This window comes from Diabrotica undecimpunctata, chromosome 7 (assembly GCF_040954645.1).
Source record: "Diabrotica undecimpunctata isolate CICGRU chromosome 7, icDiaUnde3, whole genome shotgun sequence".
NCBI classification, from domain to species: Eukaryota; Metazoa; Arthropoda; class Insecta; order Coleoptera; family Chrysomelidae; genus Diabrotica; species Diabrotica undecimpunctata.
Genome location: NC_092809.1, coordinates 39,461,082 through 39,581,300, shown reverse-complemented (window position 1 = coordinate 39,581,300; position 120,219 = coordinate 39,461,082). Strand labels below are relative to the sequence as shown.

The 120,219-nt window shown below is 33.2% G+C and overlaps 5 protein-coding genes across 6 annotated transcripts; 3 read left to right on the top strand and 2 right to left on the bottom strand.

Annotated features, from left to right (window-relative positions):
- Nucleotides 1–4,572: 4,572 nt before the first annotated feature.
- On the bottom strand, nucleotides 4,573–64,328 carry LOC140445239 (carboxypeptidase M-like). The gene is made up of 7 exons (XM_072537139.1): nucleotides 64,010–64,328; nucleotides 41,120–41,259; nucleotides 35,281–35,611; nucleotides 35,002–35,169; nucleotides 22,518–22,636; nucleotides 16,517–16,696; nucleotides 4,573–7,685 (listed from the first exon to the last, which is right to left on the bottom strand). The coding sequence occupies exons 1-7, from the start codon at nucleotides 64,203–64,205 to the stop codon at nucleotides 7,338–7,340; spliced, it is 1,482 nt and encodes a 493-aa protein (XP_072393240.1). The 5' UTR covers nucleotides 64,206–64,328; the 3' UTR covers nucleotides 4,573–7,337.
- Nucleotides 64,329–72,563: 8,235 nt separating this feature from the next.
- Nucleotides 72,564–78,162, top strand: LOC140445237 (uncharacterized). The gene is made up of 6 exons (XM_072537137.1): nucleotides 72,564–72,819; nucleotides 73,117–73,279; nucleotides 73,458–73,648; nucleotides 77,142–77,374; nucleotides 77,435–77,868; nucleotides 77,930–78,162. Exons 1-6 carry the CDS (start codon nucleotides 72,605–72,607, stop codon nucleotides 78,131–78,133), a joined length of 1,440 nt encoding a protein of 479 aa, XP_072393238.1. The 5' UTR covers nucleotides 72,564–72,604; the 3' UTR covers nucleotides 78,134–78,162.
- A 230-nt stretch (nucleotides 78,163–78,392) lies between these two features.
- On the top strand, nucleotides 78,393–82,734 carry qm (geranylgeranyl pyrophosphate synthase quemao). The gene is made up of 7 exons (XM_072537138.1): nucleotides 78,393–78,611; nucleotides 78,663–78,817; nucleotides 78,874–79,018; nucleotides 79,479–79,599; nucleotides 81,501–81,640; nucleotides 81,715–81,817; nucleotides 82,478–82,734. Exons 1-7 carry the CDS (start codon nucleotides 78,546–78,548, stop codon nucleotides 82,666–82,668), a joined length of 921 nt encoding a protein of 306 aa, XP_072393239.1. The 5' UTR covers nucleotides 78,393–78,545; the 3' UTR covers nucleotides 82,669–82,734.
- An 8,796-nt stretch (nucleotides 82,735–91,530) lies between these two features.
- On the bottom strand, nucleotides 91,531–115,269 carry Mvb12 (multivesicular body subunit 12-like Mvb12). Of its 2 annotated transcripts, none has more exons than XM_072537157.1 (7): nucleotides 115,043–115,269; nucleotides 114,514–114,607; nucleotides 110,245–110,386; nucleotides 104,177–104,402; nucleotides 103,309–103,511; nucleotides 95,037–95,191; nucleotides 91,531–93,906 (listed from the first exon to the last, which is right to left on the bottom strand). In XM_072537157.1, exons 2-7 carry the CDS (start codon nucleotides 114,583–114,585, stop codon nucleotides 93,820–93,822), a joined length of 885 nt encoding a protein of 294 aa, XP_072393258.1. In that variant the 5' UTR covers nucleotides 114,586–114,607; nucleotides 115,043–115,269; the 3' UTR covers nucleotides 91,531–93,819. The 2 variants fall into 2 exon arrangements, with proteins under 2 accessions (XP_072393258.1, XP_072393257.1); XM_072537156.1 differs by lacking the exon at nucleotides 115,043–115,269 and adding an exon at nucleotides 114,803–114,985.
- Nucleotides 115,270–115,513: 244 nt separating this feature from the next.
- Sec22 (vesicle-trafficking protein SEC22) lies at nucleotides 115,514–118,961 on the top strand. The gene is made up of 4 exons (XM_072537158.1): nucleotides 115,514–115,694; nucleotides 115,748–115,857; nucleotides 116,025–116,332; nucleotides 118,570–118,961. Exons 1-4 carry the CDS (start codon nucleotides 115,620–115,622, stop codon nucleotides 118,716–118,718), a joined length of 642 nt encoding a protein of 213 aa, XP_072393259.1. The 5' UTR covers nucleotides 115,514–115,619; the 3' UTR covers nucleotides 118,719–118,961.
- Nucleotides 118,962–120,219: the final 1,258 nt, after the last annotated feature.

Here is a 120,219-nt window from a genome sequence, read left to right as displayed (position 1 = left end):
CTTTTGAGGACAGAGAAACAAGTATAGAAATTACAAAGGAAGAAATATTGTATGCACTAAAGAACACCAGAAACGGAAAAAGCCCAGGGCCAGATCAACTGCCTATTGATATCCTTAAAATAATAGAAAATGAGTACATGAATGTCCTCTTAAAGCTCTTTAATGAAATTTATCAGTCGGGTGACATACCCAATGAATGGTTGACCTCAACATTTATTTGTCTCCCAAAAAAGAAAAATGCTAGAGAATGCACCGACCACCGTACCATCAGCCTGATGTCGCACACATTTAAAATGTTTTTAAAGATCAGCCATAAACGCATTTATCAAATACATGATATTAATATTGAAGAAACCCAATGTGGATTCCTTAGAGGCGTAGGTACCCGTAAATCTCTCTTTGAATTCAACGTACTAATCCAGAGATGCTTGGATATGAACCAAGATGTACGTCTGTTTCATAGATTACAAGGCTTTCGATAAAGTGCGCCATAAAGAGCAAATGGACGTCCTCAAAGCAAAACAATTACAATACAATGACCTTCGAATTATAACAAATCTATATTATAAACAGCAGGCACACATACGCATTAATAATCACACATCAGAAGAGTTCGAAATTAAAAGATGAGTGCGACAGGGGTGTGTATTGTCACCACTACTATTCAATGCATACTCTGAAGAAATAAGCAGGAATAAAGGTCAATTGAACACCAATTAACAACATTAGATATGCGGACGAAACTATTATAATAGCAGACAACCACCAACACCTCCAAAATCCATTGAACAAGATAGATGAGTATGGAGAAGAATATGAATTATCAATAAACATCAAGAAAACTAAATTTATTGCTTACTTGAGGGAATGGTACGGATACACATCAATCGAACTATTCAGAGCGGTAGCATCTAAGATCAGAATAGCCATGATGATTGCCAACCTCCGTTGCGAAGATGGCACGTAAAGAAAAAGAAGATTCCTAACTGCTTTAATTTGTGAGTTATTCGTGATTTTTTTGATCCAAACATTAATTGCAACAAAAATTAGGTGAAAATTTATTAGGTTGACCGTAAAAAAATACATAATAATCTAGACTGATTCATGATTTGTTAATATTTAATAAGATATCAAAATACCTAAGTAGTTAAAAGTGAAGTGACGTTTAATATAGATAAAATTAAAATTAAATGTAAAACAAAATATTTTCTTAACAAAAATAACAAAAAAATTCTTGAATTTATAATACAAATTCAAAATGGCCTCCGTCGACATTAGTAAATAATTTCAAGCGATCTTCAAAAAAGCGACTTACACTAGTTAATACATTTCTGTTTCATCACATACATTAATTTATAATTCTCTTATTTATATCTTCTTTAGTTGTAGCTGGTGTTTTATACACCTTAAAATTTATTTAACCCCAGGAAATAAAATCTATCTTGTTTACCTCTGGAGATCATGGAGGCCACCTTCTCGCTCCTTTCCTCCCATATCCACATTCTCTCACATATGTACAACGGTACTACTTAAAATAATTCCTACAATTCGTTGTCCAAATGTAGATAGATTTTTCCGTTTACGTGATCGTCGAAAAAGGGTCAGAAGCAACAGAGATATAAGCATCCCTCTCCGATTAAGAATGCTAAGGGGCTACGTATTTAACACGCTATTATACGGTGTAGAGGCCTGGACTCTCAAGCAGAACAATAGAACAATATTAAAAATATTGAAAGTTTCGAGATGTGGTGCTACCGTCGAATGCTGAAGATAAGTTGGGTTGAAAGAGTTACAAATTTTGAAGTAATGCGAAGGATAGGAAAATACCCAGAAATTTTGTCAACGATCAAACAAAGAAAACTCGAATATCTGGGTCACCAGATGAGAGAACATAAATACGCATTATATAATGCAAGGAAAAATAGAAGGAATCCAGGCCGTAGGAGAATGTCATGGCTGCGTAATTTGAGAGAGTGGTTTGGCTGTACCACTAATGAACTGTTTAGGTCAGCTGTAAACAAGGTCAGAATAGCTTTGATGATTTCCAATCTCCGATAGGAGTGGCACAAGAAGAAGAAGAAGAAGAAGTTGAGTAATAGTGTCAATTATATCTGTTTACAATACTATTCTGGTGGAAAGTAGCTTCATCTCCAAATTAAACGAATCCCAAAAAAAATTCACCCACCGACAAAATTCTCCTTTTTTATTATAGTTATCCTTATCAAGCTCTTAGTACATGATGCATCTTTTTCTTTTTTTTTTTAATTTTTCCTACACTACAACCACTAATTGCAAAAGCATGTGTAATTTCCTTCGTACTAATATGCGGATTCTCAGTGATAGTAAGGATTACATTTAATTAATTTTTTGTCATTTACAATAGTGTTTGTTCGATCAAATTGTTTTAATTCTATAGTACGTTAAAACTCTTCTAGTAAACCTTGAAAATGGTTGTCTATCTGGGAGTTTCTGATGATAAATTCTTGTTGCCAGTAGCACATTTTTGTGATATCCTCCTGGCACAAAAGCCATGTCAATACGTTTCTTTTTAAAATAATTCATGTTAGTAATATTAACAAAGCAAGAGGAACTACAAAAATAGTGTAATATTAAACTTTTAAGCCAGTTTAGTAACAAAGTCATATCCAACTAGGTAGAATATTGTGTTTTTATTAATATTTTACACACTAACAATCTTAACTAATTAGGTATTTTGATATCTCATCCAATACTAACAAATTAAAGACCAGTCTTGAGTATTACGTATTTTTTTTCGAAAAAATATTTTTGATTGAACATTTTCACGGCCAAACTGATAAAATTTCACCTAATTTTTCTTGCAATTAATGTTTGGCTCAAAAAATCACGGATAACTCACAAATTAAAGTAGGTAGATATAGGAAATGATTAATAAATAATAAAGTATATTACAATACAGAGTGTTCAATTTCAGAAAACGCAGAAAATACTCATTCCAAGTATCGACTAACTCTGTATACAAAAATTAAATATTTCGCTATTAAATAATAATTTTAGACAATAGTAGACTATATTAAAAATGAACCTAAATAATTTTTTGGGTCCAAATCTCTACAATTCTACAGGGTGTTTTTTTACTACGAAATTAATGAAAAAACGTAATTATCTTATAAATTATAGGGTGTTCCATTTAAGAAAACTCAAAAAATACTCATTCCATCTTTCGATCAACCTAAATATTTCGCTATATTAATAATTTTACACAACAGTAGACTATAATAAAAATCATTTGATCATAAATATAGTCTTTGATGTAAAATCTCTACAATTCTATAGGGTGCTAATTTTGCTATGAAATTAATAAAAAAACGTAATTATCTTTTAAACTACCTCGTCTAACACGGCAAAACCTTACATTGAAAAAGTGTGAACGTCGGGAAGTATTCACAAATGTGTACATATATAGGGTGTTCCATTAAAAAAGATAAATTTGTTCCACCTCATCAATATGGGTGACCCTGTATATTTGAAAATATTTTTAGAGTATGGTCCTATATATGATCCAACTTTTATCTAAATAATTTTTCTCGTATCTGTTACAACACATGAGTAATTGGACTTCCTTGCACCAATGCTGCAACCTGTATATGCCAAACTCAAGTCTTCCGGGATGCCGTAATGTCTTTAATTGAGACAATTTGGTCTTTTTTTCAATTTCTATGGCTTCTCGGATAACTTTTGGCTTATTAAAGCGGATGGGGACTATGGTTCTGGAGTTTTCAAAATCAATTTTGTTATCTGCATGAAAATGTTGTTGACAAAAAGCTGAAATTAAATCGGAATTGCAAACAGAAATTGAATGTTCATGAATTCTATTCTAGATTCTACGATTTGTTTGGCCTATATAAGATCGGGGGCAGTCTGTAGAAGGAATTCCGTAAACTCCGTGTTGTTCATTTGCAATGTTGTCTTTGATTGATCAGACAAGAGATGAAAGTTTTTGTTAGGGGGTAAATATTGTCTTTATTCTTCTTGATTTAAGAATGTTGTCGATTTTGTCAGTGGCTCCTTTGACGGAAAAAAAGCTTTCACATGATGAGGTTCTGACTCTTTGGGTTGAGATTGAGTGGAAGATTGATGTCTATGGATGCTCCTATTGATGTGATTTTAGCGGTAACCGTTTTGGATGAGGGTTTGTTATAAACTAGAGAGCGCAGCGGGTCTACTTGCATCATCGCAAAGGCATATTGATCTGGAGACAAGGCTATTAATGACTGAATTAATTTGTGAAGGTGGATGATGAGAGTTGGCATGCAAGTAATGATTGGTGTGGGTGGGTTTTCGATAAACAGAGAGATAAAAACTTTGGGATTGGTTTTTCTTTATGATAACGTCGAGAAACGGTAGAGATCGTCTTTTCGAAAGACTCTTGAGTTTAATATTAATTATTGTAATAATATTAATCTTAGCTTTAGGTTTAATATATATATATATATATATATATATATATATATATATATATATATATATATTGTATATATATATATATATATATATATATATATATATATATATTGTATATATATTGTACCTGGCTAGTTCAAAAGTAAAACACATTTCCCCGAGCTGAAGACCACACAGCAAATTCTAACCAAAATTTATCTTTCCGTACTTCAAATAAATAATAAATTTTGATTACATTTTGCGTATTTTTTCTGATTATGTGGTCACAGAAAGATTTTACTCAATATTTGATATTTGTAATTTTTATAAAATGATAAGTCGTAATGTAATATTTTTACATTACAACTACAGTTTTTACATAAAGTTGATTTTAGTGTTGTTAACTTTTGTCATCATTGTTATTTTCATCTTGTTCAAAACTTTTCAGTTTTGAATAAGTCAGTCACAATAAATCAGTCACAATAAAGTGGTTTCTTGTTATTCAGAAAATATGATAATGACATTGTCCAAGAGATTACATCTCAGAGATTAAGATGGGCACGACAGGTATAGTTTATTTCACGAAAAATGGTTGAGTGCTTAATGATTGCAATAAAACCCGACCGCAAGTACCCCAGCTTAGTCAACATTAGTTGAGCAGGTAAGTATTCAGGTGAAATTGAAGCTACTGTGGAGTGTCGTTATCTTGTTTGTATAATAAATTCCTGGTAATATAAAAACGATTAATTAAAAAATCGTATAAAATTATAAAAACGATTAGAATACATTTTATTTCATAAAGTTGTAAACATTTTAACAGTGAGCTTCACTATCAATGGTTGATCTTTTAATGACCACAATAAATTTGTTGATCGTTAAGTATTTCCTGGAATAATTATACAGGTTCCCTCTATTCTGTATAATTTGTAAAATTATATAAAACCGATGAGATATTTTTAAATATAAGGAAGCGTAAGGATGCCGGTTCTACCAAATGTATTGACGAAGTTGTTTTACACAATGTACGAAGAGCAACGGATACCTACATTAGATGCTTTAAAACAACGACTAATGATGATACACAAATAAACTGTAGCCGCATTAGTCTTTGGAGGATTTTGTCTAAAATGGGCTTCAGATATCGTACAATTGACAAAAGGCAAGTGCTTATGGAGTCCTATCGTTTACAAAAGTGGCGTACTGAATATATAACTTTCATAAGAAAGTACCGTACAGAAGATCGATCAATAATTTATCTGGACGAGACATGGTTTGACACTCATGAAACACCATCCAAAGGATGGTCCGATTCTTCCAACAGGTGTCAAACAAAAGCTCCATCAAACAAAGGGAAAAGAATAACAATTTTACATGCAGGATCAGAAAATGGTTAGGTCCCAAATGCCTTATGGCTTTCTGCAAAGAACATTAAAGACTCCTGCGTGAACTACCATGAGGATACAACGGCGGAGCTTTTTTAGCAATGGTTTAAGAATTTTCTTATACCTAACCTTCCTCAAAATAGTGTGATAGTAATGGATAATGCAAGTTACCACAGTCGTCAATTACATAAGTCTCCAAGTGCAAATAACACGAAAATTGAAATTCAAAACTACCTGTTAGAAAACGATATATATTTTGAAGAAAGTTATTTAAAAAATGAACTGTTAGAAGTGTTAAAACCATTTTCTATTAAAAAAGTATATGTTTGTGACGCATTGGCCGAGGACATGGGATATACAATGTTGCGGCTTCCGCCCTACTATTGTTTATTTAATCCCATAGAGCATATGTGGCACCAACTAAAGTCAAATGTTAGGTCACAAAATGTTTCTCCGGCTTTAAGTGGTAGTGTAGTCGAATTAATAAGGAAATGTGTTGATGATATCTCCCCAGAAAGTTGGAAAAATTCAGTACGCCATGTAATGAACGTAGAAAGTTCATATGTTACTTTGAATCACATAATTAAACCAATTGTTATTAATCTTGAAGAGGATAGCGACAGCGAAACAGAATTAGGTATTTAGGAATTCATAAATATATTTTGGTTATTTTGGGTATTTTTTTTTTGTAAATATTAACTTGTATATATTTTCTATATTTTTTTTCAATTCATCTATTTTTTGTACATTATGTATTCATTTGTATGTATATACTGTAAATAGAACTATTATTACTGTACATTTTTAACGATATCTGATTAGGAAGAGCAAAAACTTTTAAACACACAAAAAAACTACTTTTTCATGTTAAAAATTGTTCAATTATCAAGTATATTCACTTGAACAACCTGAAAATACCATATGAAATAATTTAATAAATTTTTATAATCGTGTATTACACAGCTATCAATGAAATATATTAAATAACAAACTTTCTGAAGTGCGACCCTGTGTACTTCGGTAGTTTATTGAGAGACTCTTGTATACACAATAGGATCAACTCAGGTAACCATTAAGCACTCAACCATTTTTCGTGAAACAAACTATACATAGACTCAAAATTTTGTAAAACTGGTTTGAATGGAGGTCTTTACTGAAAAAAGATCAAGAGAGACAAAATCCACCCAGATCTCCAAAAAATGAATATTCCACTGGACAACAGCTTGATGGAAGACCGAGCTTTTTGGAAAAAGTTGTACAGTCAGTCAACACCCACTCAGGATGATGATAAGTTGATAATTCCCAACGTACTGTTATAAATATCAATCTTAAAATGATTTAAAATTGTTTTGTCATAATGTCAAATGTTAAAATATTATCATTAAACCTTTACAGTTATGTATTTCCATATCGAGTATAAATTCAATGTATCCGCAACTTCTTGTTCAAATTTCAACCACTATTTTCTGCAAAATAACAATCTTTTCCACAGAATTATTAGTTTCCATGACATTACAACAACATTTTAAAAAATTACCGTTTATCCTGACGGAAGCAGACGGAACTGAATGCGTTGGCATAAACGCAAAATAAAGCGCAAACTATCAGGTAAATATTTTCCTGTACATAATTTCCTAGACATTTTTGACTGCAATTTGTCGATATCATCAGTTGTTGAGGTGTCTGAGAAATGTTGTTTGTCTGCGTTATCATTTTAATGGCTTCTGTACTGGTAGTGGTCGGTTGAGTTGTTGAAACGGTCGTTGTAGAAATCGATGTGTTTAACATCAATATTGGTAAATGTGTTAATTTTGGCAGATCTGTTTTATAATCTATTACAGAGAAGTTTTGAATTTGAGGATAATAGCCGTCAGCTTCCACCTAAAAATATTAACAATATTTTAGTTTTATTTGTTATTCAGCAATGTATGATGTGATGATTGCCTCATTATACATTAAAAAGGAAAATTATCTCTTCTAGTTTGATCCTGTCCATAGTATATATAAAAAAATAACGTAAACGATAAACAATAAACAGGAATAAACCCAGAACGACCCCAAATAACTAAAAAGCAATAAAGAAGAGGAACCAAATACAATAACGAACAAGGGATAAATGGGGACAAAAATTTGGAATCACAAAATACAAAAACAAATAAGAATGAAAAGAGGGACAACAAAATAAAAATACTGGGAATAACTGAAACTTAGAAAATACACAAAGGATATTGGCTGTTTTGGTCAGGAGGAGATACAAAGGAGAGAGCAAAAAATGAGTGGGACTGATAATTTCACCAAATACGTTAAAAGATATTGCAGAAGAAAATTATATCTACGAAGAATACTAATAGTGAAAATAAAATTAATGAAATACCAAATAATATGGTTCGTAATAATAGCTTACGGCGAAAACGAAGACGCAAGAAGAGAAGAGAAAAACAAATTTGTTGAAGAGCTACATTACACATATTAGAGCTATATATTAGGGATTGATAATGCGAAAGAGAATATAATTATCATGGGTTACTTAAATGGAAGAGTTGGAAATAATACCAAAGAACTAGCGGAATGCATGGGAAAGGAAAGCTAAGAGATAGTAAAAAAACGTAGAAAGAATGAAAGAAATATGTAGAAAAATAGACTGGTCATAGCAAACACGAAACTTAAACATAAAGACATACATAAAGATACAAGAGCAGCAGAAAACAGAAAGGAAAAATCAACAATAGTCTATTTTCTGGTCAGCGCTAATAAATGGAATGGAGCACAAGACACGAAGGTAAAAAAAAAGAGGAGCAGAGATTGGGAGCGACCACTACTTGGTAATACTGAGACTGAAAACAATAGAAGAAAAAAATAAGGAAAGAAAAGAAGAAACGGTAGTGAATAAATAAAAAGCTATAAACTAAAAGGAGACACATACAGAAAATATGCCAGGAAAAACTAGATAATATGTTTAAAGATTGAGAAAGGAATACAACTATAGAAGAAAAATAGAAAAATATAAAAATAAGCTTAATAATAGCAGCGGAAGAAACACGTGGTGAAGTTACACATGTGAAGAAACACGTGATGAAGCTTACCAAGAAATACGAAAGGAAGTTTAATATAGCAGTCAAAGAAACCAAAGAGGGGTCATGGGAGGAATTTGAGCAGAAAATGCCATGAAACAACAGGGAAAATCAAAAAATCTTTTATGGTATGCTAAAACAACTAAGACAAAAGAAGGTACAGATTGTTGCATTCTAAACATACGATGACCCCTATATAACAATTAAGACCATCAGAAAGTGAGGTGAATGTCTACTTTCAATCTAGAATTCGCTGGTGTCTCTCTTTCGCTTTGGGTATGTATATTACCATAGAAAATAAAAGGAAGAGGATTACATGAAACTCCATTTAAAAAGTAAAATCAATAAAAAAATTATATATACAATGAATAATATTTACAAATTAAAATATGTCCGATAAAAAAAAAAAAAAACAACCGCTCGTCTACAAAAACATAACATGAGTAGGTATGCTAAAATATAATACGGCAAGAAAGGCTAGTCGCAATGTCTGTCAATATTATATATATATATATATATATATATATATATATATATATATATATATATATATATATATATATATATATATATATATATATATATATATATATATTTCAGTTCAGCACAGAAAAACATGAATTTGTAGCGAATGAACGTATTTAAATATAACACAAACAAAATGTATATACCAGTAAACTCGATAAAGTAGCAAATAGTTTTGGTAACAAATTGTGTAGGTTGTCCTTCTCCTCCTTATTCCATGAGCCCTTGTAAGGGCGTGGTGACACTTTAAATATTAGTTTGCTGTCTCCATTGGCCGCAATCCTGTGCCATATGGAGGCTCCATGTAGGGAATTTCCCACGAGAGTCTTCATTTGGTCTACCCATCGTGTTGGAGATCTTCCTCTTAGTCTTCAGCATTCTACCATTATTTCTACTACCAATAGCTCCATGGTCCCCGTTCTTCTAGCTATGTGGCCAAAGTAAATTAGATATTCCAGAATTGACAGGTTGGTTCTATATTCTGTCCAGGACACGCTAGAATTCTTCTACAGACCCATATTTCGAAGGCGTCGATCCTATTCCTATTGATTTTTTTTTGAGAGGAGTCATGTTTCAGCTGCGCATGTAGCAATGGGAAAAATAAGGGCATTGACCAAACTGAGCTTAGTATTGCTTGTTATTGTTCGTTATTTCCATATTTTAATCAGTTTAGCTGTTGCGGTTGGGGCCATTGCTAGTCTACGCTTGATTTCTGAGGAGAAATCGCCATTGTTGGTTATCAGGGAGCATAAGTATACAAATCTGTCTACCACTTGGTCTTTGTGCGGTAGATTATCATTTGTTCTGTCTACGATAATTATTTTTGTTTTTTCGCTGTTAATCTGAAGTCCGAATTCTTCGCTTATCCGGCTTAGCCATTAATGATGGTAATCATTTTGACTTCAATCGCTGCTAGTGTAAGCGTGTCATCTGCGTATCGCAGTTTGCTGATTTTTGTGTACGTTGTGCTTTACCCCAATAGAATGATAGCACCCGCTATCGAAAACGATGTCTTCTTCGACTAAACCAACCACAAAAGTATTGATGATGGCGGAGCGGCCTTCACCCCTAACCAAGACACGATTGTCTTATTAGGCCGATGGAACTACTCTCTGCTTCACTGGCTGCAAAACGTCGGTTAGTTCAAGAGTTGTTTTTCCAAGTTGACGCTACGTGTGAGCGATAATTATCCAAGCGATCTGCACTTTTAATGAAAGTCACTTATTTTCCTATGCTTCTTTGTTGACTACAACGTATGAAAAAACAGTCTTTTGTTTGCAACATTGTAATAACCACCGCTTATTGTTTCATAGTGTCTGTGGTTTTGTAAAAAAATAATGGAGAGATAAAATTATAATAACTAAAATGAAAAAAGACATAAACGAAGAGCAAGATACGGAATCCATAAAAAGAGAATAATTAGAGAAGGCAATAGAGATGGTTAAACTAGGTGAAACAACGGGCAAGAATAACATCACCCCAGAAATGATTAAACACATAGCAAGAGAAGAAACAGATTGTCTATAGGAATTAATGAACGACATAATGAACAAAGTGAAAATACCACAGGCCAAGAAAACAGACACTACCAGAAAACTGTACCAACTATCGAGGCATAACCAGACCACGTATACCAGGAAAGTATTTGCAATAATAGTAGAGAAAAGAATAAGAATAAATATAATACATTCAAAATTGGAAGACACGCAAGGTGGATTTAGAAAGAATAGAAGCACACAAGGCTTCATATTCACATAAGACAAATTTGTGAGAAGACAATAAATAAGAACATGGAAAACATTACGAGAAAGTGGAGTGAATGGTGGAGTGAGTGAATGGAGAAACCCAGGACGACGCAAAATATCCTGGCTAAGAAATTTGAGAGAGTGGTTCGGTTGCAGCTCATTAGAATTATTCAGAAGCGCGGCCAATAAAATTAAGATAGCGATGATTTCCAACCTCCGATAGGAGAAGGAACCTGAAGAAGAAGGAGTGAATATTAACACAATAGAAATTATAAAATATAGGTATAGAAATAATAGAAACATAGGAAAATAAGCAATAATGAATTCAAGAACTTCACAACACACCAAGATGTCAAGCAAGGATGCGTGCTAAGCCCTCTACTCTTCTTAGTACTGCTAAATGAAGCACAGAAAAAAGCCAAGACAAGATGAGAAAACTACCACTAGGATACTGGAAAATTAAACAAACACAATTATACGAACTACTATTCGCGGACGAAGTGGCCTTAATAGCGAATAACACCGAAATTCTATAGTAGACTCTGGAAATATTAAATTAAGAACTGTTAAAGTTAAAAATGAAAAACGCAGATAAAACAAAAAAATCGTAATACTCCAGTCGTCAGAGACGAAAATGCCACTGAACCTCTAAAAATTATACGAACAAGCTAAATTTTGCTGAGAATGTCAATTTAGCAACCTCCAAAATTATGCAAAAAAGTTTACCACTTTTACCTTCGATTTCCTCTTAAAACCCTCATGGGGGAAAAACGGTTTACGAAGAATCTATAGTAGAAACAAAAATGTTTCAAATAAAAAATGTAGCTAAGATAATTTTGATTTATGGTAATAAACATTTTGAAAAATGTTTATTACCATTTTTTGTGTAGAATTTTGTGTAGAAAAGCTTGAAGCAACCGGGGATTTTGAATATCAGTTAAGCGCACTAACTCAATTTTAAATGAAATTTGTATTAACTCCACAGTAAAAATTCGATATTTTTTGACCAGTTTCAGATCGACAAAAATCACAAATGCGTTTTAAAGGAAAAGAGTGTAGCTTTCGTATGTAAGTTTTGTATTTTGTCGCAAATGAAGTCAGTTTTTATAAAGGTATTAAATAAATAGACGTTCCGCGATTTTTGCCATTATTTATGATTCCCATGAGATCAATAAAATTTATCACTTTCATTGACAGGTCACTATGGAATTTTTAGTTTTAGAGCCTAATCTTTAAAACCTATAGCATAAAATTTCAGTTTTGAGTTTTGACAATAAATGTGAGGCTTTTAAACTATGAGTAAAAAACGCTGAATTTAAACTTTTGCTTTACAAAGGATCTAAACTATGTAAAACTGCTTTTTTTAATTATAAAAGTACGTTTCTTGAAACAAACTATAAAACTTCAGCTACAAATTACATCTAAGCCGTTTTCGTGGAGGCATTTCCGGTGACGTGCGATTGTAACGTAAATGTTTAAATTCCCTCGTTTCCCTGTTTACCCTCGAGTTGATACAAATTTTATTTAAAATTGATTTCCCGCGCGTAACTGACATTAAAAATCGTAGGTCTCTTCAAGTATTGTTTCTGAGAGAACGGTTTATTCTACACAAACAGTGTTAATAAATATTTTTGTTCAAAATTCTCTCAGCTACATTTTTTATTTAAAACATTTTTTTGTACGGCGTACAGATTCTTGGTAAATCGATTTTTCCCGTTGTTTCCCCCCTACATGGGGGGTTTTAGGGGAAAGTTAGAGGGTAAAAGTGGTAAATGGTTTTACATATTTTTAGGGTCCCAAACTTGACATTCTCAGCAAAGTTCAGCTTGTTCGTATGATTTTTAAAGGTCTAATCTCTGACGTCTTAACTATAATAGCTGGGACGAAAAATTAACATGGTATAAGATTGAATGGGATGGAGCTAGAACCACTTCTTCTTCTTTTTAAGGTGACGTGCATTTCTGCGTAGGCGTCCACCGTACATCGTCTTGCCAGGTGAGATGTTAAATAGTCAGGATTAAATAATTCTGTTTTTAGCAGCATTGCGAAGGATTTCATAGCTGTGGATTCCTGTCCATTGTCGAATATTGCGCAGCCATGACATTTTTTCAAGTCCCAGACCTCTCCTATCCTCTATCTTCTCTTCGAGTATCAGTTGCTGAAAAGTATATCTTTCTCCTCGTAATATATATCCCAAGTATGCAGTCTTCTTACTTTTTACATAACTAAAAAGTTCCCTATCCTGTAAGCCTGCCCTTCTGAGTACTTCCTCATTTTTGACCCTGTCCGTCCATGATATTCTAAGCATTCGACGCAGGTACCACATTTCAAACACTTCAAGTTTGTATATGGAACTGGCCTTTAACGTCCATGCTTCCATTCCGTACAAGAGAACAGGCCACACGTAACACTTAAGCATCTTGTATCGGAGGTTGAAGTCCAATTTGCGATCAGTCAAAAACTTACGAAGCCTCAAAAAAAGCATTTCTGGCTTGTTCAACCCTGCTCTTTATTTCATTCTCGGGGTCCCAACCCTCGTTCAGCAAACAACCCAAGTATTTAAATTGCCTGACCTGTTCGATTTCTTCTCCAGATACATATATCTTTGCGTTGGGGTAATCATTTCTACTTATAATCATTGTTTTTGTCTTCTTGATATTTATTTTCAAACCCTGAGCTTCACTTGCAAGAGTTAGATCATTTAAAAGGCATTGAAGATCTTCGATGTTATGAGCTTCGATGTTATTTTATGGCTGTATCATCGGCATACCTGATGTTATTAATAAATATGCCGTTAACTTTAATACCCTTATTAGAGTCTGCCACTGCTTCTGCGAAGGCTTTTTCTACGTATAAATTGAACAGCATTGGAGACAGTATACAACCTTGCCTTACTCCTTTTTTAATGGAGAAATCTTCTGTTTCGTTGAAATTTTGAAGACGTACTGTTGCTGTCTGGTTCCAATACAGATTGGCGATAATTCTTATATCCTTGTCGTCCAATCCCAACTCTTGTAGGTATTTTATCATCAATTCGTGTTTTACATTATCGAATACTTTTTCATAATCGATGAAACAGACAAACAAAAATATCCTTTCATTGATCTAAACAATTCTGTATTAGTGTTTGCATACTAAAGATCGCTTCTCTTCACATTTCTTAAACAATCTAGTGTGCAGTATTCTCAGGAAAAGTTTTAAAAAGTGACTCATTAGGCTTATTAGTTGGTGGTCCTTGCAGAAGTTCGCACGTGGTGTTTTTGGTAGGGCGATAAATGTAGAGCGACGCCAATCTTTTGGAAACTGGCCCGTATCGTAAATGTCGTTAAAGAGCTTGACAATAATGTCTAGGTTTTCTTCATTAAGTAACTTGATTGTTTCTGCGTACATATCATCTGGTCCTGGGGTTTTGTTACTTTTTAATAGTTTGATAGCGTGTACAATTTCAGCTTTCAAAATACTTGGGCCATACAAATGGTCTCCCAGTTGTGGTGGTTTTTGTGTTCTGTCATCATTGAACAAATTGGCTGTGTACAATTTCCAAGTATTAAGTATATCGCTAGGGTCCGTTATTAGTTCATTTTGGTCATTATGTATACCAGTGACTTGTTTTTTCTTGAAGACACCAGCAATTTCCTTAATTTTCTTGTGAAGATTGAAGCTGTCGCCGAGTTTATATAGGTTTTCAGCCTCGGTGCAAAGTGTAGTCATCCAGATCTCCTTCGCCGCTATAATTTCTTTACGAATTTGACTGTGTATATTTTGGTACCCTACTTGGTCCTGCCTAATCTTACACTGTCTGCGTTGTTCCATCATCTCTAATATTTCTTCTGTCATCCACACATTCTTGGTAGTTGTTTTACTCTCGAGTAGAAAAGTGTTGTTCACCTCACCAAATGATTCTTTTATGGTGGTCCATGACTTAGTAACATCATCCTCAGTTGCCATATTAGAAAACCTATTGTTTATTTCCTCTGTGTACGCTTCACTTGTTTCATTGTTTTTGAGTTTTTTAATGTTTATTGATGCCTTCTGGTGTTTTCTTTTAGCTGTAGCGAGCCTCAGTTTAATATTTGCTACTAAGGGATTGTGGTCGGATCCTATGTCTGCTCCCGGTAATGCAGATACCTTAGTAATAGCATTCCTGTACCTTCTATTTATTGTCACATAATCTATTTGGTTCCTTATAATGCCCTGATGTCCGTCTAAAGGCGACTTCCATGTGTAAAGCCTTCTGGGTGGTAACTTATACCAAGTATTCGTTATGACTAGATCTTTGTCTTGGCAGTACTGTATCAATCTGTCCCCTCTGTCGTTTTTTTGACCAAGACCATATTTTCCAACTATGTGATCTACGGCTCCTTCCCCAATTTTTGCGTTAAAGTCTCCTAATACGATGTTAATTTCGTGATTCTTAGTCGCCTTTAAGGCTTCGTCTAGCTGTTGATAAAATCGCTCTAGTTCTTCTTCTGGCTTATCTGCTGTAGGGGCGTAGACTTATATAATATTTATGTTATTTATCTAGAACCACTAGATATCTTTAAATGCCTAGAAAACAGAACTAGGAAATAATCGAAAATTTGGAAAGAACCGGAAACATATTTAATGCAACGAAAACAATATTTCATCGATAACATCAATGAAGGCACGAGAAATATGGGAATACGTCGTTGGCAGAGAAAGGTAATAGATAGAGATGACTGGAGAGAAATAAAGAGGCTAGGACCCACGTAGGGTTGTAAAGCCAGAATGATGATAAAACAATATTTCTCGGAAAAAGAGAGATACCAAAGAAGATAAAAACGGTAGTCGTTAAAACAGTAGTAAGGCCTACAATTATATACAGTAGCGAGGCCTGGACACTAACAGAGAGAGAACTAAAAATCAAGAATAAGAAATAAGATTTCAGAGAAAAATAGACAATAGTAAAGAATAAGCAAAATCAGAAACGGAACAATTAGACAAAACCTACAACTAGAACCCATAAATGATAAAACCGCAGAAGTTCAATTCAGATAGTAGGAGTATGTGTTTCGAATGTTAGACGAAAGGCTTAAAAAACAAGGTTTCGAAAGACGAGTGCAAGGAAAAACAGAAGAGGAAGACCCAGAGCTAAATTGATAGAGGGGGTCAGGAAGAAAGTTCTGAAGAGAATTAGTATGTGAAGAAGTACTTCGTCAAGCTTAGGACTAAGTTAGTAGGTAAGTGTGATTCTCATAATTTTAGAATCAAACTGTAGGGAGATTTAGAATCACCTACTTAATAAATACTGTAACGGGTTTTATAGAAACTGCTTCTAAGTGTTATCGAATATTAAGAAATGCCTTAAAAGAGTCATATTTAATATAAAATAACAAATATTACTACGTACCTGAATTTGATAATCACCTGGCAGCAAAATGCGCCAAAATTCTCCAGTTTTTTTGTAATTCCTGAATTCCATATCTCTACCAACTATTTTCATCGTAGCTTCTATTGGTTTTCTGGTATATAGGTCCAAAACTTGTCCTGTTACGCCTCTATTCGCCTGCATGCAATACTGGAGTAAAGCCTAAAAATACAGAAGCACTATAGTTTGACGTTGATACAAATACAAATATCTTTCCGTCGAAATCTTACGATATTTCACGTCTTTCATTTATGAAAATGAAAAAAAACTTGTTTTGCTGTATGTCAATTCTTGTGTTCGAAACTTTTTCACTGCTTTTGCCATAGTCTTCATTGGTGATGTCAAGAATTTACGTAAGATTCACGTGTAAGATTTGGGCATGTCAGTTATGTTCTTGTCGCCCATGTGGGTAATTCACGACGACACATACGTCGATGTAATGGATTTACGCGGCCCAAATAATTTTACAACATATTTCTACTAAAACCCATACAAATTAAAGGATACTACTCATACAAAATATTGTTTTTTTAATTGACATTATTTTTCATGGAAAAAATCAAAATTTAAAATGATCAAAAAATATAAGTACACCCGGTAACACCATTTAAATGGTTTCAGAGCAAAATGACACTGGCTTAACCCTTTTCTGTACCCTGTTTCTTGCTGCTTAAAACGGTTAATAGTGGGTCAGAATTTAAAAGAACCCAGCTACATATATCTAGGTTGCATTCCTCCCCAAAAGAACTTCATGCATAAATTTTTCGGTATAATAAAAAATGCAGTGTAAGAGCAGTAATCTTTATTTAATCCTGCCTGTACGCATCTCTGTATCTCCCTGCACGAGTTGAAGAGTTTCTGTAATGTCTGTTCGGCGTGAACGATAACTTCACTATCAAGCAAAGAACGTATTCCTTTTGTTTTTTTGTTCTTTTCGTCCTTTCGCTGGAGTCTTCAAATGATTTAGAAGGCCAACCTGATCGCATTTGTTTGTTTTCTACCAGTTTAAATATTCCGTCCAACTAATCTTTATTTGTTTGTAGAAATATTTTTTTTTTCGGTGGACCTTTAACCACTTCTCTTTCATCGCTGTTTTAAACTATCAAAATATTTGCTTTAAACTTGTTAAATTATCAGGTATGTCGCTATAACAGGTCAGTAAGCAAATTTCCAAATATTTTAGTTTGACATCTAGATTAGGCAAATATTGTTGCTTTATTTGATCGTTAAGATATTTACGGGTCACTATTAAAATATGTTGTAGCTAAAACTAAGAAAATAGTAACTTGTTATAATTAAAAGACTTAAATAATTTTCTATTTGTGACGTCATCCAATATAGCAAAATTAACAAAAACTCCTATATTTTGGGTATCCACAGCTAACTTCTACGTCATTAATTAGTCAAATATATACGGTATACTCATCGAGCAAGAAAACAGTCTTGTCTTTTTGCTCGATGGGTATACTATACAATCAACAGTGTTTCCCGAGATGAGGCGAGAATATAACTAAGTGCCTGACAAACATAAAAATTAAATAGAAATGTCACTACAAAACAGCTTGCTTTCGATTTTCTAAAAATAATATAAAATAACAGTAAACATTCTTTAAATATTTCAAGAAATATTGATTATGACCTGAATTATTCGATTCCATCAGAATCACTTTAAAAATAAGGTGAAAATATCACAATTTTTAAAAAATTGACTACTAAGCTTAGAGAAAAAAAATGTCAATTTAGAACATTCAATTCAACATGCCTGTCCACATATAGTGCCTTTCAGTCTATTTACGATGGATAAAAATGACGCTATTTTGCTAGCAGGATTAATGACCCTATCTTACCCGGATACTGCATTTTACACCGCCCCCGCAGCCAAGTATCACGTGGTATTAGCTTCCTCATTAAATATGGAATTCCTTTCTCTCCTCACACCATCCCTCCTCATGTTATCCTAAATGATGAAGACTTGCTCAACTGCTCAACCCTTATCCGAAACATTGCTTGGTTATGTCTCCAGCCTGAATAAGGCAATCATACTTGGAGACTTTAATGCCAGGAACATACAATTTGGCGACACGGCTACAAACCGTGCAGGCAATGAACTTTTGGATCTGCTCCTTAACCTCCCCCTACATCGTATCCGTAACCGTGAGCCGAATTTTATTGGTCCCCAGGGCGTGTCATCCGTTGATCACGATGTGATCGACTTATTGGATGACGAATGCTTTTTGGGTGACTCGATCACGTCGATTCACCTACCCCTGCTGGTTAAAGAACAGATATTTAACCCCTTACCTCCCAACCCTCCCAAAAGAATAAGAGACTACAAACACGTCAACTCACTACTATTCAGAACCTACCTATCTATTAATACTCCGAGTTAGGCAATTTAACACAGCCCGATGATATCGTCCAAGGTATCACGGTTATTACCGAACTGATAAACCAAGCAATTGAGTTATCAGTCCCCAACAGGATTATCAACCCTAGTAAACCACCGCGTTTCAACGCACCCGCAACCCCCTGGTCAAAACAGAATATAACCGCCTGTCTGCAGTAATCAAACTGCAGATTAACAATCTGCAAGCCAGACAATGGATTGCAGCTACCTCCAGTCTTGATTATCGCGACGGCGGCGCATTCTGGCACAAACTCAAATGCCTAACGAAACAGAAAACCAATAACCCTTCTCACCTTGTGGTGAACAACGAAATCGTAAATTCAAATTAACAGAAGACTGACGCCTTCAAAACCCATCTACAAAACACCCTAATCTCTCCCAACGATCCTAGATTTGACCTCGCCTTCCGTACAAGGATCGATAGAGACATGACACGACAGCTCGGCGCCCCTTCGACCCACACGCACCTCATGATTATCCTATCATGTCGCCTGTGGATCAACAAACCTTCAATAATTTTTATAATCAATGCCATCCTCAAACTTGGCTACTTTCCACGGAGATGGAGCTCGAATCGAGCTAATACGAGCTTGTTCTAGACAGGGGGGATCGGTTTTCTGTGGTTTCCCGATCCCATTGCACAACGATATTGCAGAGAATTCAGCCACAGCTGCCCTCTCGCGTCGCGTTTCATACAGTTATTAATTTACCAATTTGTAAATTCACATAATTTCACATAATATATACTAATTATATTTTTTAGATCTAAATTCTGAAAAGAACCGTTTCACCATTACCTTTTGCCTCTGATTGTTCAGGCCATAAAAAAAAATAAATAAAAAAACGAGTGGAAAACACAAAAGGGTTATAAACGACGCGAATTTCTCAAGAAGTTAGGAAAAGAGTTAGTTGCTGCTGAAACAAGTGCAAATGAACCTTCTACATCATGCTACGTCATGCGCAAAAACCTGGAGAATTGAAAAGTGGTAGATGTTGGAAATGCCCCAGAAATTTGGACAGAAAATATTTCCAGAGATGTCAGAATGCAATTGATTTGTTAGTAAGGACCATCACATAACTACTTGCCTTGAATATCCAACAAACAATTTGTAAAACTATTAATTCTTTAAAAAAAATTAATGGAAAAATCCCAGTAGTTGGCTGTATACCATAGTTAAAAAACTTATACAGAAGTAAAAAACTTCGTATTACTATCGTATAAAAAAAAAATTGTATATTGGTATATTTTTGAAGCATGATCATGCAAAGCTTTAAACCTGATAAGATTGATAAGTTTATTTTTTAATCTATTTAATTTAATTGAATTAGCAGAATCTATCTTGTCATGTACATCTGTCAAAAATTATTAATATTAATGAATCCAAAAATATCGAGCAGAGTCATACATTATCTTAAGCTTACAGTTGATATAATTAAGCTTACTATAATGTGCACATATCTCATTCTTCAAAAGTATTGTCTGCAGTGAAGTCCTGATGTTGGGTGATACATTTTTAGATGTCCTGACAATACTGAAGGTTGGAAAAACTTTGAATTTGAGACATTGGTGGATAAACCATATTATTATACCAATATACAAATTTTGAAGTTTTTTACTTCTGTATAAGTTTATTAATTATTCTTTATTATAATTTACTAAAAATGTTAAGTATTTTTAAACTTTTCAAATTTAATTAAAACATTTTGTGTGTACTTCTTATCAATATCTATTTTTTTACAAATTTTATTACCCTATTTGATGGAAAGCTTTGGGGTCACTATTGACCCCATTGGTATTGCGTGTCACAAAAAAATCTGGTATTATGAGGGTTGGTATCATGCATGGAATAATATAAATGCCAATTTTTACATCGCGCAATAGTAAAATAAATAAAATAATTTGTTGCTTTTTATATGGTAGTCTACTTCCTTGTGAGCATATTGATACCAACTATAAGTAGGTTCATAGTTAATAACTATATTTTATGAATTTTATAACATACTTTTCACACCAAAATGAAAGATAGTAAATATAAAAGGCATGTTAAACGCAAAGAAATCCAACACACGTGCTCGGTGAACAGTTCTGGACTGGGGATAATAAGTTTTTGTTAAGACAAATCATCATTTGTTTCTAAGACGTTTCTCGAATTTTTAACGTCACTTTTGAAATTTGACTTTTAACCGGTTAATTATTTAAAATCAACGTAAGTATGTGCAACGCGGGGGTAGGCATCTTTCACTTTAGTAGGCTGGAGTGAATATATGACTAAGTTCAGATTAAGTCCCAGTTGCATGGGGTAGTGATGGGGTATAACACGGACCTCGGCTCAGGGATACGGGTGAAAACCACAACGGCAGGCACAGTGGAGAAGAATACATTCCGTATGACGTGAATGGTGGAAGTCCGAATCCTGGATTTTAAGGACGCTATTATTTAGACCGATAGCTTCTGTCCCAGATTGAGCTTCTGTCAACAGAGTTTATACCAATAATGGACAGCTGAATATTTTCCCTACTTGTCAGATCTTTAAACAAAAATGGATTTACTAAGGCAAGTAGAACAAAAAAATTCAAAATCTCACACTGATAAAGTATCAATCAGTTCTACGGATTGTGGGTGTGACAAAAATCTGATATATTTGAGAAAACTTCTAACAGATATATACTACTGCATAACTATTTATAACAATTATCGAGCTCGTATTTAAACGGCTAGCGTGGAGCTCAAAGTGTATTAACATCGATAAACGAAAATTAAATCTCCTACGATATGCTGATCGTATTGTTCTCATAGCAGACGATTTAGGAGAAGTCATAGTTATGTTACGCAGAGGGTGCGTTTGAGGATAAACTATGCAAAACCAAAATAATGGTAAGTCTCATCCTTAATGAGCTATTATGAATCGGAATCAGAAAATCGGCCATGGAAATTGTTGAAATATAAGAGTATTTGGCTCATGAAATAAGATTAATGCGAGACAATCAGACATCTGTGTTTCTGAAAACGTAAGCTTAGCATAAGCAGCATTCAGAAAAATCGAAGATATATTCAAAACAATTATTCCAATCTATGTAAATAAAAAGCTTTTAACCATTATGTTCTACCAGTCCTCACATACGAAGCAGAAACTTAAGCATAAAATGAAGAAATCAATGCTTGAAATACACTTAAGGAAATAGAATAAGAAACTAGGAAAATCGTAGACAACGAAGAATAGAAGATATTATCGAACTTATTACAAAGCAAAACTGGGGCGGGGCCTGTTGCAAGAATGAAGCACGGCAGGTGGACAAATGTGAACGGACGACCTCAAAAGAATTGTGGCCAATTGGATAGTAGAGGCACAGAACAAAGGTGGACAGAAATATCTAAAAAAGGTCTATGTTTAACAGTGGACAAACCAAGTTGGTCTCCAAAGCTGCTGTCCCCAAATTAAATCTTAATAACAAAGCTAAGGACTTTGTATTGAAACTCTTGTCATTAAAATAAATTGTTCGTTAATTTCAAAATACGCGTAGTTTACAATAATAAAAATTGTTTATTGTTTACATTACCTAAGTTTGTTTACTTACATTTTTGTTATCTAACCAAATTCCTTCAAGTTCTCCGATATCGGGATATTTACAGCAGGAAATCTCGAATCTGACTTCCATACATCCGCGAAATATGTAATTATAATCGGTCATATCGGCTGGAACATTAAAAAAATCTTAGTAAGTAATTATGCATTTTGATAAAGAAGACTCGTATAACAAAACGTTCATGTGCTACTGCGCAGATATAAATGAATTTAGATACCATTATAGAATGAGAAAATCATTATTTAATGGAAATCGGTTATTTTAGAAAATAAACAAATTCAAACTATATTTCCACTCGTGAATACGAAAAGAACCTATGTTGAATCTGTGGATACTTCCCATAGACATATAAAAATAGACAGTGCGTTTCATCAGACAAAGCGAAGCGACCATCTTTCTTTATTCCACCAACTTTTTTGTTCGTTCCACCAATAGCCCAGTCTGGTTATACAAAAATCATCGATTTCACTGCAAAATGTTTCGCAGATATCTGAAGCTTTTAAGACATAGGTGGGGGTTACTAGATGACGAATAGATAAAAAGATACTCCTATTTTTACCTTGCGTTTTTTTTAAACAATAATTTATGGTCAGAATTTGGTTTTTTATCTATAAGTTTTTTCTCTTATAATTTAAATAAACAATATTTATACCATTTTTTTATATCAAGAATATCTTTATTGTTCCGTTTTTTCAATTAAAATTGATAAATAATTTACGGAGATATTTGCAAAAAAGCAGTTTTTTTGCACTAATTTATAAATTTAATTAATTTTTTTATTAACAAAATAAAATGTTATTAATACATTTCAACATTGAGGAATTACCGTTCTTTAAATTTGTGCGAAATTTCCCCCCGATCGGTCAAATAGTTTAAAAGTTATTCAATTTGTTTATCCCTGGGACTAATTATTTAAACCATTGAACTTGCCCTATGAATGATGCTAGACACATCTAACGAATTTCATAGGATTCTTTAAGACTTATACTATCTCAGAAGGTAAATGAATGTTGAGTTTTCATCAAAATTATTTACAAAATAAACGTTTGAAAAAGGGGTATGTTTTTTACTTATAAACAATTGTAATAACTTCTATATTTTTCAAGCTACAGACTTGTACGTACAACCATTAGATAGCTGGTAAAAAAACTCACATTTAACAAAAAAAATAAACCTTATATGAACAATAGGAACGAAGTTAGCGACAATTTTTTTGTTAATTATATCTCCAGTGTTTATAAACATTAAGAAGTAAAATTTGCACAAATTTTGAATGAAAATCTAAACTTTATATTTAATTTTATAGCTATAAAATTCATCCAATTTTTCGAAACTTAAAACCTTTCGAAACGAAGTTACTTTCGAAAGATCGACATAGAAAAGTGGAGGGGAAACTGTTTTAGCTCCTCGGTGCAAAATTTAATATTATGGTTACGGATTTATCATTCAAAAGCTTCAACAGTTCTATAGGAATTTCATCAGGTCCATTTGCTTTTCCATTTTTAGCGTTTCTTATAGCGTATTCTACTTCTTCTTTTAATATGTCTGGCCCAGTTGCATTGATTATCTGAGTTAAGTTGTTTCTATCGTCTTGAAATAATTCATTCAGGTATTCTGTCCATCTTTTTATTTCCATCTTTGTCTTTAAGTTTACCTATTTGGCATTTCTTTATGCTTCCTTTTATCTCTTTTACTTTTTTGTGCATATTGAACGCATCGTACTTTTTCTCATAGGTTTCCATTTCTTCACATTGTTTTTTAATCCACTCCTCTTTGGCTTCTTTTATTCTCTTTTTTATGTGTTTATTTATTTCTTTGTGTTTGTCTTGGTAATTCTTCATCTTTCTTCTTTGTTCCATCAAGTCTAGTATATCTTGTGTCATCCACCCCTTATTCTTTGTTGTTGTTTTTGTAAGATGTTTCTTTCCTGCTGTTGTATAGCTGTATTTATATACTTTAATTTTTGGTTAACGTTGTTTGTATCGTTAATTTGTTGCTGCACTGAACGGAGGTTTTCATTTATTTCTTCTCCTGTTTCTTGTCGTATATTTTTGTTTCTAAGTTTATTTAAATCTAGTGCCTTTCTGTGTGGTCTTCTAATCTTTTTTGGTCTCACCTCTATCACAGTAACTACCGGGTTATGATCTGAGCCTATATCAGCTCCTGGGTACGTCTTAGTACATTTAACAGCATTATGATACCTCCTTGCTATCATAATGTAGCCTATTTGATTTCTCACTATTTTTTCTTTGGTATGTTGTGGAGATGTCCATGTATATAACCGTCGAGGAGGTAATTTAAAAAAGGTATTTGTTATTACGAAGTCTTCACTTTGGCAAAATTGAATCAATCGATCACCTCTGTCATTTCTGTTTCCAAGCCCATATTTTCCTACTTGTTCTCCTACCTTACCTTGACCCACCTTGGCATTAAGATCGCCCATTAATATGTTAATGTATGGAAAGACTGACTTAATAAGTGAAGATAAACAACCTGCAACAAAAAGGTTCAGACCTGACAGTAAAGTCGAATAAATGAACCAAATTTTAACTTTTAAACCAATGTATGTAAAGAAAATAAAAAAAGTAAAGTTCAATAAACATTGCAAAATTTAATAAGGCAAGTGATGAAAAAATCGACTTATTTTATCAAAGCAGTAAGGCAGATTATATTAATATTCTATATCATATTTGTAAGAAAAATAGAATAAAAATCAATATTGTTAATTATAAAAATACAAACAGTTATAATTAATATAAGGAATATAATAATATAATGTGTAAAAAATTACCCAAAATTTAATTTATAAAATATATTATTTTATAAATTAATATTACATCATTGATATAAAATGAAAAAACATATGTTGATTTTCCGGGATTTTCCGAGATTTATGGGGGGTGAAAATTATGTCATCATTATTAATACTGCGACAGACTATTCGAGCAAATTAAAAAAAAAGGAAGTATTTAGGGTGAATTTCAAATGGACTCAATTTTTCCGAGTTTTCCCATATTTTCCGGCCAGTGAAAACTATGTAGTTATTCATATTTCGACGAGCTACCCCAGAATAAAAAAAAAGAGGCTTGCAGCTGCAAAGGAAGCCGAGATAATGTAATTTTTTTCCTACGTGTTCCAATTTGAAGTTCAGATGCCGAAAAAAAAACGGAGCTGAAACAGATATCCTCTCCACTTTCCTATGTCGATCTATCGAAAGTACCGTTGTTTCGAAAAATTAGATAAATTTTATAGCTATAAGTTTCAATATAAAGTTTAGATTTTCATTCAAAATTTGTGCAAATTTTACTTCTTATTTTGTTTATAAACAATGGAGATATGAGTTTTTTAAAAATAGTCACTAACTTCGTTCCTATTGGTCATAGAAGGTTTTTTATTTTTTAATGTGAGCTTTTTTACCAGCTATTCAATGGTTGTACGTACAAGTTTGTAGCTTGAAAAATATAGAAGTTATTACAATTGTTTATAAGTAAAAAACCCCTTTTCCAAACGTTTATTTTGTAAATAATTTCGATGAAAACTCAATATGCATTTAACTTCTGAGATAGTCTAAGTCTTAAAGAATCCTATGAAATTTGCTGAATGTGTCTAGCATCATGCATAAGGCAAGCTCAATAGTTTAAATAATTAGCCTCAGGGATAAATAAATTAAATAACTTATAAAATATTTGACTGATCGGGGGGAAATTTCGCACAAATCTAAAAGATGGTAATTCCTTGATGTTTAAATGTATTAATACCATTTTATTTTGTTAATAAAAAATTAATAAAATTTATAAATTAGTGCAAAAAAACTGCTTTTTTGCAAATATCTCTGTAAATTATTTATCAATTTTAATTAAAAAAACGGGAAAATAAAGATATTCTTGACATAAAAAAATGACATAAATATTGTTTATTTAAAATATAAGGGAAAAAATTTATAGACAAAAAATCAAATTGTGACCATAAATTATTGCTTAAAAAAAAACATAAGGTAAAACTAGGAGTATTTTTTCATCTATTCATCATCTAGTATCCCCCACCTAGGTCTTAAAAGCTTCAGATATCTGCGAAACATTTTTCCACCTTTTTTTTTAACCAGACTGGGCTACAACAACTGAAGTGGTTATACGCATGGACCTTGACATCAAGGAGAAGCTAGACTCAGCTATAAATTTAGGAGAAGGTAGGTAAATCTGAAATTCACAAGAATACACAACTTTAAGAAAGAACTTAGTGGACAGAAGATTATTTAATGTAAAAATTTGCTACTTACGGAATATAATTAAAAGAAAAGCAGCGCTATAGGAGATAATTGTTAAAAAGGACTCCAAAAGTTCAATTGCTATCTTCTGGGTACCATTTGAAAGATATAGCAGAATACTTCCCTCCTAAGGAAAACCACAGCATCTGCAGTACTTATAATAATGAGTAAATGGACTTCAAAGAATCTGCAACTTTTAAACAGGACGAAAATTGTTACAACAATGCGGTTAGAAACGATTTTACTTTATATCAATAAATCTGTAAATAAACTATGTTAAAAAAAGGGGCAGTAGTTTATCCTAATTTTATGCTCACTATGACAGATACTGGGAAAAAATCGTAAGTACTATTTGGAATTTCTAAGTAAAACTACGGCGTCTACTGATGTTATGTTTTTGTGCTGTTTTTTCTTAGCATAATGTTAAAGAAAAGATAATTAAAGAACAAAATAAGTTTTTGAATAATTTATTAAAACTACATATTTAATAAAAAACCACATTTATTAGACCGGATAAACCGTAACAAACAAAATTTAGTACAAAAAAAAATTAAATATAGAAAGAAATTATCTTATTAATCCTGATCTTCCTCAAGGTTTGGCCAAAATTGTAATCTATTTGAAGGCATTATGGTTTTGAGATTTTTAATAATGGTTTCTTTTTTATTTTTTGATACTCCACATGGAGATGTAAATGCCTGAGGACTGGGAAGTTTTTTATTTAAAACTTTACGTTGAAGATAATTCATTCCAAACATACTATCGGAGTTATTTGTTAACCTGTACTTTAGAGAAAATGATTTTCTGTTGGCAACAATTTCTCTATTTTCGCCAAGTAAGGACGAGGCTTAGCAAGAAAATAATAACAAAAGGTCAACTCTACGTCAATCAATCCCCTGTAGAAAGAGTGACGCACTACAACTACCTCGGCACCTTAATAAATGAAGAATGGACCAACAACCAGGAGATTTGAGCACGCATCGGAAAAGCTAGATCCGCCTTCAATCGGATGGGGGCCTTCTTCAAGAGTCACAACCTCTCTCTTGATACAAAAGTAAGAATGCTGCGATGCTACGTCTTCTCTGTCCTTTTTTATGGTGTTGAATCGTGGACCTTGAACGAAGATATGTGCAGAAAACTAGAAGCATTTGAGATGTAGTTATATCGGAGAATGCTTAAGATCCCGTGGACTGACCGAGTCACAAATGAGGAGGTCCTCAGAAGAATGAATAAGAACCGAGAGGTACTGACCACCATCAAATCTCGAAAGTTACAGTTCTTCGGACATATTATGCGAAATGAATCCAGATATGCTCTCCTTCAAGCCATCCTGCAAGGAAAAATATTTGGAAAACGAGGTCCAGGAAGAAAAAGAACATCCTGGTTAAAGAACCTCAGAATCTGGTTCAATACAACATCTGTGCATCTTTTCCGGGCTGCTGCAGATAAGATAAAGATTGCCATGATGATCGCCAACATTCGTAACGGATAGGCACATCAAGAAAAAGAAGAAGGATGAGGCTCTATTTTTTTAATTTTTGCTTGCGACGCGAAATCTTGCCATTTAAAAAAACCTGTATACTGCATTGTTTTTATTATAACCTTTTTTGAATTTGCATTTCCAATAGCTGTGGAAGCTCATTGGCGGACATGAAGGTGTGTCCTGCTTCGATATACTAAATACAAATATCTTGAGCAGATATAGCGTCAGAATTTACAATATATAGAAGGAAATATAAAAAACTCCAATTTTTATTTTGACCTGAGCAGTTATCAACCCTAAGGACAAAATGCTGGACAAAGCTCTAATGTAAAAAGAAAGCATTATATGAGCTAATTATTTCTTCTTTTCCCCGTCCAGTTATACCGTCATACTATAGGCATGCAAAAGTTTTTTGTTTTTTTCCTTTACCCAGGGGTACAAAGCTTTCATTGAATGTCGATAATCTTTGGGTAAATATTGCTTTCCTAAACATATCGATTCTTGTAACATTATGACTTTTTGTAAGTCAACATAGACTTTAAGGGTCGTTAATGTATCTGGTTCATTTGTATTTAAACGGTATATTTGTCCTCATTCTCTGGCATGTTGAATGTGTTCTTTCCAGCTATCGTCTTCACTACATGCTGGATTCAAGTTCTCATAATTATGCTCTTTATTGTGTAGTTGGAATGCTTTACACAGTTCGCACTCTTCATGGCCCAGATTCGTGAAAGATGTGTTTTTATTTTTAAGATGCTTTCGATAAACCTTATACGAGCATTGATTATGAGGGTAGGTTGCTAAATAATCCTTGTGCATGACCTGTATGGTTAAATCACTAGAAAGGTATCTACGAAACAGGGCGTATTCACGCCTGTAATGGGATATACTGGGATTAAAATTTTCTATATGCGTATCAAGGCTTAGAGTAAATATTTTACTTTTACAAACCGCCTTCACACGTCCACCTTTTTTAGAGCAGATATGAGTAGACGATTGAAACACATTTTGTCTGACAAATGCTTTCGCTAATCGCGCCAATTACGTAGCAAAAACACCGCGATTGTGTATTGCTTAGAATAAACACAGTAACTGCAGGCTCTTTTAAGTATATGCGGGGTTTGACCTAAGTAATGTTGTAGTTGCGGGGTTCTTCCATAGTTCCACGCATGTTTTCGTAGATGCTAGGTTTAGTATTTCTTTCAGAATATATATTTGGGATTGTAAATACTATACTTTTCTTAAATAATCATGTAATATAAACTCTTTAGATCTAATTTTCGCGCCCAAATAAATTTTTATAATTTTTGCATATGCGGTGTTTTTCCTAAGGACGGCAGAATACTACTGGCAACGAAAAAAGAATAAAACATTAATTTAAATATTTCTTAACTTCGCAAATAAATTCAATGATGATTTATTTTGAAATACCCCTGATAAAAACAACAATAAAATACCTTAAAATACAGCAAAAAAAAATTAAAGTTAAACAATATATAACACAAAACAAACAATAACATAACCTTAAAACATGAACATTAAGAGTAAATATCTTATTAATTTGATATTCTTACCTCACAAATCAAAAGTTGATTGAGGCAACAGCGCGTTGTGCGAAATAAAAGTGTTAAACATTTTTACCAGTGTTTATTCCGATTTTTGAGGTAATAGTGAGAAATAAAATCCAAACTATACGTGAAAAATTGTATGAGGACATAAACTCTCTGCAGTGCAAAGAAAATTGGCAAAAAGTGACCTGTAAGTAAGTTTTAAAACATTTTATAGTATTCAAAACAAAACGACATTTAGAAATTCCAGTTCTTTTAATAACAGATAAGAAGACAAGTCTTGATCAAATTGAATGCGACGTTGCCGGTTATCCAAAAAGTTTCAAAAATCCAAGAAAGGAAATCCGCTAATTAATAATATTAACTAAATAAACAAAATTTAGAAGAAATAAAATATTTAATAAATTTAAATTTCATACTCAATTATTGCTTGAGAAGTTCTAGAGCTTCTGACGGGTTGACCGGAGAACTAGAACTTACCGCTTGCTATAATATAGAGTAAAAAATACATAAAAAAGAAATAAAAATGGATAGCGATGATGACTACACCTCAGAAGACAATAAAAAAAGAAGTCGAAAGGAAGATGATGAAGATATTTTCAACAAGAGCAAGAAACTTACCAGAACACCAACCAAACAACAGAAAGATGAAAACAAAATAGATCAGCTTTTAAAAATGATGCAAAATTTAACAGATCAAACAAAACATCTAACAACGGAGGTAAAAGGAATAAAAGAAGAACAACGAGAATATAGAAATGACCTCAGAGAATTAAAAAAAGAAATAAATGAATTCAAACAAAGTAACCAACAACTAAAAAAGGAAAATGATGAAATGAAGCAGGAACTAAAGATAGTGAAAATGAAGGTAGAACAGCTCGAGAAAGAGAGAAAGGCTAACAATGTTATTGTCCAGGGTCTACCGATGGATACAAATAACCCAAATGTAGTCAACGAGATTATGGCAAATTTCGTGGAAAAAGAATTAGGCATTAAAGTAGAAATAGAAGATGCTTATAAAATAGGCGACAAAACATGTCTTGTAAAACTAAAAAACAGAAATGAAAAAATTAAAATCATGAAGAACAAAAACAAACTAAGGGCATCAAAGCCAGAAATATACATCAATAACGATCTAACGCAAGAAGAGATGAAGATCCAACAAGAAATACGGAAAATTGCAAAATTTCAACAAGAAAAAGGTATGAACACCAGAGTAGGTTATCAAAAATTAAATATTGACGGGGCTATATGGAAATGGAACAAAGAGAAGAATGAAAGAAGAAAAAACCGATAAAACAACAAATATCGTACACACAACAAAAAACGGAAACGAAAATGACAAAGGAAAAGGACATGAATAGATTAGATAAGATAAAACAGACGAGCAGGAAAAAATATAATAGAAAAATGAAAAAACGCGATGAACTAAAAATAAGTACGTGGAACATCAGAACAATGCTTGAACCAGGAAAAATGCAGGAGATTGTCTCAGAACTAGAAAGATACCAAATTGATATTGCAGTGATTCAAGAAATTAGATGGGCAGGTCAAGGAGAAATAAATAAAAAAAACTACACACTACAGTATTCGGGACATGGAAAACAAGGTCAATATGGAGTTGCTTTCATAATTATGGGAAAAATAAAAAATAACATTATGCAATTTAAACCAATAAATGAACGTATGGCTTACCTGAGAATTAACGCCAAACCATTTAATATATCAATCATAAACGTATATGCTCCAACTGAAAGTGCTGCTGCGGAGGAAAAAGACAAAATGTATGAGGAACTTGAACGAGAAATGGAGAATTTACCTAGAGAAGACACAATACTGGTAATGGGAGATTTTAACGCCCAAGTAGGTAAGGAAGACTACATTAACCAAGTAGCAGGTAAACACACATTACACGAAAAAACAAATGACAATGGTCAAAGATTATGTAACCTAGCAGCTAGTACCAATATGATTATCATTAGTACAAATTTCGAACATCCTAAATACCATAAAGTAACATGGATTTCCCCAGACCAAAAAACATGGTCCCAAATAGACCATATTCTGATTACAAGAAGGAAACAAACATCGGTTACGGACGTGAGAACTTACAGAGGTGCGCATGCAGACACAGATCATTTTATGGTGACTGCAAAGGTAAAACAAAAAGTCAAAAGAACTCTAAAAAACACGACAATGAAAGACAAATGGTACGTAGAAAAACTGAATGCTCCAGACATAAGGATTAAGTATGCTGATGACATGAACAAAAAACTAAAGGAACAGTGTAAATATACAAAGGATATAGAAACAGAATGGAGAAATTTAAAAAAATGTATAAATGAAACAGCGGATGTACACATAGGAATAAAAAGAAACAAAAAAAAACAAGAATGGTATAATGAAGAATGCCATAACATGCTAAAAAAGAAGATAGAAATTAGACAAATGTGGATAAGAACAAATAGACAGGATTATAGGGAAGAATACAATAGAATAAGGAATGAATGTAAGAAAAAAATAAGGAAAATTAAACGCGCCTGGTTAGATGATAAGATAAAAGAAATAGAAAAAGAAAGTAAGAACAGAAACACAAAAGCATTTTATAAGAAAATTAGCGAGCAAAACAAAACTTTTAAAGGAAAGATAAAAGGCATAAAAGATAAAAATGGAAAAGTATCAGAAAATGATGAAGAGTATAAAGAAATTTGGACTCACTATTTTAAAGAATTATTAACAGAGCAAGAAGATCAAGACCTAAATGAAAACGTAGAAGAAGAGACAATGATGTTAGGAAACCAGCTAGAAAGACCAACAAAAGAGGAAGTTGAGGAAATTATAAATAGCAGCCGTAATGGTAAATCTTCAGGATCAGACGGGATCAACATGGAACTTATAAAATATGGTGGTGAAGAATTAAAAGAAAAACTGTACAATTTAATAAAAGACATATGGGACGAAGAAAAAATGCCGGAAGAATGGAACAAAGGACAAATTATCACGATTCATAAAAAAGGAGACCAACAAATGTGTAATAACTACAGAGGACTGACGCTATTAAACACAGCATATAAAATTATGTCGACCTTAATACATCGAAGACTGACCAACGCTATGACGAATATCATAGGACACTATCAATGCGGATTTATTAAGGGAAAGTCTACAACAGATGCCATACATACAGTTAAACAAATTATGGAAAAAGCTCATGGATATAAAATAGAAATTGAACTGCTTTTTATAGATTTTCAGCAAGCATTTGATACAATAAAAAGATCAAAATTAATGGTAGCTCTGAAAGAAATGGGAATACAAAACAAATTAAGACGATTAATAAAAATGACAATGAGTAGAACTGTAGTGAGTATAAAAACTCAAGTAGGAGACACAGAAGAATTTGTCATAAATAAAGGGGTTAGACAAGGAGATTCGTTATCAGCAACCCTGTTTAATCTTGCCCTGGAATACATCGTCAGGAAAATAAACAAAGGTACCCTTAGAACTAGAGAAGGACAAATAATAGCATACGCTGACGATATTGTGCTAATAACAAAAAATAGAAAAACAATGGAAAAAATGTTAAATGAAATGGTAACAGAAGGAAAAGTAATGGAATTAAAAATAAACCAAGAAAAAACAAAAATAATGAGATTTGATAAAAACTTCGAAAACAAAAAGGTTAGACTAGGCGAATACATTTTTGAAGAAGTCGAAAAATTTAAGTACTTGGGAATATTAATAACAAACAATGGAGAAAGAGAAACAGAAATCAAAGAAAGGATTATTACAGCAAATAAGACCTTCCATGCAAATAAGAAATTACTAAAAAATAAACTATTGAGTAAGAAATCGAAAATGAAGGTATACAAAACAATAATTCGACCGACGATGATGTATGCAGCCGAAACCCTCAGCATGACAAAAAAACAAGAGGAAAACCTTAGAATACAAGAAAGAAAAATACTAAGAGCAATACTGGGACCAATAAAAATAAATGAAAATGAATTTAGACAAAGAACGAACCTTGAGCTACTGGAAGAAATTAAGGAAGATATAGTGTGTAAAATAAAACAACAAAGAGCAAAATGGCTAGGACACGTATGGAGATCAGGATCAACTACGACGATATTCTCAATATTGGAATGGACACCAGCTGGCAAAAGAAGACGTGGAAGACCAAGATCTACATGGTTACAAGAAGTTGTAAATGATCTCAACAAGGCGGGCATACGACAGTGGAAAGGAAAAACCAGAGATAGGACACAATGGAGAAAAATAACTGAGAAAATTAAATAAGGAACATGAGGACTGATCTACCTCAAAACATAGATCTAGAGAGCGTAAGCGGCGTAACCCCTAAAGGGGTGTTTAGCCACATATATATATACCTCACAAATTCACGAACCACAAATATGTAATACCAATCGCACAAAATGAATGTTCATAATCAAAATTCCTTGTTTACTCTTTATTAAACAATTAAAAAAATCAATATTTCCAACTTCCTACGGAACAAATACACACAAAATAGAAATGTTTGAAAAGGTTTTCTAAGCCCCACCCATTGTGACGTCAGACTTAGGTAGACTATTAGAAATTTCACTGTCATTATTCTATCTACTTCATCTATTCTATCACTCGTTCTTGCAACTTCTACTCATAGACGTATGTATTAACATAGACCGAGCAGTCTGTAAAGCTAAGTGACGACATCGTCTTTGTTTCCGTTGTTATTTGTCTCTATCTTACATCAAATAAGTATAGCATCATCTCTTTTTGGTCGAGATAAAGAGAGAGTGAGTGGTGAGTTTCATTGCGATAGAGAAAGAGAGACGAATTGAACAACCGCAAAATATGTTGTCGCCACTGCTACTTGCTGGCATGCTCAATCTATGTTAATATATTATGCTTCTAGTACGGTTTCTTTCATTTCTCTATCACAAATATCAACTGCATTCCTAGTGTTACTTTTCCCTACATACCACAATTTTTATCATTCACCTAGTTCTGTCGACGTTTGTCCGTTCCACGGTGTTTAGTGTTCGTTATTATCCGACAACAATAAATTATTTTGCTATAACTCTGTCTACCAAAATTATATTTCAAAATTCATTTGATATGAAAAAATTATCAAATTACCAAAAATAGCTATCTTACCATCGTGATTATGCCAGGCAGCTCCATTGATTATTCCTCCGTCAAAATGAAGACTGGACGAAGGACAAGTTAATCCTTTATGCATTATCGGATGGTTATTTGAGTATGTTTTGGCGAGAAATTGAAATACATCATCGTCCGGAGTTGGATTTACGAACCGTGTTTCGTCTGCAACAAAAAAATCGAATTAAAAGACTCTCAGGTTTAAAATGGACAATATCCAACAATAAACGTGCATTAGTTTATTAAAATATCATTCGTACAAATAAAAAAACTTACTTTTGTTGCAATACGGATAAATCGCCACAACGAAACTGCCGAAGAAACTTCCCGACAGAATAAATTTGACATCTTCCATCCATTTCATTACGGCCAACGTTTCTGTTGCGTGTTCCAAAACTTCGTTGGTGTGAAAGTAGTCAGGGAAGTTGCTACTGATGATTATTTCATCGTCTGAAACTCCGACACCGGGACAGGACGAACAACCGTAACAGAAAAACTTATTTGCTACTGCAAAACCGTCAGGATTGAGGCTGGGAAGAATGTGGATTTTTGTGTTGTTTAGGAGCCAGGTCACCATCTCGTTATCTTCGTATTCTTCAATCAAATACTGAAAAATCATAAACACTCAAAATTATCAACAATTCTCTACAAAAGACTCAAACTGTGAATTGAAACATAAAATAAAAAGTTTTTTTTCGGATAGATGCAATTTTTGTATAGCAGACAAGTAGATTTTTCGAAGTCAACTCCTTTTCTATGTTTAACATAGCAAGTGAATTTAATCTGTTCTGCGGCATTGTATTTCTCAGTAAAGATTTAATCCTTTTCAATGTAGAAAAACAACGTTCACTTTTGATACTGGTCATTCGAATTGTATAGATTAATTTTATTAACATGGCAGTTTCGCCAAAACATTAGGTCAGGTTTCTTTCCAAAAAAAGTTGTAAGATTACCAACGCACTTCTCGCATAATGAAAATCTTTACTACCATAAATAACACACAGTTCACTTTTAAGTTTTTCTGTCTGAAAAAAGTTATAGATTCGCGAAACGGTATCAAAATCATCGGTACGAAAGTATTTTTCATATTCGTTGAATTTTTTAGAAAAAAAGTTTTGAAGCAAAGAGATGTTCTGTAAGATGAAACCTATCTTTAGTCTGATTAATCAGGAAATCACATACTTCTTTTGTTTGTGCAGAATATGATACTAACTGATGGCACTTTTTTGGTGGTGAAGGTGGACGATCTAAGTTACAAATATTTGAAATGGCTTTGTCAAAACTGTTTAAAAATTAGTTCATTTTAACGGCATCCAAAGACCAAGATTAAAATTCTTTTAAAATAATTTCACAGTGGGGTATTATTTGAACGAAAAATGTAAGCCAATAAATGAAACTTGCATTATTTAAATATCCAAGAAACGCCTCTTTTTGATTTATTGTGCTAAAATCATTCCCGCTGCTCTCTCATATACTCTCTAGACAATTTTCGCGAAATTAGTAAAAAAAAGTTGGCTACATTTGCATGAACACAAACACTTTTCTACAATATTAAATTAAATGGATGTGCAGAGCAATGTATATAAAATGCGTAAGAAAAATCTTTTCTGATAATACTTCAAACGCCACCTTCCCTTCCTGACATCAGAGCCACTCCATCATTGGTTTGCAATATATTACAAATATTAAACAGTTTCAACTCTTTTCTAATTTATGTCACTGGCACTGGCACTATGTGAAACAGGTTCTAAAAATTTCCCTTTTAGCCATTCCGCTCATATCTTAAAATAATAACAAGTTGCTGATGAGTTGAAACATCAGTAGTTTTATCACATTGAATGGATACAAACCGTGTCTCTGAAATTTCTTTGTTAATCTCTTCCTGTCAAACAGTTACAATAGCATCTAATATGTCATTTTGAACTGATTTTGACGTACCTTTAAAAATATTATTCCCTGCAAATGTTGTTTCATAGCCGTATCGATTTCTGATACAAAATCAATGGGGCCCCTGTATATTCCTGGATTTAAACTTTCTAATGACTCGTTATGACTCCGCAAAGCTATTTCGAATACACCACAAAATTTTACACAATCGATAAGTCGGGACCAAATGTAATGATTTTCTTTAACTTGGTCGAAGTCTTTTATTGATTTTCGATAGCCAGAATCTAATAATTGGCGAACATCAATATTGCCAATATCCAAGAGTGGCAATTCATTTTTAAATAAATTTGGGAAGAGTCGTGTTTTTTAATTTTTATTGATAAGTGAGATAAACCCCGAAAGCCCGTTTTTGTCCACGCTGAAGAAATAGTTTCATTCTTTGAAAACACTAAACATGGCAAACAAATCAAATAATGTAGATGTTCTAGTTTATCACATCCGAATAACCACGCCCCGGTATCTTTGGCAATGCAAAAATCCTCACTCTGTTTTAAATAGGCGAATCATCGCTGGTCCTACTATTTTACTACTTTCTAACGGACATCTCTTTCTCACTACAGGGTTACTGTCTACTGTATGGCACTGTATAGTACACTTGAGGATGATTTTCATGTAGGATTTTAATTTTTGCACCTGTACGATTGATAAGATCTGGACACCACTACAGTGGTGTCCAGAAGTGAATATATAAAATAAATAGTGAAAATGACTACGATTTATGAGCTCACAGTTACGAATTTAAGAAGACATCTCGAGGATAGAGAATTAACTTCTACCGAAAAAAAAAGGCTGAATTAGTCCTTCTCTGAAAAGCAAAGTTTCTGCTAACATCTCTTTGGAAATCTCTAAAGTCACTTCTGAGATGTCTGCCCTCGACGATAGAATATCGTCGATAAAAGACCAAGCTGCTGCTGATATGTTGGCCTTCGAAGAAAAGATATGGAAAGAGATGGAAAGGAAGATAGAGGAAATAGGAACAGCAGAGAGAGGAAACAATCCAATTACAGTAGAGATCAAAGAAGAAGAGACGAAATGAAAAGTTAGAAACACGGCCGAAATTTGAAAGAAGTGGAGGTTCTGTTCATGTTAAAGTCCCAACTTTCGACGGAAAATCATCATGGAACAACTACATGAAACAGTTCGAATCAGCCGCAAGAGCGAATGGATGGTCTAAAAAAAAGAAAAGGCTGTAAACCTGACTATCGCTCTTCGAGGAGATGCCTTAGATGTGCTTCAGACCATAGCCGTAGAGGAGACGGATGATTTCGAACAACTGAAGAAGATGTTAAATATGCGATATGGCCACGAACATGGGGAGTATGTATATCAGTCGCAGCTTAAAAATCGAAGACAGAAGAAAGATGAGGTTCTTCAAAGATATGAGGCAGATATTGCCAGATTAGTACGATATGCTATCTAACAGCTCCCGAAGACATGATGGAAAAATTAGCCGTTCAAACATTTATTGATGGTCTTCGTGATCATGAAATGCAGAGAACACTGCGATTAGCTCGTCACAAGACAGTAAGACTGTAGTGCAAATAAATATGATTAATAAATAAAATTATATTTTAATGATACTATGATATTTATGAGATTTAAAAAAAAATATATTTTAATGATGCTATAATATTTATGAGATTTAAAAAAAAACTGTATTTTCATAAAATTTTATTGCATAAGTAAACCAATGGAGAAACGAGCCCCTATCTGGGTGATTTGTATCTGGCTATTTTTTTAAATGCGTCTTTAACTTCAAGAATCGTTGGTGGTTTCTCTTTCTTCTGGTCTGTTCTGCTCACCTCATATTTTCATTTTCCAGCTTTTTTTCTTCTTCGTCTATATTAAGTACATAGTTAAAGTATTTCACCCATCGATTCAATGCATCTTTACTTGTTCTTAATAGGTCACATCTGTATTGGTTTGTATTGCCATGAATATTTTTTTCTGTTAATGTTAACTGTCTTATAGATTGCTCTGAATTATATTGTTCAACTGTGGACTAGAGACTCAATCTGTTTGTATACGTAGATAGCACATGATACAAATGTCCTACTAAGGACCAGAGAGAAAATATGTAATAGAGCCTCAAAATAATTGTCTGACTGCGGACTTAAGAATGAATGTTACTTCAACGAATAGGGAATTTATAGGAGTTTATCGGAAATTTATAGGAACAAGGGGAGAATCAACGATCTTTTTTATGGATTTCTAGTTTGTAAATTTAAAGCAATAAAATGTTTTTAATCATCAACTATTAAGAATACTTATAGCAAAAATAGAACGATAAAAAATAAAGGTGTGTGATTTACATATACAACTCTGGAAAAATACCAACAGAATGGCTAAAATCCATTTAGAGTTTATTGCACTTCCAAAAAAAGCAGGAGCCAAAAAAATGCGAAGATTACCGTACTATAAGCCTCATGAGTCATCTCCTAACATTATTCCTAAAGATAATTCATAAGAGAATCTACAAGCTGTGTGAAAGTCAAATTTCCCCTAACCAGTTCGGGTTCACAAATGCTGTTGGTACTAGAGAGGCTTTGTTCTCAGTACAAAGTCTTATTCCAGAGAAACAGAGACGTCAACTGCGACATATACGCATGTCTGGTTAAATACTAAAAGAAACGGGAATTAACAACCAAGATCTAAAAATAATTAGAAGTCTCTACTTCAGCAGGAATCAGACAGCAAACCTGAGTTGAAGGTGAACACACTGACTATGTGAAAATCATACGTGGAGTGAGCCAAGGCTGTATTTTATCTCCTCTAATCTTCAATCTGTACTCTGAAAGAATATTTATCGAAGCTTTGCACGAAACTGAAAAAGGTATTCTACTAAATGGTTGCCGGCTAAACAACATCAGATATGCAGATGACACCATAGTATTTGCGGACAACTTAGAAGACCTACAAGTTCTTATGAACAAAATCACGTATTACAGTCAACAATATGGACTCAATATAAACGTTAAGAAGACAAAGCTTATGATAATTAGCAAGAAAAGAATAACAGAAGGTCAACTCTACGTCAACCAATCCCCTGTAGAAAGAGTGACGCACTACAACTACCTCGGCACCATAATAAATGAAGAATGGACCAACAACCAGGAGATTAGAGCACGCATCGGAAAAGCTAGAACTTCTTCAAGAGTCACAACCTCTCTCTTAATACAAAAGTAAGAATGCTGCGATGCTACGTCTTCTCTGTCCTTTTTTATGGTGTTGAATCGTGGACCTTGAACGAAGATATGTGCAGAAAACTGGAAGCATTTGAGATGTGGCTATATCGGAGAATGCTTAAGATCCTGTGGACTGACCGAGTCACAAATGAGGAGGTCCTCAGAAGAATGAATAAGAATCGAGAAGTACTAACCACCATCAAATCTCGAAAGTTGCAGTTCTTCGGACATATTATGCGAAATGAATCCAGATATACTCTCCTTCAAGCCATCCTGCAAGGAAAAATATTTGGAAAACGAGGTCCAGGAAGAAGAAAAACATCTTGGTTAAAGAACCTCAGAATCTGGTTCAATATAACATCTGTGCAGCTTTTCCGCGATGCTGCAGATAAGATAAAGATTGCCGTGATGATCGCCAACATTCGTAACGGATAGGCACATCAAGAAGAAGAAGTGATTTACAGCCTACAGTTTCATAAGCTCAAAAGAAATTAAATGTTTTACGACCGGCTATTAAAACCTTTTATTAAGAATAGAACATGCAGGTGTCGATTCAAATTGTTTGTTTTGTTTAGACGGATCCACGCCAGAAATAATCTTTTCTTATAATAGATCCCCTCATATTAATTTTTTTATAAAGCTTTTTTATAAACCTAAATTAACTGACGAGGTAAGATTACCCCTTCGGGTATTGTTTCAATAAAAAATAGTCTGCAAGCGTGTAGTTTGAAAACAATTTGAGAGATTAATGAGGTAATAAAATTTAAATTTAGACATTTAACGAAATCTCGAGTTTTTTGCGGTAAAGATACATTTGCAAGACATTATATTGCCAAGAAATATAATACAGAGGCGTACTCTATAATATTAATAAAGAAATGTATTGGGGCTATAGTAAGATATGCTACAAGCTGTAACACATCTTTTTTTTATTTCGTAGTGTAATTTATATTATGTGTGCTTTAAAAATCGTTTAAACTTACTTCAATAAAATGTAGAAGAACTTCACGTCCCGCAGGTTCCGTACCATGTATATTTCCCACCAACTTCACATTTGGTACTCCGACACGATCTTCTGGTGCCGCTGTCAGCTCCAAAACCCATATGGGAGAAGGTGGAATACCTGTAATAAAACATAAAGCTATTAAAAGGAAAATAATTTCTGAAAACTTTAAAGGTAGCAGAGGTAGTAGTTCTCACCCACTCGATGAACAGATCAAGTGCAGAAAAGCCAGTGGCAAGAGATTTTCCGAGTCCATGAGAGCGGCGCAGGATAGAAGTCAATGAAAATAAATAGATACTCATAAGTTGCTCCTAGTAATAAGGAAACGACTAGAGATAATTCTGTTCTATTATTCTACTAAAAAAATATGAGTTTTTGAGTAAATCCGACTAATATGCATAATATGAACCTAAGAAGGTAAGAAATCATCACGACTTTTCGCATTTTCTATACTGCTTCTCTAAAGAGATCAGCAGAAGTTCAGTTAAACCAAGCTCTCAAATTGTTTAACCAGGAGATGAGTCTTCTTCCACGACTCCTTATACCTCTTTGTTTATTTTATTATTATATTAATTGTTGTTGAAAATTTATAAAAAGTTAGTGTCCTATATTTTTTTTCTTATTTAATTTATTGTCTCTATTTAATTATATCGAATTCGATATCAAGTTCGTTTTAAGCTTGTGACGACATATCAATTATATATATATATATATATATATATATATATATATATATATATATATATATATATATATATATATATATATTATATTTTTTTTATTTAAAATTTATGAATAAAAATATTTACAACTAGCAACAAAAAATTAGACTAACGAGCAAATTTTCTCTGTTAACAATCTTAAAACTAATGTTTGTTGAGTTCTTTCCAGTGGTATTACTCAATTTTTTTACTGTCTTAAACATAGCACTTGTAGGTGTGCAGTTTTTGTACAGGGTTTCTCATTATATTGTGACCCCCCACTTATTTTTCTTAATTTCGGGAATACAAAAAAAAGTTTCAAATAAAAGTTGTATTATTTTATCTGTACCCACCAACAGTGTAGCAACAGACTAAATTTTGTATACAGGGAGTGCCCAATAAAATGCATCTTCAATATTTCAAATATGACACCCTGTATCTTTTTATAGTTTTGAGTAGCCCTGCATTTCCTGATTACAAATATATAACATGGTGTAGCATTAGTTTTGTTCTATAATAGCGTATGGTACTACTATACTATACTAAGGTAAGAAAAAAATATATTTAGAAAGTCAACAAAATTAATGACTTACAATACTATATTTAAGATACATTTAAAATACAATACTACATTTAAGATTACAATAGATGCTCAAAGTGCCCTCCATTGTTATCAATGCACAAGTAATATCTTCGTCTCAAATTTTCTAATGCGTCAGGTATTGTGTTATTATGACCATTTAAATTTTCAATTTCCGCGTGAACTTTTGCCGTGATAGTGTTAATATTTGTATTTAAATCAAAATACACTTTTTCTTTTAAAAACCCCCATAAAAAGCTATCACATGGTGTTAAGTCGGGACTATTTGGTGGCCATGTAGTGGTACCCTTATTGCCGATCCACACATTAAATTGATTATTTAAATGTTCTTGAACGGCTACGACATTATGTGGCGGTGCTCCATCTTGTTGTCATATCATACTATTTAATTGATTTTGTGTATAATTTTGATTTAATAACTCATCCACTTCTGTAATGACTGTCCAAATATGATTCCCCAGTTAATTTATAATCATAAAACAATGGCCCAACTATTTTGTTTTGAAATATTCCGCACCACACATTTATTGATTTTCTTCCTGACTTTTTTATTTGCTTAATTTTTCTTTTTCGATTATTTTTCTGTTCCCACGAATACCTATTTCTTCTATTAAAAATGCCTGAAGTTGAAAAATTTGATTCATCTGTTCATAAAATGTTATAAAAATAATTAGGATCATTGTTTAAATTTGTAAGCATGTCTTGACAGAACTGTAAACGCTTTCTCTTATGAACATTGGTAAGTTCTGGTACCGGTAATATTTTGTACGGCTTATAGTTGGGCTTTTTTAAAACTCTAGGACCCTTAAGCTAGCGGGGACACATGAGCGGAATCCAATTTAATCTACGTAATATTTTTTCACCAATTTTTCACTAATTTATTACCACCCTAATAATTTTTCACCACCAAACCAACCTTAAGGGGAGCGATTCTGCTGGCTTAAGATTCAAGCTAGCAGAATTCAAAAAAGAAACTTTTTGTTGATGGCATATTTTTTCACCCATTTTTCACTAATTTATTACCACCCTAATAATTTTTCACCACCAAACCACCCTTAATGGGAGCGATTCTGCTGGCTTAAGGTTCAAGCTAGCAGAATAATAAAATAAAAAATCTTTTTGTTAATGGCATATTTCTTCACCAATTTTTCACTAATTTATTACCACCCTAATAATTTTTCACCACCAAACCAACCTTAAGGGGAGCGATTCTGCTGGCTTAAGGTTCAAGCTAGCAGAATTCAAAAAAAAAACTTTTTGTTGATGACATATTTTTTCACCCATTTTTCACTAATTTATTACCACCCTAATAATTTTTCACCACCAAACCACCCTTAATGGGAGCGATTCTGCTGGCTTAAGGTTTAAGCTAGCAGAATTCAAAAAAAAAACTTTTTGTTGATGGCATATTTTTTCACCAATTTTTCACTAATTTATTACCACCCTAATAATTTTTCACCACCAAACCCCCCTTAATGGGAGCGATTCTGCTGGCTTAAGGTTCAAGCTAGCAGAATTCAAAAAAAAAACTTTTTGTTGATGACATATAGTTTCACCCATTTTTCACTAATTTATTACCACCCTAATAATTTTTCACCACCAAACCACCCTTAATGGGAGCGGTTCTTCTGGCTTAAGGTTCTAAATGGCAGAATTCAAAAAAAAAAAAAAAATTTGTTGATGGCATATTTTTCACCCATTTTTCACTAATTTATTACCACCCTAATATTGTTTCACCATTAAACCACCCTTAAGGGGAGCCATTCTGCTGGCTTGCGGTTCTGCTGGCTTGCGGTTCAAGCCAGCAGAATTAAAAAACATATTTATAATATACCACAGTGTTTTGCTAGGTTTTTACGAATTTATTACCATTCTAGTAATTTTTCACCCCTTAACTACCCCTTGTGAAAACTCAATAATTGTGTTAGATTAAAATTGAAGGAGAAATTTTTTTTCAAATTTACTGTCCACTACTTATAACTGAAATAAAAAAGTGTTTTGTTAAGTTTATACTAAACTTTGACCATCCTGATAATTTTGCTCCCATAAACCTATTCGAAAACTTTCCTACTAGCTGAATATTTGAACCAGCAAAATAAGAAAAAAACGTATTTTTGAAATACCTCAGTATTCTGCTAAGTTTTTACTAATTTATTACCACCCTAGTAATTTTTCACACCTAAACTACCCCTTGTGATAAGTCAATAATTCTGTTAGGTTAAAATTTAACGTGAAAAAAATCTTTTTTTACAATTTCACTATCCTCTACTTATAACTGACATAAAAAAGTATTTTTACCCTGATAAGTTTCCATCTCTAAACCAATCTGATTTGGAAACATTCCTGCTAGCTTAATATTCGAGCCAGCGTAATTAAAAAAAATTATTTATGATATACCACAGTATTTTGCTAAGTTTTTACGAATTTATTACCAACTTAGTAATTTTTTATCCCTCGACTAACCCTTAGTGGAAGTCAATAGTACTGCTATGTTTAAATTAAAGGTGAAAAAGTTTTGTTTTATAATTTTACTAAATACTATTTATAAGTAAAATAAGAAACTCTCTGGTTAGTTTTTACTAAATGTTAACGAACTTCACCAATTCCACCATCTACACATTTACGCTGGTTGAATGCAAAGCAAATCTTTTCGGAAATATGAGATACTACAGTATTATGCTAGATTTGTACTAATACATTACCATCCTAGTAATTTTTCACCCTTCAACTACCCTCTATGAGGAGTCAATAATTCTACTACCTTAAAATTTAAGGTGATAAAAAATCTATATTTATAATTTTACTGTATTCTACTTGTAACTGAAAATATAAATTGCTTGCCTGGTTTTTACTAAATTTGATCCACCCTTATAATTTTTGACCCCCTAAGCTTCAGATAATGGGAAACATTCAACAAGATACACATTGACGCTAGGTGAATAAAAAATCTTTTTGAAAACACAAGAGTGCTCTGCTAGAATTTTACTATATTTTTACCAGCCTAGTCATGTTTTTCTCAACTACCCTAATTGAAAAACATTTTCAAATGTTATTCTATACTAACTAATATTTATTTTTTCAATGTTTAAATATTAAAAATATGAAAACACTTTATTCCAAAAATTATAAATTTTACCCGTTTTAAAAAATTGACTCTGATTCGAGTCGTATTACATGGCTAAGCGAAATCGAATCGTTAGTCCTTTTTATGAATATAAAATAACTGAAATCAAGTTGAGTTTTAGTAAATACAATGGAATTTTTATATTTCACAGAATAAATTACCAGGTAAGAAATATTCAAATTGAAATAATTTTATTACGTCTATTACATTATTTATCTGATTGTAAAGGAGGGTCGTCGGGATCGTGCGCACCTATTGCACCCTATTGTTAAAAGATTTGCATTCATTAGGTAGATGAAAATTTGAAAAATAATTTAGGTATTTAATATTTTAATAATATTTAAATAAGAAGAGTATTAACGATTGTTCAAAACATAATTTTAAGATTAGGTGTATAACATAAAGAATTTATATTGCAAAACATTTTAAGTAGGTATATTCAAATGAGACCGAAATTACCGGTTGGTCAGAACAGCTGATATAGATTATTTGCGTAGTAAAATAAATTTATATTAGCAGCATTTTAAAAATTTAAAGATATTTGTATTTTAATTCTTTGTCGATTTTTCATTCATTGTCAGTTGAATATAGGTAAAAATTAAAGGTTATTACAAAAAAATATTAACTTATTTATTTTGTTTATGAAAATGTTTGAAAGAATCGCCCACGGAGAGATCTGGTTTCTCGGCACAATCCACACACTCATAAATTGGGTTTTTTCTTATTTTTAGGATAGGACATACTCTGCATCTTTTCGTTTTCGTTTCGCGTTTGTCCGATTTATTAGCAATTATTTATAGGTACCTAAATGTTCGCGTGCGATATTCCGTCTTTCTTTGCTTTTTTATAAATTAATTTACGAATTAATTCTAACCTTTTATGTCTTTTGTTTAGTATATTGTTTAAAACTAAGTCTAACTTTCCACGGTACCATCGATTCATCTAGCGATAATTATTTTACTGGATAACTGGATAACTGGATAAAAAGTCTATAACTGTTCTTATTCTATAAAACCGATCTTCAGGAATAACATTCGGTCCCATTGGATTATGGATGAAGATTAAGCACCTTAAAATTATAAGAAAAAGATCTCTTCCGATGTTCTGCAAAAAAGATTTTAAGCTGAATAGTGGATCTGTTTTCCAATAACCCTCCAATCTTGAAATCCGTATGTGTCAGTGTGGAAGATAATTCCCATAAATACTAGAAATTCAAATAAGGAAAGTAGTTTACATCTTTAAATGCTAGAATTTACACAAACGCCAACTTCACCAACTTTTTTATATGCTAAACATTGCAATATTGTTGTTTTGTACACTACCTATTTTTTAACAATATTTTACAACTTAAAAAGGGATCATTCCCGTGAGTTGGCTGTATATCATATAGTTAAAAAACTCGAACATTGAAGTAAAACACTGTTGTGATTGGTATATTTAATTAAATTTTAAAAATCCTAAAGGATTAAGTTCAAAACGTTTTCGGACTTATCAGTCCAGTGAAATTTGTAGTACTTTTAGCAAGTAATTAATAAGTAATAGGTAACTAGTAATTTTTAATTAAATATACCAATGATTACAACAGAAGTGTTTTTCACACACACACACACACTCGCACACACACACCGTGTAAATGTATTCAAGTATTTTTGAAAACACAAATTTATTTAATTTTTGTTAAAGGGGTAGTAAGGGGTGAAAAATTACTAAAGTTGTAATAAATTCGTAAAAACCTAGCAGAACACTGTGGTAGATCATAAATATTTTTTTTAATTCTGCTAGCTTGAACCGTAAGCCAGCAGAATCGCTTCCCTTAAGGGCGGTTTGATGGTGAAAAAATATTAGGGTGGTAATAAATTAGTGAAAAATGGGTGAAAAAATATGCCATCAACAAAAAGTTTTTTTTTTTAAATTCTGTTAGCTTAAACCTTAAGCCAGCAGAATCGCTCCCATTAAGGGTGGTTTGGTGGTGAAAAATTATTAGGGTGGTAATAAATTAGTGAAAAATTAGTGAAAAAATATGCCACCAACAAAAAGTTTTTTTTTTGAATTCTGCTAGCTTGAACCTTAAGCCAGCAGAATCGTTCCCATTAAGGGTGGTTTGGTGGTGAAAAAATATTAGGGTGGTAATAAATTAGTGAAAAATGGGTGAAAAAATATGCCATCAACAAAAAGTTTTTTTTTTTGAATTCTGCTAGCTTAAACCTTAAGCCAGCAGAATCGCTCCCATTAAGGGTGGTTTGGTGGTGAAAAATTATTAGGGTGGTAATAAATTAGTGAAAAATTGGTGAAAAAATATGCCATCAACAAAAAGTTTTTTTTTTGAATTCTGCTAGCTTGAACCTTAAGCCAGCAGAATCGCTCCCATTAAGGGGGGTTTGGTGGTGAAAAATTATTAGGGTGGTAATAAATTAGTGAAAAATTGGTGAAAAAATATGCCATCAACAAAAAGTTTTTTTTTTGAATTCTGCTAGCTTGAACCTTAAGCCAGCAGAATCGCTCCCCTTAAGGTTGGTTTGGTGGTGAAAAATTATTAGGGTGGTAATAAATTAGTGAAAAATTGGTGAAAAAATATTACGTAGGTTAAATTGGATTCCGCTCATGTGTCCCCGCTAGCTTAAGGGACCTTAAAACTCTATGTATCGTCGCACGGCTTTTCTCTAATGCATTAGTAGCATTGTTTAGACTAGTTTCGGAATTTTCTAAAATAAAAATGGTATTATGGATTTAATCTATTATTTAGGTATTTAATTTTTACCTTCAAAGTAAAGCAAAGTCCATGTTAGGAATAACTCTGCGAGACAGAATAACCAACGAAGACATCAGGAGAAGAACCGGAATGACTGACATCATCGAGAAGATAGCCAGACTAAAATGGAGATGGGCAGGACACATAGCCAGAATGACAGAAGGGCGATGGACAAAGAGGTTATTGGAATGGAGGCCAAGGGAAGACAAGAGAAGCGTCGGTCGACCACCTACAAGATGGACTGACGATTTAAGAAGACTCAATAAAAACTATACGCAAGATAGATGGGGTTGGAAACATGAGGAAGAGACCTATGTTCAGCAGTGGACTCTTGAGGCTGGATGATGATGAAAGCAAAGTATTAAGATCTTCAGCATCATCATCCTATCTATCTATCATTTCCTACGATAGTACGTAGAAGGAGTCTGTCGATCTGGATAAATCAGCCTATATTCTCTTCTTGCCGCTTGCATGTTTTTATTATTTTTTACATAAATTGAGAATATATCTACTTTTTCATCTACAGTATAACCCATTTCGGTATCAGGACTGACAGTTTATAATAAATTAATAATTGTTTCATTTTGAAATGTCAGTTGCATAGCCACCTATGGTTACCCCTTTGTAGTACCATATGCCATTATAGAACAAAACTAATGCTACACAATGTTATATATTGGTAATCAGGAAATGCAGGGCTACTCAAAACTATAAAAAGTACAGGGTGTCCCATTTGAAATATTGAAGATGCATTTTATTGGGCACTCCCTGTATACAAAATTTGGTCTGTTGCTACATTGTTGGTCGGTAAAGATAAAATAATACAACTTTTATTTAAAACTTTTTTTTTGTATTCCCGAAATTAAGGAAAATAAGTGGGGGTCAAAATATAATGAGAAACCCGGTACATATACATCTACAAAAAAGTTGTTCAAAATTAAATTTCCTATCGAAATGTCACCTATTAAAGTTAAAAATAATGTTTTTTGGCAAAATAATATTCAAAAAACGAAGCAAAAAATAATAGGATCACACGTATTTTTTCTTTTTGGCCCCATAACCTTTTTCTACGGGGGTGTAGGTATATGCATTGCTTTACAGAAAAAAAAACTATCTTTCCTCATCTAAATGACATTTTGCAAAAGGCTTTAGGATTTACAGTATTCGAGATACGATTTCTCAAAGATTACTCGATTACTTACACCGATTTTGGGCCATTTTTCCTATAACTGGCCTATAAGAGAAAGAAAAAAATAATTACCTTTAAAATAATATACTGTAGAATGTAGAAGACTCTAGAAACAATTTTAAGCAGGATACGGTTCTTTAAAGTTTTCTACTTTTAACGATTTTTGCTATTTACGGCAAAATGCAAAAATTGCGTACGAAAGCTACTCCCTTCATCTTTAAAATAAATTTTAATTTTTGGTGATAAGACACTCTGATTAAAAGTTATCGAATTTTTACCGTAGCGTTTATACAAATTTTATATAAAAAATTGATTTCGCACGCGTAACACATTTAAAATCTCCGGTCACTTCAAATGTTGTTTCTGAGAGAACAGTTCATTCTACAGAAAAAATGATAACATACATTTTTGTTAACATTATCTCATCTATCTTTCTTGTTTAAAACATTTTTTTCTATGGTGTACAGATTCTTGGTAAATCGATGATTTCGTGGAAGGTAGGAGTGACAAACATTTTTGCATCTTTTAAATTAAAATTCATTAAAATTCAGTCTGTTCGTATGATTTTTAGAGGTTCAGTGGCATTTTCGTCTCTGACGACTGCGACCGGAGTATTCTTTCCTTGTAGATTTAGATGTAGATTTAATCCAAATCGTTGCAAGTATCAGAATTTTAGGAAACAAATCTTAGTTATCTTGGTTACCATTAGTCCTAGAATATTTTACAATAGACTATTTTAAAGTACAGAAAATAAGCTTTCTTTTTTATTTTGTAATACATATACCTAAATGTACAAGAATAAAAGTTATAATAAGAAATTTAAAAAACAGCCGTAAATCGTTAAAAATAAAAAACTTTGAATAACCGTATCTTGCTTAAAATTAGTCTTAAATCGTTATACTATAGACCATTACTTTCACACATAACTTATAGACATACATAAACTATTTTCAAAGTAAAAATTCAACTCAGTTTTTGCACTAACTCGAAAGTTTTGGTTCTTTTGAGTGTTCTCACTATACCATGATGATCCAGGAGTTGAATAGCCTCTACGGTTACATGGTTATAAAGTTTGTTTCCATGCTTCTTTGCAAATATTTTAATCACATCTACGGTAATTTCCACGACTAGATCTCTATGTAGGTCGCTACTTCTTATGTACCAGGGAAAACTTTAAATCATTTTGATGCTACTCGCACAGGTACATCCCCGAGCTGTATGCCATATGTCCATACTGGCTGCAGTAGCTACTTGTTTATATATCATGAGCTTATTATGTATTGACAGCTCCGATTTTCTTCAAAGGAGCCCTTACAATTTTCCATATTTGCTGTTGTCTCGTAGTCAATATGTCGAAATTTTGATGTGATGATCCCAATTGTCCTTTCTTGAAATTATTAGTTTAGATGAAATTACTAACAGAGCTACCAGCTCTATATCTACCAGCAAAGGCCATAGTTTATTTGACCAACTTACTAAACGCCATACTGGGATACAGGAACATTGCAAACAAAAAAACAGGACCTTTCTGCAAAATTACAGGTCGAGTAGTTTTTTTTTCTAATAATCAGCAAAATAATAAAGGTAATTAGTAATCCTTAAAGCACAGTTTGGCTTTAGATCAGAAGAATGGAGTATATAGCAGCTGGTTTCAACGACAAACAATACAATACACATAAAGGATTTATCTCTCTCTCTCTAATTGCGCTAAAGCCAAAATCGAGCCCTGGCCTCCTCCAAACTATGCCTCCAATCTTGCCGGTCCCGCGTCGATCCTCTCCAGGTTCTTACGTTTAGCAAATTTTGCGCATCCGCTGCCACTTCATCCTCCCACCTTTTCCGTGGGCTTCCTTTTGGTCTTGCAACTTGCATTTTACTATATAGAATTCTTTGTGACAATCTATCAGTCTCCATTCTAACTATATGATCAGCCCATTAAAGTCTTTGAAGTTTACCGAATTCTGAGATCGGTACCTCTTTGAAAAGTTGGTAGAGTTCATGGTTGTACCTGGATCTCCATACTCCGTTTTCTTTGATAGGTCCAAATATCTTCCTTGGGACTTTTCTTTCGAAGACTTTCAGCTTTCGTTTTGTGTCTTTTGTCATCACCCATGTCTCACATCCATAACATACTTTGGTCTGATAATAGTTTCTGATTTTCGGTATCCGGTGTGTGTTTTTGGTGCAGAACACATGGGCGAGTGCAAAGTAAGCTTTGTTTCTATTTACTATTCTTATTTGAATTTCTGGTGTTTCTATTGCATCCGTATTTAATGTAACTCCCAGATATGTGAAACTTTTTACTCTTTCAATACCGTCCTCTAATTCAACTGTTCGTTTATTTCTCCTAGCTGTCTCTGTAGGGCCGATATTTTATCGACCCCCTGTCTTGCATCTTCGTAGATTGCTCTTCTTTCTCTGGTTTTTATTTCCATGTATTTCTTGCGTTCTTTATTTATTTTCTGTATGGCCTTTTGACACTCGTCATTTAACCTTTCTCTTTTTGTTTGTTTCTTTTTTTGCCTATGATCTTGCTTGCTGCGTCAATTACTTTTGATTTGAAATGAAAAAGACAGAAAAGATTTGATTTCACGTTCAAAGCGTCTATGTATCTATTGATACATATATCTGATGAGACTTATTAAGTCGAAATACGTATCAATAGATACATAGACGCTTTGAACGTGAAATCAAATCTTTTCTGTCTTTTTCATTTTATTCGGATCTACTCTGTATGAGTACGAGAAACAAATTCGTTAGGATTTCTGCTTAGATGAATAGACATGTCGTGGAATGCAAATTTTAGATTCCCCATGTCTCTTTTAACATCTTTATCATCGTCTGGCCATGCCTTGCAATTTTTAGAAGGCTCCAGATTAAAGCAGAAATCTGAATTTGTTTCGAAACTATCTTACCGATTTTACTTTTGATTTCTTTCTTCTCAATGTTCTTTGGTGCCTACACTGCCTGTATTTGTCAGTTATCGTGTTATTTCTGTCTCATAGTTCTGTTTAATATCTTGTTGATTCAATTTTTGTATATCTAGTTGTTCTGTTGTTTGTTTATGACTGTCTCTATTGTTTCTCTTAATTCTGCATCTGTATTTTATCTGCACTAGGAGATGGTTGGATCCGCAGCATGTTCCTCTTTGGTTTTTCACATCTTGTATGCTTGTTGCGGCCTTTTTATCTATCAAAACATATTGAATTTGGTTGGCAGTTGTTCCACCACGCCTAATCTATGTCGCTTTGTGTATGTCGAGGTGTGGGAAAAAAGTCGAGCATATGATCATGTTTTTCCTACTGGCAAAGTGATGAGTAATGCTCCATTTTCATTGGTATTTTGATGATGGGAATGTTTACCAATGGTTCCTAAGAAAACATCGTCTTTGCCTATTTGAGCATTCATATCTCCTAGTTCGATCTTGATGTCATTTCTCAGTGAGCTGTCGTATACTTTCTCTAGCTGTTCGTAAAAATTTTCTTTTATTTATATGCTATGTTCTTCTATTGGGCAATTTATGTTAATGATTGAAAGGTTAAAAAATCTTGTTTTAATTCTTCGTTTACATATTCCCTCATTCACTGCTTTAAAATCTAATATGGCATGTTTCATGTTATTGTTAACTGTGAAGGCCTCTTTTTTTCTTTTTCGTTATATAGTACTGTGTGCGTTTTTGTGAGTTTTATTTCGTGTCCTAGCCACTTAGTTTCTTGTATTGCTGCTTGTATTTTATATTTTCTGAGCTCGTTACGTGGTGATGCCTGTGCTCCTGATTTATTCACTGTCAGGACGTTTCAGGTACCGAGTGCGTAGTCCATATTTCTTTGTTTAAGTCGTCGTCGATAAGACCGATTTATACGAGGCTTATTACAAGGTTTCGTGGTTTTTTACTTTTTACGGTAACGTTACCGGCCCATTGCCCAACCCCCAATCTGGAAGACTAGAATTTTCTGTCAGAGTTTATTCCCTTAGCCGATATGTTCCAGTTTTTAGGCGCCAGAGACTCGCCTTTCACTTTCACCATCTCTCGTCTGCTACATAACGCGCACTTATTGTACGCCATGCACCCAGTAGCTACGCGGCAATCGTTTTTGGGGACGTGAGAGTAGGATTTGTTGGCAGAAGCTGAAAGGATTTATCTACAAGATGAAAAATTACTGATACAGGGGAGCTATGACAGAATTGATCTACTCGTACTTAGCCAAATGTGGTCAAGGCCAGTCGGAGCCCGTACGATCGGAGGCCGGTGTACGGCAGGGAGCAGTTTTGTCACCTCTTCTGTATAATATTTACACAGCAGACATTCCAACAACACCAGAAACACTACTCAGCCTTTACGCCAACTACACTTCCATCGCAACGTAACAGAAGCCAAGATATAGCAGTAAGAAACATACAGACTGCACTTGCTATACTGGAAGAATAGTGTATTCAATGGAAAATAGAGATAAACCCGGAGAAGACACAAGCAGTATTTTCAAAGAAGAAGAGAGACACCAGAACAATAATTAATAGTGCAGGACAGACCAATCAAATGGAGAAACGAGTCTAAATACCCTGGCGATCACTACGGACCAAAAACTTACGTTTACATCGCTCTTAAAAACAACGACTCAGAAATCAATAGCAGCACAAACCGTCATACGAGGACTCATAGGAATAAACCAAATATAAATTCGATAATGTAGTGTCACATCTACTTATGTAGGTCAAGGTCATACATGGGAGTTACTTTGTAAAAGTAAAACACAATGATTTGGTACAATTTTTATACAAGTTTAAATTAACAAATACAATGAAAAAATGTGTTCACGATAAAAAACAATCGCTGAATTATGAAAATGTTTGTGTAGAATACAAGTATGGTCATTTATATTATCATATATTAGAATTAATTAAGAGCTAAAAGTCCAGTATCCAGTATGTACCTACTAAACGTTTAATTTCGGTTTAGATTTGATAATTTATCGCTTATCGAGCTTTGGTTGATAAAGGCTTAAAAACAAAACGTAAATAGATTTTTATAGATTACAAACAAATGAAAATTTCGGTCATTAATTTTTGTTTTTAAATAAATATTTAATTAACAAATGCACGATGAAAGAAGACAAATAATTTAACATCACTCGGAAAAGAAAACGATCCCACTTACACTTAGGAATGCTGCATCTAATAAATCAATGTTGGTCCAAAGTATAATGGAACAGAAAAAGATACTGACGTTTTAAAAGTTAATGAAAAAATTTATTGTGGCGATCACTAAAATATTCGTCTTTGTCTTCTGTGTACAAGTGTTTGGATGACGATGGTGTTGACATACAGCTAAAATGGAATCGGAATTGCGAACATAAATCCTATTTTAGATTCTACGATTGGTTTGGACTATATAAAATCGGAGGCATCCTACATAAGAAATTTCATAAACTCCCTGTTGTTCAATTGGAATGTTGTCTTTAACTGATCAAACAAGAAATGAAAGTTTTTGTTGGGGGATAAATATTATCTTTATTCCTCTTGATTTGAGGATTTGCCGATTTTATCAGTGACACCTTTGTTGTAAGGAAGAAAAGTTTTCATATGATGAACATATGGCCTACCTAAAATTTACAAACCCGACATTTTTCTACGTCCTATTGTCAGTGGATACAACTATCCTACACAATCGTTGGCAAAATACTTGACCAAAACTCATCTATTCACAAATTAATTCACTTGTCTCCAGATCGATACGCCTTTGCGATGATGCAAGTAGATTCGCTTAGCACTCTTCTTTAAAGCAAGCTCTCATACAAAATGGTTATCACAAAAATCACCTCAATAGAAGCATCCACAAACGTCAAGCTCCCGCCTAATCTCAATCCAAAGACCCAGACCCTTATAATCCGAAAGCTTTTTTCCTTAGATCAAAGGTGCACCTGACAAAATAGACAAAATCCTCAAAGCAAGAGGAATAAAGACAATATTTACTTCCCGACAAAAGAACACCGCACAAACCTTATGGAAAAATTTCCTGGGTTAATTCTACCCAAAATTTGCTATGTTATAGTATTCGATGCATCGAAGAAAAGTCTCAATGGGCACAGGACCCAAAAACAAAAACTTTAGGGCGCTGAAGATTGTCAAAGTTGTTATTTACTGCAAGAATTTAATGTTCTCTCGTTCTTGTGGATGATGTTACGTAGTCAATAGCGCCAAGACAAAGATCACAATTACGAATTTTATTGAACTTTGAGAATGTAATCTATGGTGTTTACTCTGTCCTTGAGATTAATTCTAAAGGTCATTTGGAGGTCAAAATTGCTTCTTTACGAAAATCAGCATTTTTTTCTCATAAAAGAGGTCTACATTTTTTTAAAGGTGTATCACATGATTTGGTAAAGACATAAAGGATTTTTAGGGCCGCTGTTTCCGAATTAGTGGTCATTTAACATCTCTCAAGTCGACTTCGAAGACATTTTAAGGTTGATCTAAAGTTATCTAAAGGTTATCTCAATATTAGAAACTCAATGGCAATAAATAAAATCGGAAAATGTATATGTTATTCATAAGAGTTGCTTGTTATGTGCGGCGCTAGTAATGCGGTCGAGACGGTTTGGAATACCTTCCAAGTCGACTTAATAATATTCGCTTCTGGAAACGCGCTCTGTAGCTTTGGACTAGCTTCCATGTCTCACTGCATTATTAGAAATCATATGGCAGAGTTTGTAGTGCGTGTGCGCGTGTGTGTGTATATGTATGTGTGGTTGAGCGTTATATTGTTCTTATGAGTAGTGTCTGAGTGTGCTCAAGTATAAATGCATCTACAAATTCTAGTTTCGTTTTCGATATCTTGATGAAGAAGATCAAATATCTGGCTCCTATTACTTACAATCTCACACACATACACACACGCACACACTATAAACTCTGCCATATGATCTCTCGTTGGAGGGACACATGGAAGCTAGTCCAAAGCTACAGAGCGCGTTTCCAGGTTGTGGATATGGACAAGCCGACTTAGATGGTATTCGGAACTGTCTCCATCGCAGTATCAGCGACGCGGACAATGGGCAATTCGCATGAATAACGTATACATGCCTTTCAGGTAGCTTCAGATAAACCTTAAAATGCCTTCGAACTTGCCTTGACAGATGTTACATGATCACTCATTCGGAAACAGCGACCCCAAAAATCCTTTTGTCTTTACCAAATCTTTTGATACATCCTTGAAAAAATGAATGCACACACAAATGAATGAAGCACAAATGCCGATTTTCATAAAGAAGCCATTTTGATCTCCAAATGACCTTTAGATTAATCTCAAAGACAGATTAGATACCACCACTGATTACATTCTCAAAGTCCAATTAAAGTTATAAAGATGATCTTTGTTTTGGTATTATTGTCTGAGTAATTTAAGGGAGCAAATAGCCTCGCAGGTCGTAAAACCTCCTTTAAAACCAAACTGAGTTTCTGACACCTCTGAATTGATCTAAAACATAAAGACAATGACAGATAATAGAACAGTGAAAATAGAGAGATATACATTACCTAATGGAAGACGACATACGGGATCTTTGAAACCGGAAAATAACCCGAAGGATGAACAGGCATTTGACCACATCCTCGTCTCAAAAGATGGGCAACAGACATAATTAATGTAAACGTATCGCAGTCCAAGCTATGACTCAGATCATTATCTTGTGGGGGCAAAATTGCGGCAGAAAATCGCGACAGTGGCAAAAGGAACAAATAGTCGAATTAAAAAATACTCTCCAACTATAACTTAACGGAACTAGAGAGGAAAATGCAGAGGAGGAATAGAGACGATTAAAAACAATTATAACGGAATTTGCAGAGGAAAATAAAAAACTGTAGTAGAGGAAAGAGGCCAGCTAGACATATTCGAGTTCAAAGAAACATAAGAAAATAGAAGAAAACACAGAAATAGAAGGGAAATTTATGCATATTATTATATTATTAAAACTTCTGCATATTCTGCTAGAATATGCAGAAGAAAATAAAGAGAGGATTTGAAAAGACAACTACAAGAAATCCTAAAACATAACAACAGACCCGAAAGCAGAAAATTATATAAAAGAATTAAAGAAAACATACAGTTATTTAGACCAAAATTGTCATACGCAAAGACAAGGACAAAGAAATACTAACAGAGAAACAAAAATTATAAGGATATAGAAAGAATACTTCGAAGAAAACCTAAATGCAGATAATAAAAATGAACAAAATGAGACAATATATTACACGGCGGAGCAGCACATTGAAAATTCGAGTTAAAGAAGTGGTTCAAATAATGAAGAAACTAAAAATAATAAAGCGCTAGGTAAGGACGGAATTTCGGCAGAATTATTAAAATATGGAGGATCTTAAATCTGGGGAAGAATTCATTATGTAAAATAATATTAATATGAATCAAGAAGCAAATGCCGGTGGAATGGGTAGCTGGCCTTATACAGCCCATATGTAAGAAAGGAGATAAGAGGGAATGCCAGAATTATAGGCCAATTACAATGCTAACTGTAGTACACAAAATTATTTCTGATATTATTTATACTGCGCGCCAAAATTAACGCATAATTTTAAAAATCCCGGTAAATGAAGTCATTTTAATGTTTCAATTTTTGTGAAATATATTATTGTTACCTCAGGTATATCGTAAAATTTATCGAAAGAACGGTAAAAAACGCTGATGTTTTTATCAATTTTGCAAGCAAATTAAAAACATTCTAGTTGTGCTTCATTTTAATTCGAGGGTCGATTTCATTTAGTTGGGTTGCAATACGTTGTGCTGAATGTTTAAAGGCGCTTTTCAAGTTTATTAAGTGTTTTTTCCTTTGAAATGAACCACCAGCAGCAAGAAAATCGATGTTTGTCAGAAAGAGACTGTATTAGATACCATCAACTCGCTGAAAGATTTATTGTCACTCAGTCAACCATTTCAAAAGTCTTAACATGTTTTACTGTTACTGGAAGTAACTCAAGAAGACCTGGTCAAGTCCGTAGAAAGGTTACAAGTCTCAACCGGTTTTTCACACTTCGTACACTGAGATAAAGGTTTGTTACCAGTACTTCTCTACAAAATGAATTTTTGGATGGTTATAACTAGACTTCGGCAAATATGCATATTGCATATTTTGCATATTGTGCATATTTTATGCAAATATTTCATATTTTGGCATATTTGTATAAAAGTTTGCATAAAGTGCATAAAAGTTCAGATTTTTATACTGTATTTGAAAATTTTTAAACATACCAATTTATTTCAATTCTTGTATAAAATTTTGTAGTCATTTTAATCAAGAAATGATCTAAGTACGTAATCTCTACAGGTACAAAACATTTACAATTTCAAAGAAGATCAATTTAAGTAGCCCTCAACATTCTTAGAAAGTCTCGGTCACTGAGGCATTCAGTTATTGGATAATCGCTAAGGGTTCGCTCATTTGCATTTATTATCTAATCCCCAAATCTATCTACAATTTATTGTATCTTAACAGCAGGTAAACGGCTAATAGTTTTGTTCCTAATTTAGGGATTTTCCAAAATCTCCCAGTTTATTGAATTAGGTACCTAAACATTTCTAATTTGATGCTCAGATTTGTAAATCATTTTTGTTTTGATATTCAAAGCGTAAACACTCGTTGTGCGTAACAAAAAGGAAGATTGTGATTTTATAATGCCTAAAACAACCAGTGCTTCAACTTGGATTAAACCTTATAAAGAGCTGTCTATGGATATGGGAAAAATCTACTGTTCAGTCTGTGGCAAAATTGTAAGTATCTAATATTTTCTATTAAATATCTAATATTTCATACATACAGGGTGTTTCCAAATGACACTTACAACGTTTGACTGTAGATACTTCTCGAAAAATTGAACAAAACGATATAGTTAATGAGGGGTCAAACTTATTTACTTTTCGAGATACAGGGTGTTAAAATTAAAAAAAATTAAATTCTTTTAGTTAATAACAACAATAACTTTAAAACCAATAAACGTATTTACTTGAAATTTAGTACTCGTAGGTTGTTTTTAAATGAAAAATAGCTTCCTTTAGTGAGAAAAAATTATCCATGGTACAATACAATGGTGTGTATTTAGAAAAATTTTTCACCTTTACTTTTTTTTATGAAGTCAGCTATTCTAAAACACAATTATTTTTATTGTAATTTAATTAACAAAAAAAAAACTTTTGTTGAATTTTAAAATAAGTTATATGATGTACTAATGGTTAGTAACAAAAACTAATTTGTGGATTAATACTGCATTTAAAACACTTAGCGAGTGTTTTTTTTCCAAACCAGTTATTTGATTAACCAAAAACACCTTGTATATTTTTATATTTTAAAGGTTGGGTTAAAATAAAGGTTTTTATTTTTATTTATAGATAGCATGTGAGAAGAAATTTCAGATAGACCAACATGTGAGAACTGCTTCACACATTGCAAAAAAAGGAAAAATAGGAGGAAAACATCAAACTTCAATGGCTAAATGTTTCCAATCTACTTCAAAAAAATTAGATGAGCAAGAAACTTTTAATGAAGACTTGTGTCGCGCATTAGTGTCGGCAAACATACCGCTTTCAAAATTAGCAAATGTAAATTTTAGTTCGTTTCTAAAAAAATATTGCAAACTTAATGTTCCAAGTGATCGGTCTCTAAGAAGAAATAATGTGAACGGGCTATACTCGTCGGTGTTAATTAATATTAAGGAAGAAATTGCAGATAATTATTTTTACATATCTGTAGACGAAAACACTGATTCCTCAGGAAAGTATATTGCTCATTTATTGATTGGTTTTCTTAAAGAAGATACCTTACCAAAATCTCATCTTATTTCATGCCAGCAACTTGAGAAAACAAATGCTTTAACAATTTCGCGTTTTATACAAGAAACATTAGCAACTTTTTTTCTTCCGACAACTATTCCTTCTAATAAATTACTGCTTATTTTATCGGATGCTGCTCCTTATATGGTGAAAGCAGGACAAAATTTAAAAATATTTTTCCCAGATTTAATACATGTTACTTGTGTAGAGCATGGATTAAACAGAGTTGCAGAGGAAATACGAAAAAAGTTTCCTCTTGTAAATACCATGATATCCAGTGTCAAAAAAGTATTTCTTAAATCTCCTATAAGAATTCAACTTTATAAAGAAATGCTACCTAACATTCCTCTTCCACCACAACCTATTTTAACGCGATGGGGAACATGGTTAGATGCAGCTAATTTTTATGCAGATCATTTTGTTAAAATAAAGAACATAATTGATACGTTAACAGATGAAAGTTCCCAATCTCTTTTGGATTCTAAACAAACTTTTCAGAGTAACTTGCTTCAACAAGAACTTTCATTTATAAAATCAAATTTTAGTTTTGTTCAAAAAACAATTACTCAGTTAGAATCACCAAAACTGTCATTGTTCGAAAGTACAGCATTAATAAAAGAATTTGCGTCATGTTGTCGGAACGTTAGAGGTTATATTGGAAAAGATATTTTAAAAAAATTTGAAGCTACTATGGAAAAAAATAAAGGTTACCATATTCTTTCTGAAGTAGTCAGTTTTCTAGCTGGAAATATTTCGGAAACAATTAATTTAGAACCAAATGTTTTGGTTAGTTTGAAAAATGCTCCCGTTACATCAGTTGATGTTGAACGAAGTTTTTCCATATATAAATATATGTACTCAGACAGAAGCCACAAGTTTTTGTTAGAAAATTTTGAACACCACTTGGTCATTTATTGTTACCATAATTCTAAATAAGTTTATTCATACTTAAAAATGATGTAGTTACTTAAAATAAATGTAAATCTTAATGAATAGTAGGAAATATTTAGTTATGTACACTTTTTTTTTTTTTAAATAAAATTGTTACTATTTTACGATTTTTTTATTTATTTGTATGCATATTTTGTAAAATATTTGCATATTTTCGGGTTAACACGTGCATATTTATGCGCATATTTTCTACATTTTTATTTGCATATTTGCCGAAGTCTAGTTATAACTTTAGAATCCAAAATACTATAAAGAGAAGGCGTGCCGCAAATGACCGGCGCCCTTGAAAGGGCACCCACTGGTCCATTATTGACCATAGATCATAGAAGGTAAATATTGCATTTTTCTCGTGAACATGTTGTTTGGAGTAATGACGATTGGGGAAGAATATTGTTCACCGATATAAGGAATAATTTCATGCTTATGCAAGAGGAGGTTGGGATATCTGCCATGGTTTGGCCTGCAATAAGACCTCAACTCAATAGAACATGTTTGGGACATCGTAGGGAGACGACTATGACAACTACCTAACGCACCAAACACATTAGATCAAATTGATAAAGATGAAATAAGAACGGCAATTCTAAGTATGAGAGATAGTCGTCAAGTAGTAATAAATGGCAGAGAAGGCAATACTCGCTACTAGTTTAATTTTCTTGAACTTTTCATGTTTGCTTGATGTCAACTTAATTTTTTGTTTCAATAGACTGTTTATTTCTTAACATCTTTTCTCCATCAATATTAACTGTTTACTTATTAGTCCTTGTAACTTTTCAATTTCAGTCTTATTTTTTCTACCAGAATATTGCGAACTGTTTTTACACCTGCACTTGTATATGTTTTGACTGCTAATACTGAATTTCTGTATCTTTTATTTATACATATGAAGTCTATTTGGTTATGAACCATTCGTTCAGGTATATCTGCTGGTGATCACCAGGTGTAAAGACGACGCTTTGGAAGTTTGAAAATTGTGTTTGTTATTACTAGTTGCTTTTCTACACAAAAAGATGCCAACATATCTCCTTTTTCATTTGGTATTCCCAGACCATATTTTCCTATGATATCTGCCTCTTCTCCTTCGCCAATCTTTGCATTAAAATCTCCCATGACAATATTGAGCTCGCGTTTCTTTGTAGTGCTAATACTTTTTCTAGATCATGATAGAATTTTTCAGTTTCTTTTTCTTTATAGTCTTGTGTGGGTACATACGCTTGTAATATATTCACATTTATTGTTTGTTATTGTTTGTATTTGTAACATTAGTATCCTGTCTGAGAATAGGCCACGTTTTTTACAGCTTTATCTGTTTCCTTCGTTACAATTATTGCTACACCATTTTTGTATTTTGAACTGTCTTCTCCTGAATAGTCTACAATGTGATCGTCCATAGTTACTTTGCCAGACCCTGGCCAGCTCATTTTACTTATTTCAAGTATACTTATATTTAGGCGCTTCATTTCTTTTATGGTGTTGTGTACCTATTCGTACATGCTTCTTACGTTCCATGTACCTATTTCTCTTTCATCAGAAAATGTATTCATGCATCTAGATAATCGAGAGATTCTTAGCATCCTTGCTCCATTTAAGGAGCGCTCATACCCAAGGCCGTTGTATTTATCAGCCTTTGGGCGACCCTTGTACCCTATCTGGGCACAGAAATCAATCTAAAGAATATCATAAGTAGCGAACGTGTAGCACGTGTATTTCCAGTGGGAATCGTACAAACTATGCTAATAAAAGATTGATGACTTAAAAAGTATTAGACAAAAGAGCCAAAATAACTATCTACATTAATAATTATACCCGTAATAACCTATTGTTGTGAGACTTGTAAGTACGATATTGTAAGATTTGTTGAATCAGTTGAAAGTCAGAGTTTGTCTCTGACTTTCTGAAAATATTTCAATGGAAATCGATAGAAAGACAAAAAAAGAAAGACCCAGAACGAGTTGGTTGGATAACGTGGAAGACTACCTGAAAAGTATGAATGTAAAACAATGGAGGAGAAGGGCATAAGAGAGGTCTGAATAGAAGGACATAGCCAGATAGACAAAGACCCATCCAAGGTTATGATTTTGTTTATAATTTTAACTGATTTTGTTTATAAATCTTGATCTTAATGGAATTACTTTTAATGTATTATGGTCACTGTTATTTATATAATTGTTATTATTTCTTATTTCTACATATTCTTTAATTATACGTGCATATTTTTGCGATATCAGAAAAGCTGTCCCCATAAAGTATCTTTATTGAAATATTGAGAGCAAAAAAACAATAATTTGCATTTTTAATTTATTTTAATTTTATGATTTATCGTAGTGAATTTGACTTAGCCTAGTTTTCTTAGTAGTTATCTGCTAGAGCCAATTACGTAGGAATAGGAAATTAACATGAAATGATAAGTTCCAGACGTGACATTGGACGTATCAGGTAGGTAAATAAACAGTTATTTCTTACATATTATTATAAAAATCTGCAATGCTACTAGTTAAAACACAAAAATACATACTCAATTACATCTTGTTTGCATACCTGCGTTTTAAGGTTAAAGAAAAATATATTTATATATTAAAATTTCGAAAATTTTAAAATCGAGACAAGTAAAAATACAATAGCCATATTTTTTACTAATAATAACTCTTTTAAACACAAAGTTATAGTGAATTCTAGTGAAACAAGTCAATAATTACTTGTTTCATTTTGTAAATAGTGACTTACCACTTTTGGGCCTCCCAGAAGTATTCCCTATACTGTACAAATTTTTCCTTAACCGAAAACCGCTACCACCAAAAGAAAACTTTTCTAGTATATTTTCCAAATCTTCGTTGGAATGATAATTAAAGTCTAGGGGATCCGCAACAAGGAGCGAACTCGAGATAACCAAAACCGATAACTTTAAGAAAAATGCTACCATATTTGAAATCTTGTATGTATTAAACACTAATCACTTGCGGTAAGTTATTTACTAACGTTGATAACGATGTTTGATTCAATGTTTTTTGATAGATTTCCCTCCCCCACTCGATGTTACACCTGCGTGTTATGAAACTTGTGATTTGGTTCGTTATCGAGTTATATATTTATAAGAAATTTGCTTGATTTGCGATTATTTCTGCAAGTTAATTAAATACAAATTATATAAGAGTATAAAGCTACGAGGGTTGTTCAATAAGTATATGTCTAATCCCTTACCACACATAATTCAAATTAGAATTGTCGTCATTGTCGATTTCTTTCAAAGATGTCCAAGCAGTCTACAGATTTTTGATTCAATATCCAAGTTCGCTTCCATAGCTTACTGTCGGTCGGGTTATGGTCTTGTAGATTACTATCTTAGTCCTTAGATGTACTTCTTGTGATTTAAATATCTGGTTCGTAGAAAGGTATGCCGTATTAGATAAGATGGTTTTTCTGCTAAGCTCTACATCGTATATGTTGTCTTTTTTGATGTTGACTCCTAATTAATATATAAAGCTATCTACTTTTTCTAAGTTTTCAACTGGCAGGTAGAGTTGTGTTGCTTTATCAGATTTGCTTTGTACCAGGATTCTGATCCAGGTTCTAAGTTCAAAATTCCAGATTCTTCATCATCTGCTACAGCCCTTAGAGGGCCTCGACCTTCTCAAGCTTTCTACGCCATTCTATTCTGTCCTTCGCTTGCATTTTCCAGTTGCCGACTCCGATCTTCTCGGCATCTTGTGTTACCCCGTCCATCCAGCTCAGCTTTGGTCTACCCCGTCTTCTCATTCCCACGGGTTGCGCTGTTAGAATCTTTTTTATCATGTTTGACTCAGGGGCCCGGGCTACATGTCCTGCCCACTGCAGGCGGTTTCGCTTAATTATAGTGGTAATATCTTTACCACCAAACGTATGCTTGTAGATATTCTGCAGTTCAAAGTTATATCTACGCCTCCATATTCCGTGCTCACAGACCGCTCCGAATATATTGCGTAGCACCTTTCTTTCAAAAATGGATAGAGCGGATTCATCTGTTATTCCAGATTCTGTTCATGATATTTATGTCATCTGCATACGTTGCCAGTTGGACTGATTTATTGATAAATATGTTGTATCTGCCGTTCGACGTTTTCTAATAACGTATTCCAGTTATAAATTAAACGCTGTTCATACCAGTTCATCACTCTAATGTTATGTTATTTGAAAAGGATCTGTCATCTCGCGTAGCTGTCAGCATCATTCGGAAGAGTATAACCAGTTTGGACGGTATTTAAAATTTACTTAATATTTTGTATAAATGTGCCCTATTTATTGAGTCATATACTTCTTTAAATTCGACAAAAATAAAGATATCTATGTCATATTCCCAGGGTTTATTTAAAACTTACTTAACCGTTTTGATCGATCGTAGACCTTTCTTGTCTCAATCCTGCCTGATAGTCTTCGATGATCTGCTCTGAGAGTGGTTGTAGTCTATGGTTTAATATACTGGTAAATATTTTATATCCACAACACAGCAAAGAGATTCCTCTATAGTTTGGACAGAGGAGTTTGTCACGGCAAGATCACTCCATGCAAAAAGAAATACGAACAGTTGCCGTAACCGCCGTGCTTCCAAAACCGTTTCCACCCGGGTGCAGAGTAATTTAGCCGCACTCCCCAAACCCAACCTTCCCATAAAGTTTTTAAGCATTTGCAAATCAAAAAGTTAAACGCAAATGATAAGGCTCTTCTCACAATATCGAGAACATACCGCCGAACTTTTAGGAGGGCACAAACTTAACTTAAGTGCGTCGAAGATTCGTCGACAAACAATTCTGTTTCGCAGCCCTACAACAACAACAAAAATTAACAAACATAACCATGACCAAATCCCCCTGGAATTTATGGGAGCATAGCTCAATATCAGCCCGACAGCATCCTATTTGGGTTTCGTTTTCACAAGGACTCTCAACTGGAAAACTGATCTAAAGGCAACTTTAGATAGAGTTAGAAACAGAGCCCGTCTCTTAAGACCACTTACAGGGAAATTAACAAAACAAACATAAAGACTCGAACTTATAACGCCTCCTAAAAAGTCATCAGAAACGTAGAATTCTAACAGCCAAACACAGAACATTGCGTAGTGAAACTACAAACCCTGGAGGTTCCCATCCCGTGAAATCCATAATATCTCAAACGTTATAACTATATTCGAGAGAATAAACTCTCTGAATAAAAATATATCTCCAGAGTCATCAACGGTCCACTATCAAATACCCAAGAGATCCTTCTTTCTTCCTTGCTTCGTTCTTCCCCCGGACAGAGGGAGATTGGTTTTTTGCGGTTTCCCAATCTCACTACCTACTCAAATATACTTATAATATGTCCCTCGAATAAATAGCAGTAACTCAAAGGCTAGTTTGTAGCAGGGCTGTCTCTGGAAATCTAACGAGGCCTGGCCGTTAACGCAGTCTGCCAACAACTAAATTTTAGTGCAATACATTAGTTCTGAAGGTGGCTCAAGACTTAAAATCGGCTTGAAGGAGCAATAGTAACTAGAGACACAGTTCTTGTCACACTCAAGCCTACTCACACACATACACACACAATCTGGAAAGAACATCAAATTGCGGTCAGAACCTTTCACATCTGATTTGACAACATCGGCTACATCTCAATAGCGTTCAATATGCTTCGCAATCTAACCACAATGTTAATTTACCCCAGTGACGTTTTTTATTTTCGAAGCTGTTTGCCTTTGTACATCATAAACCACATTCAAGACACACCCTGAAGAGGATAAAAATCTTAAACAGGGGCACCCATGTTCAATTCCCTCCAATAAAGATATCCTACCTAATCCCGAATGAACATTGATGGATAATGGAAAAAGTTAAAATAATTTTACGTTAAAGAAAAAAAAAATAGTAAGAAGCATACTGAGTTTATTTAATATAACATAATTTTACACAACTTATTTGTAATGTTCTATATTAAAGGAATAAATACATAAATATAAATACAGAACAGGATATTAAGATAGCTACTAACTAAATTATACCATTATATAGTAAACTTTGCCTTTTTAACCATTTTTAAAGAACATATTTTAACAATGCCAGACATATCTATATTTTCTTAAGTATTCTTTTCAATTCGTATGAAAATTCGTATTACTAAATTACTTAAATTTGGAAATAGGTAGATGAGGATATTGACGAATAGGTAATTAATGACCTGTAATGCTGTAATGACCAAAATTGTCAATTTCAACATATAAATCTTGACCTACAATATCGTTTTCATTTTTCGCTGGATCAAATAAAATATTTTCAAAAGTACATCTTGCAGACCCAATTGATTTATCGTTTTAAGGAAATTATATAGGTCTTTGAGAAAATTAAACAATGTATCATGTTGCTTTATTTGTTCGAACCTTTTTTCCAATTTTGATAAGGCAATGTCTTATATAAGAAAGTAAAATTAAATTTCAAATCGGCCAGATGGATTTTTTTGTATTAAACGTTTTCTCCATTTTCGGTTTTAGAATGGAGCGGTCCATGTTAGGAATAACTCTGCGAGTCAGAATAACCAACGAAGACATCAGGAGAAGAACCGGAGTGACTGACATTATCGAAAAGATAGCCAGACTAAAATGGAGATGGGCAGGACACATAGCCAGAATGACAGATGGGCGATGGACAAAGAGATTATTGGAATGGAGGCCAAGGGAAGACAAGAGAAGCGTCGGTCGACCACCTACAAGATGGACTGACGATTTAAGAAGATTCAATAAAAACTGGATGAGAGCGGCGCAAGATAAACGGGGTTGGAAACATAAGGAAGAGGCCTATGTTCAGCAGTGGGCTCTTGAGGCTGGATGATGATGATGAAACGTTTTCTCGTTCGAGGCGTAACCACATTAATCGATGAAACGAAGGGTCGCAATCGATATCTTCGGCAATTTCTTTGGCCTCTCATCTCAAATATTGTTAAAACCTTCATTTGATCTAATATTAGATAAATATGTTTTGGTCTACTCCAACAGTCAAATAATATTAGGTAGTGAAGCATCGGATTCCTGCATCCCTTTACTTGCAATATTAGTTTTTGTTAACACATTATACATATAAGTAATAATGGAGTAAATAAATTTAAACGACTTAATCTTTAAAAGTAGCATATATTCTGCTTTCCCATTTAGTACTATAACGACGTTTTAGTGTAAAGGTTGGGATTTTAACTTTTAATACTTGTCAACGTTTAGTCGATGCAGAAAAATACACGTAAAGTTCCTACACAATCGCAGAAAACTTATAATTTCTAAAGATGAGTCATTAATTACTAAATTTAAGCTATGGGCTACACGTAAAAAGCTCCATGGTTTAATTCAAGAACTTGGGATTTAACTTGGGAACTCAAGTCTGGGACTTATTACGACCCCTCATATTCGCACCATTATCGTAGCGCTGTCCTCTTACATACCCTAAACAAATGTGAGTCTCCAAAAAAATTTAATAAAACATTGGTTAAACATTGTCCTGCCGAATGTGATATTAAAACGTATCCTAAGAAATGCTCTCTAATTTCGATTTGCTTTGATTTAGATTTACTAGAACAAACCTTACTACAACGGTAAGTTAATATTTATGACTTAAATCAGGAATTGAATCTTAAATAATAAAAACGTTTTTGCTAGTTTTTGCAGACATATAATTTCATGTCTTATTTTCTCGCATAAGAGAAAATTTAGTTTGTTTTAAAAATGAACACCTAAATAATGAGGCATATTTAATGGAGTCCTTTTAATCTTATTAATTTGAAATCCACAAGAAAACTGAATTACTGTAGTTGGCTGTTTACCATGAATCACAAAAATATTCATTTAAAAAAATTCTTCATAAAACTAAGTAGGTAAGGTATATTAATACAAAATCCCTATCGTTCTACATCGCAAAACGTTTTCGGAATAACTATTCCATTATCAGTGCTATCCTAAAATAAGTATTACCACTTCAATTAAAGCAAACCTGAGAGTAAAATTTTGACCAAGGTTATAACAAAAATGTGGTTTAAGGTTTAATACTTACTGAATTTAAATATTTGAAGTCGTTAAATACATGGGTAAAAACACTTTAAATATAATTGAATTTATTTTAAATTACATTTTTGATGTTACCCCAGTTGTCTAACAATTAATTTTTCTGTAATACAATGAAAAACAAAAGAACATTGCATAAGAAGCATAAAAAGTTACAACATGAGGTTAGTCCATAAAATTTTTTACATTATCCCAAAACATTAACTTATTAAGTTATTAATCTATTAACAATTACAATGTTGTTGAGTGTAGAAAAATCAATGTGAAATTCTAAATTGTTGAATTCCTGCTTCCCTAATTATTTTACATCAAAATTAATAAGAAACTTTTTATAGAGGAGTGAAATCTGTACCTATTAATTATTTAGGTATATAGTTTTTTAGGCCTAACTTTCGATAAAAAATTAAATTGGAATGTGCATATTAATAAATTACAACAAGCATGACAAAACCGGTTAAACATACTTAAAATATTATCTAATAAATTTTGGGGTGCCGACTGTAAAACATTAATTAACCTTTACAAATGACTTATTAGAAGTAAATTAGATTACGGTTTCATATCTTACGGTGCTGCAAGCAAAACTGCTTTAAAAAAACTAAATAGCATACAATCTACAGCTTTGAGATTAGCACTGGGTGCCTTCAGAACTAGTCCTATTAGTAGCTTACAAGTTTTAGCGAGAGAACCACCTCTATATATTAGATGCCAACAATTATCCCTAAACTATATAGGGAAAATATCAGCACAGAAACAACATCCAGTATTCTCCCAAATTTGCCATCCCATTATTGGTTCTACAAAACCAACTAAAAATAGTACTCCCCTTATAGAACGAATAAAATCTTCTAACTTTGATATGAATAAGCTAAATCGATCTCTACAAGTCAGTGTAAATTTTCCTCCATGGAAAATCCAACCACTTACCATTGATTTAACCCTCACAAAATACCCCAAATCAACTACAAATACGATTTTCATTAAACACTTGTACTCCGAAGTGATATCTAATTATCCTAATCATCTCCAAATTTTCAGTGATGCCTCTAAAGCTCATGACGGACATGCTGCTGCATACTGCTGTAAATACACTACTCACACTATATCCATACCTACAAACTGCTGCATCCTCACAGGCGAGACCACAGCCATTTTGGAAGCATTAATTTTCTTCAAAACGCGTAGTGAGAATAAATGTGTCATCATCACTGACTCATTAGGTGTAAAAATGCTCTATTAGGTGTAAAACATATATACATTAGGTGTAAAACATATATACAAATATATAAAAAAAAGTGGACAACCTATCAAACATAAGTCGAATAAACTCACAATACACAACCAAATCAATAAATTACCCATATTCCGATCTCAAAAACCTAATTAAAGACATATGAACATATGGCAAGACTCAGGAAAGATTCAGGAACCAAACTATATGAGATTTATCCCCTTGTGAAGACCATCTTGAATAATCCATGCAATAGAAGGGATCAAGTAATAATTAACCCACTAAGAATTGGACACACTGCACTGACCCATAGATTCTTAATCAACAAAGAACCTTCTCCAACCTGCAGAAACTGTTCTCTGCCATTGACGGTGAAGCATATTCTGATTTACTGCCAGTACCACGAAGAAACAAGAAGAAAATATGGAATCTCAGATGACATCAAAACCACTTTAACCATAAACACTGACCATGTAATAAATTATTTAAAAGATTTACGTTTATATACATCTATTTAATGTAAATAAAATGAACTCTTGTGTACGTTACTCCACTAATAACCCTGCGTGGTTGATGTGGATTATATGTTTTCTCTAAATAAAAAAAAAACAATTTTTAGAATATTAAAAAAATAATTAAAAAATAATAATAACATTCTTGTAACATCGAGGTGATCCTAGAGATATATCACTTATACAATTAACGAGTCAAAGATAGAAATAATGCTTAGAAACAGTTTTTTCAAGTTTTGACTATTGAAGGAAAAAAACACAAGTGGTACCTATAACAAAATTGAAGGGTGCAATCAAAAATACTCGGAAATTAGATCATTTAGCTACTAGATTTTAAGGTTATGAGCCAATAAAGTGGGAAAATATTAGAAAAACACGATTTTTTTGCAATTTGAGAATTTGTAAGTTAAAAATGAATATTTTAACAATGATGATTTATAGCCCGTAAGAAAATAGATGGAAAAGCATACATCTAACTATCTGATTTCGAGGTAAGGTAAACAAAAAGTGCGAAAAGGATAAAAAACGTGGTATTTTCGAATTTTATCTTTATTAAAGAGTTAAATGGGGACTTTGACAAAAGAATGTGATGTGGAAGAAAAAATGTTAAATTATCAACTCAGTTTTGAGGTTATGTGCAAATAAATGAGTGAAAAAAACGTTTTTTGATTTTTCGATACTTTTCGCTCAGAAATTAAAAATTCTGCCTTGGCTATGTAAAAGAAAAAAAAAACATTATTAACATAACATAAGAAATTATTGAAAATTTCAATGATTTTTCCTGAGCTCAATTTTCAATACAAAAATTTGAAAAAACAGGCTATTTTGTATTTAAAAGATACATCTTCATGAATTTTTTCAGATTTTTTAAAGCCAAATTCCGTCCAGAAAAAAATAAAGTCGAAAAAAGCTTCTTTTTAGATTTAAGAGGTTCTATGGGCTCTGGGAAGCTAAAAATTTGTATAAAGTCATAATTTTATATGCTTTATTGAAAGCACAAGTCCCGGTGCTGGTCGGTGCGGGGGCCCTTTTGACCATCTTCACCCGCTATAGCCTTTTTTGCAAGAGTGATTAGACTGCGACGCTACCGACACGGAATTTCAGCAACTAATGGATGAAGACATCAAACATCAACAGAAAATTTTGAAAAAAAAAATAAGAATGGGGGCAAGTGACTCACGAAGCAGCTTTGTGTCATAAGAATGAACTGAAACTGATGCTACGTAAGGTTCAATTCAGAATTAAGAAACAAGTTTTCCGATCACAGAAGCAGAAACAAACAAAATAAAATTTTTTATTTTTTGCTTTTATTTAATTTCCTTTAACCAGTTAGCGGCTTATCCGCTATTTTCATTATCCGCGAGAACCGTGCCAATCAGCTCCATTGGCAAACGGGAGTTTGACTGTATTTAAATTACTAGATAATTACTGATTCGAACAGTTTTTTATGTTTATCATCTAGTGTATAAAATTTGTCATGAAATGTCATATAGCTGTCTTGTCACTTTTAACAGAAACGCTAATAGAAAATGAATAATATTATCAACAAAACGTTGTTAATGTCTTTAAAGCAAGACGTACAATCCATCAACGAGTCTTTGAATAATATTTCAATAGAAGAGAACGATATCAAGTCTTGGCTATTTCCTACCAAACATTACACATTTGTAGATGATTTCATAAAAGGAAACAATATTTTGGAATTGAATGATGTTAAGTTGATTTTAGAATTAGTTATAGACAGGTAAAAAAATTTATTTGAACTTTTAAAAGTAATAAAAATTATTTTTCATTCGACTTAATATCCACTGTGAAATAATGAAAATATGTGCGAGTTGAATTATCTCTAGTTTTAGATCTTTGAGTACGAGATAACCCATATTTGGCACCGAATGTGATAACATTCTATCCATTAATATGTTAATATAGTTCGCTTCTATCTGGATCTTCATTTCAGTTCGTTGTCCTTTAAAAAATCTCAGTATCACTGCAATTTAATAATTTTTGAAAATATCTAAATATTTTTTTATTCGTGTTATAGATTATACATTGGGATAAGATTATTATCATGCACAATTAATAAGACAATACAAGACAAAAATCTCGAAATACAAGAATTTGTATTAGCACAATCTCGGCCTATGACTGTTGGATATTGCTTTGAGAATTTTCGAAAGATTATTACGACCCTTTTGGACCAAATGGTAAAATATTTCAAATCTATACCAATAATTAGGTATATCTTTATTATCTTTTTTGCTTACTTTTCCTTCTTTTTGTTTGTTTATTTGAGATTTGTGTTACGTTATAGTCAACTTAAATTAGTATTAGTCATTTGCTAAAAGTGCAATATTATTCCGGTAATAATATTATTGATTTCAGAATACAAATTTTAAAGCTCAGGGAGATCATTCAAGAGATGAAAATGAAAAGGACAACGTTAAAACAAATTGTAAAACGCAAACCGATGTAATTTCTAAAGCCACGTGTGATAGTTGTTCCTCTGCTATCACGTCTATGAAATTTTTGCTGGATATGTTCAATATTACCAAAGGTGATATTTATCAAATAAGGTAATCTACTTTTTCTTATATATATATATATATATATATATATATATATATATATATATATATATAGAAAAGAAATTTAATCTTTGCAGATAAGTTCAATAGTAAACTCTTAAATATTGGGGAAATCTGCAAGAAAGACTCTAATGAGTATCAATTGTTTCGCCGAACGTTTTCGCCAAAGAGAATTAATTTGGCTTCTTCGGGGCTGAAAGAGAATAATTGATCTTACCTTAACTTAGAATTGTAGAGTTAGAATGTTAAAAAACTTAGCTAGTAACAACATAGTGGTGTTTTTTTGTTACTATGTGCAAAAAAAGTTTTTTTTTTAACGTTGGAAATGTATGGTAGCTTTGAACTTAAAACGCAAAGGTTTACCCAAGGTTAATCGAAAAACCCAATGTAACTACATTTAAAAGAATTACCTCCTTTAGATTTAAATCTAATAAAGTATTAAACATCACTCACTTTTAAACAACAACATGTACATTTTCTACTAACTTCATTTTTTGTAAAGGGGTGTACCCTAATATTTTGGTGGCTCAGGCATGTTAACCTGCTTTTTAACCTGATGATGGAATTGATGTAGCCCTTTTAAGGGTTTTTAAATATATACCTACATACAAAGATTAAACCTCTTTTTTTTTAATTTATCTGCCTTTTTTTAATGTTTTTGTTGCTTAGATATAATATATTTCTTTAAAAAAAATGTTAAAAGAAAGCTTATCATTATTACACGTAACCTGAAGCCGTTTAGAAGGGCTTTAAATCATAGTTTGATTTGTAGATAATAAGATAGTAATAGAATATCGGTCAGTGTACTTCGAAGTGTGGAATAGTTCAAATCTATATTTTTTACTATTGTGTATTACTTTATTTTGAACCCATTTTTGGATCGACGTAATTGTATGGTTTTGTTATTATAATTAATAGTAGAAAATGAATATATAACATCCTAAACCTAGCTTATCGCAAGTGCAGGGGCATCTACCAAAGATTTACTTTTGGTAAGTACCTATATGTCATAATATTTTTAGTGTTTCTAATACTACACATAACTAATTACTCTTTTATTTTCAAGGTGAGACCGTGTCCGATGATAATCTGTCAATGACATTAACTGGGACTTCTACAGATGATGATAAAATCAATATCATTGGTCCAATAGCTGATATTTTTTTGAAGGTTGAGTTATTTGCTGGACCGTCTGGTCCTGCTACCGATAGCAAACACCAAATATAACGATATTATCAAACTTTATAAAGAAAAAGTGATTCCTGGATATTTCCAAAACAAATTCACTGATCTACCTTATTTCGAAAACATAAAATATGCTTCACCAGAATCAGACATAGAAGATGTTGATCCTACTGATGATCAAAAATTATTTTAACTTTTTATATCTTTGTAATAATTCTGGATTTGATTTCATTTTGAATTGTTTATTTAATAGTTTACCTTTAGATTTATTAGATATATATATATATATATATATATATATATATATATATATATATATATATATATATATATATAGATTATTAAAAAATTTAAGAATGTTCTGTTCTCTACATATTAATAAACTACTATAAAATGGGTAAAACAAAATACACAAATACAAAGCGTAAAATCACAGCAAAATTAAATTTAAATTCCGCGAGTAAAAGAATCAATGCAACACTGTAAAAATATCCATATCCTCACTGCATAACGTTTACTGCACGAATGGTTTTGCTAGACCCCCACTTTCAAATTTGTTTCTGCGCGGTGACTTTTTAATTTCACGAGATATCTGTTTGTCTGTACATAGAATGTTTATTTCATAAAATTTAAAATTTATTTCATGAAGTTAAAATGGTCATAACTCGTTAAATACCCTGTATAGTAGTGTGGAATTTCAATTGTAAGAACATGGATTATGAGAGGAATCTAATTATGAGGAAATATGCGGGGGAAAATATGTTTAAAAATGTATGTTTGTTTCTGGAGAATATCAGTGCCTACATTTTTCCAAATAACTTTTTTAGATATTCTGTACCACAATGGAATTATCGACCACTGTCGCACTAAAACTCTCCCTGTATATATTTAAACTTAAAGCTACGATTAATATTATTACAAAAATTAATATCAAGTCACCTGTTTTTCAGGTTTAACAGCGTGAATTTTCACCACACCTCCCTTTCGAGATTCTCTCTCATGTCTTCTTCGGGGCTTCCGGCGTCTCAGTCTCATCAGTCTCCAGATCTTTTCACTATGGTAAGTAGTGAACACTGTTCACTGTTCACTACTCACTGCGCTACTGCTACTGGAGATGACTGATGGTTTATTTATACTGTCGATGACGCATTTCACCAACGTGGCATTTGGTTAGGGATTGGCCTGAAGATTCCTTTCGGCGGGATTTGGATAATGTTTTCTTTAGTAATTGCCGCGTCGAAGGCAATACCATTGTCTCTTTAATTTAGACAATTCGGCTTTTTTTCAATTTCTATAGCTTCCCGAATAAATTTTGGTTTATAAAAACGGATGAGAGCTATGGTTCTAGAGTTTTCAAAATCTATTTTGGAACCCGTATGAAGAAAATGTTGACGCAGAGCTGAAATTGAATCGGAATGACGAACAGAAATGGAATGTTAATAAATTCTATTTTGGATTCTACGATTGGTTTGGCCTATGTATCTAAGATCGGGAGCAGTATGCACAAAATTTCATAAAATAAACTCCGTGTTGTTAATTGGGAATGTTGTCTTTGATATTTGTGACATATCTTTAAGGAAGAAAAGTTCTGTATGACGGGCGCCTGAGTTTTTGAGTTGAGCTTGAGGGGGAGATTAATGCATTTGGATGTTAATATTGCTGTGATTTTCGCGGTAACCATTTTCGATGAGAGCTTGTTTTCAAGCGAGCTTAGGATCTGTTTGCATCATCGTAAAGGCGTATTAGTCTGGAGAAAAAGCTACCGTTTTTCGATGTTTTAATAAGGTAAAAACCAATCTCAAGGTTTTTATCACACTGTTTACCGAAAACACACGCATATACCAACCGCTACTTGCATGCCAACTCTCATCACTCACCTTCATAAATTAATTCTACATTAATATCCACGTTAATTAGTTTATATTAAACTTTTGTTAAACTTAAATATTTTATCTCACAATAAAAAATTAATAGAATTTAGTTAATAATTTAACAGAACATTTAGATATTAATTAGGAGGTACGAAGTTCGCCGGGTAAGCTCGTATTTATATAAACACATAACAATTTTACAATATACTCACACAAGATTGCATAACAAAAGATAGAATTAAAGAAATTATGAACAAAATTGCCTATCCTAAGCGTGTAGGCTAGACATAAAACATACAGACACGAGGTAAAAGGAGCTTTCCCAGTAAAATCATATGAAACTAATAGCAGATTAAGTACTGCTAATAAAAATTTTAAAATGTATCCCCAAATTGAAATTTCGATTTTTATATTTCTTCTTTTAGACAAACCCAATCCAATATCCACGACATAACCCAGTTTGGCTGTATGCTTCGTGCAACTACTTCCATAGAAACCCAATTAAAAGAGCTTATTGAAAAGCTTATCTCAGCTGAGGATCAAAATAAAAATTCAATGAATCAAATAAAAGAGTTATCAGTAGAGCTGAAGAACAAAAATGGGTCCATCACTCTACTTCAACACGAAAATAGCACCCTTAACGATTCCTTAAAAAAAGGTTAAATATTTTTGTCTTATATAAATAATGATAAACGTTAACGTTTTATGTCTATTTTAGTTAGAGTAAAAGTAATTACGCTGGAAAATAAAATATCTGATCTTAAAAAAGAAAAACATAACGATAAAGAAAAAATAACCAACATAGATAATATTAATAAAGAACTCAACTCGAATATACTTATATTTAAAGAAAATAATGATCAGTTAAAATGTGACAACAATATCCTGAAAGAAAATGTAGAAAAAATAAGAATTTTATTGAAAGACCTGCAGGAAATTTCAAAACTTAAAGAAAAATTATTAATAATTGAATCAGAACTTCACTCGTTCCAAGATGTATTCAAAGATTTAAACAATTCTATAGAAACATTAAATACACGACTAAAAAAGATTTCCAGGAATCATATTGGAATGGAAAGTAGATTGAAAATTTTAAGTTGTGAAATCGTTACAGACGCTGATAGTATAACAAACAACTTTCAACATTTTCAGGTAATGTCAATAGGTACTACTTTAAATTCTTCATTATTGTTTCATATTTTGTTGTTATTAGGAAAAACTTCACGAGAAATGGGCCGAATTTGATGTTAAGCTCGCTAACCAATCAAATACTATCCCAAAGGTCCAAATCAAAGGTAATCCCATCGAAGATTTTACGAAGCAAATTGAAGAAAACAAAGAGAAAATAAAAATATTACAAAATGAAAACACTAAACTTGAAACAATTATAAACAAATATAAAACACTTAGAAAATAAAAACATATTATGATTATATATTTAAAAATAAAACGTACAGTTTTTATCGAAATAAATATTGTTATAAGAATATTTTATTTATTGATTTCCATTTTGTTTATCAAAAAAATGAATGTGGCAATGTTTTTGAACTTTTTGAATTTAATATAACTGGTATAATATACACAATTGTGTATTAATAGTTGCCTGTATAAGAAAAAACTCATTTGACAATCTGTCAATTTTGAACTTTGTATTGTACACAATACATAATAATAGGAGGAAGTTGTGTACTGTGACTGTGTACTCTGAACTTCTGAACAGTCTGAAAACAGAAACAGATCGGCAATTTCATACCCTACGGCTGTGATATATGTAGAGTATTTATTTTATATATTTAAATTTAATATATAGTATTAGTTCCGTCTATAACATGTCGGAATCTTCGGCTAAACCCACTTTACCGTACAGCAAATCTAATGCTAAAGAACAAGATAAGGTAAGTTATATTTTTTCTCTAGGTTAATATTCAATAATATTTTTGTTGCAGAAATTGTTGGAACCGTTTGGGTATATTCTTCAAGTCCCTGGCAAAAATATTAGATCTAAACTTGCAAGTGCTTTTAATTATTGGTTGTGTATTCCTGATGAAATCTTAACACAAATCAGCGACATTGTTCAAATCCTACACAATTCTAGTCTTTTGTAAGTTATACTTAATGATATGAAACTGAAGAATAACATTTATATACCTATTTTAGGATGGATGACATTCAAGATAATTCTATATTACGAAGAGGTATTCCTGTAGCTCATTCAATATATGGAGTAGCTAGTACAATAAACTGTGCGAATTATACATCATTTATTGCATTAGAACGAGTAACTGACTTGAACCATCCAGAAGTAAGTTTACTTTGGTAAAAAATCATTTATTCTTATAATACTAATGTTCATTGTATTATCTTATGGCATTTATCATTTATCGCTTAATCAAATATATTTTTTTTTACCAAAGCTTTAACTTCCTTATCTATGTTATATCTGATACATTTTTTGGTTTTTATTAAATGAATCATGTACATTGGAAATATGAGAAGTACAAATCCTATTTGAAAACTGTTTTTGTGTATGAGATATTTTTAATAAGAATTTAAAGAGAAAAAAATTTAAGACCATTAAAGGTTTAAGTAAAAACCAAACATGGTATTTTTCCCATGTATGTGTATTGTTAGAATAACCTTGAATGTAATCTACTGAATCTATAATTATATAGTGCTGGCACAACAAATCTCAACAATTTAATTTATAAAAATCTACCTCAATATTTATTTGTATTTGTATAAAAATAAAATAAACATTTCAGGCAATCTCTATTGCCATAGAGCAAATTTTGGAGCTTTATAGAGGACAAGGAATGGAAATTTATTGGAGAGATAATTTTACATGTCCAACAGAAGATGAATATAGGCAAATGGTTATTAGAAGTAAGTATCAGTAATTCTAGATAATTTTTACTACTTTCAATGACTTATGCATATCTTGAGGATTGTTTGAAAAATATGTGGCCTTGGTAAAAATAAGACTGCTATACCCTGACAAGAAAATAGAGACTGTGATTCATTGTTAAAAACCGATTTTAAAACTGCCAACTGTTGGAAAATCATACAATTCCTGTTAACAACCAATACAAAACCTGTTAAGTTGGATGGAGCCCAAAAAATCTACGTAATTATCTACACTCAATTCAGGAATATTGTGGCAAAACGAAAAATTTATTACCTCGAGACTTAAGTTAATACCGGACATACAGTCGCCAAAGTTTAGCAAGATACAACAGTATCAAATGCACAACAAGCCTTTTTTGAAGGTTTATTAACAAGATTACGAGCGCCGTCAGGAAAGGGCGAGCGTCTAACTGTCGCTTATATTGGCAGCAATACTGGTTTTCTGCAAAATGGTGCCCTTGTTTTTATATGGAAGAAAACTAGGGACTATCATGAACACATGAATTCCATATGATTCGAGAACATTCTCCAGCGTGCAGGTAGTAACTCTGTCATAGTATTGAATAATGTATCTTATTACAGCCAAATATGCTATTATAAATCACATATATTCAACTATTTATTAATCTTTAAAATATACATAAAAGGCTTATTTACGACTAGAATAAAATCGTGGGTCAGATAGCCAAGCGGTCCAGACTTCACTGTAAATGATCTATTGAATTGATTGTTCAAGTCCTGACCAGAAAACAAATATTGTATATACGTAACAGTATAAAGTCTAAATAGTCTGCTACTTAGCCTAGAATACGCTGGTATATCGGATATACTTATGGATAAGCAGTATTAATAAAAGATAGGGGCTTGCGGCTTGATGTTACTCACTCCACATCCAATCCCTATCGGTTGAGTGTTTACGCTTAAAAAACCAGAATATAAATAGTTATAAATAAAAACGTTTTTACGAACAATCGGTAAATTTGTTATTTGGCAATTAGTTATCTAAACTAATTATTAAAAAAAACATCTACCTATTTATAAAATAAATATCTCAAATAAATTCAAAGTTCAATACAAGACAATACTTCTTTTAAAATACATTTATGAAACGCCACTGATAAAGAGTAAATAATTACGAATTCGTATAAATTGCGCTAACCAAATATTAATTTGCTAAATCGTATCGTGAATTCGTCTGCTGTTACAGCTGGCTCACTGTAAAAGACCGCATAATATCCATTAAAATGTACGGAGAGCTATCAAATCTTGTAAACCAATATTATTTTGATTTTCTTATTAGGAAACGGCGTATTTGATTTGCACCTCGTACAATTCGAATATCTTCTTCTTGTTCTTCTTGACTGGCTTTACACCCCGGGGTGAGTCTTCTCTGCATCCACTATAGCCCTCGGTCTTCTATGTTCTTCGATTCCATTTTCCATTGTTGTACATCAAAAAATCAAAATTTATCATATTACATTTATTAGACACCTTTTTTAATATATTTTGTCAGAGTATAGTTTGGAGTCAGTGGCGCACCTAAAATTTTCCTGTGGGGGGGGGGGGTTGGTGGTCACCAAATTTTTTTTATGCTACCTCTATTTTGACTCCTTAAAATTTGTGAGTAATTGTGTCAGAATAGTAAACTGGGGGTGGGGGGTTTAATCTCCAAACCCCCCCTGGGTGCGCCACTGTTTGGAGTTACTGTGTTGAACAAGCATGAGAACTTTTGTTACGAAATAAAAGCTTTTTGGTTGAAAAAACCTTCGAATTTCATGTTAGGCCAAGCAATTATCGAAAATCTTTGAACGTCTTAAGATAAAACTGAGGCTTATTATGCTCTATAAGTTTTACTTATCTTTCTTGTTTATATTTTTTAGAAACTGGTGGACTGTTTATGTTAGCTATAAGACTGATGCAGCTGTTCAGTAAAAACAAACAAGATTTTACAAAAATTACTGGTATTTTAGGATTGCTGTTTCAAATTAGGGATGATTATATTAATTTGATATCCAAGGAGGTAACTTTCACTTTTTTATATCAATTATTTTGTTTAACATGTGTTCTAGATATGTTTTATCAATATCTTTTCAGTTTATGCTGCATAAAAGCTACTGTGAAGATTTAACTGAAGGTAAATTCAGTTTCCCAATAATACACGCTATTCGTAGTCAACCCAATGACCAGCAAGTAATTCGTATCCTTTTTAACAATGAAAAATGTTAAATGATGAACTGTTTGCAAATCTGGGTCCATTTTGAATATGTAAAAAAAGAAATGATTTGCTCACAATCGGTTTTATTATAATCTGATTGAATTGTTTTGGGCTCTACAATTTCAGCCCATCTTCAGGTCCTCGATAACGGTTACTTAACCAATAAGGTTACAAGGCGATAGGTTTATTTGCTCGATTCTGTCTGGGCTGATGGAGGAACCTAATGACTACACATAGATGCAAAAACAGTGTCTTAAGGAAATGCATAAAGAGCAGAAAATACTGGTTGTATATTTGATGTGACTATTGTGGATTTTTAAAACAAAACACTAAAAATAGGAAGAAATACTGACAACCCCAAGGTAAAAAAAAACATTTTTGTTTTGAAATAATCTACACAGTATTCACATCAAATATACAATCCATATTTTTTACTCTTTATATATTTCCTTAAGACACTGCCCTTGTACCCATGTGCAGTAATTTGGTTCCTTCACCAGCAGTATCCTGGCAGAATCGAGTAAATTGGGTGGTTACTTGTTATGAATATGTACGCATGGTAACTACTAACTACCAGTCGATACCACATTTGACCAACACACCACTGTAACCAAATATATTTTTCCTTACATTGATTTTAAGATATTCTTCGCCAAAGAACGAAAGAAACCGAAGTGAAAAAGTATTGTGTATCACTATTAGAAAAATATGGCAGTTTCGAATATACTCGACAAACTCTACAAGAATTGCAGAACGACGCCAGAGAGGAAATAAAGAAACTCGGGGGCAACCCGTACATGGAAGAATTTGTAGCGTCTCTTGCTAAAATGTAAATGGTATTAAATAAGTGTAAACTTTTTATTTTTATATAAGGTGTTGAATAAATATGTTTTTATTGATTTGTTTCATTACTTAATGAAGTTTTTGGAGTATGGAGTACAGTACAATTCATTTGCGAAATTTACTTATGGAAGGAAGACATATTTTAAAATATTTTAGCATCTGCTAGGTAACTCACAGACAAACAGTGGTGTTTATTTTCTGTTATCAAGTATAGATGGCGCTGCGTATCAATAGCACCATATTCAGCGAGAAGTTTGCTCAAGGAGGCTTTTCTCCCTCTAATGTTAAACTAAAATTATATAGAATATGTCTTTTCTCTCGGACTTAAATTTAAAAGCGCAAATTTTAATGTTTTCTTTGGTGGAAATTAGTAAGTGTCCGAAGTTCAAGAAATACAGAAAAGTAATAATCAAAAAAATTTACCTGAAAAGTCAACAAAAATGTGTAAATGTCTTAATACTAACAAACGTAATTAAAAAATAATAAAATTAGTGATTTTTACTATTAAATTATGTAAAAATATATAATATTGTTTAGAATAATTAAGATTTTTTTCTTTCAAAATAATACACCGGATATCAGCACAAAGTTAAATTTTATGTACATTCGACACTGTTGCCAACGTTTAAAAGGTCTAAAAATTTCATGAAAATCACTTACCTTAATAAACAGTTGGATGCAATCTTAATAGGTAGATATAATAATGAGGCAGTAGTAAAGAATGCATGCATAAACTATGGATAAAAATAGATTTATTATAAGACAAATTCTGATTTGTTGACTTAAAGAAAATAAACAACTAATCGAATCCTAACTTGCGACATAGCAAATGAAAGAATAGGATATAACGAATATATAAGACAGAAAAAACTAACAATGCGACTACCAGCTAACAGCATCTTCCTTATTAATGAACATATAGCGACATACGAGATATGACATGATACTATGGATGATAATAACCACACTATAAGGTTAATTTGCTTTATTATCCTGAAGAAGGCCTCGGACTGATTGCAAAATAAACAACTAGGCAAATTCTAGCATATGAAATATGGAATCAAACGAAGTTAGATATATAGTACATATCGATGGCTTAGTTCCAAATGTGGGCTAACTACAATTTTTCCATTTTTAAGCTATTTACACAGTAAACCGCATAATTATTTTAAGTTTTGTTCCAAATGTGGCAAATTGCATTAATTTAAAAATTTGCGTCAATATATATACAACCATTAGTATCTATGTACACAATGAACGTAGTTCGCAATTCCATATGTAGCTAGTAACACATAGCCACCTTTAGACTGGACATCTTTCGATGTAGGTCAAGTTAGCGCCATTTGTTTTATTATAACCCATTGTACAATGAACACATTGTGTTCTTTGTACCATGGCCTGTAGTCTGGCGTAGGAAGTGGAATAAGTATGTGTGTGAATTAATGGGATCTTCCTAATAAGGAGCTCTCCGTTGAATGGGTTAGGCCTGGTGAATGGGAAGTGTAGAAAGATGTGAAACGACCACGCTAGAATAGTTTCTGTCACCATAGCTCTGTAGAACTCTACAACCGACTCTTAGAAGATGCTCTGCGGAATGAAAAGGCCTCAACTCCAGGAAATAATACAGAATTGAAAAGGTATACGGTATCTATTCAAAAGTTGCAAAATCGACTCTTGGTGGCGCACTGAACTGGAAAAACTTGGAAAAGCAAGAACAGCTTTTAATAGAGCAGAACGCACCAAACTCAAAGAGAATTGGGATTCTTATCAATCAAATCTCAGAGAGTTTAAGAAAGTCTGCAGACAAAGACAAAGAGCTGCTTGGAGAACCTTCTGTGAGGAAGTCGAAATTTCCCGCAGGCTTCCAGGCTACAAAAAGCGCTCTCAAAGGACCCACATCGACATGTCGGCATATTAACGAAGGAAGATGGAAACTAAACTTCCAACCCTTGCGAAAGTGCTGAGGTCCTGATGAAAACACACTTCCCCAGTTCTAGCACCTTAACAGCACCAAACTGGATGGAAGAAACAATCATACCCTCAATAAACGACTGGCATCTCGCCAGAACAATTATTAATGAGAAAAAGCTAAAATGGGCCATATTGTGCTTTACCCCTTTCAAATCACCAGGGACTGACGGCATATATCCAGCCCTACTACGGTAGGGATTGGATATCCTTCTGCCGCACCTTGTGGAAATATTCAGAGCCTATTTGGCTCTAAAATATATTCCTAGGAAATGGAGGGAGGTACGTGTAGTGTTCATACCAAAACCAGGTAGGATAGACTACACCGTACCAAAGGCTTGACCAATTAGCCTAACATCCTTTCTGTTGAAAACGATGGAAAGGCTGTGCGAGAGATACATAAGGAATAAAGTTCTGGTCCATAACCCAAATCAGCATGCATATACTTCGGGAAGATTTACCGATTCTGCACTGCATCATGTAAAGGGAAGAATTGAAGGATCGCTGGACAATAAATAATTCACCTAGGTATATTCATAGACATTGAGGGAGCGTTTGATAAAACCACATTTCCAACCATCACTCAACAGCTTAACGTCAAGAATGTTCCCCTGGCCGTAAGCGAATGGATATTCAGTATACTCTCTAATAGAGGAATAAGCTTAAATGTAGAAGACGTTTCTGTTAGAGGCATGCTTACGAGGGGGTGTCCACAGGGGTGCTATCACCACTCCTCTGGAATATAGTTCTAGATACACATACTATGTGAGTGTGTGTATCAAGTTGAACACACTAGGAACACCTACTATCTATAAATCCTATGAAAACAGAGATGGTCCTCTTTACCAGGAAAAGAAGAATCACGGGCTTAATACCCCCAAGGATTCTAAACTACAGACTAAATTTTTCTGACGAGGTGAAGTACCGTGTGTATTACCCTTTGACAGGAAGTTAACATGGAACTCACACTTAGATGGTAGAACTAAAAGAGCATATATTGCCTATGAGCAGTGTCGACGAACAGTCGGACGCACCTTGGGCTTTTCGCACAAGGTGATCGCAGAGGATCACAGAACTGCACTCCATAGAGAGCAAATGGAATAATATCAAAACAGCAGTGCTGACAGCAGCAGCGTCCACCGTGGGAAACAAGAAAAAGAAGAGAAGAGGAACATGGTTTGATGACGAGTGCAGGCAAGCGATAGAAGAAAGAAACGAAGCGCACAAAATGTACATAACAAGAAGAACACGGGAAAGACGAACATCATTTGAAGTCGCAAGACGGAAAGCAGACAAGATATGCAGAAACAAAAAGAGAGCTTATGAAAATGGACAAATAGAAGAAATGGAACAAAATTTCAAAAAAAACGAAATTAGAGGAGCTTACGAATACCTAAAAAAGATAAAAAGTGGATATAAACCTCAAACAAGCCTATGCAAAGATGAAAATGGGCAAATAATCAGTGACCAACAGAAAGTCACAGAAACCTGGAAGCATTATTTTCAGACCCTACTTGGAACACAAGTAGATATGGAAGATGAAATGGGTACGAACCATGTAGAAGAGAACGAAGTTGAAGTAGAAGCTCCAACCATAGAGGAAGTTCTCGAAGCTATTAAGGCCCAGAAAAACAATAAAGCCCCGGGAGTTGACGAGATTCCGGCAGAACTGTATAAGGTAGGTGGCAACCACCTATCAAGTCATATCCACGCGCTTATCAAAGAAATATGGCAAGAAGAGAAAATACCCGACGAATGGAAGAAAAGTATAGTATGCCCAATCTATAAAAAAGGAGACAAACTCCAGTGCAAAAACTACCGTGGAATTTCTCTACTATGTACAGCGTATAAAGTCCTCACGTATATTATAAACCAGCGACTCCAACCACTAGCAGAAAATATTATTGGAGAATATCAGACGGGCTTCAGACGGGGAAGATCGACAATGGATCAAATATTTACAGTCAAGCAGGTCTTGAGCAAATCGTGGGAACACGACATTGATGTCCACAACGTGTTTGTAGACTTCAAACAGGCATACGATTCAGTCAAAAGGGACAGACTATACTATATATTGGCAGAATTAGCAATACCACATAAGCTAATTAGACTCATTAAAGCCACAATGGATGAAACTCAGGCATGTGTACGAATACAAAACAACCGGACAGACTTTTTCAAAATCTCGCAGGGACTAAAGCAGGGAGATGGGCTGGCACCAACATTGTTTAACCTGGCACTGGAGTATGCGGTTAGGCAAATGCAAACTGGACGAGAAAACCTACTGACCAATAAAACGGTTCAACTGGCTGCCTACGCCGATGATATTAATATTATGAGTAGAACATCAACAGGAGCACAGGAAGCATACGCAGAGTTAAAAACACAAACGAAAAGGCTAGGTCTGGAAATTAACACAGAAAAAACAAAAATAATGGTACAGACGAGAAGAAATATAATCACACAAAACATTATGCATGAAGATGACATTGAAACGGTTGGAAAGTTTACATACCTGGGAGTAGAAATATATGCCGATGGAGCAGAGGATGGAGAAATACGAAAAAGGATAACGCAGGCAAACAAAGCTTATTTTGCCCTCTCCCATATATTTCGGTCTAAAAGTGTCCACCGAAATACAAAGATGAGAATCTATAAAACTTTAATTCGGCCAATAGCATGTTATGGCAGCGAAGCATGGGTCCTGAAAGAAACATCCAAAAACAAACTCGACACATTCGAAAGAAAAGTACTGAGGAGAATACTAGGACCTGTGAGGGAAAACGGAATCTTCAGAATTCGATATAACAACGAGCTCTATCAACTGTATGAGGAAACACCCCTGTCAGACTTCATTAGAATACAAAGATTGCAATGGGCCGGACATGTGATACGAATGGGAGAGGATAGGCTACCAAAACGAGCACTGAACGCCAGAATGCAGGGAAAGAGACCAGTTGGAAAGCCAAGAAAGCGCTGGGAAGACACAGTAAGCAGCGACGCACAAGCACTTTTAGGAGTCCGTGTATGGAGAAGAGCAGCCACAGACAGACAAGGGTGGAGGCAAAAAATAAAGGAGGCCAAGGCTCATTTTGGGCTGTAGTGCCGTAGAAGAAGAAGAAGATCGCCTGGGTCTACACTGCTGTCATTAGGCCAATGCTAAGTTACGGAGCTATTGTTTGGGTACCAAAAGTGCTACAGGCAACAGCGATTAACAAACTAAACCATATTCAGCGGATGGCTTGCATAAATATAACCGGTGCCATGAAAACAACACCAACTGCTGCAATGCTGCAAAGTTAGTCATTGGCATCACGCTTCTAGATACATATGTCAAAGAGGTGGCGCTGGTGACAATGATGCGACTGCACTCAGCTGGTGCAAACCTTGATGTAGGAATGGAACAATTGAGAACTCGTTTCTGACGGGGAGAGCTGGATGCGCTACCCCTGCTACAAGCAAGCTGCCACTCAATTGAACAAAATTTTGTCTTTAACAAACCCTACAAAATCGAAACAAGAGTGTATAGGGAGACAAACGTGGCAAATGCCTATTGCATATACACCGATGGGCCCAAAATGGAAGAAGGCTCAGGATGCGGGATATACTCCAGATCATTGAACCTAAGAATAAAGTGGGGTATGGGCAAAAATGCCAGCGTAGTTCAGACATAACTGGCTGGTATCTCCATAGGCGCAAAAGAGATAACCCAAAAAGATGGGGTAAACTATAATAATCTACACAGATAGCAGACAAGCGCTATTAACCTTGAATAGGTCACGTGTCACATCAGGGTTAGTAATGGAGTGTCACGAACCACTAACTCAAGCTTCGGATGGGTATACCATCATCCTGAGGTGGGTTAAAGGACACGATAGGAATCAAGGCAACCGCATTGCTGACCAATTGGCTAGGAAGGCGGTAGGCCTAAGACTCTTAGGACTTGGGGATCTTTTTGGTTGGTCAACTGCAACAATCGCGGAAATTGTCAAATGTCACTCCCACACGCAAACCGTAAAAAGATGGGAAGAAGGGCAAGGATGTAGTCTTGTAAGGGTAACACTAAGTAACCTTGAAGAGTCAGCGTCAAAGAAGTACTTGGGAATGACCAGGAAAATCCTACGCTTGACAGTTGGTTTTTTAATTGGTCATTGTCAACTAAGCAAACACCTCCACACACTGGGGCTAGCAGACACACCACTATGTAGGAAGTGTGAACGAGAAGACGAAACTGTAGAGCATGTCCTGTGTGAATGCCCTCGTTAATATGAGAGTACGCGTTCGGCGAGTCCTGGCCCACACAAGGGAGATGTCTCCTGGTAACTTGTCCACCTTCCTAGAAATGGCAGGATGGACAATGAGTTATGAACGACAGCTCCCTGGGAGGATGCACAATGGGTCAATTGTGGCCTAAGTGCTGTGGAATTTAACTCACCATCTCTACTCTACAGATACAGATAAGTGAATCTAAGAAATCGTCGCAGGTTCCAACTTATACAGAGCTAAAGTGGAATTTTAAATATTCTAATGAGTCAAGGCATAATCGTAGTTCATCCTTTGTTACGAATTCGTCGTCAATATGCTGTGCCTTATGTAAACAAAGTCATTTTCTAAACCAGTGTCCGTTGTTTTTAAAAAATCTCCAGAAGAAAGATACCAATTTTGTAAAGAATCTTCCTCGTGTCTTAGGTGTTTTAATCAGGCTAATCGTTCTGTCAAGTCGTGTCCAAAAGCCTTTAAATGTAGTAAATGTAATAGTCATCTTCATAACAGTCTATTGCACTTCCACAGAAATCGTTCCAATAGTCAGTCGTCCACAGAGAATACAAATGGTCCAGGGGCATCGGAAGTCGAACGAAATTCGGCTGAAATATCACATTGTGCTGCTAGTTTTGTAGGGAAGAAAAACGAAACAGAAATCTTGCTCGGTACCAGTTTGGTTCATGCGATTGATAGTAAGGGATGTAAACAGCCCTTGAGATGTCTTCTAGATTCGGGTTCAATGAGCTCGTTCATTAGTCGAAAAGCTGCCAGTAGATTAGGCTGGCCTAAAACTCCTTGTTCATTTGAAGTTAACGGACTCAATTCGATGCAAACGAGACTGAATCATGGTCAAATAAGTTTTTCTATCCAAACGGGCTGTCATGAAGACAAAACGTTCTCGGAATCCATGTTCCATCATCAGTGTCCTAAAAAGTATATAACCACTTTAATTAAAAAGAACATGAAGTTTAAATATTGACCAAAGGTTTAATACAAAATGTGTTTAATACTTACTAGGTGTACATGTTTTGAGCCACTAAATATCTGGGTAAAAACCCGTTAAAAGTTATGTGTTACAATTTAGTTTACATTATTTAGTATTATATTTTAGGATGTTAAAGTTATCAGTGGATATGATAACATGGCAACGTACGACTCCACATGAAGTTGCTGGTCATGAGACGAAGTGTCTACGAGGACTTGATGATAGCAACTGATTTGAATGACAAAATTGACATGTTAGGACGGAAGTCCGAACAAAGCAGTCAGTGTCTGTGTCTAAATATGACAGAAGCCATCAATATTTAAAAAATTGAATAAGTTAAAATAATTTAACAGTAGCAACCATCAATGCTGGTTATGCGGTTACAATAAAATAAGAGAATATTGTTGAAAACTCGCAAAATACATATTTTAAGATACACCCCACTTTACCACTCCCACCCCAATACATATTCAATTACTCGACTACCAAATTCTTCTCGTCAAGTGTATTTCGCTTAAAAACGAATCATGGTCGATTCCCGTCGCATTTATTTAAGCTTGGAATATTACCGGCACCATTCTGCAGTTGTAATATTTTAGTTGTAAGTTCTTACGGAGATAACCATATTTTCTTTGGATCCAACAAATATTTAAAAAAAATTTAATAAATTAATTCAAACTATTATTAAAATGAAATATTTGCTTCCGTTAAGTCTATCACACATTTTGACAACTGCTAATAGAGAAACCGTAGAATTGCTAATACATTTTATTAAAGATGTTAAAGTTTTCTTCTGTGAGTACCGTGCCCAAGCTTTAGGCGTGGGTAGCTTCCATGACGATTTTCTGATATCGTTCTCGATCTTGAGCGACATGTAATAATTCATCTGCTGATAAGCCAGTCCATTGACGAAGGTTTCGGAGCCATGAGTATTTCTTCCTACCAATTCCTCTTTTTCCGTCGATCTTTCCGTTGAGTATCAACTGCATTATCCTGTATCTGCTTCCTCTCATTATATGCCCCAGATATTCGAGTTTTCTCTTTTTTATCATCTTTATTAAGTCGCCTTCACCTTGACCTACTCTGTTCAAGACTTCTCTGTTTGAAATGTGTTGAACCAATGATATTCTGAGCATTCTACGATATTGTTCATCATGTTAACCTTCATAATCCAGGTTTCACATCCATACAGTAATACAGGATACACATAACATTTTAGGAACTTACTTCTCAGCTGTAAGCTCGGCTGAGAATTGCTCAGAATAGATCTAAGTTTCATAAATGCTCCTCTTGCAATTTCTATACGAGTTTTAATTTCTTCATCCGGTGTTAAAGTAGGAATATAAATTATTATAACTTTAGTGATTTATACATATATTTAGAAAAAAGTAACAAACAAGAACAAAAAAATATCTTTAAACACAAATAAAACATTCTGTGGCTGATGGACTTGTTTCCGAGCCATATCTTTCACACACACACACACACATGCACACACACACACACACATACACACACACACGCGCACAACCAACAAATATTTCATGTGGGAGATATATACTTTACAGCGATCAGAAAAACTTTAGGATACATATTTGATCTGTTTTTAATTGATCATCGAACAAATAAAACAACATTCTAGTAATATAAATATTAATTTATTTCATAAAATTCTAATGTAACAAATACGATATTGGTATGAAGATAATCGTGGTATAAATAACTTAGGTATTTGAATAATATTTTCTAACTATCTAAGTGATGACATGACACACAAATGGCCGAAATATCGTCAATATAAAATGATAATAAATCAAAAAGATAGAGAGAATCAAAACAATTATTATCACTACCACAATTTCAGTTTATAACGGCACTTTACCTTGACGTCACACTAGTGTATTGTTTAGGTTACGTGTATGTTTTACTGTCAAACAAAGTGTATTGCCTATATCCGCAGCAGTACATTTTAAATTCTTCGGAAACATTAAATTACAGTTTTTACACAGCCAGGCAACCTTAAACAGGATGTTTGACTATTACTTTGAAGGTATGAATTCGATTCCTCGGCAAAAATACATCAAATCATTAAAAATAACATCCCAAAAGTTACAAGGTGTAAAGTAATAAAATGAGCAAATTTGTTACAGTTACAAATTTTAAGTCCAACCAATAACTTTTTCGCCTGAGTAGGTACATGATTTCATATTTGAAACAGCTAAACATGATAACTTAAGATAATTCAGTTCTCAAAGAATCGTTAAGGTGTAGAGATATCTTACTACGGATGGATTTTGTTCAGTAAGTGCCGATTCAGTTCAGTGAGAATTGATTCATAACCATTTTTTTAACAGCTTCGATTATGGTTCCAGTGGCGGATCAGGTCACATTCACAACTCAACATTGGAATTTGATCCAGAATCAACATTAGAGATTGGCGTAATTTATGGTAGTTCTTCGATAGATATGTTAGTTCTAAAACCTTTGTTGGTCATTAATATCGAAAAATCCATATCTGTATATCCGTATAATTCATAGCAATCGGTACCGAGCAGAGAATCAGCACCACGGATCATACGAAGGAACAGAACGATTTGGTCCAACTCTACATACATTTATTTTATTTAGTCGGCGCAGTTGTCAATTAATTTTTTTTACTGTGCGATGTTTTTCTGCGTGTGTGTGCTGTTCAAATATATAAATGTGTAATTGTTGCATCTATGAATGTTAAATGTAAAAAATCGGTATATTTTAATGGTATGCTAGTAAGAATTGATTCTATTCAACAATCGATTCAGAATTCTGCGGGCAGCTGTTTTAACATCCATTCCAGTGACACAGAACACTAATGACCATTTAGAATTTGTATTTGTTGTTCTTCTTAACTGATATTGAAAAATTTCTCGACACATTTAGATCAGTTGCATTAAAAAAGCAGTAGACACTTTATTAAAATGGCACTATCAATTCCTAGCTCGCTTATCACGAAAGAAATGGCACCTAGCGAGCAAGTAGGCAAATCTAATGCAACAGCGATTAAATAGTAAATTTGTTATACAGTTAACTGAATCTCTTAAAAGATGAATATTTACTGATTTTACAGATCGATTTAAAAATCTACGCTGAGATCACCAAATCGTAGTTTTTGTATTTTTTGTACTGTTAGTATGTACTATTAATTTGGAACGGATTGTAGAAATCGGTTTTCCGCAGAGTCAATACCTCGTAATCAGATCCTACCAAGGAACGGAACCATTAGGTCGAACTTTACATAAATTTCTTTTATTTAGCCGGCGCGCTTTTCAATTACTTTTTATTGAGAAATTTTCTTCAATTGTAGCTTTTCGAGAGATTCCTGTTCTATCATCAAATATTTTAGTGGCTTTTAATACAGTTGTTGGATACTTTCAATATCCCGAAGAAGTTTTAATAAACTATTCAAAATATAAACACATAAATGAGCTTAAAATTGACAGACACGTGCGAGGTATAGGCAATTTTTTGCGATTTTACGTACGTCATAAACATGGCCCGCGTGACGTCATTGATACAATGTCTTAAAAAGAATTACTTAACGATATATGATTTGGCTAAATCAAAAAGGAGATTCAAGAAAACTGGGCATTTTTGGCGTTTATTAGCTTGATGTGTGATTTCAACCATCACCAACTTGGCACATAACTATGATAGTACCTGGCACACCCTAATTGAATCTATTATTAATGTTTTTATCTACAAACAATAACGAATATACTTAATCTCTAGACACGTATCCATAAAAACTATTGACTAAACCGAACTAGTTAAATCTCAAAATAAAATATAGATCTTTTTGATTCTCTATATCCATTCTATAATAAACTAGAAAATTCCCAAAATTCAGTTCCTCTCTTTTAGCGATTTAGAGACTGGGTCAGTGCATATTCTAAGTTTGTCTTTCCACTGTGAACGGGTAGTTATAATCTTTGATAAGTTGCTGCATCGTTCGCGCCTTTATTCTAGGAAACTGAAACTAAAAAAATACGTTAATATAAAAATGTAGACTTTTTTCTCGCGAATAAGCAAAAAAATACCCTGTTTGTGACACTGACCCGGCTAGACAAACGACAGTTGTTTTGAGCAGTATGGACCTCTATAACAAGAATCTATACCGCATCTATAAGGCTTCACTTTTTGCTGATAGGCGAAAAAAGCGAAAATTGACCGTTTTTAGACTTGAATTTGTTAATAACTAATTAAGTCCAAAATAATCGACTACAGAAAACATATAGGTTCTTGTTGTAGAGGTCCATACTACTTAAAACAACTATCATTTACCTGGCCTGGTCGGTGTCACGAGATAAATCTTATTTCCTTGAACTAATTATTCATGAAACTTGGATGTAATTAAAATTATGTCAATGGCACATTTACACCCCGTATAGTTGTGGGAATTTAAAAAAGCTTTCCTTTCCTTTTTTTTCGACCAAACTGTGTATGTATCAATTAAAAATAACAGGTTCTTTAAAATCGGCAAAAATATACAGGGTGCCCCAGTCAAAATTAAATAAGTTTGGGGGATTTCCGGTTAAACCGGTTGTAGGGTAGTAACAAAAACGATGGCATCTGATGCGTTATGTATAAATGTACTTGCATGCAAAGTTTCATGAATATCATCTTTTGGTTTCAAAGCTATTTACTTGGTTCCAAACTTTATCTCAACTCAGTATAAGTTATTTGTCAGTACTCAACAGACCTTTTATTTGGCCTTGGTATCAAGGCGACATCGAACTTTTCAATGGCAACGGTAAGTTCTGCCGAAGCTGCCTTAATTTGCTGAGGATTTGCCTGATTAAGGTCATCCAAACCAACTTGGGGTAGAATTAGAGTCGCCTATGTGCATGTGTTGTAGAGGCACTTAATGCCCAAATGCTCTCAGAGACGGAAGTGCGCCCATACCAATACTATAATCCCTGAGAGACAATGCTTAGGCAACACTTTTCTCCTCGTACCACGGATCCCGTGGATTGCAGCACAATTCTGACCGTATGATGTGTCAGCTGTAATGCAGATGTCTGATGATCTGTCTATTGATTTCACATGTATGATTATAATAAAAACATAACAAATCTAAACTTAAATTGTACAGTGGGACACACTTACCCTATCTTGGTTACTCGTAGTCAAAAATTTGGGATTAACTATAAACGGTACCCCATCGAGGCCCATGTGAGAAGGTCCATTCATTGTGTGTGTCGAATTCTGATGTTGTACGGGAGCTGGAGGTTTAGGGGCAGGTCTCGTAGGTCCTCCAGGTCCTATGGAAAAAAAATATATACTTCAGTAAGAGTGTGAAGTCAATGATGTGTGATACATTTTCACCTGTGTTTACCCGATTTTTTTAAGAAATAGTGCGTGTAAAATAATATAAGAACATAAACTATGCAGTACAGGAAACGGGATGTGAAACTCTAGGAGTGACCGAGGAAGGGAAGCATAGCTTTCTTATCGTCTAAACACGGATCGACGTTTTTTATTTTAATTCAATTCAGTTCGATTTAATTTTATTTTATATTTTACTTTATTAAGAAACACGCATGGGACTGCGTCTACTACTTCACGTAGTATGCTCGCGCGATCTGTCGTTACAGTGCGTTTCTTTTGTTTTTATTTTTTCTCGGCGCGATCCATTGCATCGATCAATCCAATCCGTTCGTAGCCTGAGATAAAAAAGCTATGCTTCCAAAATGTGGCAAATAGTGTCCTATAAGTTTTAGAAACATTTTATTGTATTAAAAACAAAGGACTATCAAAAATACCGGTTCTTTGACAACAGATAAGAAAAGGATTCTTGATCAAATTGAATGCGGCGTTACCGGTTGTTCAAAAAAGTTTAAAGAATAAGGTAGCATAAAATTAACTACAATTTTATCGTTATTTACACGCCCTGCATCGCTTACTTAATTTAGTATAGTGTCCAACATCTATAACAGGTAGTATCTATAAAACCCGTTACAGATGTTGGAGAAGGACCCGAGGATCGCTCGATGAGGTAGGAAAAGACGTAAAACATAAATACGTTCAAATTTGGAGAGTGAAGACCAAAAACTGAAGAGACAGGAAGGGAATTGTCAAAGTATACACCTAAGAGGCCTGCGTTAGCATTCTATATCTAGGGTGCTCGGTAAAAGAAGTCAATTTAATCAACTTTTCAGGAGAAGCAAAAAACGATAAATAATTTTGTTCTGAAACCATCACATTTATGGCTCGTATCTACTTTAGATTTTTTAAATGAAATGTTCATTTTATGGAGCTGTCTTTCATAGATAGGTCTAGAGACAGGTGATTCATTTTCTTCACAGTATAATTTTTACATTTTCTGAAGATTGAGATGGCATGGCAAATATTACTTTATTATTATTATTATATATTATTAAATTATTACTACACGGCTTCATTTTTAAGTCAGTTATAATTCAAACTCAGAATAGCTATCTATTTTATATGCATGTATTTTGCTTTGAATGCAGATTTTGATGAGATGTGCATACTTTACCTATACATTTCACACGGTATAATATTAACGAAAACATTGAAAGTGATAAGAAACGTAAGAAACGCAATGTAATAATATTAACGAAAACATTGAAAGTGATAAGAAACGTGAGAAACGCAATGTAATCAATACCCAAATTACAAATTAAATGAATCATATACATAATATCCTTTTTTCATAACTGCGTCAGTCTTTTCGCTAGTCAGCAATTTAACTGTACCTAATCAGTTAAGTGAAAAGTTTGGTTAGGTATACGCCGATCTAAACCAGATAAAAGGACTTCATTGGTTAAGTTCATCTCTAAAATGGATAAAATTGTCAGTATGAAAAAGATCACTATTTGACAGGGAACCACAGGTATAACATTTGACTTGTCTTTTTTATTCCAGCGGTAGATAATTTTTTTTATGTGATTTTAATAATTACAAAAATTTTCTCAAAAATTGACTTGTCTGCTTATGCCCGCCGACCACCTATACAAGATACCCCTTTATAGTCTTATTGAGCAAAAATAATATTTTGACCATTTTTGACTTATACTCGTTTTACCGAGCACCCTAGACATAATAATTTATTGAAGCGTCTTCGTATTTTAAGGATATCAAAATGTAAACTATCACAGAATGTTGTCGACATAAATAAGTAATATAATTTATCTCGTTTTGATTAAATGCCATATCTCTTATCTCAATTATAATTAAAACCAATAAAAATAAATAACTTATTTGATAAGAGCTATTGAATAATTTTTCGTAACACATTTTATGTGTCATAATATAAATATGTTATGTTTGCAATTTATTATTTAAAGATAAAATATGGAAGTTTGTCTTTAAATGAAATTTTTTAAGTTATTATAGAAAGTTGGAAAATACATTCTTTAGTTCTTCTTCTGACCTTGTTAATTAAGGCCACATCGTTTTGATATGGTATACACTGGTGTTTGTTGTACAGGGTGTCCAATTAAGTCGGCTTACTGCCAAAAGAAGCCACTTTTTCAACTTTTGCGAAATCTACGTTTTAAACTTTAATATGAAATGAAAAATCGTCTAAATTTAAAAATGATTTAATGACAAAAAATATTAAAGTTAATATTACTGCAAACGAAAAACTGTAAAAAAATTGTTAAATTTGGGAATGACTCCTGATTAGCCTAGGTTTGGAGTATGCATTTCTTAAGTCTATTTCGCTCAGATTAACAGGATCAACTATACCCGCTCAGAGCTGTGATCGTAACTGTACAACACAATGCCTCAATTGGATTTTAAATCTTTCAAGCATTTTATTTGTAACCAGTTAACTTATACTCCATTATTTGTGTTTTTTGTCCAACTTTTGAATATTACTTTTGACCGTACCTCTAAATCAAAAAAGTCCTATACTTAAGTTTTTTACAATATAAGGTTTTTGTTACCAGTTCTACAATTCCTTACCATACGGAAAATATTAAGCCAGTCGTGCATGGTGTAAACTTGAACATACTATTGCGACGCCTTATCAATAGCACTGTGCATGCTTTTTATCTTCATGAAGCTATGTCCACTGTCGAAGAATTTCTGTTATATCACAAATAAGTTGGAATTTTTTTGTGCCAAATAATAAGCAAGGCAGTAATATTTTGTTGAAAGTTTAGTCACAGCTGTGGAGAATTTATCGATATATCTTAATAGGCATGTACCAATTTCCAGGCTTCCTCTCTTTTATTTGTCTCGTTCCATGAAAAGCAGTGAGTTTTTGGGAATATGCTGACTCATATACCGTTAAGTTGCAAGTACAAATCTTACGCCTATAATACGTCGGACTTATATCACTACTTATAATCCGCTATTCGCTTTGAAGATCAAAAGTGCAGCACATAAAGTTACTCCTTTCATCGGCTCTTTCTTTATTTTCCATTTTGACCATGTAACAATTGTTCTTTCGTAATTCTCTTCCAATTGCTTACATTTCTCCAAATCAGCTGTCTTATATTTAACATATCTCTGACATTTATCTTTTTTACGAGTAAAAAGTATTTCATATACTCATTCTAAATACACAATTTGCAGTCAAGGTACTTCCTCTTCGTAGATTTTTTAGTATAGTCTGATTTCATAATAGGAAAGCTTTCAATATATTTTTTAATGACTTTTAAAGAAGAATCCATTTTATTGATGTAGGGCACATTTTTACCCCTTCTGTCATTGCCAATAAATAAACCTTCAACTTATTTACATATTATACAATGTGTTTTTATAAATAAAAGTCTCTACAGACTCTCATTCTATTATTAGCAAATTCGAGTAAATATCGTGTAGAATCTGCTCGTCGTTTCTTAAAATTTCCTGCTTTTGCTCTTCTTCGTTCAGGTACATGAAATTATATCTTTATAAATCATTATCTATGCACAATATCGTACTACGCTGAGAGCTAAGTACAGTCGTCACATGAAATGTGTGCAAAATAGTACAGCGAAAATTAGTACAGTGCTAACTGGCACTTGTCTTATTTTGGCAAATCTAGAATATTGTAAAAGATAAAATATTATTTTATTTTAACAGACATATCTGTTTTACCGCACATATCTATTTTTGACTGAATAAACGTGTCATCATTTAAGTTTTTTTTTGTTGAGCCGCTACATTTAAAATTTGTTTGGACTTGTCTGGTTTTGCCAGTATATGATTTGAGAATTTTCAAATACCAAGGCGTCCTTAACCCAGAATCGACAAAAAAGTGGAGTTAGCTTGTTTTGGCAGTAAGCCGACGATATGGGAAACTTTTTATTTTTAGTTTTATGAAAAAAAAAAATGGTTTATAAAAGTTCTGCATGTTCTAAAACCTAAAATACAATAAGAAAATATTAAATTTTTTCAGTCATATACGCAGTTTGCCAAAAAAATTATGAATTATGGATGTGGATATTGTTAACTCTTACATACAATTCATATCTTTTGACAAACCGCGTATAAGACTAAAAAAATTTAATATTTGATAATGGTATTATACGGTTTAGGTCATTCAGAACTTCTTATAAAGAATGCCTTTTTTCATAATATTAAAAATAAAAAAGTTTTTCATATGGTCCAATTAAGTCCGCACCAGTGCCGACTTTAATTGGATACCCTGTATAATTCCTGTTGTTCTTATTTTACTTTTTCTTACAATAACTTCTAAATATAATATCAAATAGTATTATTTGGAGAGGATTTCTTTGTTTCAGTCCGATATTAATTGAGAACTGTCTTGTCAACTGTCCTTCAGTTGTTACGTTACGTGTAGTATTTTCCAGTGTCGTATACACGAATCTTACCACTTTTTTTAGGTATATCGAGTTCTTTCGCCATAAATCTGTGTTCTGTTTATTTTATCATGCGCTTGTCAAAAACCTATAAATAACATGTAGGTCCAAACAGCGTACATCAGTGGAGGTATGCATTTGTTATAACACAAAAACTTGGCGTTTTGCCGTTCTGCCTCCTATAAATCCACTTTTGTATCACCCTGTCACGTTCTTGCTAAATAGCTCTAGCCCATTTCTTAAAATTATGGCTAAAACGTTGAAGGTTGTGCCTAAGAGGGAGATACCCTATAATTACTGTAGAAGTAAAGAGGCTATGCCTTTTTCCCCGTATTAAATCCCATAAGAAAACACTAAGGTTCATTCTGTTATTTTTACCGCTTTTTCTGATGGCAACGACTGATCGGATTCAGACGTATGAAGTCTCGTTGAAAAGTGTAGAAGTAAAAGAGCTGTATCGCTACGGCCTAGTTCCCCATGTGAAATCCCATAAGAAATCGTTAAAGTCCTTTCTGGTCATTTTTGACGATTTTCTAGTTTATGCGCAGCGGATTGGGACATATGAGGTCACGTTGGAAAGGACAGAGATTTGGGAATCTACTCATCTTCTTTTACAGATCAGGTCGCTATTTTTGCCTCTTCTTTCAGTTGTCTAGTTCTAGTTCTTTCACGGGTGGCTCAAGTTTTCTTCTTTCTATTTTAATTTTCAGCTCTTCTACTTTTAAGTCCTAAAGGTATTGATATATAGGATATGCAGCTAAGACCATATTTTATCTATTTTATCTAGAATAGGTTTAGAACAGCTAACGGGTCTAGGACAACTTAAATCAGATATAGAACAGTTTATGACAGTCCTAGAAAAGCTTAAAAAGGTATTAACAATGTTTTACTGAACAATGAAGTTGTTCTAGACCTATTCTAAGCTATTCAAATACAGTTCCAATCTATTCTATACTTTTTCTTAGCTTTACACCCCGTAATCAGTTATCGTATGGACTTGAGAGGAGAAAAGTTGAATATGAAAGAAAGGCTTGAGGGACACGTGAAAAATAAGACAATTAGATACTGACGAAGACAATTAGATACTGATAGGTAAATGAATATGACTAGACTCCCCGAGCTTTCCCCTGTCCAACGACACCTCATACGTCTCAATTTGATCAGAATTGCACCTCACAGCAGAAAAAGCCTCAAAAATAACCAGAACGGGTGTTTCTTATGAGATTTAACATGCGGAAATTGACCGTAGCGGTTTAGCACTTTTACTTGCAAACTCTTCTATAATATTTTTTGAATATTGGAGATATAACTCCTCATTTCCATCTATCTGGCATTTGTTCCTCTCGGCACAAATTCCGAATCAGATTTGTGACCACCTTAAGTAAAGAGATGGCTCTTCTTATTTTAGGAACTCGATCGGAAAACTACTCTCGTCACTTTTTAGATGTTTTATGATTACGTTTATTTCTAGCTCAGTTGTTTCTGGAACATTTATACTCTACATATTGTCTTGAAAGTTGTTCTTAAATTCGAATAGGTCTTCAAAATATTGAGCCTATAGTTCAGTCCACTCATTTACTTCCCCAACAAGGTTCCTCTTGTTTACGAATTTCTTATCATTGCCCTTTTTTGTTTCTTAGTGGAAGTTTTATCCCTTTATTTTTATAGTCTTCCAAATCTTTTAAATTTTCATCCAGATGCTTTCTGCATGTTTCTTTTATTAAAGTCTTTTTTTCGTTGTAGAAGTTTGCGTTTTCTACTATCCTACTAACAAAAGTTTTAATCTAGCTTCGTCTTTTTTATGGCAAACTTTCTTACATTCTTCATCGTACATGGACATCGGTCCATGTCCACATTTGAGAAAGCGCCTTTGTTTCCCTATTTATTTGTTCGACATGATAAACACTGGCAACACTGTATGGTTCTCCAAAGGCCAGAAACAAGCAAACTAGTATTAGCTTAGTGAAAAAAGTTCAGGATTTTGAATTCTCCAGGTATCTGATGGGTTTTTTAGTTAATATTAAATACCCGTAGCAAGAAAACCTATTCGCTCCCTGCAAAGATTTCGGCGTACTTTTTTAAATATTAACAATATTAAGTGTGAAAAATGTAACTTTTTTCACGATTTAAAATAATTGAAATACAATGTTATTAATGTTAAATATGACATGTTATAGCAGTTGTAAAATTATTTTGTTGCCTCGAAAGGAGCAAATTAAGGCAAAATTGTTATAAAATAAAAATCATACATTATAGAAAATAAATTTCTTCAACCCCTCGACTCTTTAGCGTACTCTCAACCGAGAGTGTTACGAAGTTGGTTTCTCGTTGGATCCCTCATTTGTCCACAAAAGAATAAAAAGCGGTTCGCATCAATTGGTGTCGAAAAACATTGGAACGGTTCAACAAAGAAAGCTCAAAAAACATTTATAGCATTGTTAGTGGCGATAAGTCTTGGATTTATTCCTACAAACCGGAAAATAAATGCCAATCCGCTCTGTCGGTGTTTCACGATAAGGAAAAACCAACAAAGGTAATCCGTTCTCGAAGTGTGTCAAACTAAATGGTTGTAACTGTTTTGTCAAATTCTGGTCATGTGACAAAAATTGCTTTAGAAGATCGAATAACGGTTACTTCTGATTGGTATATAACCGTTTGTTTACCAGAAGTTATCGCGAAGCTTCGACAAAGCAACACACAACAGCGAATCATCCTACATCAGAACAATGCAAGTGCTCACACTGCCCAAAAGATAATACAGCTTTTGGAGCTCCAAAACATTGAATTGTTAAACCATCCACCGTACAGCCACGATGTAAGTCCCAACGACTTCTTCAAGTTCCCAAAGATCAAGAATGCAATGCGTGGGCACCGATTTCGCAGGTGTCAACTGAAGACTGGAAAAGAAATAAAGTACCTACTTTAAGTCTATATATTTTTGTCTTTATGGCTATATGCGGAACTAAAAAGACAACCCTCGTAATAGTGTAAAACATACCTGTCAAGTTTTTCAAGAAAAAAAAGACCGTAAAAAGTAAAATGTGCAATATTTTTGTCTGCGAGTGTATTAAAATACAGGAACAACTTTTGCTCAATTAAAAAAACTCCGAAATTATCAAATGACCTTTATAATCAAATATTTTCACCTCCCAATTCCTTTGATGTTTAATCCAGGGCACAGCTGGATACACTCATTAAAATTGCTTCATTGTTTATAAACATACTTTTTATATTGATAATAAAAATCCATATTTTGGATACGGTTTAGATAATTCTATTAAAAATAATTTTTCATTTGTGTTTATTTTAAAACTATTTTATTTTAAAATAGAAATATCACTAGTAAAAGGTAAATAGTTAACGACAAAAGTGAAAAAGCGACTTCTGTGGGTCTCTAAACTGTTTGGAAGAATGACATACCCAATACAAAAGCGGTTATTATTATAAGGAGTCAGTCTTAAGCTTTAGAATGTAAAATCAATTGTACGAGTAGTAAATTAATAGTGTAAATAAATCGAATTGCGTTACGATACCAAACTTAAAATATTAGGAGAAATTATAAGAATATATTTTAGCATTTACATAAGATTTAGACTTACCTCCTGGAAGAACTGAAGGATACGCTCCTGGACGTAAAATTTCATAATCGTGATCTGTGTTTGCTAAAGGTGGATAAACGGGTACTCCTGTAGGTATTACGTTTGGCTTTGGCGGTCGCTCGGGTGGAAATTGGTCGTTTGAGTTCGCTTGCGAATCTTGAACGTTACCCATCTTGTAGCAAAGTGTCACTCCGTTTAATTCGCTAAAGAGAAAATGTTTATAAAGCTATATAAATTCGGACAAATAAAAATATTGCTGATCGATATATGTTAACATTTTAAAGCGTTTATATTTTATGCACCTGAAAGTAGATAGGAGATGAGAGAGGTCAGGTAGTGTACGCTGTATCTAAAATTCACCGACATTTGACACCATTAATTAGCTTTTTCTTTTCTAGACCTGTTATTTCAGGCTATCTATGTGAATACCTGCGTCCCGCCACTTGTGCAAACCACTAATAATGTTTTTTCCTACCTAGACAGAAAACAGCTGACTAATGGTGTTAAATTTCGTTGAAATGCAGCTGTTCGCACAGCTCCAGACGGGAAAAGCTTATTACTATTTTATTGGGGATAAGCCACAATTGAAGGTTAAAGTAAGTTTATCTATTGACGTTTCAATTTCCACTTCGGAAATCGGAGAACGATTTCCGAAGTGAAAATTGAAACGTCAATAAACTTACTTTAACCTTCAATTGTGGCGTATTCCCAATAAAATAGCAATCACTTTAAAATGCCAGAAGAAAATAGCTTCAGAACAATATTGGCAAAAGCTTAGTCACGATGTCAAATTTTTCTTAGTCAGCGTACACCTCTGGATCTCTCTCACTGTCTATCGACTCTTGAGTAAGTATATATGAGGACTTACCCTGCAAATGAAAATCCAGACGGCGCCTTTTTCAATCTACTACAAATAATAATGTCTGTAACAGCAGTCTTTATGTCTTTTCTATTCACTAATCTATAACAAATTTGTTTCTTTTTCCAAGCTTTTTGTTCACTGTCGGCAGTTTTGTTCAATAGGCTAAAACCTTTCGGGGGATTTGCCTTGTCGCCAAGAACTAATATTTCTTGCACCACAAAATTTGGCAAACCTGAAAAGTCCACGACATCAGCAACAGTAGTCAATTAAAATGTTAAACACGGATTTTATTTTTAAATAACATTTGGAAGTCAAAGTATTTTATTATTCCACATAAACTCCTCTTCATTGAAACAAAATGTTTGACCTTTTCGACTTTTTTTCAGTTGATGAAAAAGATAATGGTTAGACAGAGGCAAGTTAAAACTAATCTAATAATAAAATTTATAATACAATACATCAAAATGATAAATATAGGATCATCTATAAAATACCATGTGAATGCAACAATTTCTATGTGGGAGAAACCACAAGACCACTAAGTGTCAGGATAAACGAGCACGAAACATACATAAAAATAAAGACTTCAATTAATCACATATGCAAACATGCCTGTTTTGGCATGTTTGCATATTCATTGGCATTAATCACATATGCGTAAACTCAATGTATCCAGGTAAAGTGTTAACGGGATATGCTATGTACGTCATCTTTTTAAAATTCCCTTATCAGTTAATCCCCAGTCGGAACTCATCTTAACTCAGGAAACATATTAGATTATTATATAATTCTATATTATATCATATTTGATATTCTTATATTACGCCATGTCTCGTCTCGTAAAAATACAAAGAAAGTGTTAACCCAAGCATAATTAGATGAAATTCTAAATAATATGACAGATATTGAAAACGAAACGAGCAAGATATGTCAGATGAGGAGGACGTATTTTACGAAAACGTTGAAGATGCATTCATTGGCAAGAATAAAACAGGTAAGTGGTATAAAACTTCTTTTGCCACGTCAAAGACAAAGGACGAAAACATAATAAAAGTACCACCGGGATTAAAAGGAACTGCACGTCAAATAAAAATAGAATTTAATTGATTGCGTTTTTTACTATTATCAATATTGATATGGTTGATAAAATCCTAATTTTTACTAATTTATATAAAAATGAACATAGAAATAAAAAACAATATTTGAGAGATAGAGATTACAGGAATGTGGACAGGAGTGACTTGTTGACCTTCTTCGGACTCCTCGGACATAAAGCACGGCAATCACACAAATGTGATCAAACTTTGAGAAAGAGATGGCCTAGGGTTTGAAATTGTTTAGGCAGTTAAGAGTTATAAACGTTTCCTATTCATTGCACGTTCATTGAGACTTGATGATAAACACACAAGGGGTGATACATAGAAAATAGACAAGCTGTCGGTCATAGATCGTTTTTTGATAAATTTATAAAAAAATATCAAAAAGTATACAACAATTGATGAAATGCTTCATTTAGAGATAGGTGTAGCTAACAAACCTGCTAAGTACGGGATAAAAATATATGCGTTATGTGATGCTCGAACATTTTATACCGCTAATTTAGAGATATATTGCGGTCAGCAGCCAAGTGGCCCATACGACGTACCAAATTCGGCCTTTGACGTTGTAAAATGTCTAATAGAGTCCATAGAAATGACGGGAAGAAACATAACAACCGATAATTTTTATACCGGCATTCCGTTAGCTAGATATTTGTTGGAGAAGAAAGTTACTTTGCTTGGGACGCTGAAGAAAAATATGAGAGAAATTCCTCAAGAATTTCTTACACATAATCCAAGAGCAGTTCTATCTAGCACATTTGGATTTCAAAAAAATTATATGATTACCTCTTATGTGTCCCGTAAAATTAAGTCAGTCAACCAACATAAGGAGGTGTTGATACTTAAAGAAATTCGTGTACCTCCGACAATAAATGCCGGCGGGACCCAGACCTGACCTTTCGGCATACGACCTTTAGCTAGCTACTAACCCCTACGAGTCTGACACCATTTAAGGGTGACGTGTTGCAATAAGGATCGCAGGGCTCCACCCTCCCCGTATTACCTGTGTTGCGGTACAAACACCCGTCCGTTAACCCCCCGGGGGGCGTAAAGATAAATACAGGTCGAGCCTCGACCTCGCACCTGGACAGGTAGCCGCCGAGGAGCTCTCCTCTTCCACTCTTTAAGTCTCCCAAGGTTGGTACGTGCCGTAACCCTACGCCCTTAATGGGGAAAGGGTGTATGAGTCACGCAGCACGTTCAACCTCACCTTGGTTCTGTCGAATGAGAGTAGAGTGGTCCCACGAGAGGCTCGACTCGGGTACTAGAAGTGTAGATCAGTGACCGTAATGCCGAAGCGCCCTGCGTGCATTTCTATAAACCCGACACCTCGAACGACGGCTCTCCACCTCTGCATTCCTTCCCATTAGTCGTATCTTACGACAGACAGCGATAACTTGCCCCGGCTGTATTCTCATCTCCGCGTGCCGGACGTAGAGGTGTTTATACTGTGGATAAATTATGAACATCATACAGTGTTTCAGAAATAACGAAAAGATGGTCGTGTGTCATATTCTATAATTTAATAAATATTGGCGGTCTTCTTCTTCTTCTTCACGTGCCACCTCCTCTAAGAAGGTTGGCAACCATCATGGCAATTCGCACTTTCGACGCCGCTGCTCTAAAGAGGTCAGCAGAAGTGCAGTTAAACCAAGCTCTCAAATTATTCAACCAGGAGATGCGTCTTCTTCCGCGACTCCTTCTACCCTGTATTCTTCCTTGAATTATTAATTGCAATAAGTTATAACGCTCGCCCCTCATGACATCTCCCAGATATTGCAGTTTTGTGACTTTAATTGTATTTAAAACCTCTTTATCTTTTCCCATTCTTCTTAACACCTCGACATTCGTGACTCTATCCACCCAACTTATTCTTAATATCCTTCTGTAGGTCCATAACTCGAAGGCTTCCAATCTGTCCGAAACATCTCTTTAAAGTCCAAGCCTCCAACCAATAAAATAATACGAAGAACACGTAGTATCTCAGAACACTAAAGAAATTGAAATGTCCCTGCTGCAGAGTACTTTTTCAGTTTGTTGAAAGAATTCCTTGCCTGTCCTATTCTTGCCTTAATCTCTTCTGTGTACTCATTATTTTCGTTAATTATTGTACCCAGATATTTATATTTTTCAACTTTTTTAATTTGTTCTCCATGTATTGTTATGTTTTCTTGGAGCTGTTGGGCTTTTGTAATTACCATAAATTGTGTCTTTTTGTGTTTAGGGACAGTCCGTTTTCTTCACTGACTTCTACCACTCTGTCAACAATTTGTTGTAAATCCTCAAGACATTTCGTTAATAAAATAGTGTCGTCGGCAAACCGTATATTATTAATTGGTCGGCCATTTACTTTTATTCCCATAGTTACTTCTTCTAGTGCTTCCTGGATTATTTCCTCTGAATACAAATTAAACAAAGTAGGAGACAGGACACAGCCCTGCCTGACACCCCTCTCAATCTGTATTTCATTTGAAAAGACGTTGTTATCTTTTACCACAGCGATCTGATTATAATAGACAGCGCTAATGATCCTGATGTCTCTCATATCTAAGTTTTTCTTTTCAAGTAATTCGATAAGACGGTTATGTCTGACCTTATCGAAGGCTTTGTTGTAATCCAAGAAACACATATATACTGGCTGATTAACATCCATGCACCTATATTGGCGGTATAAATGCTTTTATCCTACATTCTGCTGCAAATTCTGGAAAATCACTCAAAAAGAGACATTCAGCCCTATTCTGTAACTACAAATCGAATAGAAATGATGCAAATCGAATAGAGGTCAGCAAGTCGGATCGGAATTGTAGGAATCGGTATTCTGTAACTCATCTCGACCTCTACTATCGGAATGTTATGTAGAAATTGATTTCGACTAGACAAGCTCTGTCGAGATCAAGTTTCGACATCGAAATTGGTCTTGACGTTTGTTTTGACATTTATTTGTTGACTTTTTTAGTCTGACATTTTTTAGTCTGTGGTGTTATTTATTTAGATAAAGTTTACTAAACAATTTAAGAAGTACTAGCTAGACTCAATTTAGAAAAAGAACTATTGAGAACAGTCAAAAGAAGAAAAACCAGTTATTTAGGGCATTTGTTGCGCAACGAGAAATACTACATCCCTCAGTTGATAATAAAAGGCAAAATAGAAGGAAAGCGAGGAATTGGAAGAAAAAAATTGTCCTGGTTACGTAATATCAGAAACTGGACAGGACTTGGATTTGAGGAACTCTTAAGAACAGCTGAAGATAGACAAACGTTTGCCACCATAACCGCTAACCTCCATTGATGGAGACGGCACTTGAAGAAGAAGAAACAATTTAACTGCTCAGCAGATGTCTTTTTCTTTGGTGTTCCGCTTGCCATTTTGTATTCTTGTAACGAACTTTTTAAACTTAACCAAAACAAAACTACTTGAAGACAAGCTTGAAATATAATCTTCTTTTTTGATGAATTTTCTAGCGCGCACTAGCCTTTCCAGTAACATAACGTCACAGAACACTTATTTCTCTTTTTAGTGCGTGGTTGCCACCAACTTCTGAGCGCGTCAAGTAGAAGTTGGCGTTTTCGATTTACACCGTTTACGATGCTGCAATTATTACAGTGAAAAAATTAAGTCGTATACGTCTAGGAAATGTACAAAATGTAGTGCATTCACGTGTAAACGACATTCTAAATCTAATATTGCATGTACACATTGTAATAATCAAATAAATTAAAGTTTTTTTCTACAACTTATTTAAGTTTGTTAAATTAATAAACCTTGTCTATTTTTTGATAAAATAAATAACGATACAGTTAATCGATATTTAAAAAAGTGTCGAAAATAATAAGGAACTATATGGCAGCAAATTGCTGCCGCGTGTCCGATGTAATTATTTAGGCGCGCCCGGACGAAGGTTAACGAAGAAAAATGTGTAGCAAATTCTGGTTTTCAATACTAAAAGAAATCAGCAACAAGAATATATTACCATTAACGGATTAATACAAAGTAGGAGACATATTATCTATAATTATACATAATGCATATACAACACACAATATATAAACATATAATATATAAACACACAATACACACACAACAAATAATATAAAAACAAAAAAATAATGAGGATTTAATATCCTAAGAGCAAAAACACCACACTCAGATTTTTTCAAAAGTATGGCTATTGCCTAGAAGATCGAGCCCACGTAAGTCAACCGTCAGTTTTGAAAAACATAACCCACTTAACAACATTTTGGTTATACTTTTCACAAAATTTTGAAAATAATCTTTTTTGAAAACGTTTTCTGGAGTGGAAATCGAAACATCAAACATCAGTTAAAAATGTAATTTTCATAACAATCGATTGTGTCTTAATCCCATTTAAACTAATATTTAACTTGGACATGTCACAAGAAAACAGTTTCAGAATTAAAAAAGGTAAAAGAAATAATAAATTAGACTTACTCACAACCAATTTAATTTAACTATCCAGACGACCGATTTCGCTTTCTACAATATGCAAAGCATATAAAGCGGTATGTAAGTAATGTTTTATTTATTTGTTCATTTATTAATTTATTACAGTTTAATAGACTATTTTACCAATTTGTGGGTCTTACCTTGTCTGCTTAAACATTTTATTCATTTTGAAAAACTACAGACATGTAATATTGGCATAATTACTGTAATTTATATAATTTATATCATCTATCTTTGTTTATCTTTATTAGACAACACGCTAATATGGGTTTATTATTCCAGCTTTTATTTAACTTTGTATCGAGACCTGAAGATGCTTTGCATATTGTAGAAAGCGAAACCGGTCGTCTGGATAGTTAAATTAAATTGATTGTGAGTAAGTCTAATTTATTATTTCTTTTACCTTTTGAAATGGACTCACACAAGCAACACATTCATAGTTTCAGAATTATTGATCTTTATATATATTTTTTAATTATTTGACAATATTTACATTTAAAAACTTACCTTCAGTTTTCGATAAGCATAGATATCGTGCGGAACTACTCTTAAAAATTGAGCTTTCTCTTAAGTCAGCATCAGAGTCTTGATCGTAGGTTTTATTGATAGCAAAAAACCCTCTGGGACACTTGTCTAAATTTTCTATGATCTGAAATAAAATGTACAGTTACGTAATTCAAGTAAACATTTTTGTTGCAACAGTAGACTACATCGGAATATGCAATATAACGAATAAATAGGCGAGCTGCACATATACAAACCATTGCTAAGAAATGACAAAGTGTGACCATTAGTCTATTGAAAAGTTAGTCTGAGAGAGGACGCAATTTAGTATAAGCTTAAGTTCAAGTGTGTGGGGCAGCCACGCTTGTCCCCCGGCCGCCATCTTGGAAAAATTGGAGCAAGGTGTTTCGCGCTGTATCTCGTAAATTAGCAGCTCTACAGAAAATTGTATAAAACATTATTTGTAACAAATTAAATTTTCTACAAGTAGCGAGTAATTTAGTAACTAAAATACACACTACTGACCCAAAATCGTTCGAGTATAGTTCACAAGTAAGTTGTGTTTTGTAAGATGAACATCCTACCATGCAATAAAGTAAATAAACTGATTAAACTAATCGTAACGGCTATTTTCAAAGGATTCGATGAGGAAATTTGTGTAATTAATAAAAAGAAGCTATGGATAAGAAAATGGATCCATAGAAGAGATAAACTAGGAGCTACCAATTGCATTCTAAAGACATAAAGATTGGAAGATCCCAAAGAATACTGGACAACTAATGAACTCAACTAATTCGAGGAGTTCGGGACTTGTTTTGCCGGCGAGCCAGTGAGCACTGACGCATGGTGGGAGGTGGTGCTACTCGCCTGAAAAATATAAAATAAAATGGACCGACTCGACTAAATTACTTACTAATCTACTGGACTAAATTTTTGTTGTTCAGACACGTTTAGTTACTAAATTACTCGCTACTGGACTAAAATTCTAGCATAGTGCGAACCTGGGTTTACTTTTTATCGTAAATTGAAAATAAAAAAGTTATAAACAAGATAACTAAACATTTATAACAAATTTTCTTTTTGGTTTTATAACTTTTTTTCTGGTCATTTTACAATAAAGCAATCAAAGCAATATTATAGAGGGTTTTCCATAGAGTAATTTTCACTGCAAATTGTTAAATTTCATTTCTCTGAATTTTACAGTGCTCTGAAGTTGATCAGGTTTTTGAATACTCGCAATCTTGGAATAAGAGGTGCAAAGGGTTTTCGCAATGTATCTCATAAAATAGCAACACTACAGAATTGTATTAAACATTAGTTGTATCAAATTAAGTTGTCTACAACTTTATTCCTACTACTTTTAATCGTAAAATGGAAAATATAATATAAAAGTTATAAACAAATTTAATTTTCTTAAATAAAATGACATTAGATCAATATTATAGGAGATTTTTCAAAGAATAATTTTCCCTACAAATTTGTTTAATTTTAAAAATTTCTCTGTATTTAAAAAAGGAAAAATGGAAAATAAAAAAGTTATTAACAAAAATAACTAAAAATTTTAATTCTTAAAGAATTGCTATAGGGCTAGGGAAAGATATTTACATACAAACGACGTGATTATTGCTGATCTAACATAAGAATATTTTGAAACCACAGAAAAACAGTCCTAGAAAATAGGCATAAATTATTAGAAGAGTTTTTATCACTTTATTAACCTTGAAAGAGACTATGTTGATGAACAGTCTTGAATTTTCTATAATTGTTGTACTATTAGTAAGCTTTGGTATTTATAAAGTTCATTATGATACAAGCATAAAATGTATATAAACTAAATGCATAAAAATATATCAGAGAAATATTTATATCTTTTGATGTGGAATATTTAGTGTGGTTATTGGTATCTTGGATCGGCTCTTTGATGGTTGTAATCCAAGTGCCAAGGAATTTTCTTTTCTTAAGAGTAAATTGTTTTTTCAGAAATGTTGGTTTCTACTGCCACTGTTTGTATTATTTTTGAAAGTCAATCATATCCTTGATTTACACGATAATTCACCATGTTGACTAAGATTTGTTTTTCCCCTAATGACAATGCCTTCCCCTGGGGATGTTTCAGAGTACTGTTCTCCATTAATAAATTCAATCGTTATAACACAAAAAACCACAATAATAACTATAGTAGATATGGACTTCAACAAATCAAATGAACTAACTAACAATTAATGAACTTCAATTTATCAAATAAACTAACTAAAATTAATTTCAAGTTTAGAATTTATACTAAATTTTAATGAGGGTGTAAACACATTAAAATTACATTAATTTCAGGTTGAGAAATGGTTGTTAAGGTTAACAAAAAACTGCAATTAGGATCCAAATTTTCCAAATAAGCAATGAGTTACTCAGTATAATGTTATCAGTAATAATTATAAACTTATTTGATATTCTTTGTTATAATTTAATTTAGGCGAACTGACCATCAACAATTATAATTTATTTATTCTTAACTGTAGGACAATATAAAACTTTATTTAAACTTGACTGACAATCTATTTTATATTTTTCTTGACATTACTTCAGAACTGTCTATACTGTCAATACATAAATTAACAACCATAGAACAACACCCACTTTTAATGTTGGATATTCTAACATTCTTTACCAAAAAAAGTTATTATGCATATTGATTATAAAATTGCTGATTACTTTTCGAAAATGACTATCACTCACAAAAACCAATGAAAAATATTGTTTTACTACAATGCTATTAACTGTAACGGGTTAGTTTTAAATTACCATTTTTAGGGCCTCACATTTTTAGGACCCTGGTAATGTTCAATTAAAAATTATTTTGAAGAAAATCGGCATAGCCGCGCTAAAAACTCCCATAAGGATTGCATTGCTGTATGTTTGTGTACTGTAAAGTCAAGGAGGGAAAGACTATAGCTGATTTTAGAGAAGCTATAATAGGATCTCTCATATAAATAGAATTGGCAGTTGATTGCAGACTTTTGGTAAAACAACAAACAAAAGGAAAACAAGCACTAAAAACAGAAGTTACAGAACAACATTTTTTAGAAGAGATACCTTTGCCTGAAAATTACCACAAACTTCATTTATTGAAATGTAGACAGTGTACAAGATAGAAGGAACAAATAGAAACAAGCTATAGATATGAAGTATGTGCAGATAAACCTCCATTATGTCCTGCACCATATTTTCAACTTTGCCATTCGTGATTAATATAATAATCTACTCTATATCCATACATATTTGTTACTATAAATAAAAGCAGTTCTTGCTAATACAAAGATGTTTATTGATGTATGGGTCAAAAACTGTGATAAATAATGTTTATAATGTGACACTGACATCTGTAGCCGCTGACTTTTTCCTTCTATTTTCCCTTTATTTACCTATCTCTGAACCCACTGGTGTATATATTTTTTTATATGTGTGCAGTATTAATACAAATCTGCATGGGCCATATCAGGACATCCATCATATTTAGCAGTGTCACTCACACATATTATGATTATTCTGACATCTAGAGATGGTGTTGCAATGAATAAAGAAAATTTATAATCATTGATCAATATTGAATAGATAAATCCATAGCTTACATATTATAAAAGTATATGGTAATTTCCTAAAATTATATCTGACACTGGTGGTTCCCCTAAAATAGGCCCTTATCTAATACAATCTGTTTTGGTTCTCCACTACATTTATTATATAAAGGTTAATATGCAATTATGAAGTTTTAATTTTATTATTTTAAAAATCCCCATTCCCTTCAGAATTCAACTGTAGTGAAATCTTATGATTTCTAATGATTTATTTCTCCAGATCTCAGGTCTCAGGATTTCTTTTTGAATTCATGTGGCATCACTGATTGTAGTCCCCAAAATGAACATGGCAAGTTACTATAACTATAGTTACCAATTTGTCCATTATAAAGTACTGCTATTAATTTAGTAATAAATACTTTATGGAAAGTGTTAAATATCTATTAGTTAAAAAATAACACACTAAGTGAATTATAAAACAAAATATACTAAAATATATGTACAAGGAAATAAGTGATTATAAGCAATTTGCGGTAAAATAATGATGTAAAATAACAAATAAGATTTTAGTTTTTTCAATTATTAGTTATTATTCACACAAAAAATTGCAAATGACTACAATTACAATTACTTTGTACAAGTTTGTTTATAAGAGGAAACCATATTAGAAGTGAGTAGGTACAAGTTTAAATCAAAAACTTACTTGTATTGCAGTAATCGGTCTATCGTCGGGTAAATAATTTAGAATCTTATGCTGGACAGACGATTTTAACATTGTATTCAGTCTTTTTATATGTCTAAAAATAAAAGAAATGTTGACAATCCAAAGTCGTTTGCAGACAATAAATCTGTTAGCATCTGCTTGAACATCTCATACAGCTTGTTGAAATCCTCTAATTTCTTTATTACTATTAATAAAGGATTAGTCACTCTTTTACACAAGAATTCTTCTGGTATTACCACTAAACAATCAGTTAAAACTTGTAACCTACCTTCAGGCAGAACGTTGACCTTCGAGAATCGCTATGGATCAGGTAGAAACTAACTTACTACCCCAACTAACATGTTTGAAAAATATTTCTCTGATAAACTTCAATTTTATCAATTTATTAGCACTTATCTCATTGTTTACTAATCGAAATGATAAATATAGATACAGCTCTAACAAAAGAATAACGCATACAATATAACTTAGCTTTAGAACTTACTGTATTTATAAAAAATGTACTCACCTCTACCACAGCGCATAAAGTGCGTTCATGATCAAAATGTACCGAAAGAGATTAAACAATTATTGATTTTTTATATAAATGATTGCAACTTATAAATACAGAATAATTTTCACGTGTAAACACTAGTATATCACCAAACATTGATAACAACTACAATTAACATAATTTAAGACTACATCACACAAGAACACAACTGACAGGTAACGGTAACGAATTTGGAATTTGGAACGTTAGTAAGTTATATTTAAGAACAGTATAGAGATGTTGTTAAAATATACATCTTGAAAAACATATGAAAACTTTAATTTAGCACAATGACATCAATGTAGCAAACATTTTAAAGACTTAGTAAAGAGGATTTTATTTTAAAATTTACTTCGTTTTGTATACAATTGTGATACAATTTCTAATCATATGGTTAGAGTAGCTGTTTGCATAGTCATTATTATATAGTTCAAAAGAGAAGAATCTTACGTGTATTTTAGTTATGACGTGTAAATAAAATAACCTACCCAACATTTAACTGCAAGATTTGTCATTTAAAAATCAAAAAGGGTGTTTTTAAAATTAAGAAATAATGGTTTTAATGACAATGATTGCCCGAGTGGCCGATGGTTTGCCCCTTGCAGCCACAATGCAAGAGGACGAACAGGTATCTAGGCTTTATTTATTTTTTTTTTATCATTTACACATTCTTAATTTCAGTCTGGAAGAAATATTTTGGACTACCAGAATCAGGCCAAAATGTTATTTCGAAAATTAGGACACCAGTCCCCTGCTAGATGTTCAATTGAAACGGGACCTTATATATTCCAGTAAGTTGATCATTGTACTTGGCTGTTCAAAAAGTAATTCCATACATATAATTACTACTAATTATTCTATTGTGTATTGTATTTCATCTACCTAGTAATTAACTTTGTTAAAATATGTATTTATGTTATCTTTAAACATGTGTTTAAAGGTTAATTTATGTTTTCAGTTATTTAATAGAATATGAAGTTTGTTACCTAGTATTATGTGAAAAGGCTTTCTCAAAACGACTGGCTTATTCATATTTAGAAGATATAGCACAAGAATTCCACGCACAGTATGGCAAAAGAGTGAATACAGTAACTAGACCTTATACATTCATAGAGTTTGACACATACATCCAGAAAGCCAAAAAACAGTTTGCAGATTCAAGATCGAGAAGGAATTTAAATGTGATAAATAATCAACTACATGATGTCCAAAGAATTATGGTACAAAATATAGATGATGTGCTCCAGCGAGGAACTGTTTTATCAGGTGAGTTCAAATATATGTTAAGTGAAATAAGTAAAAATAATTTAAAAATGATATACTTATTATATGCAATTCATTATTATAGAATGATGCAATATCATTGCATCATGCACAAATTCATGAGGCTCTGTGCACAATTGCCAATTTAAAAATAAGTATCTTGTACTATGACCTTAAAAATGTCTGCACATCAGCCCCTCTAAAATTATTAAAATTTGTACCATTGAAGCATACATTTTGTACTTTGTGCAATATGATTCATAGCCATTTAGGAAATCCACTACCTACTACTTAATCTATTTCCCATTAGTATTAGCTGATGAAACTTTCCACTTTGTGATGTTTTGTTTTGGATTTTCTTCTTGAATTTCTAAAACTGTGTGTCCAATTGTCAGGTATAGAGTGTGAGGATAGTATTTTTTCTCGATAACTCAAAAATCTTGGCCACAAGATAAGAATGAGTGCCTGCTTACAAGAAATTTAAGATTTTCTTCCATGGAAAAACTAGTTTTCCTCATTTTATTTCATACTCTATTACTGAAGATGGAATGAGTGAACCTGATAAACGAGGGAAGAAAGAACCCCCAACCAAAATTAAACAATTATTCAAAAATATGGTGATTTTCCACATTAAGATGTTTCCAAAATATCACAGCTATTATTTGAGAAAAGACAATCTGAATACATGAATTTTGAAATAATAGTGACTACAAAAAAAATTGGAAAATTCCAAAATATTCGATATATTTGTCCATGAGTGTATAACTTAGTTTCTGGACAAAGTCACGTTTTTATGATATGAAACGATTTCAGCAAGTAGTTCCCAAGAAATAGGCTCATGTCTGATAAAATTTATCAGGATTCTACCCCCAAAGAGAACAAAGATAATTGCATATAGTAATTCTTGTGGAGGGCACAATAAAAACAAAACATCTGCAAATTGTTACCTTCATTGTTCAAGCTACTCATATCACTGAGATCCATCACAAGTTTTTGAAACTTGGCCACACTTACATATATGGAGTGTGACTGCAGTTTTGGTTTAATTGAAAAAAAAAACGAAATGACAAAATCCTCAAGATTGGGAACAGATTGGGAACATGTTATAAAAAATACATTCTCAAAGTTAATGGTTTACAACATGACGACAGAAAATTTTTATTCGTTTTCGATCCTACATGAAATAATGAAAGATTATAAAAATGATTCCATTGGCCAGACAATACAATGGCGCAGTATTTCCTGGTTGTCATATTTTAAGACAGAAAAACTGGCTTTCAGGTACAAGCATACTTTAAACCAGGATTTTGTTTCGATGTGTACTATGGGAAAAGCACAAGGCAGACGTCCGTCTTTTCAGCTCTCCAAATTGAACCCTATCTTAATGACACTACACTACCAATTAATGAAGCCAAATATAAAAATCTGCTAAGTTTCTTGGACTGCATTCCCTTATGTTACCACTCCTTTTACCGAAATCAGATGTCAATTACGAATGATACTGTACCTAAAGGTTTACAAAATAAAGTTTAGTTGAATACTTTAACATCTGCACTTGAACCGTTTTACTAGTAACATTTATTAATACCATGTACTGATTGAAGTACATTTTTTCAATAGTTAAGTAAGTAAGAGTAATAATGCACCATTATAGTTTTATCATTTTATAGAACATTTTAGTTTAATGAATTTTAGAATTTATAAAACTCAAACAATTTTCAGGCAGATTACCTTAGAACCATAAAAAATGCACTTAAATCGTTTTACGTCTGACACCCTCAATTAGTTTTTTGTTAAAGAAACATTCACTATTGTGGCAACTAGACAGCAAAGTGGACTAAGCGGAGGTTAGTCAGTCCATTTTACTTGTAGGAAAATTATTTGCGTCTAAGAAATTGGATAGTGTGGTTGGTTCATCTTGTGGTTTGTGGATTAAAATGGTTAAGGTCATGAATTCCACCATAAAAAAATGTTGCATACTTAATGCACCAAAGATTCAAAGTTTGAAAAATAAATTGTTTTCGGCCATCTTGATTTAAATATTGTGATAATCAATAATAATAATTTATTATATCTGTAATTACTGATGTTTTAAACCACACTTCTTGGTGGCGCAGTGTTCCTCAAGTACAGACGGAAGTTCCTCATGACATCATACTCATACTATTTTCAAACATTGTACATTCTTGAGCAACTGTAGGTTAAACTTATTAATAATATATCTACTTTTCTTTTTTAAGAACTGGACACCAAAACGCAGAATCTATCAATGTTAACAGACAAATACAAGAAAGATTCGACATATTTGAACACAAAATCAATGTACGTAACGGCAGCTGTGGGCGGACTAGTTTTCCTTTCATTCATTTTATACTTCTGGATTTTGTAAAGCTCTACTAAGTGAAAAAAATCTCCATACCTATTCATATCCTCCGGCAATGGGCGGTTGTTATTTTTAAAATATTTTTTATGTATTTTTAAGTATTTATATGTTGAAATTATCCATATTATCGCCGAATGGTTTGTTTTAATCGTGGATAGTTTTTTGTTTGTAAATATAGTCACAGGCAAGAAAATACCAATCATTTGAGAAAATGTATATTTATAATAAAGTTAGATACTGTAAGTACAAGTTTTTGTTTTTTTTTATCCTTACCTCTTTCTTTGATTGAAAAATTTAAAAGGAAAAATACAGGAAACTGTTTTAGGCCACTAAATACAGTGATCACTCAGTGGTAAATTAGCACTGCTAAGCAAATGTTTTAAGGCTTCTTACTTAAAACAGATTTTGAATTACATGGGTAGAAATAAAGAGGTCCTTATAATATCAAAGATCTGTGATATAGTATTTCTCTGTGAATCATTTGTCTCTTGTAGACACTAACACTAATAACAGTGTCAATGACGAAGCAGTGAAAAAGCTATACAATAAACCAAGGCTAGTATTAAATTAAAAATGAAGATGTTAAATGGTTTTACAGTGGCGAAATGTCTTAAAATTCATTTAAGAAAAAGTATAAAGGAATGGAAATTTGGGGAACACAAGAAATATTCAACTGCATCAACTGTTACCAATCGATCAATCACTGGTTTTATTCCTCTATTAGAAAGAATAATGATGTTACAAACTTCATACTGCAAAAGTTTAAATGAATGTACAAGTTTACAGCTCATAATGCACCTACAGCTCAGAATGAAGACAAGGATATTTCCCATATATAGTTCCGTAAGATTGATCCCACATAGAAAAAGAATAAGTAGTTCTAGAACATTTAAGATGCCATCGAAAATTCATGAAATGTCTAGTGAAGTTTGGAAAGTCAGAAAATGTATATAAACAGATGTTTTTGTTTTAAAAGTATTGTAAACAAGTTAGTGTTCAATAAAGTTAATTTAAACCTCTCATGCATTGAGTCCACTGCAGTGGACAGATTTTTTTATCTCCAAAAAATATATTTTAATTCTATGAAACGTGTGTAAAATGTATGAAATCCCTTTCAGTGGACTCTAATCAAGTAACTACTACCACTATCTACAATATTTATTTTGAAAGTAAAAGTTTGTTTATGTTCTTCTTCTTCAGGTGCATTCTCCGCTACAGAGGTTGGCAATAATCATAGCTATTTTAATTTTTGAGACAGTAGCTCTAAATAGTTATTTTGAGCTGCATACAAACCATTCTCTCAGGTTCTTAAGCCATGAAATTCGTCTTCTTCCGATGCTTCTTCTGCCATCTATCTTTTCTTGCATTATGAGTCGCAGGATGCCATACTTCTCGCCCCACATCACATGTCCGAAATACTGTAGCTTTCTTTCTTTAATTGTAACTTCAACTTCCTTCTCTTTACCTATTCTTCTCAGTACTTCATTGTTCGTAACTCTACCCAGGA

Coding starts and splice junctions, on each gene's coding strand:
- LOC140445239 (XM_072537139.1), bottom strand. CDS start 64,205: ATGGTAGCATTTTTCTTAAAGTTATCGGTTTTGGTTATCTCGAGTTCG. Junction 35,612..41,119: donor TTCTTCTACATTTTATTGAA/GTAAGTTTAAAC, acceptor ATGATTTTTCAG/TATTTGATTGAAGAATACGA. Junction 35,170..35,280: donor TTATCCGTATTGCAACAAAA/GTAAGTTTTTTT, acceptor TTTTTGTTGCAG/ACGAAACACGGTTCGTAAAT.
- LOC140445237 (XM_072537137.1), top strand. CDS start 72,605: ATGAATAATATTATCAACAAAACGTTGTTAATGTCTTTAAAGCAAGAC. Junction 72,820..73,116: donor TTAGAATTAGTTATAGACAG/GTAAAAAAATTT, acceptor TTCGTGTTATAG/ATTATACATTGGGATAAGAT. Junction 73,280..73,457: donor CGACCCTTTTGGACCAAATG/GTAAAATATTTC, acceptor TATTGATTTCAG/AATACAAATTTTAAAGCTCA.
- qm (XM_072537138.1), top strand. CDS start 78,546: ATGTCGGAATCTTCGGCTAAACCCACTTTACCGTACAGCAAATCTAAT. Junction 78,612..78,662: donor ATGCTAAAGAACAAGATAAG/GTAAGTTATATT, acceptor TTTTTGTTGCAG/AAATTGTTGGAACCGTTTGG. Junction 78,818..78,873: donor CTACACAATTCTAGTCTTTT/GTAAGTTATACT, acceptor TACCTATTTTAG/GATGGATGACATTCAAGATA.
- Mvb12 (XM_072537157.1), bottom strand. CDS start 114,585: ATGTTAAAATCGTCTGTCCAGCATAAGATTCTAAATTATTTACCCGAC. Junction 110,387..114,513: donor GACCGATTACTGCAATACAA/GTAAGTTTTTGA, acceptor ATTTTATTTCAG/ATCATAGAAAATTTAGACAA. Junction 93,907..95,036: donor CTACGAGTAACCAAGATAGG/GTAAGTGTGTCC, acceptor GTATTTTTTTAG/TTTCAGTTTCCTAGAATAAA.
- Sec22 (XM_072537158.1), top strand. CDS start 115,620: ATGGTTTTAATGACAATGATTGCCCGAGTGGCCGATGGTTTGCCCCTT. Junction 115,695..115,747: donor CAATGCAAGAGGACGAACAG/GTATCTAGGCTT, acceptor TCTTAATTTCAG/TCTGGAAGAAATATTTTGGA. Junction 116,333..118,569: donor GCGAGGAACTGTTTTATCAG/GTGAGTTCAAAT, acceptor TTCTTTTTTAAG/AACTGGACACCAAAACGCAG.